The sequence below is a fragment of the Gracilinanus agilis genome, chromosome 3 (genome assembly GCF_016433145.1).
Source record: "Gracilinanus agilis isolate LMUSP501 chromosome 3, AgileGrace, whole genome shotgun sequence".
NCBI classification, from domain to species: domain Eukaryota; kingdom Metazoa; phylum Chordata; class Mammalia; order Didelphimorphia; family Didelphidae; genus Gracilinanus; species Gracilinanus agilis.
The window spans coordinates 426,728,124-426,831,545 of record NC_058132.1 but is presented as its reverse complement, the minus strand read 5'-3'; the positions used below and the strand labels follow the sequence as shown (position 1 = coordinate 426,831,545).

Here is a 103,422-nt window from a genome sequence, read left to right as displayed (position 1 = left end):
AGAGAGAGAGAGAGAGAGAGAGAGAGAGAGAGAGAGAGAGAGAGAGAGAGAGAGAGAGAGAGAGAGAGAGAGAGAGAGAGAGAGATGGAGAAGTCTGGCCTTACTAGTTTAAGGTAAGATCAGGTCCCAGATTTCAGTCCAGCATGGTCTCCCTGCAGCTTGCCAAGAGTCAGCCCTGGGAGTTCAAGAGCAGGAAGTAAAGAGATCCAGAGCATTTTCTGCCTGGGTTTAAGAATTCTCCTAGCCCACTGGCTTTCAAATGTCATGCTGGTGAATGAAAGGTTATGCATTATTTTATAGACCTCTGGGTTTAATTCCAAATTGCCCTCCAGAATGGTTGGATCAGTTCAGAGCTCCACCAGCAATGCATTAGTGTCCCAATTTTGCCACATCCCCTCGAGCATTTATCATTTTCCTTTACTGATATATTGGCCAATCTAATAGGTGTGAGGTGGTACCCCAGAGTTGTTTTAATCTGCATTTCTCTAATCAAGAGGGATTTAGGACATTTTTATATGATAATTGATAACCTTGATTTCTTCATCTGAAAACTAATTATTCATATCCATTGGCCATTTGTCAATTGGGGAATGACTTGTATTCTTATAAATTTGATTTAATTTTTATATATTTGAGAAATGAGACCTTTATCAGATAAAGTTGTTAAAATTTTTTCCCTTTTTGTTGTTTCCCTTCTAATCTTGGTTGCATTGTTGAAAACCATTTAAATTTAATATAATAAAATTTATTGATTTTACACCTTGTAATGTTCTTCTCTATTTCTTATTTGGTCATAAATTCTTCCCTTCTCCATGGATCTGACTGGTAAACTATCCTATGTTCTCCCAATTTACTTATAATGCCACCCTTTATGTCTAAATGATATACCCATTTTGACCCTATTTTGGTATAGGGTGTGAGATATTGACCTATACCTAATTTTTGCCATATTGTTTTCCAATTTTCCCAGCAGTTTTTGTCAAATAATAAGTTCTTATCCCCAAAGCTGGGATCTTTGGGTTTATCAAACACTAGATTGCTGAGGTCATTTACCCTTACTGTGTTCCACTGATTCACCCTTCTATTTCTTTTTTTCTTCTTTCTTTCTTTCTTTTTTTAAAAATAAAAACCCTTACCTTCCGTCTTGGAGTCAATATCCACTCCAAGGCAGAAAAGTAGTAAGGGCTAGGCAACGGGAGTTAAGTGACTCGCCCAGGGTCATACAACTAGGAAGTGTTTGAGGCCAGATTTGAACCTAGGACCTCCCATCTCTAGGCCTGGCTCTCAATCCACTGAGCCACCCAGTTGCCCCCACACCCTTCTATTTCTTAACCAGTAACAGATTGTTTTGATGATTACTGCTTTCCGTATGGATTAAGATCTGGTACCTCTAGGCCACCATCCTTCATTTTTTCCCCACAAATTCCTTTGATATTCTTGACCTTTTGTTCTTCCAGATGAATTTTGTTATTTTTTCTAGATCTGTAAAAATGGTTTTTTGGTAGTTTGATTGGTACAACACTGAATAAGTAAATTAATTTTGGTATGATTGTCATTTTTATTATATTAGCTCAGCCCACTCGAGCAAATAATGTGTTGCCAATTAGATCTAAATTTTTTTATATGAAAAGTTATTTTATAACTGTATACATATAATTCCTACATTTTTCTTGTCAAATAGATTCCTAAGTATTTTATATTGTCTAGAGTTATTTTAATTTTTTAAAACATATGATTTATCACTTGTTTATATATTTTGTTTATATATTTTTGGGGTTTTGGTTTTTATAGGATTACTCACTTACAAAAATGAATAATATGGAAATATGATTTGCATGATAATACATGTATAACCCATATTGAATTGCTTGTCAGTTCTTGGAGGGGAGAAGGAAGAAGGGAAGGAGACAATATGGATCATATGATTTTGGAAATTTGTTATTAAAATAAAAAAGAATAAATTTTAAAAAATTAGAGTTTTTAAAAGTGTAATTTCTTTTTCTAATTCTTGCTGTTAGACTTTTTGTAAGTACTGATGATTTATGTAGGATTATTTTGTAATCTGAAACTTTGCTAAAGTTACTGATTATTTCAACTAGTTTGTGAGAGCAAAATCTTACTCTTCATATTTGTTGGAAACAAGATCCTCAGTCTTTTTTTTTTTTTTTAGAGCCTTAGAATCTCTTTTTAATAATATTATGGCTATACATTCTTGTCTCATTTCTCAAATAAACTCAAGATTGGTGAGAGGGCCAAATATCACATTAAGCAGTGAAAAATATATGTAGTACATGTTGTGAGGAAGATTAGATTAGTTATTGATTAAGTATTAAGGTGTATCTAGCAGGAAGGATCTGGAGCTGGGAATTCCAAGATGGAATGAGGAAGCAGGAAGAAGTGACTTGTGCTCTGAGAGGGACTCCATTAGGGGTTAGCACAAACTGTGGTTAGCCCTGGGAGACCTCAGAGTAAAGGACACCCCATGCATCTTGATTTTCCCTGGGATCCTGTGTGGTGATGGCATCTTGCAAAGAGTCAAGATCTTCAGTGCTGTACCAAGGGAGGAGGAGACATTTGGGATCTATCTGGTGGACAGTGTCTCGAGCACACCTTCTCAAGTTGGTACCTGAGACCACCTTGGCTCTTGGCATCCAGAGATCATTGGTAGAATGCAGTGAGAACCCTTAAGCCACATCAGCCCTTAGCTGCGCTCAAGCCTGGCAGGTCCAGGTCTGAGGCAGTCACCCAGAGACTCCATTACAGCTCCTTGGGCCCTGTCTGTTTAGGTCACTAAGTTAGTGTAGAAATAAGTCCTCCCCTTTCCCTGTCGGTTTTGTCACTAGGCTTTAAGGTTTTAGAGTAGACATCCCTTTCCCACCTTTTAGTTGTTCATAATTAAAACCAGTTATATAACCTGTTACCTTGCCTGTTGGATTCAAAGCCTCTGGCCCAGGGTGACAGTTGATCAACTGTCCCTTTGTCAGTTAGGAGCAGCTTGGCTGTTCTGGTCTCTATGTCCAGGTCTAGTCTCTCATAAACCCCAGTGTGTGTACCCACAAAGCACTTAGTTTTATTATAATATCCCTGGTGTCTCCATTACCATTACTTATCATTTTCTACATTCAGCTCTAAGAGGACAGAGTAGGCTAAGAGCTACAGGCAACAATAAGAGAACATCAGCACACAAAATCCCTGCCCTTTCCCTCAAGCTTGTACTTGGAACAACAAGAAAGGTTGTGAACATTGGCACACCAGTGCCTCCTTAAAGGGAAGGAAAGCTCCTTCATTCTGGACTGCTCTTCATCCAAGAAACAGATACATTTTTTTTTTAAAAAACCCACTGGTAATAGAAATCTGAAAGTAGATAACAACACCTTTTTAGTACATAAAGGAATACTGAGTTGGGAAGAGAGAAGTGGTCTACTAGTAGTATGGTTGCCTGAACTTAATGATCTTTTCTGAGGTTCTAATCAGATAGGCAATAGGGCTAAAGAGAATGTGTTCTAAGTTGCTAGGTGAAAAGTAAGGGGAGAAAGGTGGAATGGTCAAGGGAAACAGGGATATAGCTAGGTTTGCTTGTGCTATGGCCTCCTCACAGTTCCTCTTTAGTCTTCACATTGAAATTTTAGGATTGTACTGCTGTTGTGTGCAGATGCAAAGCATGGAATCCCTGCAAAGGTACAGGGAGAGCCTCACCCAGAATTCCAGGGGATCCCCTGGAGAACTTTGGGTGAGGGGCAGTTGAGAAGGGTTGAAGACAGTTAATTTGTGGGATTGGATGTGAGCAGATACTCTGCTTGTTTCTCCTGATTTGGGGTTTCTCCTGAGAAACCATTGTAGCTTAAGCCAGTAGTTTCTACTCATAGTTAGCCTATTTGTCATTTCTATTCTTCATTAATATAATTATATAATTATTTAGTAATTAGAGAGTAAGATATTTATCTATAGCAAGAAAGCCAGTTTTAGTTAAGTGCTTCATCCCTCCAGTGAGGAGGGGGAAGGGGGCATCAATTTAACAGTTTAGGGTCACCTTTCATTTATCCTAAACCCTTCATGGATTTATATAATTTTCCTTGTTAATTCCTAATATAACTTTTTACCTTCAAATCTGTGCCTGATAATCATTTGGAAGATACTTACAATTCAGTCTGAACTTCTAGATTGAATCCTGTTGGCTGCCAGTTTAAGATCTCCTCTGTCCTCAACAGTTAGATAAATAATTTCTATATATCTCCTCTAACTGACCTGAGAGGAATATAAATTTAAGAAAGGAACATTATTGGGGTTTCAGCCATAAGAGAAACTTACCAGAAGAATCCTATTCCTGTCTTCATTACCAACTGAAGCAGAAGCAGTTAGAGGGGGAGGGGTTTGAGAGCCAGGAGTGTTTTACCCCCTCCTTTCCTCACTGTAGCCTGTCAATCTCTGGCTCTTAACTTAAAGCACTATTTGGCCCTGAAACATTTATCTGCTTCTCCAAACTATCTGTTATTATAATCATAACAGTTTTGGCCAGCCAGCCTAGAATTTGTACTATTAGGACCTAGTGGAGAAGAGATAAGATGGCTGACATGTTAAACAGAGCAATAGTTACCTTGGGGTGCTCTGCTGTTTTAATTTATGGGATTTGGCAAACCTGTGCTACATTTTGGTTTGTCACTGTTCCCCAATTTTTTAGATCAATAACAGAATTATATGACACTTATCTATGGCTAACAATTACAGTTGGAGAGGCATTGGCTTATGTACCAACAGGCATAGCCATGACTGCCACTGGCTATGGAGCCATAATGATTTTAAGAAAGATACTGGCTTTTACTTTTGGAAACACTAAGGTTTACTGACCCGGCTATGGAAAAAATGTTAGAATATATGAAAACACTAGTAGAAATTAACAAGCAAATAAGGGAAGGGAAAGATCTTGATGCTAGGACAATTATGCAACTGGAAATCATAGAAAGCACGGTCACAACAAAGAAAGGCGGTGAAAAACAACAAGAGATTAAAAAGGACAACCCAGAAAAGCAAGAAGTTGCAGGGGCAGAGGCAGCTCCTGTAACAATACTTCCTATTACAGATAGAACAATTGTACAGCCAGATGCTGGGATTATACATGTTAAAGGATACAAACCATTTACTGGAGGGGATCTAGAGATTTTAAAAAGGAGGTTCCCCCAGTTCTTCATAAATCCACATAAGGCAACAAAAGAATTCAAACGGGCAATCAGGCTGTATAATCCAAATTTTGAAGATGTGGAACTCTTATTAACAGAACTATTTACCCCGAGTGAAAAAGCTAAATTTCTGGCAGAGACAAGGAACAATCCCAACCTAGCATCATGGCCTGAGCAACATCAAGATCCAGAGGTGTCATCTCATGCAAACATGTCATATCTCGGGAGATGCAGGGAGGACTTGGCAGAGGCGATGAGACTCCATGCTAAACGATCAAATGCATGGGGCTCATTTGAAAAGTTAAAGCAGGGGGAGGAGGAAAATCCAAGCTTATATCTAGATAGACTGCTGGAAGCTGGAGAAACTATTCTAGGGTTCAGGGACATGACTGCTGAAGACAACATTCAGCATATCAGGAGGCAATTTGTAAAAGGGAATCATAATTACATTCAAACCTATTTTAGACTGCATTGCCCACAATGGGAGACCATGCCCATTGAGGAATTGAGAAAGACAGCAGCTTATGTCCATGACTCAAAGGATAGTGACTCTAAAACATGTAGAAACTCTGAAAAAGATCGAGAGATTGCTGAGCTTAAAAAGCAATTGAGGGAAGCTCAGAAGGCCAGAGAGGTAGAAGAAATAAAAAATATGGCTCTGATGTCCAACAATCAGAGGAGCCAAAGCAGGCCTAGACAATCTAGTGGCAGTGTTAACAACAAAATTAAGAGATGTTTCCTTTGTTCAAAAATTGGCCACGTTGTACGGGATTGTAGATATAAATCTCAGATTAACTTTGAAAACAGGAATAATAACAATAACAACAGGAGGAATACATACCACAATTCCAGATACAATAATAACACCAACAATAATAACAACAGGGACAACAATAGTAGATACAGTGATAAGGTTAAGGCCAGATGTTGTGACCATGACTGTGCAAAGTTTAGTAGGTCCCCAAGCTTGTCAAAAATGGAAGAATACCTGTCCCAAGGTGCTAGACCTCGTACATTATGAACCGAGGAAGCAGCCTTAGAGAAAGCAGTTGTTGCAAGAAAAGAGAAAGGCAGTGATGATGATGTAGCAAAGGAATGTGAGAAGAATAAAATGGGTGCAGAAGATATTATGAATTATGGGTTGGAGGAGGTAACACAAAGTTACAAAGATATGACTGAGAAGGAGTTGCAAATGGAGGAGGATATAATAGAAATTAAGGAGAGAATTTATGGGAAAGGAAACAGTGATATGGGGTACACTGACAGAAAATCAGGCACATCTGCACAAGTTCTTGATAAAAGCTTGAAGAAAGTAGCATTCCTTGATTCTCACTATGGGGGGACAGAAACATTCTGTAGTAAGACTGTGGATCATTTGCATGTTCAGCAAAGCCAAACAGCAAGGGCAATGAATATAGACAAGTGTTCTAATGGGGATCTCTTGGAAATGGACAGTGTCAATAAGGGAGATGGGCTCCTACAGACCATTGAGAAGGAAAGTGCTGAATTCTCAGACACAGGCACTACCTCTTCTCTATCACCAACTAGGGAAGCTGGAAGGGAAAGTGAAAACTCTAGTAGCTACAAGTCTAGAGGAATTTTAAAGCTAGATCCTGGAGCTAGAGAATTTGTACCAAGCCTACTTCAGGGTCAAGTGCATGAAGACGTAGCACACTTTCAAGCCTGTGATACTCCAAAGAGAGCTGCCTTTGGAGTAGATTCTGAGTTAATGCATTTAAAGGAATTTAGTTTAATAAATGTCAGTAGCCAAGAGAGGAACAAAATGACATCGGTAGGGACAAAGGAAGAATCTACAACACTGACTTTGTTTCCTATGCAAAATACATCTAGAGTTGAGTTTCCTGTTACTGACATGGAGTCTAGGGAGCAAATACAAGAAGAAAGCATAGACTCACAGGATTGGGGTGTAGTCATGAACCTCGAACACATTCCCAATTCTGTAGAATTTCCTTTAATGCAGAGGAATACCTCTCCTGAATCTAACTTTGCTAAAGTCCAGCAAAGCATGTTCAGTGAAGAGAAGGACACTCTACCTTACTCATGGTCTGGAAAAACTGAGATACATTTTGACACTGATAGGCCCATGAACAGTTCAGGGATGCCAATTCAGGCACTGGCAGTCCAAGAAGCCATTTTTGAAGGAGACTTACCATCATTACACTCACAGAATCCTGAACCAGCACAGACAGAAGTCCTAGTACAAGATCAATGGGATTTGAGGGACATAGAGATAGAAACACCTTTGGTACCTGTTGATCAGACAGCTAAAGACAGGGAACCTTTGGTTATGGTAACTATAGGAGATCAAATCTATCCTGCTCTTATTGATACTGGAGCAACCCGATCTGTGTTGACATCAGCACCAGAAAATTGTGCACTAATGGGGTCTGTGAGAGTAAAAGGAGCCATTGGGCAAATGGAGTTGGTGCCCAAGCTAAGATCTAAGATGGTGAAAATAGGCCCAATGACTTTAGATCATTCTTTTTTGTTGATACCCGGTTGTCCATCCAATCTCCTGGGGAGGGATGTTCTTTGTAAATTAGGTGCCACTATCCAGTGTGATAGGTCAGGACAAATATTCCTACACTTACCCAAACAGTCACTCAAACACCATCCCTTGCTCTTCCTAGGGCAAGTGGAGGGTGATGAGGAGGAACAACACATAGGGAGTATCTATGAAATACCAGAAGATATCCCAGAGGAGGTTTGGGCTAAGCACTCAACCGATGTGAGAATTTTGAAATCTGCCATCTCAGTTAAGATCGAGGTGAAAGACGGTACTCCACCTAGAATCCCTCAGTATAAGTTGAGTAAAGAGGCCACAGAGGGTATCAGACCCATTATCCAAAGTCTCCTAGAACAAGGCATTTTGGTCTATACTATATCCAAGTACAACACACCAATTTTACCCATTAAGAAGCCGAAGAAAGATCCAACTGGCAAGACACAATGGCGTTTTTGCAGGATCTAAGAGCAGTGAATAATTTTGTTAAGAAGGGACATGCAGTGGTACCTAGCCCGGCAAATATCGCCGAGATTCCAAGTAATGCAGCCTGGTTCACGGTCGTGGACCTGTGCTGTACATATTTTACTGTATCTCTGCATGAGTCCAGTCAGAAGATTTTTGCATTTTCTTGGGAGGGAAAACAACTCTGCTGGACGCAAATTCCACAGGGATTCGCAGAAAGCGCGAATATCTTTTGCCAAATCCTGCAAAGAGATCTTGAAACCATCATATTCACTGAGAGCAAGCTAGTACATTATGTGGATGACCTTTTGCTAATGTCACCAAGTGCTTGAATCTGTCAAAGGGACAGCAAATATCTGTTGCAAGAGCTATGCAAAAGGGGACACAAAATTTCCAAAAGTAAGATTCAGTGGGTGTTACCATGTGTAAATTACCTCGGCTTCGTGTTGGAAAAGGGTACAAGAAGGATTTCCCAAAAGAGAGTTGCACATATACAAAAGCTGTGCATGCCTAAGACCAAGAAGCAGCTCCGTGCAATATTAGATATCACGGGTTACTGTAGGCAGTGGATACCTGGTTATAGTCTGATCTCAAAACCTCTAACAGACTTGACTAGGAACACTGTCTCAGGACCTTTAAAACTGACACAGGAGCACAAGCATGCTATAGAAAAACTGAAAACAGCGGTGTTGACCAGTCCTGCACTTGGAATCCCTGACCATGCAAAACCATTTCACCTGTTTGTGCATGAGGACAAGGGAATAGCCAGTGCAGTGTTGATGCAAACTCTTGGGGATCAGTTCAGACCAACAGCCTATTATAGCTCCCAGTTAGATGTTGTGGCTAGGGGGATGCCACCTTGTATGAGAGCAATTGCAGCTGCAGCCCTAATGGTTAAAAAATCTTCAGATCTGGTTTTGGGATGTAGGATTATGCTGTACTCCCCTCATCAAATAGATACCATTTTGAAAAACAGCAACCTGCATGCGTTTACTTCCCAGCGCTTATCCCATTATCAAATTGTGTTGCTGGGCAATGAGAACCTGACTTTCCATAGTTGTAAGCTGGAGATCAACCCAGCTACACTAATGCCAGACTTACCATTAGAAGGAGAACCCATCCATAGCTGTGCAGAAACCTTGGACATGGTTCAAAAGACGAGAGATGACCTGACCGATATTCCTTTGGTCTCTCCCGATCTCACTTTATTTACTGATGGTTCTGCATTTGTGGTAGATGGAGAACGATATACAGGCGTGGCTGTAGTAACTCAAAATGAGACTTTGTGGTATGCAGCTCTACCCAAGTCCATGAGTGCTCAAGGGGCTGAAATCCTGAGTCTCACCAGAGCTTTAGAAATTGGCCAGGGTCAAAGGTTGAATGTTTGGACCAATAGTAAATATGCATTTAATGTAGTACATTGTACAGGCCAAATCTGGAAATATAGGGGATATATAACAGCTGGTGGGAAGGAGATAGCCTATGGGAGCCTTATAAACCAACTCCTGAAAGCTGTACAGTTACCTAAGGAAGTGGCAGTAATGCATTGCAGGTCACATCAAAAGGGTACGGATGAAGTCTCATTAGGAAACAGGAGGGCAGATGTAACCGCAAAATTTGGAGCCCGGTTTGGCCCGGTCCTTGTGCTGAACTTCTCTTTGGTGGAAGAAGCAGATCTAAAACAGGCATACTCCCCGAGGGAAGTGAAGCACTGGGTAGAAAATCTAGGGGCCAAATTAGTGAGAGGTGTATGGTTTTCTAGTGAGGACAAACCCATTCTTCCAAGATCTTTATATAATACCCTATGTAATGCATTGCATGCCAAAGGCCATTATGGGACACAATCCTTAGTAGATGGTATTCGAAGACACTGGATGGCTCCTGGTATATCCACTTGTGCAATTAGAACATGCCAAAAATGCAAGGTTTGCTTGCAATATAATCAGGGCGTGACCAGAATTAAGGGACTAGGAGGCAGACAATTGGCATATACCCCGTTTGAGTGCTTGTAGATTGATTATATATCAATGCCCAATTGTCAAGGATACAAATATGCCGTAGTCATCATAGACAGGTTGACTCGATGGTCAGAAGTGTTCCCTGCAAAGAAAAACAATGCAGCTTTTGTGGTGAAGACACTTCTGAGGGAGACAGTTCCGAGATTCTCTGTACCAGCTAGAATAGATTTGGACCATGGATCACACTTTTCCCAGAACATCTTGCATGAGATTTATAAGACCTTGGGGATAAAGAGGAGTTTACATTCAGTCTATCACCCCTCTTCCTCAGGGCAAATTGAAATCTGTAATAAGAGAATTAAAACTCTCATTGGGAAAGTGTGTTCTGAAAGCCATCTGAAATGGGTATAAGCACTCCCCATTGTTCTTTTTTATTTAAGAAGTCAACCCTGTAGTGACACAAGATTGTCACCGTATGAACTCCTGTATGGGCACGCTCCATGGCATAGTTCATCCCAGAAGTCAGCTCTCTTATCACACATTGGAGCTGAGTGTCAGCTGTATAGATACATAAAAGCTTTGAAGAAGAGACTGGATGAATTGCACAAACTGGGATTGTTAACCCAGAGAGTTCCTTTAGACTTTAGCTTACATCAGCTTAAACCAGGAGACATGGTCTATATAAGGAACTTTACAAGAAAATCTGTTCTAGACCCTCAATGGGTCGGGCCTTTCCAGGTGCTATTAATATTAACTAGGTCAACTTGTGTGAAAGTTGGGAATAGAGACCCATGGTTCCACATCACTCATGTAAAACCTGTTAAAGAACATCATGAAAAACCTCCTGACATAGAGCAAAATGAAATGAATGCCCTGCCAGATCCACAGCAAACAGACGGTTATGATGAGAATGAACGAACTGCTTGAAATTCTAAAAGGAAAAAAAAAACAAGGAAAAAAAAACTGTAAAATTTTTTAACACAAAACGACACAAAGTTAACACAATTATATCACAGCAACTAATGTTCCTGATTAAGAAGGTGACATGTCAACCATCAGGCAAGACGGTAGACGGCAGACAAGTATGCATGCAGTACAGAGGAAGAAACGAAGAACATAGAAACTACAAGCTGCAGAACTTCACAATAGAGGCGGTACCAAGGAATGGACAATCACGAGAGTGTTGTAATCTTTATTAAGTACTATGCAGGAAGAGGACTGGAAGGAAGAAATCCGTGGAGCAGCTATCATGTTATAAACACACACGGTACATTGAGACATCACACGGTAGTTGCATGCCACACTACATATGGCTAACAAGGAGGATTATGATTCTCCAGTGAGCCAGAAGATCCTTGCAGTAAGGGTATGTGCATACATCAGCACACTTTAGTTCATTGGACACAACACAAACTGATTGTTCACTTTTTGATATAGACCTCATGTAGATAAATGAGAGTCTCTTCTGTATATATGTATTATATGTACATATGTATTATATATAAGGGAAGGGTATCCTAGGATCTCTAACATATCGAAAGATCCATTGTTTGTTTTTTGATTTGGTAGACATCAAGGGAACTTCCATCTGTAAATAGGCATTGTGGATAGCCTGTATTATATTACTAATCTATAGAATAGAATTACTAACATCATAGGGAGAGATATAACTTTAGGGATCTTTGAAATACAGAGTTAGTCAGGGAAAGTCACTATAGTCTATAAGAATATGTGTATTTATTATTATTCCTGTTGACTCCTTAGGAGCATAGGGCCGCAACCATCTCATGCCAGCAGACTCTGTTCTGGGCAACTTCCCCCAGCTGGGCCCATGTCATTCCGACTGTTTTTGTTTCATTTTCGGCAGATCTTCGCCAGGTCTGTTTTGGTCTTCCGACTTTCCTCCTCCCTGAAGGGTTCCAGCTCAATGCTTGTCTGGCTACGTTGTCTTCCGGTTTTCGTAGCGTATGTCCTATCCATCTCCACTTACGTTTCTTTATGTCCTGACTAATGGGATACTGGATTGTTCTTTCCCAGAGACTAGCATTGGAGATCTTTTCAGGCCATCTGATGTTCAAGATGTGACGTAGACATCTATTAACAAAGACCTGGAGTTTATTGGTGTTAGCGCTCGTCACTCTCCAGCTTTCTGAGGAGGACGGCCTTTACGTTGGTATTGAAGATTCGGAGCTTAGTGACGAGGGACAGTGCTTTGGAGATCCAGACAGACCGCAGGGTGTTAAATGCCTGTCTGGCTTTGTTGATTCGGTTTCTGATGTCCTCATCTGCTCCGCTGTCCTTACTGACTATGCTACCCAAATAGGTGAAGTGGTCCGTCTCCTTGATGTTTTCTCCCTGTAGTTGGATTGGCAGGTCCTGTCTGCTGTTGCCTGTGATCACCTCGGTCTTCCTCTTGTTGATCTTCAGACCTGTCTTCTCCGCTTCTTCGGAGAGTCATGCAAGTTTGGCTTGCGCATCCTGCTGCTTGTGAGAAAGGAGACAGATGTCATCCGCGAAGTCAAGGTCCTCAAGCTGTTTGATATGAGTCCATTGAATGCCCGTATTGTTGTCCTTGGTAATTCTTCTCATGGTCCAATCTATGACCATCAAGAAGATAAGGGGCGAAAGCATGCAGCCTTGCTTCACTCCAGTCTTCATTGTGAAGGGAACTGTCAGTTTCCCATTATGGATGACCTGGCAGGTAAAGTCTTCGTATAACTGCTGGATGATGTTGATGAGCTTCGAGGGAATCCCGTAATGCTGCATCAATTTCCAGATGATGTTCCTGTCCACGCTGTCAAATGCCTTCTCGAAATCCACGAAAGTCATGTAGAGGGGGGACTGCCATTCAATGGACTGTTCGATGATGATTCTTAGGGTGATGATATGGTCGGTGCACGATCTATGCTGACGAAACCCTGCTTGTTCTATTCTCAGCTTCTTGTCCAAGAATATGTGTATAGTATACATATATTAATGACTAACAAAATGAAATTAATATACTAACAATTTAGAACTTAGGATTATTAATACCACTAACTTAGCTTAAGTAAGGTACTAACATGGAAACTTAGTTCTATAACATTTTGCATATAGAGTTTTACCATATTTCTTTTGTTATGAGTTAAGAGCAAGTTTTAGAAGATCTGTAGGTTGTTACATTTTTGCTTTGGATGTGTTTCAAAGATGTTTGCATTGCATGCTATAAGTATAGTGCTTGCAATTTATAATTGTTGCAGCTTTGGAATTTTTGTGATAATTTGTTGCATGTATTATGATGCTTGTATGTAATTCCAAAACCTGTTTTTTTCCCCTTGATTATACTTTCCTTTTTCCCTCCTTAGACAGGGGTAGATAGTATAGATAGTATAGTAATAGCATAGCAAGACTGTTAAGGGGTTAGGAATAAGACATTTAAGTTAGTGCAGACAGTATTTAAGGCTACAATATCTTAAGCCTGCAGAATTTCCAGTGGAAATTCCTACTAGAAGAGGGGGAATTTACTGTTGTGTGCAGATGCAAAGCATGGAATCCCTGCAAAGGTACAGGGAGAGCCTCACCCAGAATTCCAGGGGACCCCCCTGGAGAACTTTGGGTGAGGGGCAGTTGAGAAGGGTTGAAGACAGTTAATTTGTGGGATTGGATGTGAGCAGATACTCTGCTTGTTTCTCCTGACTTGGGGTTTCTCCTGAGAAACCATTGTAGCTTAAGCCAGTAGTTTCTACTCATAGAGTTAGCCTATTTGTCATTTCTATTCTTCATTAATATAATTATATAATTATTTAGTAATTAGAGAGTAAGATATTTATCTATAGCAAGAGAGCCAGTTTTAGTTAAGTGCTTCATCCCTCCAGTGAGGAGGGGGAAGGGGGCATCAATTTAACAGTTTAGGGTCACCTTTCATTTATCCTAAACCCTTCATGGATTTATATAATTTTCCTTGTTAATTCCTAATATAACTTTTTACCTTCAAATCTGTGCCTGATAATTATTTGGAAGATACTTACAATTCAGTCTGAACTTCTTGATTGAATCCTGTTGGCTGCCAGTTTAAGATCTTCTCTGTCCTCTACAGTTAGATAAATAATTTCTATATATCTCCTCTAACTGACCTGAGAGGAATATAAATTTAAGAAAGGAACATTATTGGGGTTTCAGCCATAAGAGAGACTTACCAGAAGAATCCTATTCCTGTCTTCATTACCAACTGAAGAAGAAGCAGTTAGAGGGGGAGGGGTTTGAGAGCCAGGAGTGTTTTACCCCCTCCTTTCTTCACTGTAGCCTGTCAATCTCTGGCTCTTAACTTAAAGCGCTATTTGGCCCTGAAACATTTATCTGCTTCTCCAAACTATCTGTTATTATAATCATAACAACTGCATAGAAAAGATTTACTAAATGTCTCTCCCTAACCTCTTTCTTTGCTTTGCAAATTTTCTACTGTAAAAGATAATCTAATTAAGCAACTTCAGTTTTTATTCACTATTTTATGCCTCTACATAACTGTATATTCTCTGCATGTAATCCTATTAGATAATTAACATTGATTGAATAATTGAGTATGAGAATCAGAAATCAATAATCATATTATAAGTAAAAAAATAAAGAAAATCCTCTGAAATGCCTTGGCAAGATATCCTTTTATCTTCAGTATCCTGGAATATGTCCAGATGCTCCTAACACTGGAAATTTATGACATATCAGATGACTTTGAAGCTACATAGTGACCTTGGCTTTTTATGATATATAGAATAGAGATGATGTAATTGACCCCAAGATAAGAAAACTTTGCTTTCTTGAAAAATGAAATCTTTTAGAAGAAGAAAACTTTGGCTGCTTTCCATCACCATTCCCACTCTGAAGAAATATTCAGCTAACTTCCCATTTCTGGAGGGAGTTTGTGTAATCTGACTCTTATGTAGACTGTAAATATTTTTCATTTCCTCTTTGGCCAAGCTTGGATGGATCAGGACTCAGACAGTTTGTAATTTATAGCTCCCACAATAGTCCAGTCTTTTGAGCTCAGATAATTGCTTGCAAGTAGTATTTAGTTTTCTTTTTACACTACCCAGAGTAATTCAAGTGGTCAAGAACAGTCTCCAGCACTCCTGTAAGATGGAATTTTGGCTAATGCAAAAAGGATTCTTCTCTGCAGTATCAGAGAAAACTCAACACTCTAACTTTGTTGTATCTGTAATATCTGTTGGAGTCAAAATCTTCTCCGGGAGTTCTGTCCAGAGAATGATGGAGGGTTTTCACTCAGTGCCTCGAGACATTGTATTACTCTGAAAGTGAGCACTAGGTGGTGGGGGTCATTTCTATGGTTCCACTTTACATCATTAGACAGGTCTTAGAGCACTTGAGGCATCAGCTGGCACAATGACACCTCCTCAGAATCCTTTTGTTTATGCCAGTAGTTCCTCCTATATCCATCTTTCTTATCTGCATCTCCTGCTCTTTCACATCAAAGAAGTATTTTTCTTCTTTTGAAAATAATTTTCTCTTATTTCAGTGAATTTGATAAGCATTAACAAAAAGAGGACCACATGAAATTGTGAATTTCCATTACCTATAGCTTTTAAGATATGTATTTCAAATTTAATATGGTAGTTCTAATACTACTTTGTCGGTCCCATTAAGCATTTTCTTTTACTCTCTTATTGGTATTTTTTAAAAACCCTTATCTTCCACCTTAGAATCAATACTATGTATTGGTTCCAAGTCAGAAGAGTGGTAAAGGCTAGGCAATGGGGGTTAAGTGACTTGCCCAGGGTCACATGGCTGGGAAGTGTCTGAGGTCAGTTCTGAACCTAGGACCTCCCATCTCTAGGCCTGGCTCTCAATCCACTGAGCTACCCAGCTACCTGCTTCTTATTGGTATTTTAAAATGATTCACCAATGTTCTTTCTTCCTTTTTTGACACGATTACCATTAATCCTACTTCGTTTCAAAATCCTTCTATTCAACACAAAATTAGTAGTCGTAAAAAAAAATTTTTTTCCTCAATCCCATCCCTTCCCCTTCCCAAGGAGGCAGACTTATACACAGGTTATATAATGTATTATCATATGATACTTATTTCCGTGTTTATCATGTTGTGAAACAAGACATTTATTGCTACACTAGAGAAAAATTCATTGAAGAAATAAAGTGAAGAATAGTGTGTTTCAATCTGCATTTAGACTTCATCTGCTTATCTATGGATGTGGATATCCTTTTTCATCATGAATTCCTTGGAATTGTACTAAATCACTGATTTGCTGATAATAGTTGTCTCCCTTCCTTCCCTCCCCTCCCCTCTCCCTGAGATCATTAGCAATCTTATAGAGATTTTACATGTGCAATCACATAAAATATTTTTCCATATTAGTCCTTTTGTGAAGGAAAACTCAAACAAAAAATGAAGAAAAGAAATGAAATATAGTATACTTTGGTCTGGATTCAGACTTCATTAGTGCTTTGTTAATTATTCATTGAACAATAGTACTGTTACTATGTACAGTTCTGCTCACTTCATTCTTCATCAATTCATGTAAGTCTTTCCAGGTTTTTCTGAAATCCTCTTGTTCATGATTTCTTATAGCACAATAGTATTCCATTATAATCATATGCTATAACTTAATCAGCCATTCTCCAATTCTTTGCCCCCACAAAAAAAAGCTGCTTTAAATATTTTTGTACATATAAATCCTTTTCCTTTTAAAAAAAATCTCTTTGAGATACAGACCTAGTAATGATATTGCTGGGCCAAAAGGTACATATTGTTTTATAGCCCTTTGAACATAGGTCTGAATTACTCTCCAAAATGGATGAATTGGTTCACAACTTCTCTAACAGTTGTCTTTCCATTGATTAGAAGCAGCCAAGATTCTCAGTCATCATTGATATCTTTAGTCTTGCTTACTTACAATTAGCACTTGTAGCCAAGTCTAATATAGAAATGCTATGGCAAACTGTTTCATCACTTCAATAGTTACTCTGCTTCTCATCTTGTTAGTACCTTCTCATTTCTTTTGCACACTAACATGTACAACCTACTTCCTTTCCCTTATCTTACTTTCTTTTCTTTCTCCTGTTTTACCTCCTCATCTTTGAATACTACTTAGGTTAATACTTCTTAATTTCCTCAAATCCATCTACTTTTTCTTTTCCCCAAGTCAGTGGCAAACCAGTATTCTTCTTTAAGATAGTGTTACAGACTTTGAAAAATACAAATCATTCAATAAAATTATAGTATTAGCAAATGTATGGTTATTGCCTAAGAATTATCTTGAACATAACACAGCATCTTACTTAGGGTGTACACAAGTTTCTTATTCCTGTTTTTACATATTATTATTTTCTTACTGATTGTTCCATTTTCTGAGTAACAATAGAGGACAATAGCTTCTATTTTAAAGTCAAGTAAGTTTTGTTGTTATATAAGAACAGAAAACTTGAGAACATTTTCTATAAATATTTATACCATTTCTGTATTTGTGTTACTACTTTTCCTTTTGATGATAATAGGATTAATGTAGATTTAGAGACAAGGTCTCTAAAACCAAAGGAAAATAGAAAATTAGAGGAACTTTCTGGATGATGGGTATTTATGCCTAAATGCATTAAGGTGAGTGGCTAGAGCCTGGCTTCAAGAAACAGAACTTAGTAGTGGGTTCAGAGTCTTTTGTGTAGTACCTAGGGATGTGTGTTTGATACAATTCTATTTTAAGTTTGACAATATTATGTTTAACAAAAACTTCAACTAAGGCATAAATGACACAAATATCAAACATATCATTTACAGATATCTAGGAGCAATTGTTAGCAAATTGAAAAGAATTTGGGGTAAAAAAATCTTGATGGTATAGAATGTTGGGTTGGCTATATTTCATAAGTATTAAATGGAGAAAGAGAAAAGTCCTAGGCTCATAGGTTATCACAAAGTGATACTGACCAACTCATCTCTAATTAATGAGATTCATTTTTATGAAATGTCAAGGGGCATGTATCTTTCTTCCAAAGGAATCAAAATTCCCACAAAAGACGTGCTCACCTGTAACCTTATCTACTTGATTAGGGAATTCAATCTCTGTTCTACTGCTTACAGAAAAGGCAATTTTGTTTGATTCAATTCAACATACATTTTTGTCAAATATCAATTGTGTATCAGGCCTTATGCTAAATAACAAATAAGCCATAGTCCTCAGGTGACTTGGGGCTGGCACTGCAACTAATTGATTTCAAACCAGTTATTTATCTTCTCTGAGTCTTAGTTTTATCCATAAATAGGAAAATCATATTTGTATTGGCTAACTCATAAGGTTGTGGTGAAGAAAGTGCCGTGTAAGCATTACAGTGCTATTATATGTAAGCTATTATCAAAAAATGTAAAACTTTATATAAATATGAGCAGTTAATTCTTTCTGAGTCATTTCCCCCTTACCAAGAAGTGGTTTTTGTCCTAAGATGAACATAGCAAAAAGCTAATGTGAATCTCCCTTTTCCTTGAAATTTTCACATTAGAAACTGCTTTGCATGACTAGGTTTATTAAATGATAATGTATGTCCTTCAGTGTACCAAAATACTGTTGCTTTTTCAGTACCTTTAGGATAAGTGTTATTCATTCATAGTGAATCACAGAACTTGAAAGAAAGGATTCATCCTGTTATTTCCAAATGGAAATTTCAGTTAAATCTTTTAAATGGAAGATTTTTCTATATAATTTTAGACTCTAAATCTTCTGGAATATTGATCTTAGGATGTTTGATAAAAATATTCATTTTGTGATCATGTTAAAAGTCCAAAGTACATTTAATTTTTAATGAAGAAATCCATAAACTTAGGAAGAGAAATAAAACCAAATTTTATCCTTTGTATGATTCTTAAGCTTAAAGGATTCTAATGATGAGAATCTAAAAAGGAACTGAAAGTAGATTGCATGTGGTCATAAAGAGACTCCAGATGGATTTATTCTTGCTTTATTCTCATTCTCTGAACCTATGGTACTAGGTAATCTCTAATGTTTACTTGATAATTGATATGGACATAATTTCTGATCTATAATATCATCCTTCAATCAGAAATCCTTATTTTAGAAAGATAACAATTCAGGTAAATTTTATCAAATACCCAATTCTGACATTTCTTCTGTGGCAATTGGTCAGAAACATCAGAGTTGTGGAAACATGCAGCCAGGATGTATAGCACTTGTTTGGCTGTTTGCCACCTGCCTCTCTCAAATGCTGAGAGCAGTTCAAAGATATATGCACAAATAGATCTTGGAATGTGTGTGAGCATAAGATAAGGCAAGGCTGATCTGAAGCTTTGGCTTGTATTATACTTTTACTTACTATAGGATAAAACCTCGATTTTTAAAAAATGGTCAGGTTTGAGTCCTGGTTTAAATATTAATTAACTGAGTAACTTTGACAAATCACTTAACCTCACAGACTCATAAAATATTAATAAAATAAGTGATTTTAGAAATTATTTAGTCTAAAATCCTTTTTCCAAATAAGGAAACTAAGAGGACAAGTGACTTACCCAGTGTCACAAAACTCTCTCACCTGAGTTTTCTCATCTACATAAAGAGGTGGGGTAATAATACTTGCACTATCAGGAAAGTTCCTTATAAAATAATAAGTACCATATGAATAAATGTGAGTTGTAATTATTTTATGTAATTATAATTATATTGCATAATTATAATATTATAATATGTAATATCTTTATACTTAGTTCACATTCCTTTTCAACCAACCCTGATTCACTACATTTCCTACACTAAAATGATTTAGGACAGCCAGAGTACCCACAGAATTGAGGCAATGTTGTGTTGTGCCATGGAAAGAAGACTGGCTCTAAAAGGCACAAAATCTTGGTTTAGATCCTGACTCTGCCATGAACTACCTCTGTGAACTAGGAAAAGTCATTTAACCACTCTGGGCTGTGGTTTACTCATATGTAAGGTCACCTACATTTCTAACTGTATATTAAAGGTTTTTGGATACAATGAACATATGCTATTTTGTCCAAGGGATGTTCCTTTAGCACTCAAATAAACTATGCAGTGAGAATTGGTTTATTGACCAATGGAAGTATTCTTAAAACCTATGGATGATGTTGAATTTTCCTAATGCTATTCAACTTGAGGTATCTGATATTTTCTGTCATAAGATATATCCTTGCTCTGACTCTGCCACGTTGTGGCATGGGCAAGAGGTTGTACTACCAGATCATAAACATTTCTGAAGATTCAAAGTCTTTTTAATTTATCTGCAGGATTGAATCAAGTGCAGTGATATTAAAATATGATAGCCATATAGGCCTAATAACATAATTAGATTAATAAGTTGATGAAAAATTATAGGATTTCTGACACTGACATGCGCTAAGAGAATATGAAAGTCTGGAAGAAGGGAGGGCTTGAGGAGGAAGAGAATGAGTTTTATTTTGAATATATTGAATTTAAGACATCCTCAAGCCATGTAGTTCAAGACAGTTAATAAGCATTTGGAGTTATAAGACAGAAGATTAACAGAAAGATTGGGTTTGGATAAATAGATTTAACAATTATCATCATAGAAATAATAAATGAATCAATGGTAGCTGATAAGAACACCATGTAAGCCAGATATTATAAATTTAACTCAAAGTTAAAGGGACATCTCTTGGACAAAGGAGAGATGCCAGTGCTCAGTGAATACTGAATCTCTATGTACTCATAATGCTAAAGGTGTACATAATCTTATAAAGGAGTAAGATAAAGCCCAGAGAAAGTTTAAGTGATTTGTCAAAGGTAACTCGTAGAATAAGTTGCAAAGGCAGTAATTAAGCAGAAATCTTCTGACCAAATCTCTATTAGAAGTGAGTTCTTTTGGGAGCAGCTGGGTGTCTCAGTGGTTTGAGAACCAAGCCTAGAGATGAGAGGTCCTAGGTTCAAATCTGGCCTCAGATACTTCCTAGCCATGTGATCCTGGGGAAGTCATTTAACCCCCATTGCCTAGTCCTTACCACTCTTCTGCCTGAGATTCTAAGATGGAAGGTAAGGGTTAAAAAAAAAAAGAAGTGGGGCAGCTGGGTAGCTCAGTGGATTGAGAGCCAGGCCTAGAGATGGGAGGTCCTAGGTTCAAATCTGGCCTCAGACACTTCCCAGCTGTGTGACCTTGGGCAAGTCACTTGACCCCCATTGCCTACCCTTACCACTCTTCCACCAAGGAACTAATACACAGAAGTTAAGGGTTTAAAAATATATATATAAAAAAAAAAAAAAAAAGAAGTGAGTTCTTTGACAATTAGAAACCATTTAAGTGTAGGAAATGCCACAATAATAGTAATAGTAACAATAACATTAGCTAATATTTAGATAGAACTTGAAGACTTGTACTTTACAAATATTGTCTCTTTATTCTTGGCACTTTATAAATATTGTTATTTTGTCCTCAAAACAACTCTGGAAGGTGGATGCGATTAATGATAGCAATGATGATGATAAAATATAACATATACAGCACTTTAAGTTTGGCAAAGAGTTTTAAAATATATGTAATTTAATACTTAAAACAACACAGCATGGTAGGTATATCATTTATCGCAGTTTGCAGATGAAGAAATTAAAGCAGATAGAGTTTATTTATTTATTTTTATAAAATTTTTTCAATTTGTAAAATTTAATTTAATTAATTAATTAAGAATATTTTTACATGGTTACAAGATTCATGTTCCTTCTCTCCCCTCCTCCCACCCCATTCCCATAGCTGATATACAATTTCACTGGGTTTTACTTGTGTAAAGACCTATTTCCATATTATTGATATTTGCACTAGAGTGATCATTTAGAGTCTACACCCCCAATCATATCCCCACCTACCCGTGTGATCAGGCAATTGTTTTTCTTCTACGTTTCTCCTCCCACAGTTCTTCCTCTGACTGTGGATAGTTTTCTTTCTCATAAGTCCTTCAGAATTGTTCTGGATCATTGCATTACTGCTAGTAGAGAAGTCCATTACATTCGATTGTGCCACAGTGTATCCCTCTCTGTGTATAAGTTTCTCCTGGTTCTTAAAAGCAGATAGTGTTTAAATGAGTTGCCTATGGTCACATAACTAATGAAATGTCTAAGCTAGATTTGAACTCAAGTCTTCCTGACTCTAGACTCATGAGTACTTCAGACAAGGAATTCTGTAGACAGTAAGACTCTGTGGGAAAGGCCATGCAACAGAGCAAGAGACAGTCCCAGTCCCATACCCAGGAACTGTGATGAGAATAGAGGCTATCTGGCAGCTTTGTCACCAGTTACCCCATTTTCTTGGTAACAGATTCAGGGTGAACTAAGGAAGAGACCTTTCCCTAAGGTGGAGAGCCAGAACATGGGCTCTCTCCTACATACTGAGCAAGGAGCAAACTAAGAATGTAGCAGCAACGTGGCCCAGACTCCAAGCAGGATGTCAGTTCCAGCTTCTGGCACAGTCTGATACCTGTAGAAACCCTGCCATATGGGAGCCTGCCACTCACAATTATGCCACATAGATATCTATACATACTAGGAGGATCTATACATACAGGCTGAATTTGAACCTTACTTTCATCTGAACTGATCAAAAGTGGAAGAATATACACACATATGCACACACACATACACTCACAGGCACAGTTTGGTTACCCAAATATGTTTTATTTATTAGAGAAAGGGAAGAAGTGAGGATAGAGATTCATCCTAAGCAAAACAAACATTAAAGATATACAAAAATATAGCTCTTTTTTCAGATAGCAAAGTATGAGAATCTGAGGGAGTGCTCACAGATTGGGGAATGAGTGAGCAGGTTATAAAAGTGCTGTAAGAAATGAAGAGATAGTATCTTAGAGTCCTAGGAGTGATGTAGAGTGAAGTGAATGGAACCAGGAGAATAATTTATACTATGACAACGAAACAAACAACAAAATACTTTAAAAAAAGAATATACTTGAGTATACAATTAGGAGTGGAAAGACCTGCTTTATATATTTTATTTGAGACTAGGAGAGAGAAATCTCATCCTACCCATGAGATACATTTCTTTTTTTTTAATTTTTTAAACATTTATTAATATTCATTTTTAACATGGTTACATGATTCATGCTCCTACTTTCCACTTCACCCCCTGCTCTCCCCCCACCCATGGCCAACGCACATTTCCCCTGGTTTTAACATGTGTCCTTGATCAAGACCTATTTCCAAATTGTTAGTTGCATAGGTGTTGTAGTTTCCAGTCTACATCCCGAATCATATCCTCCTCAGCCCATGTGTTCAAGCATTTGTTTTTCTTATATGTTTCCTCTCCTGTAGTTCTTCCTCTGAATGTGGGTAGCGTTCTTTACCATAAATCCCTCAGAGCTGTCCTGTGTCATTGCTTTCTGCTGTTACAGAAGTCCACTGCATTCGATTTTACCACAGTATATCAATCTCTGTGTACAGTGTTCTGGCTCTGCTCCTTTCTCTCTGCATCAGTTCCTGGAGGTCTTTCCAGTTCACCTGGAACTCCTCTAGTTTATTATTCCTTTTAGCAAAATAGTATTCCATCACCAGCATATACCACAATTTGTTCAGCCATTCCCCAATTGAAGGACATACCCTCCTTTTCCAGTTATTTGCCACCATAAAAAGTGCAGCTATAAATATTTTCGTACAAGTCTGTTTATTTATGATCTCTTTGGGGTACAAACCCAACAATGGTATGGCTGGATCAAAGGGCAGGCATTCTTTTATAACTCTTTGAGCATAGCTCCAAATTGCCAGCCAGAATGGTTGGATCAGTTCACAGCTCCACCAGCAATGCATCAATGTCCCAATTTTGCCACATCCCCTCCAACATTCATTACTCTCCCCTTCTTTCATTTTAGCCAATCTGCTAAGTGTGAGGTAGTACCTCAGAGTTGTTTTGATTTCCATTTCTCTAATTATTAGAGATTTAGAACACTTTCTCATATGCTTATTGATACTTTCGGTTTCTTTGCCTGAAAATTGCCTATTCACGTCTCTTGCCCATTTATCAATTGGGGAATGGCTTGATTTTTTTATACAATTGATTTAACTCCTTGTATATTTGAGTAATTAGACCCCTGTCAGAGTTTTTTGTTATAAAGAATTTTTTCCCAATTTGTTGTTTCCCTTATGATTTTGACTACATTGTTTTTGTTTGTACAAAAGCTTTTTAGCTTAATATTATCAAAACCATTTAATTTACATTTTGTAATTTTCTCTAACTCTTGCTTGGTTTTAAAATCTTTCCTTTCCCAGAGATCTGACAGGTATACTATTTTGTGTTCACTTAACTTATTTATAGTTTCTCTCTTTATATTCAAGTCATTTACCCATTCTGAATTTATCTTGGTGTAGGGAATGAGATGTTGATCTAAACCTAATTTCTCCCATATTGTTTTTCAAATTTCCCAGCAGTTTTTGTCAAATAGTGGATTCATGTCCCAAAAGTTGGGCTCTTTGGATTTATCATATACTGTCTTGCTGACGTCACTTACCCCAAGTCTATTCCACTGATCTTCCCTTCTATCTCTTAGCCAGTACCATATTGTTTTGATGACTGCTGCTTTATAGTATAGTTTAATATCTGGTACTGCTAGGCCCTCTTCCTTCACATTTTTTTTCATCACTTCCCTTGATATTCTTGATCTTTTGTTATTCCAAATGAAATTTGTTATAGTTTTTCCTAATTCAGTAAAGAAGATTTTTGGTAATTTGATAGGTATGGCTCTAAATAGGTAAATTAATTTGGGTAGAATGGTCATTTTTATTATGTTAGCTCGTCCTACCCATGAACGATTAATGACTTTCCAATTGTTGAGATTCAGTTTTATTTGTTTGGAAAGTGTTTGTTTTGGTAGATAGATTCACAAGTATTTTATATTATCTAGGGTGATTTTAAATGGTGTTTCTCTTTCTAACTCTTGCTGCTCTAATGTGTTGGAAATATATAGGAATGCTGATGATTTATGTGCATTTATTTTGTATCCTGCAACTTTGCTAAAGTTGTTGATTATTTCTACAAGCTTCTTAGTTGATTCTCTAGGATTTTTTAAGTAGACCATCATATCATCTGCAAAGAGTGATAGCTTAGTTTCCTCATTGCCTATTTTGATACCCTCAATTTCTTTTTCTTCTCTAATTGCTACTGCTAGTACTATGTTGAATAAAAGAGGTGATAATGGGCATCCTTGTTTCACTCCTGATGTTATTGGGAAGGCTTCTAATTTATCCCCATTACATATAATGCTTGTTGATGGTTTTAGGTATATACTGTTTATTATTTTTAGGAAAGGTCCTTCTATTCCTATACTTTTCAGTGCTTTTAATAGGAATGGATGCTGTATTTTGTCAAAGGCTTTTTCAGCATCTATTGAGATAATCATGTGATTTTTGTTTGTTAGACTGTTGATATGTTCAATTATGTGGATGGTTTTCCTAATATTGAACCATCCTTGCATTCCTGGTATAAATCCCACCTGATCATGGTGGATGATCTTCTTAATTACTTGCTGGAGTCTCTTTGCTAATATTCTATTTAAGATTTTTGCATCTATGTTCATTAGGGAGATTGGTCTATAGTTTTCTTTCTCTCTTTTTGGTCTACCTGGCTTTGGAATCAGTACTGTATTTGTGTCATAAAAGGAATTTGGTAGGACTCTTTCTTTGCTTATCATATCAAATAATTTGTATAGTATTGGGATTAGTTGCTCTTTGAATATCTGATAGAATTCACTTGTGAATCCATCACAACTCTATATATAACTCTAGTTATATCAACTTATACCACACAGGACAACAGGGATAGCATACAACTCATTCCATTTGAAATGACTGTTCTCTACAAGCTCTTTATGTTCTAAAAGCTTTTTGTTCTATAAGGTAGGGGAAATTATCCCCTGAAATCCTCTGAAAATATCTTCATAAGGGGTTACAAAACTATGTTAACTTGAAATATATGTGTATGGGAATACAGATACCACAGCATTTTGGATAGGTTGATCTTTCTCCATGTTCTTTTGCCCCCAAAATTTGGATTCCACTATTTCTAATTGTAGGATTGTGTGTTTATCTAGCTCTTTGCCCTCACGGATTTGTTTCAACACCTGGAACAGTTGCTTGATGTTTTCTACTAGTTCCGTGCACTCAGTATCAAGTTTTGGAGAAGATGTCTTGTAGTAATTGTATAGATGCGTCAGAACCGCTTTTGAGATTGTCATGACATGCCAGAGAGACAGAATGATTGCTACAGCCATGGGTATGAAGCATATACACTCGGCTAATGTAAAGGCAAACCATTTATAACAATCATAAATTTCAATTATTTGTTGTATTAAATTTTGTACCTTTACCAGCCAAAAGTGGTATAATCCCTGCATAAAAGACCAAGCCAGTAAGGAAAGACTGCTTAACACAAATGTCATTCTTGCCAGATTCATTTTCTTTTTGTATCAGAAGACTGTAGAGTTTTTTTGTTGACTGTGCTTGCCAGATGTTATAGGGGACTTGGAAAGATGTAATATGGGAATTAGGTAGGATATAATAGGGAGGTGCAGGATATAATATGAGGCTGAAGCTAGAGTAATAACTGGTAGGATCAGGGAATAAGACAAGGCAAGGGACCCAAGGCTGGAGGTAATCAAGGGAATAGACTAGGTATCAGGGAAGTTAAGGCAATATATTGGATGAGAAAGGTTCAACGATGAAGGATGGTAGTTGAGGTGGCAGGAGAAATAAGGTAATGTCTGAATTCAGGGAGTATAACACTGAGGTAACAAGGGTTTCAAGGGAGAGGATGAATTAATCTAAGCAGACAAACAGCAGCAGGGAAATACAGTACTGGGACTTAGGTTAAAGACAAAATACTGAAGGGAAATAAACTGACCCCTTCAAGTAAAGGACACTATACAGCCAAGTTAGAATCAGCCAAGACAGATTGAAATTGACTACAGGTTTTAGTCAGTATTACAGGAAAGGACTTGTTTTGAAGCTACACTTCCTTCAAAATGGATACCCTCGGTTTCCCTCAAACTCAGAGAGTATGTGGTTTCTCTTTTCCTCTTCCTCCCTCTCTTACTAATCAACTAATGAAATAGCAAAAGGTCTTGTTTAAACAAAAAAGGGGTTTATTGTCTTCTCAGGATAGATTGTCAGGGTAAAAGGATCAAGGAAGCCCTAACAGCCGCTCAGAGAAACCTCAGGTGGGGGAAGGGAAGCAGGAATGTGAGACTGAGAAAGGATCTGCCTTTTCTCAGCTCTCAAGGTGATTTTGAAATCAAAAGGGGTTTGGAAGTTGGATATAAAGACTCAATAAATAATTTGTTGCCAGGGTAGGACTAAACTCTCACAGATTTAAACTAACTCTCTGATTCACTCTCCTATTCACTCTTTTCAGATATTCAGGTAAGGGAAATGAAGGTAGGAAATAAGGTAGGGTAGGGAGATTAAAAGGATTTATCTAAATTAACAAATCTCAAAAGAAAACCCAAAATTTAGACTAGGTTTAAATCTCAAGAAGGAGCTTCAGCTGGACCCCAGTTCCCTTCACGAGTTCCTAAGTCTAACTGACACTATCCCAAGATTCTAAAACTTTAACTGACATTAGAACTCATCAAAAGCCTGTAAAACTGTTATGCCCCCCTCTCTGTATCACAGTAATAAACAATAAGCAGTACAAAGAATCATGGTTTCACTTGCCATCTTTTTTTCCTGTTCTCCTTTGTATAGTGAAAAGTTCATGTCTGTTGATTTCATAAATTTTTCAATGTTTTTGAACCACAGTTTCTTCTGTGATGATGGTCTAGTTTCATCGAAGATTATTATTAGAGTTCTCTAGAATATTTTGGCTTTTGTACTTTTTAGTAGAGCCATTTGATATGCTATTTTCTGAGCTACTAGGTCAAATTTGTCTAGGTTTTTGGTAGCTGCTAAATTTTTGCACCTAGAAGTGATGTATTAAGCAGTTTCTACTTATTTCCATGACTGGTATACATTGACCATTAAGCCTGGGATTCTCAAGGATAATCTTTCTATTTGGCCAGTGCTATTCTTAATAATAATGATTATTATTATAATGGTTATGATTATTTCCCTGCCAGATCAGATGAACGTGGGATATTGGAATGATTATCAAGCACAGCTATTGTTCTTTTGGGGCACCTACAAAGGAAAAAATATATATACATACATATATATATATATATATATTCTCTAAAATCAAACTTTTTCTCTCTGGCATTTTAATGATATTCAAAGAGATTCAGCCCCTCCAAAATTCAGTACATGAATTCTAATCACCTAGGAGGGAAACCAAAGATTGGGAAACCAAATGGGAAAGGGGTTTAAAGACTAGGGTTGGAGATGCATAGAGAAAATAACAAAGGATATAGAGAAAGATGCAGCAGAGGCAAGTCTGAGAAAGAGTGAGCTTGTCCCTGACCTATTTATTATATTATTCACATCTTTGGGGGTTGCAAGGTATCCTCCAAACAAAGGAAGTAGCAAAAAATTTTACATAATATTACAAGTCCAATTACAAAGATAATGAAACAGCTGGTAATACAATTGTTCAGCCAGGTAGCCTGGAAGGATTTATTTGAAAGTCCTTCCTGACTAATGTAAAACCTTTCTTTTCTGAAACCCTGGTCAAAACATGATCATAAAGTAAGCCTTAGAGATTCAAAAAGACCTTTTCAGCCTGTCTGCCAGCTGCAGCCTCATTTCTTTGAAAGTACAGTTTCTAACCTCACACAAATTGAAAGATTCAATATTTATTAATCATGTGAAATATTACAAATATATCCAGATAAGTCTGATCCATGAACACTTTGCTCATTGGCATCAACTTTTGAATACATTTTTAATACTTTCCTGATTTGTTATTACTGAAACCCATCAATATTTTATACATAAATATACATATACATAACATATGATATGATATAATCTTGATGATAAGGAAAAAGACATACAAAAATATTTATAGCCGCACTCTTTGTGGTGACAAAAAATTGGAAAATGAGGGAATGCCCTTCGACTGGGGAATGGCTGAACAAATTGTGGTGGAATGGAACTATGCTGAAAGGAATAATGAACTGGAGGAATTCCATGTGAACTGGAATGACCTCCAGGAATTGATACAAAGTGAAAGGAGCAGAACCAGGAGAACATTATACCCAGAGACAGATACACTGTGGCACAATCAAATGTAATGGACTTCTCTACTAGCAGCAATGCAATGATCCAGGACAATCCTGAGGGACTTAGAGAAAGAACACTATTCACATCCAAAGAAAGAACTGTGGGAGTAGAAACATAGAAGAAAAATTTGCTTTGCTAATAATAAATCTATAATATAGGATATCCCTTTTCTACTAATTTAGTAACCATGTCAACAAAAAGAAATATCATTGGTTTGGCATGAATTGTTCTTGTGTTTTATCTTTAACAGCAATTTTATTTATATCTTTAGCTTTTATGTCTTTTATTTATGTCGCACTGATTTCCAGTTATTTTGCATCCCAGTTAACACTGTCAACCTTCCTTTTTACAAAGAAAAATGGTCAATAAAAAACTAGTCAATGAAGTGACCACATCTGAAACTATGTTCAACTTCCTATAGTTATGGCTGCCATTTCCCAATGGGAAGGAGGAAAAGAGGGAGCTTCTCCTTTATTTCCTCTTAGTCCAAGATTGGTTTTGCAGTAGTTGGCTTAATTTTCATTTTCCTTTCATTTTTTATTACTATGATTATTATGTAAATATTTTTCTAGCTTCCTGTTACTTTGTACTCTTAATGTTTTATGGAGCCACCTTAATGCATTCTGGAAATTTTCCTACTATACTTCCCTAAATATCCCAGTCTCCTAGTCTCTTGCTTTCCACTTCCTGCTTTGGTAACATTAGTCAAATTAGAATTATTATTCTTGGAATGAACATAGCAGCCAAATGTTATATGATTCCATTCACCATGACTTCATTTTCTAGTTCAAACCATTATTTCCTAGAAACTATATTATATATGTTGTCTTCTCTGTTAGAATGTAGTGGGATATATTGGATTTAAACCCCAAAGAGATAATAAGGGAAAAGACTTGTACAAAAATGTTTATAGCCACACTCTTTGTGGTGGCAAAAAATTGGAAAATGAGGGGATGTCCTTTGATTGGGAAACGGCTGAACAAATTGTGGTATCTGTTGGTGATAGAATACTATTGTGCTAAAAGGAATAATGAGTTGGAGGAATTCCATGTGAACCGGAATGACCTCTATTATAGGAAATTTATAGATAAGACTTATTATAATGAGTAAAGAAGCAGACCAAGCAAAAGCTGGCTGAAGCTGAGAACATTCCAAACCCAGAATGTTGGCAGAGGTTTGTCCACAGAGACTTGTAAGAGATGACAGATTTTCCCTGGAGGTGTGAGGAGTAGTGTTGGATGCTGTGGCTACTGTTCAGCTAACCTGTGGACTATTTGGGATCTTGGAAAGAGGAGCTAATCTTTAATACACTAAGGGATCTTCAATCAAGATCTAGGTTGAGTTGGGTGCTTCTATGAGTTGGTGGACAACTCCAGAAAGCCTTATACTTCCTAGCCTTTTTGGATAACTTGCTGTTTTCCCGAAGTGTTCCTGTGACCTAATTTCATCGTGATACCATCCTGGGACATGCTCTGTGAGATTCTCATTTTTCCTCTGCCTTGTCAGCCCTACCTAAGCTGGCTGCTTATAGATAGAGTAGAGTAGACAGTTGGCCATAGACTTAAGGTGTCAGTGGATCCTCACATCTCCCTACCTGTCCTTGTTAAACATTAAACCAACCTTTTTAATAAACTTCCTGGTAGTCTCCTTTCCAGTCTCTGTGGACAAACCTCTGCCAACATTCTGGGTATGGAATGTTCTTAGCTTCAGCCAGCTTTTGCTTGGTCTGCTTCTTTATTCACTATAATAAGTCTTATCTATAAATTTCCTATAACACCTCCTAAAGTTGATGCAGAATGAAAGGAGCAGAACCTGGAGAACCTTATACACAGAGACTTATACACTGTGGCACAATCAAATGTAATGGACTCTTCTACTAGCAACAATGCAATGATCCAGGACAATTCTGAAGGACTTATGAGAAAGAACACTATTTACATCCAGAGAAAGAACTGTGGAAGTAGAAACACAGAAGAAAAACAACTGCTTGATCACATGTGTTGATGGGGATATGATTGGGGATGTAGACTCTATGTGATCACTCTAATGCACATAATAATAATATGGAAATAGATCTTGATCAATGACACATGTAAAACCCAGTGGAATTGCTTGTTGTCTACGGGAGAGGGATGTAATGTTGGTGGGTTTAGGGGATTGGATTAGATGTTTCATATAGGGCCAGGATCAGAAGCTTAAACTGTTTTGGGAAGGCCAACAGAAGTAGTGTCAGTAAGGTTGAATATGGGATGATAGGCAGAGGTAACAAATATAGATCAATATATAATAGGGATGTTTTGGTTTATTATAACAAGGAAAGGTGGAAAAGGGAATTTGAATAACCTAAACTAATATTCACTACCTAAACCTCCCACAGATCTAAAGTTGTTCACTCATGGAAGCCTTCACAGAGATTTGAGCTACTCCGATCCTTACCTATCTGTCTAAAGACCCAGTCCCTAATATAGATAAAACTACACTAACCCCAAACCCCCTCCTTGATGGTAATAGAGGTAGTGAGTTAGGGAAGTTAGGCAGGACAGGGCCCAGGAAGAGGTTCTGGATCCAGAAGGACCCCAAATGTAATTAACAAGTGGGAAACAGGGGCCTTAAGCTGGAAACAAGGCTAGCAGCAGGATAGTGCTGGTTGTAAGGATGGAGTGAGCAACTTCGGTTGGGCTTGTAACTTGTTTATGAATGTACAAGGATCCAACCCTGGGAACTGAGTGCCCAGTGAAACCTCACTGCTTGCCACCAGGCTTCCTTAAGATATTAGGAAGCCGGCCCCTTCCTGCTGAGGAAATAGGCTCATTGGTTAGTGGCAGGCTCACAGGAAGTGGATGTAGAACTTCCTGCCCCTCAGCAATGGAGTGTGTTCCAGCCCTAACTGCTCAGAATCCCTCCTCTTAGCCTTTGATGGTAGAGAAATAACTACAGGATTCACTGGTCAAGGCTATGAGATTTATTGATAACTGGGTAAGGAACAAGGAAATGATAAGAGGGCTTGGAATACTAAGATCTGTTGTTGAAGATTATGTGACTAAAGCTTGTAGAGATCCTCAGAAGGACTAGGCTGACCAAGGGCAGGCAGCCCCCAATCAGTGAAGCGGTCTCTGATTAGGAACTAAAGTTGATCTTTGGGTTAATCTTGCTGGTGATGTTAATAATAATATTGTGTTGCTCTAGAACAGGGGTCTGCAATGTATGGCTCTTTCTGCAGGAGCCATAAAGACAATTTTTTTTCAGGCACTGTTACAGGAGCTCGTGCTGTGAGCATTCTACGGCTCTCACAAAATTACATTTTAAAAAAAATGTGGCGTTTATGGCTCTCATGTCCAAAAAGGTTGTCAACCCCTGCTCTAGAAGATTGAGTCTTAAAATCCTAAGCTATCCTAGGCCTACCCAAGTTCTCACTCCCACCACCTATTTCACTCCCACCACCCAGGCCCAGGGATTAAGGGGGTAAATGAGTGGTCTGGGTGAAGTCAGGTCAGGAAAAGAACCCAGCCCTGGGTTTCCAGGGCTTTTTATACTCATGGTCCACTGGCAGTTGATATCTGCCCAGTGGCTCATGCCAACTTCAACATTCCATCCAGGGCAACTGACAGGTTTGCCCTAAGCCAACATGGCAATGTTAAAAACCTATATTACACAAACCTATTTCTCACAGACAGATGGCCCAGATGGTTCAGAATCACACCAAGAAGCTCAGTAGATGTATCAATCAGTCAGCAGGAAAACAGGTAGATGGAAAAACAAGGTAGAAAATAGCCACAGGGAAATAGCCAATCTCTTCAGGTCAAACCCCAGAGAGAAGGCTCAGCCCCAAACCCAGTAACTGTCTCTCCTCTTCCACATCCACATTCTAGAATCTCTTCCTGTCTCTCCATCTGTTCTGCAGATCTTGCTCATATGCTCAAATCTTCTCTGTCCTTATAACAGGAGTGGGAGGAGGGGAGGGAAAGAACATGAGTAATGTAACCATGGAAAAAGATTCTAAATTAATAATTAATTAAAGATTTTCAAATCACAATAAAAGTCTGACCTGTATAGCAATATGTGTGTGTGTGTATGTATAATAATCTTGAGCTACTTTTCTTACCAGAACTCTTCAACATATAAATGGAATAATAGGATTATTAAGTGAAAATTACTTCTAATTTTAGATTATGTATTTGCATATAACTGTCATTAACCACTTATTTTGATTTATATTGATTCATAAACTGTTCTATTGACTTTTCTTATGTCAACATGGAATCTAGAAGCCCCCAAATTTGTAGCCTGGTAAGATTCAATGACCCCCAATTTAGTTAATTTGAAGGTTAAAGCCTCAAGTTTGACCCTGACACATGAGAGTTTCTCCCTGAGGGAAAGTCCAGTTCAGAAATCTCAGACTAACAATAGAATTTAAAGTAGTTCAAGTGAGGATGGCTAATCCCATCAGGAGTTAAGTATCTCTTTTGTCCCAATGGTTTCTCCCCTTAGGTCAAAGTCCTTTACCAAGGTGGCCCAGCCTTGGCTGGATCTTTCCCTTTTGTGTCCATTGTAAAGCATCAGCCCCTTACTGTTATTCCTGTCTGAGACTCCTTATTTTCCTTTGTTACCATTGTAAAGTCATTCAATTATCCCTCTCATCCTCAGCCCCCATGTTCCTCTAGAAAGGTATTTAACTTCCCACTTTAATGGCTCCTCAGAGTTGTCAATCTAGTGAAGTTGGCTCTCCCTGGGATCAGTGACCAGAGCAACCAGAGTTCTAATCCTTGGAGCTCTGTGTGGAGACCTAATTTAGCATGGAACTACTTTCCTTAAAGAGTGCTTTTTTCTGACTATTTAATAGTTCTGTGTTTTTTCCTAGTTAACATTTTTAATAATGAATAAATTTAAGGATTTTGTACATAAAGTAATAACAGTTGCAAAACTATAAAGCAGCTTCCCAACAAGTCTATAGTCACACCTAACCAGGCCAACTGAGAGCCCATCAATAGTTCCTCTGGCTGTTCTTTGAATTCCCAAGTTCCTATGTCCTTAAAAATAGTCAATATCTGTCAACACTACAGTTCTTCTGCCTTCCATCCCATCCTAGCCCATTTCCAAACCATTCCCTTCACCTCTTTCCTCCAACTCTAGTAAGTCTTTAAAAAAATTTTTTTTTTAAATTTAGAATTTTTCCATGATTCCATGATTCATGATTTCCCTCACCCCTGCTCTTTCCTCCCTCCTCCCGAAGGTGACAAGTAGTTCCACTGGGTTATACATGCACCATTGTTCAAAATCTATTTCCATGTTATTCATATTTAGAGTAGAGTGATCTTCTAACATCAAAACTCTAATCATATCCATTTCAAACTACATGTTCAATCATATGTTTTTCTTCTGCATTTCTGTTCCCACAATTCTTTCTCTGGATGTAGATAGCATTCTTTCTTCTAAATTCCTCTGGATTGTCCTCGGTCATTGCAGTGCTGCTGGTAGAAAAGTCTATTACATTTGATTGTGCCATAATGTCTCTGTGTACAGTGTTCTCCTGGTTCTGCTTACTTCAATTCATCCAAACAGGGCCCTGGCAATTTTACCATTGCAAACAAAATTTTACTTCTTGCTTTCCCCACGTGTCTGGATTTACTTAGCTACGTCTTGGGTGGTGTATAAGCACTACACCAGGGCTGTCCTGCTGGTCTGCTATAGGGAGACCAGCAGCTGTTTGGTCCAGATGCCTTCTGTGCTGGCTCTTGTTGGGTTCCACCTTCTTCCACTGTGGACCCATGTTGGGCTATACTTCTCCTTCTGCCACTTGCGCTTGATCATGCCCAAGTTTCAAACTGGTACTCTTTTCCTACCCCAAGTGAAATGGGCCCTCTTTGATGTCCCTCCATGGTGCTCTGGGCTGCAACCCTGTTTCTCCTATTTTCTATTAGTTCTGTCACTCTAGGATTTGTTTTGAGACAGTGAAGATGGAATTAATTCTCCCCAGCCTACTTTTAGATTTAATCATCAGAAGTGTATACACCCCCACTTTACATTTAAGTGGGGCAAGGTCCACAACCCACATGATAAAGTGGATGACAACTCAGAAACAACTGACTGCTACCTGGGCAGTCCTAAGAAAATTCTAAAACTACAGTTGGTTCCCATAAAGTGGGGGAAGGCATAGGAAGTGACACAAAGAAGGGTCTTTAAAAGTGGCAAAAACTTCCTGTGAGCAGCTCTTTCTCCTTTGAACTTGGCCTTGGAGGAGCTCTGGCTTGGGAGCCTCGAACTGCTTTTGTTAAGACTGCTCTTGAATCTTCTCTTTGGACCACCATGTGGGTGAGTGAAAAAGTTGACCTTCCTTTCCTGACTGCCAGAGAAATTAACACCAGATAGGCAGGCCATGTGGGTGATACCTAATTTACCTCTGGGCCCTCTGGCTGGGCTTCTGGAGCCCTGCTGAAGCAAAGCCAGGCACTGGAGCAAATATTTAGCTCATTAAGCTAGATTTCTTACTCTCCCCCTTTCCCATTTCTCTACCTTACTCTTTTCCTCTATTTTGTAAATAAATACTGCTATAAAGTCATTTTGACTTGAGATATATTAATTTTGATGACCACATTTCTCTTACAAGACTTTTGTGTGTGTGTGTGTGTGTGTGTGTGTGTGTGCTTGGAGGTAGATTTGATAAGTTTGGAGGTCACATTACTCCCAGAAGCAGCAATCTGGTAGCTCTGTATTTGGAAGTAATTGTCAGGGATGTATTCAAAATCCAAAAATTTAGGAGCAGAACTTGGAGAGGAATGAAGATGTGTTGGTCTGGGCTTCCCCACAAAATGAAGTTTTTCGTGAAATTCACTAATAGGAGGAGTCCATTTTGGTTTAGCAACATTCCAAGATGAGATAGAGCTAGAAGTGTGTAAGAAATGCAAAGATGATAATTTTTTTCTCTTTCTTGATGAACTCTTGTTTCACACACAAGTATTTTATTAAGCAGAATATTTTGTTACTGGCATATGGTGAGTTGAGAAGTGTAGTAAAGAAATTAGGAAATATATTGATTAGGTATTGATAAGATAAGAACTTTAAAAAGGTACCTCTAAGGATGCAGGCAAGGCAGAGTGATGTGCATGAGATCAGAACTTGAAGGAGGGAATCAAACAAAAGATTCTGTCAGTTGCTCAGAGCTTCTGGGAGTTACTGACTGGCTGGCTTTCTCTCTCTCTCTCTCTCTCTCTCTCTCTCTCTCTCTCTGGTTTCTGGTGAAGATAGACATCCCAGCTCTTGCTCTTTGCTGTGTAGAGGAGAGAGAGAACTCTAAACTGACTGAAAAGGTTTTCATACGCTTTTTACCTTTTTATCATGAGAATTCATCTTGGAGAAAGAAATTGGCATATCTGCTTTAGTGGAGAATGGCTTTGAGAAGAAGAAAGATTGAAGGCCTGTTTGTCTAGACTCTGGCCAGCCAGTCTCAGCCATATTAGACTGCTTGACTCTTTGGGACATATTTAATAATATTCAGTTAAATTTAATAAGGATTATATTTAGATTGTAGTCAGATAGCATTTTGGGTATTTTTTAGTAAGTGCTAGGCAGTTTCAGAGTAGCTGGAAGACACAGAATAGTTTGCTGTGAGGCAACCATGGAGGGTGGTTGGATATAGTTCTCTGATAATGTTAAGACTTTCCTTGTTACTAATCCTTATAATTATATTTGTTAAATATAAATAATAGATTTTTTATAAATAGATAATCTCCAAGTAATTTACATGCTGGCCTGGTGAAGGGAAGTCACTCCTGGCTTTCCTTCTGAGGGGAGAGCTGAAAGATACTTTTGTGAACATCAACAAAGTATTTTTACTACAGCGTCCTACTCAACAATACCAATAATATCCTCCATATTTCATAAGGAAGCAGAAGACAAGATCACCTCCCTTGAATAGTTTATTTTCACATAAATAGTGTGACCTAGGGGAGAGCATATTCATCTTAGAGTCAGAAAGACCTGGTTTTGAGGCCTGCCTCTGAGTGTCCTTTGGCAAATCACTTAAAACTCTTTGATATCTGATTTCCTTAACTGTAAAATTACAATGATATCATCAACTCCATAGCATTATTTATAAGGATCAAATAAAAATATCTTTGTTAAGTGTTTTACCATCTTTGAAATATTATTGTGATATCCTCATGCCAGCAACTATGTTGTGAACATAGTTTTTTGTTTTAGAAGTCTTAAACCATAAAGCCATTTTCCCTTAGACTAAAGTAAATTTATAGCTGGAATTCTTATAGAATCTTAGACATAGAAGATATATCTTGGTTATAGGAGATGTTTTGGATTTTAGAGTTGTGAAGATAGGATTAATTCTCCCCTTGTCTCTTTTTAGTTAATCAAATCAAGAATTTAATGTACCCCTACTTATCATTAAGTAGGAGAGTTCATGAGTCACTCACACCTCCAAAAGCCACTGCCCCTCCCCTTGGGCAGTGCTAGGCAAATGGAAAGACTGCCATTGGTTTTTGTGAAGAAGTGGGGGTGACAGGAAGTGACAGGAAGTGATGTGGGAAAAAAAGCATAAAAGAAGAGATCAGCATGGGCTAGGATTCATTTCTCTTCTTGTGTTCAGAGAGATTGGTTCTGGAGATTCCTTTCCTGGCTTGAAAGAGACTTTTCCCTGGATCCTGTGTTGGCTTGCTGGATGAGTGGCTGAGATGGCTTTGGAGGCTTTTGGAGATGGCTGTGTTAGTGGAACCTTGATTGAAGACACCGCTGGAACTTCTGGCTGAGGATTACTGGGAAATCCACATGGAGACAGAGTCTTGGGGAAGTCCCTGCATGGGCCGAGCTGGACTTCACCAGAGAAAGGCTGGTAGGCTTGTTAGGAATCTGTTTCTTTATCTACATTTACACTTTCACTTTCCCCCCCCTTTGTAAATAAATGCTGCTAAAAGTCATTTTGACTTAAGCTATAATATTTTAAAATCAGCAACCACAATATTACTTTATAACTCATATTTAGCATAAAGCCTAAATTTAAACCCTTACAGAGTACATATTCTGTATTATTCATAGATAGGGACTTATTGTATAATATGCTATATTATTATTTTTTGCTATTCCATATTTATAAGCCCCTAGAAGGAAAGGACTTTTCGTACAGTATCTATAATAATTTGTATAATATCTATAATCAATAAATATTTATTAATCATTTTATCAAAAATGGCTTATTAAATACCCCAACATATGTCTAGGAACTAGGGATTAAAATTCAAAAGCAAAATAGTCCCTGCCCTAGAGGCCCTTACATTCTACTAGAGGGTTTATGGAATAGTCACAGATAAATAAATGTAGATTGTTATCACAACAGAATGATTTGGATGTGAATCTAACAACTAGAGGAATTAGAAAAGAACTTTAGAAGGGTGTAACACTTGACTTGTATTACAATTTACCATGTAAATGGAACCAAGGGCTTCAAGCAGTACAGGAAAAAAGAAGTATCACTTCTTGGGGACAATCTCCTGCAATGATGTGAAGAAAAAATGGCATATCCTTTATAATAAATAGCAAATAAATAAATTTTACTGGTGTCAAGAGTGATGAAGGGGTAAAATTCCATTTTAGTAATCAACCTAGAAAGTAGGCTGGAGTTAGATTATGAAATAATTTAAAGAACAGACAAAACACTTCATATTTTGAGCTATTGATAATCATATTGGCACTTTGGAAACATCAGTTTGGTAGCTCTGGGTGGAGGATGGGTTGGAGGGGTGAGATTTTTTTATTAATTGGTATTAAGAGACTATTGCAATAATCCAGGTGATGAAGATAAATGAAGAAGAAGATGAAGACCCGAACTTTGCTGGCTGTGTTGTGAATAGAGAAAGGAGATGAGTATGAAAGATGCTAAAGAAACTGAATCGACAAAACTTGACAACTAATTGGAAATGGGGAATGAAGGAGAACGAAGAGGAGCTAACACTAACTTCTACTGGAAGCATGGCATTACCCATTCTTGAGGTCTTTTTATCACCTCCAGATAATTTGATAATAATGATAATGACTGTTTAGTTAATAAAAAAGAAGCGGACACGTCTTTCTATTAGCTCATGATACTGCTGCTGCATCTCTTGAAGCATGGATTTTATTATATATACTTCAAGACTCACTTCACACAAAAGAACCCCCCCCCCAAAACTTTGCATTTGTGCAGACACACAAATTATGTCATATCAGAACACAAAGATTCTCAATAGCTTCCAAATAGAACAAGGCTAAGGTTGAACTTCGGGGCTGGGTCCGTATCAGAAAGCTGTGATGGGGAATATTTTCTCTGGCGTAAAATGCCCCTCCTGGAGGAATTTATGACCTTTAGTGTCTGAACTACTTTTGAAACAAAAACAGTTGTATTTCTGACCAAAGGAGAGAATGTTAACCTGTTAACTGCTGGATTTCTAGGAGCTTAACACTTTTCATTAAGGAAAGGTGTGGATCAGAAAAGGAGTTAAGAAAGGAGTCTCAGATTTTTATCTATTTGAGACTGTTTCTCTTATTGGCTTCCCACAACCCATGAAGTATGAATCAGACTTTCTTTGTCTCGCATTAGCAAAATTCTACTTAACACTTTGTAAGCCATCAAGTAAGAGAATTCACAAGTCACTTACTTGGAGAAGGCCACCCTTTTAGTCCACTCAATCAGAAACTTGTGAATCCTTTGATAAGAGTTGATACCTTCAGAGGGTGAGAAGTGGATCCCACAGACACTACTTCCTGGGCTGTGCTAGGCAATTTGGAAACTGTGAATGACCCCTGTGAAGAATGGAAGGGAAAAAAAGTGATTATTAAGGTCCTGATCTTCTTTGGCTTGTTGTTGTCTTCTGTTGTCTTTGTCTTTGTCTTGAATCTTCAGCTTGGAGCTTCAGCTGGTGACCTGTCTCTTGGAAGTGACTCTGGACTTGGACCTTGGCTTCAACTTGGGACCTTGGCTTGGACTGTTTCTTAGGTGAGTGAGTAGCTGGTTTTCCTTTCATGGTTTCTGGAGAGATTAGTTGTGGAGAGGCCTTCCCCTCTTGGAGGAGACTGTGTAGGTGGAACATCGGTCCTTTGGTAGAAGGTTAACAAGCACTGATAGCCTAGACATCTTCTCTACCCACTTTTTGTATTTCTCTACTTGCACTCTTTCCACCTTCTTGTAAATAAAGCTACTAAAAGTCATTTTGGCTTGAGCTATATTATTTTTAAATTAGTGACCACAATATTAATTTAGGATTCTCACGTATTTAGTCAACCCCTAAATTTAATTCCTTACGTATCCTTATTAGAATCAGGCAACTAGGAGGTTGAGTGGGGCTAGAGGAAAAGATAATCAGTTCTATTTTAACATATTGGATTTGTGATGTCTGTGGAACAATCTGGTGATGTCCAGCAGACATCTCAGTATACATAATCTCTTTATAGATAGCTGGAATTCAACAAATGTTTAATGATAATAATAATATGGTATAAATGTTACTCTTAAGAGTTTTAGAAAAATCTATAATTAAAAAGTAGTTATTTAAATTTGATACCCATCTCAAAAATTATTGAAAGACATGGAGACAATTCATTTATATAAACTCATTGCTATTGGCAACAAATATTTCATTAAGTCTTAATCACATGTTTGTAAGAAGTTGTTTGGGGATTATAGGCATAAATTTTAAGTTAAAATGTAAATGATGTTAGGAAAGAAATTCCCTGAGTACCTCATATTACAATATTTTCTCTTTACTCTGAGCATAGTTAACTCTTATTGTTTGAAATAATCATGTGTCAGGCAGCATATATCAACTAGATACTCAGTTAAATAGCATTTATTAGCACCTTCCATATGCCAGACGCTATGCTAGGCACTAGAGATATAAAGAAAGATAAAAAACAATTCCTGCTTATAGTTGAATAAGAGAAGACAACATGAGAATGGCTGTTCAAACAAGACACATATGGGATAAACAGGGTCCTGTAGAAAGAGAGATGTTAGCCAAGATGTGAAGTAAGCCAACAAAGATAATATATGGAATTGAGGAGGGAGAACATTACAAGTATGAAGGACAACAAATGAAAAATGTTTAGATTGGAGAGACAGAGTGCCATGTGGAAAGAACTGCCAGGAAACCAATGTCACTGGATTGCAGAGTGCTCAGAGGAAGAGTAAGGTATAAGAAGATTAGAAAGATAGAAAAGGATCAGGGAACAAAGAGCTTTGAACACCAAGTTTTCTATTCAATTTTTTTTATTATTTTGTATTCAGTCCTGAAGGTGATAGGGAATCATGGGAATATGAAGATGATTTGATCTGAGTTATGTTTTGGGAAGATCAGTTTGATAGTTGAGTCATATAGACTGGCTGAATTGATACTTGAGGCAAAGAAGCCAACCAGCTGGCTAGTGTATATAAATCTAGGCATGAGGTGATAAGTCCCTGCACCACGTTGGTGGCCAAGTTGGTGACCATGTTAGAGAAGGGAAGGAAGGATACGTGAAAAATATTATAAAGGTGCAAATGACAAAACTTAACTACTGTTTGAGTACAGGGACTGACACAGAGAGAGAAGTGAAAGATGAAACCTAGGTTTCAAGTCTGAGTTACTAAGAAGAAGGGTAGATTTTTTGAAAATCAGTAAGACATGGGTATGTTCATATGCAGGAGAGAAGCAGCCAATAAACAGAGCAATCTAATATTAGTAACAAAGTAGGGACAATAATGGGGGGGGTAACCTTTTGGTTAACATTCGTACACATTATTTGCCCTGGCAAAGAGAAAGGATATCTCTTCATGTGAAAGTAGAGTGAAGAGGGAGATAGGGAAGGTGGCATCTGAGTGATGTGAGATGAGAAAGGGGGTAGAAGTGGGAACTCTCAGTGACTGACCTCAATTTTTTCACTGAAATGTGAGGCAGAATTCTCAGATGAAAGAGTAGATGTGGAAGAATCATGGGAGTCTTGAAGAGGAATGAAAAGGTTTATCAAAGCTTTTGTGATTAACAGAATAATGAATAAAACCTGGAAGTGTTAAAGTTTACTCATCACAGTAAAGGTCCAGTTGAGACTATGTAAGAAACTTGTAGTGAACCCAGTCATCATGGTTTCATGATTTTCTATAGTTTTGCTTAGCAGCAGGAGATGATGAGAATAATCCAACACTCAGATTTTCTATAGTTTTGCTTAGCATACAGGAGATGATGAGAATAATCCAACACTCAGATTTGGAAAAGCAAGATGTTCTATTGAATAAAGGGGCAAAGGATTTAAGAATATTGTAAGATGTAAATTTAAAGCTGAACTGACAATTAGGGGGTCCAAATGGGGAAGATAACGGAATGTAGTCAGTGCAGTGGAAATGACAGGAATTAAGGATTAAGGGTCACAGTAAGGACAAAAAAATTGAGGGAGTGGCAAGACAGAGAGAGAAGTGAAACAGCAACAGATTATGATTAGATAAAGAAATTTCGGAATTTATGAGCATGGATGTGGAAAACTTGTGGATGATGACAGAATAATCTTTTTCTCTGTGATAGCTATGGTGGGATGGAGAAGTAGAATAAATAAATTCAGGAATTGGGAAATTGGGTATTTGAGTGAGTATCAGTGTGTATGTTACAGTTCCGTAGAAGGACAGAAAGACTCTGAGCCAGACATCTAATTCATTGAAGAATGAAGGAGAGTGTTCTGAAAGACTGAAGACAATATGTGGGATGAAATTGTGCATTACTCCCCAATATGCATTGATTATTTTATAAAAAGGAGCAATTTGCAACACAATTTTATTGAAAATACTTCAGCCCAATATTAGAAGAAAAACAGGAAATTCATTTTGTAACAATGAAAATGATCAACACAAGAACCACAAACAATACAATTCCCAGACATTAACAATAGCTAATAAAGGAAAGATATGGCATAAATACTTACTGATTAATATTATATTTTGGGGGTGAGCAACTTTGGTATGATCATGGTTCCCTAAGTCATATTATTTGAAATGAGATCAATTCTACATGCATGTAGCAGAAGTGGATATAAATGAAAGATTTGGCTAGTTTCATTTACTATGGCCAATCTAGACAGACCCACAAGAAACAGAAAACCTAAAAAATACCAGTATTTTCTCCTCTTGAGGCAACCTTCACAGGCTATTTGACCTTGCACATGATTCTGTATTCTACTGTATATGTAAACACAACCATATTTAACATCATAAAATTATTTTTAAAATAGATGAAAACTAGAATAATGTTAAATAAATGATACAACAATCATTTCTCATCAGACCAGGCTATGTATATTTCATCCTGTTTTGTGCTAGAGGATAAAATCAGTTCTGGACATTTTCATTTCAATGGACTTCAAGTATTCTGAATCCCACTGCATTCCAATAACACCAACACAAATAACTGTACAGAGTCTTTTGGGATACCTTGTATAAGTAGCCAAAGAAGTGTATTTGGTCCCTTCTTTTAATCATACTAGATGAACTTGGAAGTCAGAAAGTCAGTGCTATCTATCTAGCTAACTGCTCATGCAATCTGCACATTTAAACTGTATTGCATAATTTTCTTGCCACGTTACTTTAGAATTCTCTTTTGGAAGCTATTTTGCTGCATAGTACATTGATTATTATTAGTAATCATAGATTGGCAACTTCCTATAGAAAAAAAGTGAAGTTAGGTGCCTTCCACTAGGAAATATCAATCTCTCCTTTTGAAGATTAGAAGAAACCCCCTCTTTAAGTAGCTTTGTGTGTGTGTGTGTGTGTGTGTGTGTGTGTGTGTGTGTGTGTGTGTCTTTGATATTCTTCTCAAATATGGCTAAAGTGCCCCTTCTTCCTTTTTCATTACTGTAAGAAGTTTAGGGATAACCTAATTCCTATGAGAGAAATGTCAAAAATTACAAGTTAAAATCTTAAAAAACATGTCCTAAGAAATGGTTACTAAAACCCAAGAATTGTTGCGATGCTATAACCTGAAAAATGTTTCAAAGAATATTTTCAGCCTGAATTGTTGCAATGCTACAAATCCTTGGATAGACCTAAAAACCTGACTCAACTAAAAGTGGCAAACCTAAGGACTACTCCCATATGATTGGAAATGTTGGAATATAAAGAAAAGACATTCAGAACTGTTGGGAACAATTAAGGAGGATAGAAGGAGAGTAGAATAAGAAAACAGAAGATGGGAAAGTGGAGATAGCATTGTGTTGGATCTCTATAAAATCTGAGTAAATCTAAGCATCTGTGCTCACTAATTCTGAGACCTCTCAGACTGTGGAGCCTCTTTCTTTCTCACTCCCTTGGCCCTACTCCTCCTTGTAAGGATACTGTCTCTGCCCAGGCCTGTTTCCTCACTCTTGGCCTCCCCCACTACAGTGAGGATGCTGCCTATGCCCAGGCAGTGTTCCCTCACTCTATGCTGCTCCCCCCCCCCAAAAAAAAAAGGCATGTAAACTCTGCCAGCATCAAGTCTCTGGTCTGCTCATTAGAGTGATTCATGGGGGAACGAAGCCCCTAAAACTTCACTCCACACAGACAAAAAAAAAATCTTGATTGTATTATAACTGTGAACTGAATAAACCTCAAAGGTAGAGAGGTGGTAAAAGGGAGAGTCTGTTAGTGGCAATGGGAAGCAAGGAGTAATCCAACTGCCCTGTTATGACCAATTAGTCAGGAGGAATGAATTAAAGAACAACCTTTGTTGGAAAATGTAGATAGAAAAGATATGTCATTAGGAAGAAGCCAATAACTCAATAGTTAAAGTTTAAAATGAAAATAGTTTGTTACCTAGGGAGCAAGCATTCCACAGAGCACAATAATAATAATAATAATAAAAGTAACTTTATAGAGGAAGGTTGGGGAAGAGTTTGTAGGTATTAAGAATAGGAATGGGAGAGTCAATGGAGATTTCAAAAATGGAAACTGGGTACTCAGAGTCACTGCTCCAGTTATGATGGAGGAGGGAACATTAATTACTGAAGAATGCCTTTCTTTATCTTTCATGTACAAACTTTATTTTCTAATAGCATAAAAGCACTTATTATATCTATATATCTTATATAATAATACCTATGTGTCTTATGTATATACAATGATATTAACATATACTTTGACATAGAATATTACTGAAATGCAGGAGTAGCTAAAGTTATAGAGAAGGGCATGAGTTGCCCCCCCCCCCCCCCCCCCCCCCCAGACTGAAGTTTTTTTTTTTTTTTTAAGTTTTAAGGACTTTTTTTGCAATTTTTCTTTTTTTATTATTTTCAATTTGATTAACATCAACATTTCCTGTTGCTAGTTTACCTTCCCCAGTTCCTTTCACTATTTTTTCCCTCTTCCCACCCATTAATCAGAATTTCCACTGGTTTTCTGCTATTATGGATTGTATGGAGAATAGTAATTTCTGTTTTGTTTTGGTTTGCTTATTATTTGTCTTTCTTGAGTTCTCTTAAAGATCTTTGTCAGAGAGCTTAAACTTCATTTTGTTATTTCATATAACTATCTTAACTGGAAGTCTAAGTTAGTCTTTGTTTTAACACTCAATTAGGGCAGCTAGGTGGCACCAGTAGGGCAAAGTAGAATAGAGAATTTGGAATCAGTAAGACAAACCTCAGACATTTACTAGCTTGGGCAAGTAACAACCCCTGTTTGCTTCTGTTTTCCTCCTCTATAAAATAAGAATATAACATCAGTCTCCCAGGGTTGTTGTAAGTATAAAACTAGAAAATATTTTTTAAGCATGTAGTACAGTGCCTACCATATCATAGACACTATTATTGTTAATAAGTCCTACAATGAGATGACCATGTGTCTTTTGAAATGTTTCTTTTTTACTCTTAAACACAAACTAAAACCAACTCTACTAACTCCTTTATCTGCTTAAGAACCTGTGAGCTAAAGTTTAACTTTTGCAATTTCATTTTCTTCTTGTTTTATATAGCAAAAATTGCAATATGGATGTGATTTAGCTCTTCTATTAGTATATCAATTCATTTGTTGTTAGTCCAATTTTACATTTAAATTACCAAAAAATGAACGTTTTTTGAGTCTTAAAAACTCCTCAGTCCTCTTTTTACTCTTAAACACAAACTAAAACCAACTGTACTAATTCTTTTATTTGCTGAAGAACCTATGAGCTAAAGTTTAATTGATGCAATTTCATTTTCTTCTTGTTTCATGTAGCAAAAATTGCAATATGGATGTGATTTAGCTCTTGTTATTAGTCAAATTTTACATTTAAATTACAAAAAAATGAACATTTTTTGATAGTCTTAAAAACTCCTCAGTTTTCTATTTTTAAAAGTACCTTGTGACTTATTGTGTTTGTTAGAATTCACTTATAAATTTCTGGTTGTGGAATTTTTCTTTTTTCCCTTGTGAAATCATTTGTGGCTTCTTTGATTTTGCTAATATTGCATTACTTAAATGTTGTTCTTCTTTTCTTAATTGTGGTTATTCATCTATTTTCTGCAAGCTCTCTCAATTTTATTAAGCATATAATTGGGCAAAAGTTTCAGACAATTCCCTTATTTCCTCTTCAATTGTTATAGACTCTCCTTTTAAAAAATATAAATAATTTGTTCTCTCTTTTTTCTTTCAATTTTATTTATTTCTTTTAAATTTTTTATAATTTCTACTTTGCTCTTTGGGTATTTTTGATTTGCTGTTCAAAGTTTTAAATTTGCATTCATGCCCATTTAATTGGTTTGTTCTTTATTTCTTTTGCTGTAATTTATTTACCTTTCAGGACTGCTTTAGCTATATCTTACAAGTTTTGCTATGTTGTCTCATTATTGTAATTTTGGATGAAACTTTCTATTGTTTCTATTTATTGAACTACTTGTTCTTTAGTAACATATTATTTAGACCTCAATTGCTTTTTAATTTTTTTTACATGTCTGTTATTGAATGTAATAAGTATTTCTGATTTTCCACATTTTTATGAGGTCTTCATGTCCTGTGCTCAGTTTTTTTAGAAGTATTTAAAAAGTCCTTTCTGTTCTCATTCAGCAATTGGCAGATATCTATTGCATCTAAGTTTTCTAAAGTTTTAGTCAGGTACTCAACATTTTTCTTATTTATTTTTGTATTCAATTTGTCCAGATCTAAAAGTGATGCAGTAAGATGTATTTATACTTTTGCTCTCTATTTCTCCAATTCCATTAATGTTTAGGTTTTTTTTTGCTGAGTGCATATAAACTAAGTATTGATAGCAATTCATTAACTGTGGTAACTTTAATAAAAATTCCATCAGGGAAATTGTCTTATCTATATGATTTATTTTATCTGTCTTTTGTCTATATTTACAATAGTCTTATTTGAAATTATGATTGTTACTCCTGCCTCCTGTAAAGTTTTACTGACCCATGATAAATTTTGCTTAATTTCTCATTTTTACAAGAATCTTCATATTTCAAATATATTTCTTATAAACAACATATTAGATTTTACTTTATAAATCATTCACCAAAAACCTTCTATTTTATAAATTGATCTCTCATTTAAATTCATACCTGTGATAAATTACGTATTTCCCTCTATCTTGTCTTCTTGTACATTTTCCTTGTTTTTTTCTCACTTTCTCCTTTATAAATAAGAAGTGGTTAAAGAGAAAGAATTTAACACTTTGATACCCAAATATGAAACATCCTATTTCTTCTTTGTTTTAATTCCCTTATCTTTATTCAAATCTGATTCCCAGTTTTTACTCTTTATTCTCAAGTTATAATTATTGATGGCACCACAGTATTATTCATAAATCTTTTAAGCAATTTTATGAAATAGCTTTCTGACAACACTATAATTATGATAACCAAGAGAACAGCCCTAGAAAAAAATAGGGTGCACCTCCCTTCTTTACAGAGGTGGGGAAAAATGGAATATTGCATATACTGTTAGACTTAGTTGATGGGTTGGTTTGTTTTGCTGAGCTGCTTTTTTTCCTTCCATTAAAAAAATTAGTTGTTACAATAGAAAACTTCTTATGTATAAGGAAACAAGGAGAAATACTTGGATAATAAGATTCTACAAAAATAGAATATGTCAATTGACATTTTCAAAAATAAATACCATTCTCATGTAAAGAAAAACATTCGAGAGCAGTTTTATTCTATTTTTTTGAAAAGATGTGACATTTAAAATGAGTGTGAAGACACGTTTGTCTTCTCAGTGTTAACACACTCAGGAAATTGTTCTATTTTTTTTTTTCTTTTAAAAACTAGGTAGTTCTTTTGCAAAATTGTCCTGGCACTCTTTTACAAAGGAGCTTCCAATAACTGCTATCACATGGTGACAATTATGCTTGATTAAGCAGATCCAGGAAGCACTTGATTGACTTTTTCCTATAAATGCTGACATTCTGCAGCCAAAGGAAGAACTATCACCATTATTTTAAATACCTTGGCCATTTCCCATTAAATCTTTCAATAATATAATTTTTTCCCACAAGAATAAGGTTTAGCATGGTTTTGATGTCTGGCCTTATTAGTAGACAGTCATTTTTGTGATGCAGTTTGAGAAGTACAGGTGGAGAATCCTTGCCCTCCAAATCAACCTTTCTGCCTCTTACTCTTTAATTACTCCATTTTTTTGAGTCTTAAGTCTTTGCTGTATTGAAATAGCTTCTAATAATACAAATTCCCCTGAGATTGAACAAACCTTAGCTGATATCATGTAAGGAATGCCTTACATGATGTCTTCCAAATATGTCCTTAATGAAATTCTTGGTAAAGCTGAACTGAATAGAATTCATAATAGAACTCTGGACATGAGAGGAAGGGTTACTAATGAAGTTCAAGAAAGATAACTTCTCCTTTCAAACAGTTTTATCCTGCTTATGGGCAACTAATGTTGCTCTTTAGTGCTCTGATACTCTAATTTTCTTAAAATTCAGTGTAGTGCTTGTACCTATAGTCTTCCTAACTCTTCTCTTTGTCTCTTCTACTTCTAAGTCTAGGAAAGATTTCTAGTAGCCCTCATTATACGACCTCTTCATGTTGACATTTTAGTATCTGCCTCATATTTCTTGCAAATGAAAATGGAGGTATAGTTGGCAAGTAGAATGGAGAAAAGATTTTTTTTTAACTGTCATTACATGAACATTTTGATAACAAGATAATTTTAAATGAAAATTTCCTCAGCAATAGACAGGCAAAGGCAAATGCATACAGAGCTTCTCCATTGAAGTCACAGTCTACTGCTCAATTATTATAAGCTGCTACTTCTGGCTCCTCAAAGACTCTGACACTGATCTCACCAGGCTGGAAAAGTTTTGTATACTATGAAGACAAGCATAGCAAAATACAAATAGGCTTATCAAAAGAACATTGGCCAAAAGGTGTTGGAACTTTTTTTTTTTCCTATAATTGATCATAAATAGACTGTGAAGTCAGCGAATAATTGTCTAGAATGTGATGGTTGTGAAAGTCCTAAAATTAAAAAAAGTACATTTCTTCTCAGCCTCTCAAAATCCTTGATCAACCTTCCAGGCTTGGCTCAGGTGCCCCTTTCTCTGTAAAGAAAAGTAAGAGGTGTCTTAGTTTTGGTGGAACTAACTAAAGGAAATGGCTAAGTAAATTGTGGTATATGCATTTAATGGAATATTATTGTGTCATAAAAAAATAAAAGAGACAGACTCATAGAAAACTGATAAGACTTTTAAAATAAATTGTGAAGTAAACAGAGCCAGAACAATTTATATAACATTGTAAAGAAAAAAAATTGGAGAGAAAACTTAAGAATCTCTGATTAAGATAATGATCAACTACAACTCCAGAGGACCTATAATGAAACATGAGGTGCATCTCTTGATGTGGAGGAGGATGGGGTAATGAACCCAAAGTCCAGAAAGAGATCTATATGTTGGACATGAAAATAGAATTAAATGTTTTGACCGTAATGTTAACACTTTATCAATAACTAAAATTGCTACTTCTGTGGTGTCATTTCAGGAATAGTAATTTCAGAATATAAAATAAGGTTAATTGACCTTTTAAAGTAGCACTCACAAAAATTGTATTGTCTACATACATTTAGCATAAAATGGATTGAAAGTAATTTGTTTTCATTGATATTCACTCTTCCACAATCTATTGTTAACTACTCATGTGAAGCGTTCAGATAGTATAAATAGGATAAACATTTTTTTTCAAATAAACGGAAGTTTCACTTGAATAGATTTTAATTAAATGAACTCCATTGCAAATGTAGTTGCTACTGAAATAGTGAGAAATTGTACTGTAAATTGTAGTCCTGTTATCTAGAATCTGTAGTTGCTGAATTATGTTACTGTAAATTTGAACATCCTCTTGGCAAAGACGATCACAAGTGTTTTCCAGCGCTTTAGAAGTAAGAAGCCTCTCCACATAACACATTGAATTATACTTCTATTATGAATTATGAGTTAAAAACAAAGTTCTTTTCAAACCCAACTGTATAAACACCTGTTGATCAGGGCAGTCAATCTTCAAGATATTTCATCTAAACCTTTTGTTGTCTAAGAAAACTGATTAAACAAACTATAGTAACAATTCAGTAAATTTTTGCCCCAGTGAAATGGAAAATAATGCTAGGAATTTAGATTTTCAGATTTTATGCAGAGACTTTAAAAAATATGGTTCAAATATCAGTATTAAGTTCATAGTAGTAATGCTACCATTTATCCAGTGACTCAGGTTTGTAAATTGAATCATCATCTACTTTTTTCCCCCTTCATCATCCCCAATATTCATTCAGAAAACAAGTCTTGATTCAGCCTCCATGACATCTCAGCATCTTGACTCCTGTCCTCTTAGAAGGCTACTATCCTCATTTTGGTCCACATAACATTTTACCTTATTTATTTTCATAGCTTCCTAATTGATTTTCCCTTACTTTCATTCTCTTTCTAATGCACACTCTGTCTCAAAAGTCTTCAGTGGCTCCTCACTGCTTTTAAGATTATATAAACTCCTTAGCTTGGAATTTTGTGTACATCTGACACCAATTTACCTTTTCATGTTAATTACTCCCCTTTAGGTACATTATTCACACCAGCTGACCTACTAATTATTCTCTGAACTGTGTATCTTTTTTCTCCCATGAATTTTCACAAGCTATCACACACGTATGTAATGCATTTCTTTTTAAAATTATTATTAATATAATTTATCTACAAGGTCCTAGCTCCTTCCTAGCCTCCCTGCATCACAGTAGGCATCTTCCAGGAGACAGACATGTTCATTCAAATTATGTCTTTCAGGTTCATTCTCTGGAATTTATTCTTCAAGAATTAAATCTATAGCTGTGTATAATGTTCTTTTGGTTGTACTCATTTCACTGTTCATTATAATATGCAGTTCTTTCCAAGTTTTATTAAAATTATCCTGCTCATCATTTCTTGTGGTACAGTAGTATTCCAACACAATAAAATACCACAATTTGTTTAACCATTCCCCAACTGATGGACATCTACTCAGTTTCTAGTTCTTTGCCACCACAAATAGAACTGCTTTAAATATTTTGGAACATATAGGTACTTCTCCTTTTCCCCTAATTTCCTTGTGAAAAAGACCCAGCAATTAAGTACTGCTGAGTCTGGAATGCATTTCTTAGTTTCTCAAAATTCTTATCTACTTTCAAGATTCAGCTCAGGTGCCACTTTCACTTCCATTATGCTGCACTCCTCCATTTATATTGTGATAATTTACCTATATACATATAATATCCCTCAATAGAATGTAAGCTCATTGTGGCAGAGACAAGTTAGGTTTTGACTCTTAATACATCTTCTATAATAAAGAGTTCATAAAATAATGTTAAATATAATTAAATGTCTTTGGCAAAAATTACATAAGAGGCCATGCCAGATTAACCTAATTTTCTTTCTCTTTTTTTGAATAGGGTTGCTAAACTAATATATCAGGGAAATGTTATAGATCAGGGGTTTCCAAATAGGGTATGCATATCACCAGGAGGTACAGGAATCTTATCAAGAGAGCCTAAGGGATCTTTTGGGAAATAACTACATTATCCTATTGAAATATTTCAGGAGTAGTAAAACATATTGACCTAGAAAAAAAATCAGCAGGAATTATACAATAGATCACCTAGTTGATCACTCCAATTATTTCTAGTCAATTAAATTATCATTGGAGATGTTGGAAAATATGATATATGAATATAATGTAATACAAGATTATTAAATTGAATACTTTATGAAAGACTTTATGAAATAATATCTAGTATTCACCAAATTATAGTTATCCTTACATTTCTCAATTTCTTCAAGGTAGTTCCTATAATGTATACCAAAATAGATGCATTCGGAAAAACCCAGAAAGATTTTATGAAATTAGTTAAATGAGCAGAACTAGGAGAACAATTTATAAAATTAGTATAATAATGTAAAGGAAAATAACTTCAAAGGACTTATCAATTCTGATCAATAAAATAACCAGTTGGAATTACAATCCAAAAGATTTACAACAAATCATGTTTTCTCTACTTACTTTCAAGGATTAGAAATACAGAATGAGGTATCCACCATCAGACTTGGACAATGTGCACATTTGTCTTCCTTGGCTATATATATATATATATATATATATATATTTTTTTTTTTTTTTTTAAGAAAGGAGGATTTCTACTATGGGGGAGGAAAATTTTAAGAAGCAATTGGAGAGTAGTGATGTAAAAAAAGAGCAAAAAGTAAAGGCATCAATGAGATATTAAAAATAAACAGAAAAGAACATAAAGAAGTTTAGAAAGTGACAAACAAGCAGAGCATATCTGTTACTACCATATTTAATTGACATATACTTCAAAATACAGAATGTAATAAGAATTTTCACTATATATTGTTATATATTAATTTTTATTAGATATTATAATTTTGTATTGATCATTATTTTCTGTCCTTTATATATTGAAATATATAATTTCATATATTCACATATGATACACAACTAATAATTCATAAGTAAAATTCATAAAAAAGAAATTTTAAAAAGATATATGGGCTTAATGGATTGTAAGCACAATATGAGTTAATAGTATAATGTGGCATCCAGAAAAGCTAATGATATCCTGGGCTTCATAAAGAAAGGAAACGATTTCAAGAAAAAAGAGGTGAAAGATTCTCTCGTACTCTGCTCCAAACAAACCACAACAGGAGAGTTGTGTCCATTTCTGGCCACCAGAGTTTAAGTTAGTAATTATATAAAGGGGTACAAACAGGATAATGAAGGGACAAACCATCTCCCATCTCCATACTTTTATACAGCTTATAATTCCATCCTTGTAATGCATTCCTATGTCACTTTTGCCTTGTGGGATCCTTAGCTTTCTTCAAAGTTCAAGTCAAGTTCCATCTCCCATAGGCAGCCTATTCTGATCTGCCCAGTTGTTAATGCCCTTTCCCTGGCCCCTAGAAATTAGTCTTTATTGTGTGTGTATAAACATACTGTATTAATTAGAAACATTTTTGCTTGCACTCTATCTCCCAGAATTCTTTCCTCATCCCCAAATACCTTTTTCTTTTTTTTTTACATGTGTCTTTACATTATTTTTATATAGTTCTGTAACTCCTTAACTTTTTTTCCACATGTGTGATTGGGAAAGGAGGCTTTTTACTCTAGCTTTTTTATGTTAGTTATTAATAATAAAATCTTATTAAATATAATACTTAAAACATTGGATATTAATTTTGAAGCTTACAGTTTGGCACCTATGAAAGGATTTTAATTCTCAAGAATTCTTTACTCAGTTCCCCAAAGAGAGCCACTTTTTCCTGCCTGCAGAGGCCATGACTACTCCACTCCGCCACTGCCTGGAGGCATCTGTGCCTTTTTTGTTGTTCACAAGCTACAGCTGCTCCCAGCTCTCCTCACCCCCCCTCCTACCCCAGCGCTCCTCAATCCCCCACCACCACCATGCATAGCCCACCCACCCCCTCAGTAAGAGGGAAAAGGGGTTTTTTGGTTGGATATATTAATATTTAAAGGTGTGGTCACCAAGGAACTGAATAAATACCAATTCCTAAATGTGATGTTATATGAATTTGTTGGATTTTATTCCTAAAATGATTTTAGTAATTCATTTACAAAATATAAGAGAGAATGGAAGTAGAGAGATGAGAAGAGGGTAGAGTGAGAGATCTAACTTAAAGAATTAGATTTGTATTCAAGTCTGGGCTTCACTCTGGCAGGGCTCTAGAGACCCAGCTGGAGAGCCTAAAAGTCAATTAACAAGGGGTTTAGTCATGAGGGCTTCTCCCAATCAGGGGCCCCTCCAGAGGCTAAGGTAGTCAGCCTTCTTCACTCATCAGGCGTAGTTCTAAGGGAAAGATTTAAGTACAGCCTCACCAAAGTCTCAGGTTCTCAGGTCCAGAGCTCCTCCAGGTCCAAGTCACAAACAAGAAGAAGCTCCTTCAGATCCCAGACACGAACCAGAAGAACCCGGATGAACTCACTGAACTTCTTTTTAAAGGGGCTTCTTTTGTGTCACTTCTTGTGCCATCCTCTTAGTTTATGTGTCCAATCACAACAGTCTCTTTTCTTAGGACTGCCCAGGAAGCAGTCAGTAAATTTTGATTCTTCACTCACTCTAGCACACCTGGGTCAACTTGTGAGTTAAGTGGAGTTGTTTATACTTTTGGTGATTAGATTTGAAAATGGATAAGGTAGAGTTAATCTCATTATCACAAGGACCTCAGCTGTAGCTACTGCTGCCCCAGAAACTATTCTGGCTCCTGCCACTTCTGCCAATCTTGCTCCACCTCTTGCTGCTGCCTGCTCCCACTGCCCTGCTCACTGCTTCTCGTAAGTTTCAAACTCCCTAGACAATCCAAGCCCAGTGAGGAGGGGGTGGTCCCTTTCCCTTACCAGGCATCTGGTTTGCTCCTAACCTCTGCCATGCTTTTCTCTCTTAGCAGAGGGTCCTGGTCCACCCTCCCTGCTTTGGCCCTGTCTGCCATGCTTCTATCTCTCCCTCTAGAGTGAATTTGCTTTTGGGACAAGTGCAAACCCAAACCCCACCCTTCTTTGCAGTCAGAACCTCCATTTTGGTTTGTGGCAGACTGAACCACCCTAACCAGGCCACTTACTTCCACCCCCACCCTAACCACACCCATTACTCCCACTCCCCACTCTTTAACAACCCCCTTACCCTCTATACCACTAGAGGCCAGAACTGAGCACTCAATTTTTCCTTTCTCTGCTGAGCTGCAGTGCCTATTTTCTGCCACCAGAGGGCAGCAAAAACAACTAAATAAATGGAATTGTAAAAAAAATTTTTATGAATAAAATCCAACAAAATCATATAACATCACATAAAATAAAAAAGACAAAATACCCCTTACTCTATCCCCACTTCTAATAATAATTTAAAAATTTTAAATATAAAAATACATTGAAAATTATTTTTTCCATTTTCCTTTAAACCACTCTTCTAATTACAACAAACAAAACAAAAATAAAACCTGAGCAGCATGAATGCTATTCTACAGGAAAGCCTTCTGGCTTTTGCTCAATTAGGAACTTTTAAGGTTCCAGATTGCCTCCTTCTCCTTATGTTGCTTGGAATTTTCCTTTTTCAAATTCTGAATGTTAAGTCACAACAGGCTTCACAATGGAGAATGCAGGCCAACATGTAAATTCAGTTGGACAATTTCATGCATTTCTTTCATGATCTAATGGAAAAGGAGGATTCTATCCAAAACATGTCTGATTTTTACAAGCCTGTTCCTGAATTACCAAAAGAGGAATATCCTATTTTTCCTGAAAAAGAGACAGAAGACCCCCTCACCTATATCTCAGGTGCAGAACTTCTTCTCTCATGCACAGCAACTCCTGGCTAACTCTTCCTCCCCTGCTCCTTCTCCTAATGCCCCATTTCCCTTGTCCCTTCTACCACCCCACAACCAACCCCAGCCCCAAGGAAATCTCACCCTCATACCATACTGGTTCCTATCCATGCTGCTTTGGTACCCCCACAGCCAATTCCTAGGAAACCACAACCAGTTACTGATTCTTATGAAGGCCTTTTCCCCTTAAGGGAAGTGCCTACAATAGGACACAATGGGGATGTGGTAACCTTAATACACCATACATCTTTCACACCCTAAGATATAAAGGAATTGAAATGCAATACCCCTAGTTATGAAGAACCAATTGTCATAACAAAAAAGATGGCCAACATATTTTTTCAATATAATTCTTCTTCTAAAGATGTTGAAATTTTGCTCCCGGCTTTTCTAACAGAATGTGAAAAAATAAGATCATCTCTGATGTTAATAAAGTCTGAGGTCTCAATGAAGCACACTGGCCATCTCAGAATCCTGAATTGGACTATAATGACCCTGAGGATTTTTTGCAATTATATTGTTATAGGGAGGCCATTCTAAAAACAATATGAGAATGCTCTGAAAGACCAGATGCATGGATCCAATTTAAATACCTTAAACAATCTGATGATGAAACACCCTCCCAATTCATGGATAGGATTGTTGACCTTGGGGTTAGGTACCTGGACATTGATCTTTCTACAGAAAGGGTTATTAGGCAAATAAAGTGACACTTTGTCTACAACTCTTGCAAAGTGGTCCAGGATTACTTTAAAATGCAATGCCAAATGTGGCCTGAGATGGATCTTGACAAGTTGAGGAGAACTGCTGTTTATGTCTCTAGAGGTCAAAAGAAAAACAGGAAGTGACTAATGATTTAATGGCCATGTTTCAGAAGGAACTAAAATCTTTAAAGGATAAAATTTATAAACAAGAAAAAGGAAAGGATACCAAACCAATGACACTAGCCCCTTTCCAATAATCTAACTATCAGTCTCTTACCTGCCACTTCTGTGAGAAGAAGGGCCATATAATGATGAACTATAAGAATTTGTTCCAGGCAATCAGAAATAATATCCAGTTGAATAACAAACATAGAAACAATTATAGAAATAATACTTACAATAATGATTTCAGGAATTGCAATTTTAGAACTGATAACAATTCTAGTAATATAAATCAGGCAACTGATAACTCATACCAAATGACCCTGCAACAGTATATCTTGAGTGGAACTCATCCCCCAACCACTAAGGGTGCTCTTGCCCCTCAGGGGAGAGCCCAAGGAACTACCCAAAGATTATTAAGGTGTATGGGGGGGGTTGGGGTACAGGATTCAGAGGATACAACCTTTGATTTTTCCAGACACTGATGTCTTACTGCCCGTTGTCCCTATCTACTGCCTCCCCATACTGATGAACCCCACGTAACATTAAAGGTTGGTAATGCCTATTATGAATGTCTTTTGGACACCGGAGCCTCCAGGTCTGTATTGAAGAGTACACTTGATTCAGATTGCAATTCCATCAGATCAATACATATAATGGGGTATTGGGGACTCCCTTAAAGGTTCCAAAGCTTTCCCCTAGAATTGTGTTTGTGGAACCCTTAGAAGTGGAACACTCTTTCCTCTTGATGCCCGGCTCTCTTATAAATGTTTCTGGGGAGAGATATTTTATGTAAGCTTAGAGCTAGATGGCTCCATGTCACTGAAATTGCCTGAGGAATACTTAACTTTGCTCCCTGTACTTCTTTCACATAGTCATGAAATGAAGGAGTCTCTCACTTTTGAAATCCCAACTGATATACCTGAGTCTCTCTAGGCCACATTGTCTTTTGATGTTGGCTTACTTAAATTGGCTGTCCCTATCCAAATTAAAACAAAATCTAGCCCACTTCCTTCCATTCCTCAGTACCTTCTCTCAAATGAGGCAATTAAGGACATCACCTCAGTAATAAATTCACTAATTGACCAGGGCATCATAATTTCCTGTAAATCTGAATACAATATGCCCATCCTGCCTGGTAAAAAGCCAAAATTGGGGCCTGATGGCAAGCATCTCTATCAATTCATCCAAGATTTGAGGGCTGTAAACAATCAAGTTATAAACCTTGTAGTTTCCAACATAAACACTATTATTTCTTCTATTCCTAGCACAGCTACATACTTTACTATAGTAGACTTGTAGTCAGATTTCTTTTCTATACTGATACATGAGGATTCCAGGCATATATTTGCTTTCACCTGGAACGGTTCTCAGTGAATCTGGGCTCATTTGCCTCAAGGGTGCGTGGACAGCCCTACATTGTTTACATAATTCTTAACTGCTGGTACAGATGCCATTAAATTTAAATACAGACATTTAATTCAATATATAAATGATTTGCTCTTGGCTTCACCAAATGCTGAAGCATGCCAAGAGGATAGCAAGCATCTCCTTTTGGAGCTGCATAAGAGAGGCCACAGGGTCTCCAAAGACAAAGTTCAGTGGTATATACCCAAAGTACAGTATTTAGGTTTCATTTTAACTGCTGGGTCCTGTTTTATTTCTCCTAAGCATATTGAAAGTATCCAAAAATTAAGCACTCCTATCACTAAAAAGCAATTGAGGATGATACTTGGAGGAAAAGGATTTTGTCGGCAGTAGATCCCTTGCTATGGGGAAATCACTAAGTCCCTTGTATCACTCACAAAAACCTTGGTCCCTGAATCACTTAAATTGGAAACAGAATACCTAACAGCTCTTTCAAATTTAAAACAGCCTATCCTGTCTGCCCCTGTTCTAGGCATCCCAAATTATGGTAAACCATTTACCTTATATTCTTTTGAACAGAAAGTGTAGCTTCAGGTGTTCTAACTCAACTTTTGGGACCTGCTCAATGCCCAATAGTCTATTATTCAGGCCAACTGGCCCCAGTAGCTTCAGGAGCACCACCATGCCTTAGAGAAGTAGCTGCCATGCCTTTGTTAGTAACCAAATATGATAATCTAGTATTAGGATGCCCTCTGACCATAATGTGCCTACATGAGGTTGGGGCATTGTTATTAAGACACAGGACACAGGCATTTACTGATCAAAGGATTATGAAACATGAGAAAACCCTATTGAAAAGTGAACATATCACGTTAAAATATGGTGAAGTTCTTAATCCTGCAACCTTGCTCCCTGATTTGCCAGTTTCCAGAGAACATTTACATGATTGTACATCTTTAGTGTCCATTGCTGATAAACCCCATAATGATTTACTGGACACCCCTTTGGATAATTCAGATTTAATAATATTCACGGATGTTTCTTCATTTATGCGGGATGGCATGCGCTATACAGGAGCTCTGGTAGTTACCAAGTTTGATACTCTGCAGTCAGCTTCCTTACCCTCAAATGTAAACTCACAAGGTGCAGAATTCACACCTTTGAAACATGCCTGTATCATTGCAAAGGATAAAAGAGTCACAATTTACACAGATTCCCATTATGCATTTGGCATATGTCACACCATTGGCATGCTATGGCTTCAGAGGGGATTCTTAATATCAGCTAGAAAAGGTATTGCCAACACAAACCTTATTACTGAACTTCTTTCTGCCCTTCTGCTCCCCAAAGCCATAGCTGTCATTCACTGCTCTGCACACACAGGTAGCACTGACCCTGTCTCCAGGGGAAATAATCAAGCAGCCAAAACTAGCGGCCTTGGAAGGACCTGAATTAATTTTGCCACTAATAATTACTGATGATTTGGATCTATCCCTTTCCTATAAAGAAAAGGAAATGGAAAAATGGAAGCAAAAATTTAAAGCAAATCAGCTTAATGGAGAATGGGTGTCAGCTGAAGCAAAACCTCTCTAGAACTTTCTATAACCAAATTTGTCACTCCATCCATAAACATGGTCATTTAGGCATCCAAGGCATTGTGGACTCTGTTTAAAAAGTAGGGATAGCACCTTGAATAACTACAATTGCCTCCAAAGTATGTACAGCTTGTCCTACTTGCCAGGCCTTTAATCAGCATGGTTTTCGTGGAAAAGCTTTTGGTGGGCATCCTCTCGCTTACACACCATTTGAGCATTTACAAATGGATTTTATCTCTATGCCAAAAGCTGGACAGTATATATTTTGTCTGGTCATAGTCAATCAGCTGACCAGGTGGTCTGAATCAATTTCTACTGCTTGGGCCATAGTGGCTTTTGTTGTCAAGGTCTTCCTAAAAGAAATGATTCCTCGTTTTGGACTGCCAGTACTTATTGATTCAGATAAAGGAACTCACTTTACTGATTTGGTCTTATCACGAATTTATTCATGTTTGGGGATAACTCCTAAATTTCATATACCCTATCATCCCCAGAGCTACAGTCATATTTAAAGAATGAACAAAGAACTTAAAACTATGATTGACAAATTGTGCATGGAGACTCATTTAAAATGGCCTGAAATTCTACTTCTGGCCCTATTTTATCTCAGAAGCTGATCCAGAGGTGATATACACATCTCACCATTTGAGATGCTATTTGGACATCACCTATTCAGGCAAAACCATTTACCCCTGCCTATACATCATTGTTAGGAGGGGATACAACCATCTCCACATATATCAGACAATTATAAACTAAACTGCAAGAACTCCATGACTTTGGAGTCGTTCTTCAGGCAGAGACTTCTTGCTTCATGATTTAAACCCAGGCAATAACATGTACATAAAGAATGTCAAACGTGCTGGGTCAAGGACTGTTCCAAGACCTATTGACTACATTAACAGCCATTAAAACTGGGGAGAGGGACTCATGGATTCATTGTAGCTCTGTAAAATGAGTACCTTCTATTTATAATGAATAATTGCCTATACTGATTATATTCGACTATTGATTGTGATAAGACTTCCAATTGCTGAATCTGTACTACTTTGTTGCACTGTATTTGGTTGATCCTTGTACTTGAACAAATTGCCCTTCTGGGACAATACATATACTACCTTAAAAAAAGGATATCTGCATTAGTGACCTATATTGACTTCATGTGCCTTTTGTACCATTTTGTGCCTTTTGTGATTTTTTTTGTATTTTCTTGAATGTATTATTGCTTTTATACCTCCATTGCTTTATCTACCTCATTTGTACTTACACTGTGGATCATGGCAAGTTAGAGAGGAAATGAATCTTATTTTTTGAAAAGTAGCCTCTATACTTTACCTCTCTGATTGGGAAATATACACATTTTTAATATGTTTCTTTCTGTTCCTACATGTGGCATACAGTATTTGATTTTTTCTCTCTCATTTTTTGCATTTGAAGCACGTCACCAGTATTGAAAAGATTTTTTTTTACAAATTTGATTTTTGCAATAGTATAAGCTAAGATGTCCATTTGCCTAGCATATAAATGCATACCCAAAAAGCTTTGGACTATGGAGATCTGCCACTAAAAATAAATATTTAAATAAATAAGTAGTTATTTAAATATTATGAGACATTTGCTCAATGAATGTGTCTAAATCAAAGAGAAACAGACCATAAAGGGGCATAGAAGTTAACCTCCTGTGAAGTGCCACACTAGCACAAAAGGTAAAAGAGACCAAAGCAATCCTACGGGATTGATGACATTCTGCACAAAGAGTACAAGGACTTGATCATGTGTGAGACTTGAGGTTGCAACTGTTTAACGTGTGATAAATGTAGGACTTCCTATATCAAGTACATAACATCAATTGTTCTGGTTCCATTATCCCAGAAAGTGAAAAAAAGGGTCAAACTGGAAAATGCTATTTCCCACTTGTTTCAAGATCTAGTCTCTTTTCTATTTTCTTTTATAATGTGACAACTTACTGTAGTCCAGACTGCTAAATTAGGTTAGTGAGTAATTGTTATTACAAAGCTTATGGGACAAGGATTGCTATAAGAACTTCTTTTGATTTGTGAATTTTTTCTTTTTCCAAGAATTTTTTCACATTTTTGATATTCTATATTTTGCTCAGAAGTTATTTTTTAATTTCTTTAGATTCTTTGATGTTTTTGATAATTGATTCATATGGCTTATTACTCGACCATGTATCCCTGTGTGATTTCTATGTCTATCTTTGTATCCTGCTCAGGGAGGAATGTCTTATTATCCTCCTCACAGGGAAAGACTATGTTATTGCTGTAAACTTTGATTTGAATTTGAGTCCAGTTTAGAACAAGAGACTACTTCCCAGAACCCAGAAAGTGAACTTTTTGGAGAAGGCACCATGAAGATGCCTACAGAGATCACACGCTACACCAAAAGATCCATGGTGAACTTTGAGGTGTGGTGAATTTGAACTATGGGGGGTTGAATGTATTTGTTTTGAATGTACACTCTTATGCCAAAGGGGACTGCCCCCTAATTGGCTTTTTGTCAATGCACCTAACATTGGTTTTGTTCCTCCTTTTCTCTTTTATTTCCCTTTTGCCCCTAAATTATTGTAATTTCCCTCTAAATACTGTAATATTGTAGTTTTAAGTTGATTATGTTTCCATGATCCCTTTGGGGAGACTTTTTTAAAAAAAATCCTTATCTTCTGTCTTGGAATCAATACTCTATATTGTTTCCAAGACAGAAGAGTGGTAAAGGCTAGGAAGTGGAGGTTAAGTGACTTGCCCAGGGTCAAATAGCTAGGCTGAGACAGCTAGGTGGCCCCTGTCCTTCATTTTCAAAAAAGACCAAAAGGTAGGGTGCTATCTTGACATATATACATTGGATTTAAGTGAGTTAGAGCTGCACAAGTCCTTATCATCACTGTTGCAGAGTCATTGAAATCTAATGGCAAGGCAAAAGCCAGTAGGACTGTAGATGGCTTAGGATGCAGCCTGCCTGCTTCAAATGACTTTATATGGATTTTGGAATAAATTGCTCTCATCTACCCATTCCACCTAAGGAAATGTTCACATGAAAAGTAGATGAGAAGCCGTGAAAAGGGCTTAGCAAACCATCACACCAGAGATATTAATCTTCCTCGAACACCCATACACTCCAAGTTTTTTTTATTTTGTTTATTGCATATTGAATGTATAGTCAAATGGTATTTTGTTGGTTATTCTCATTAGAGAGTGATACTGGCTCTCTATGCTTTATTTATTTTGTTATTGCTTGTGTTTTTCCACAGGGAAAAGAAACCTGCGTCTAGCATTTATCTATAGGCTCTCTAATACCTGAGTGTGATTAAGAGAGGAGATTGGGGATTTCAAAAAGGGAGGGAAAGAGAGGGGGGAGGGAATTTAATAGACCCTAAAAAATAATAAGAGGGGAACAAAAGGGAGGGGATGGAAAGGGATGTAAACTAAGGGTGGGGATAAGAGGGACTGATGAAAAGCAAACCACTGGTTTAAAAGGAAATAGCAAAAGAAGAAAGGGCAAAACTAGAAGAGGATATCAAAATGTTGGGGAATACACAGATGACAATCATAAGTCTGAATGTGAATGGGATGGATGAACTCACCCATAAAACAAGCAAATAGCAGAGTGGATGAGAAACCAAAATCCTACCATATGTTGTCTACAAGAAACACATGAGGCAGGTAGACCTATACAGGGTAAAGGTAAAAGGCTGGAGCAAAACCTATAGGGCTTCAACTGAGAAAAAGAAGGTAGAAGTTGCAATCATGATATCTGAAAAAGCCAAAGTAAAAATAGATCTGATTAAAAGAGATAGGGAGAGTAATTACATCCTGATAAAAGGCAGTATAGACAATAAAGAAATATCAGTACTCAACATGTATGCACCAAATAGTATAGTATCAACATTTCTAAAGGAGAAACTGGCAGAGCTCAAGGAGGAAATAGATAGTAAAACTATACTAGTGGGAGACCTGAACATTTCCTCTATCAGATCTAGATAAATCAAACCAAAAAATAAATAAGAAAGAGATAAGAGAGGTGAATGAAATTTTAGAAAAATTAGAGTTAATAGATATGTGGAGAAAAATAAATAGGGACAAAAAGGAATACACCTTCTTTTCAGCTGCACATGGTACATTCACAAAGATTGACCATGTAATAGGGAATAGAAAAATGGCAAACAAATGCAAAAGAGCAGAAATAATAAATGCAACCTTTTCAGATCACAATGCAATAAAATAATAATTAGTAAGGATACAATTAATTAGAAATTAAATAATATGATTCTCCAAAATCAGTTAGTTAAAGAACAAATAATGGAAACAATTAATAATTTCATTGAAGAGAATGACAATGATGAGACATCCTACCAAAACCTGTGGGATGCAGTCAAAGCAGTACTCAGGGGGAAATTTATATCTTTGAATACAACAAATTAGGGAGGGCAGAGATCAATGAATTGGGCATGCAAATTAAAAAACTAGAAAGTGAAAAAATTTAAAATCCCCAGATGAAAACTAAATTAGAGATCATGAAAATTAAAGGAGAAATTAATAAAATTGAAAGCAAAAGAACTATTGAATTAATAAATAAAACTAGAAGCTGATACTTTGAAAAAATAAAATTGACAAAGTACTGGTCAATCTAATAAAAAAAGAAAAGAAGAAAACCAAATTAACAGTATTAAAGATGAAAAAGGAGGCATTACCTCTAATAAAGAAGAAATTAAGGCAATCATTAAAAACTGCTTTGCCCAAATATATGGCAATAAATATAGCAATCTAGGTGATATGGATGAATATTTACAAACATATAAATTGCCCAGATTAACAGAAGAAGAAATATAATACTTAAATAATCCCATATCAGAAAAAGAAATTGAACAAGCCATCAAAGAACTCCCTAAGAAAAAATCACCAGCACCTGATGGATTCACAAGTGAATTCTATCAAACATTCAAAGAACAACTAATTCCAATACTATACAAAGTATTTGACATAATAAACAAAGAATGAGTTCTACCAAATTCCTTTCATGACACAAATATGGTACCAATCCCAAAGCCAGGTAGATCAAAAACAGAGAAAGAAAACTAGAGACCAATCTCCTTAATGAACATATATGCAAAATTCTTCAATAAATAATAGCAAAAAAACTCCAGCAAGTGATCGTGAGGATCATTCATTATGATCAGGTAGGATTTATACCAGGAATGCAAGAATGGTTCAATATTAGGAAAAACAATCACATAATTGACCACATCAACAAGCAAACCAACAAAAATTACATGATTGTCTCAATAGATGCAAAAAAAGCCTTTGACAAAATACAACACCTATTCCTATTGAAAACACTAGAAAATATAGGAATAGAAGGGCCTTTCCTAAAAATAATAAACAGTATATATCTAAAGTCATCAAAAAGCATCATATGCAATGGGGATAAATTAAAAGCCTTCCCAATAAGATCAGGAATGTAACAAGGATGCCTATTAACACCTCTATTATTTAACATTGTACTAGAAATACTAGTGGTAGCAATTAGAGAAGAAAAAGAAATTGAAGTTAGTAAAATAGGCAATGAGGAGACCAAGGTATCACTCTTTGTAGATGATATGATGGTCTACTTAAAGAATCCTAGAAAATCAACTGCAAAGCTAGTGGGAACAATCAACAACTTTAGCAAAGTTGCAGGATACAAAAATAAACACACTCATCAGCATTTCTATGTATTTCCAGCACACCTCAGCAGCAAGAGTTAGAAAGAGAAATTCCATTTAAAATCACCCTAGACAATATAAAATACTTAGGAATCTATCTACCAAAACAAACACAGGAATTATACGAACACAACTAGAAAACACTTTCCACACAATTAAAACTAGATCTAAACAATTGGAAAAACTTAATTGCTCATTGGTAGGATGAGTTAACATAATAAAAATGAACATCCTACCCCAATTAATTTACTTATTTAGTGCCATACCTATCAAACTACCAAGAAACTTTTTACTGAATTAGAAAAAACTATAACAAAGTTCATTCAAGAATGTCAAGGGAAATAATGAAAAAAAGTGTGAAGGAAGTTGGCCTAACAGTAGAAGATCTTAAAATGTACTATAAAGCAGTGGTCATCAAAACAATATGGTACTGGCTAAGAGACAGAAGGATGGATCAGTGGAATAGACTTGAGTTAAGTGACCTTAGCAAGACAGTCTATGATAAACCCAAAGATCCCAGCTTTTGGGACAAAAATCCATTATTTGACAAAAACTGCTGGGAAAATTGGAAAACAGTATGGGAGAGATTGGGTCGGGATCAACGTCTCATACCCTACACCAAGATAAATTCAGAATAGGTGAATGACCTGAATATAAAGAAGGAAACTATAAGTAAATTATGTAAACACACAATACTATACTTGTCAGATCTTTGGGAAAGGAAAAAAAAACAAGCAAGAGTTAGGAAAAATTACAAAATATAAAATAAACAATTTTGATTACATTAAATTAAAAAGGTTTTGTACAAAAAAATCAATGCAACCAAAATTAGAAGGAAAGCGATGAATTGGAAAAAAAAATCTTTATACCAAAAAACTCTGACAAAGACCTAATTACCCAAAATATATACGGAGCTAAATCAATTGTACAAAAAATCAAGCCATTCCCCAATTGATAAATGGAGAAGGGACATGAATAGGCAATTTTCAGATAAAGAAATCAAAACTATCAATAAACACATGAAAAAGTGTTCTAATCTCTTATAATTTGAGAAATGCAAATCAAAACAACTCTAAGGTAGCACCTTACACCTAGCAGAATAGTTAACATGAAAGCAAAGGAAAGTAATAAATGTTGAGCAGATGTGGCAAAATTGAGACATTAATTAATTGCTGGTGGAGTTGTGAATTGATCCAACCATTTTGGATGGCAATTTGGAACTATGCCCAAAGGGCTTTAAAAGCCTGTCTGCTCTTTGGTCCAGGCATACTACTTCTGGGTTTATACCCCAAAGAGATCATAGGGGAAAAGACTTGCCCAAAAATATTTATAGCACAACTCTTTGTGGTGGCAAAAACTTGGAAAATGAGGGGATGTCCTTCAATTGGGGAATGGCTGAACAAAGTGGTATCTGTTTGTGATGGAATTCCATGTGAATTGGAGTGACCTCCAGGAATTGATGTAGAGTGAAAGGAGCAGAACCAGGAGAACATTATACACAGAGACAGATACGCTGTGGTATAATTGAATGTAATAAACTTCTATACTAGCAGCAATGAAGTGATCCAGAACAATTCTGAGGGACTTATGAGAAAGAACACCATCCACATTCAGATGTAGAACTTTCAGAGTAGAAACAGAAGAAAAACGACTGCTTGAACACATGGGTTGATGGGGATATGATTTGGGATGTAGACTCTGAACAGCTACCCCAGTGCAACTATCAATAATATGGAATTAGGTCTTGATCAGTGTAACATGTAAAACCCAGTGGGATTTCGAGTTGGCTACAGATAGGGTGGGAAGGATTTTTTTTGGGGAAGGAAAGAACATCAATCATGTAACTATGGAAAAATATTCTAAAATATAAATAATTCAAATTTTAAAAAAAGAGAAGAGATTGGAAACTGAAAAGCCCTCACACTAAATAATGCTATGCCAATAACATAACAGAAATCTTTCATGATGGTACTATCCTTCCATTCCCCATTCTATGGAGATTCACTGAGTCTTCATTTCTGAATGACATAGAGAATAGCTTTAGCTCTGGGTCATAGAAATAAAACTAATGTGAAAAAGCAGAAATGAGTGTTCTTAGATGAATTTCCTATTTCAGTTTATTGATAGAGTTGTCTCTGCTGAAAGGTCATTTTGATCACAATAGTAGGTACTTCATGGAGACATTAAGAGTTTCTATTTTGTTTTGTTTAAATTTTTAACTTGAAGGCAAAGAGTTAGAATTTTTTAGGCTCCATACCTTTCATTAATTAAAACTTATCCAGCATGAATTAGTTTTTAAAGTTTAATTTTTAAAAACACAGCAAGATTTAGAAGGTAAATAAATGCCCTACAGCACATTGTCCTTCAAGTGCTAATATACTGTAGCACATTCACAAGTCTTTCTAATGATCTTTTAAGTTCTGTCAGCAAACCTACTGTGTTAGTTAAAATCACCTGGGGTTCTATTTGGAAGGATTGAACCTCAATATAGTGTTTGACAAACTTCTGTGGACCTGTGGGGGACCTTAAAACTACATTTCCCATGATTCCTCATGGCAAACAAGAAGTGTGATGATGTAAGAGAGGGGATAAGACTCGTGGAGTCAGGATGGGCAGGCTCTCTTTTAGCTACCTGGGGGCGCAGAGATACGAAAAGGTGAAACGACTGAGTGGGCAGTTTGAATACTTACAGGTGCATGGTCTAATGATTTTTATCTCTATCAGCATGGCTTTTATTAAAATACTATTCTCCCTTTTAATCTCTGCCTTAATCATTTTAGTAACAACACTACTTAATACTAACATATTAAATGTATAATATTCTAAAACATATTTTCATCAATTTTGCAAATTATCTGGGCATATATTTTTATAACAACTCCTTTGGATGGCAAAGTGTCTAAGGTTTAGGCAACCAGGACCAGTTTTGGTATTCTCTGACATATTTGAGAGATTTGAGGGGAAATATTTAGAATGAGAAATTAAAAGAATTTTAGAACTGGAAAAAAATAATATAGAGATCATGTTGCCCAATCCATTGTCTATGAGATAGGAAACATCTAGAAAAAATTAGTATCCCAATTTTTACAAATAGATAAAGAAGGGAGCTGCTAGGGAATTTGTTCCTATTGGACTGGTTATCATTGCAATGTCAGCAGCATGAGCACCAACTGGCAGAGGTACAGGTTTAGGAGTCAGATGAAGAGAACAATAAAGTTTTTTGTTTTTTTATCAGGTAGGGTGGAGCTATACTATATGAGTATTAATCTGAAATGGAGTAGGTCAGTATAATTTTCCATTATTTTCCCTTAGTGTCCTCAGTATAAGAGCAGAATAAGTAATAAGATAGGGATGATTCATGGCTGGACATGGCAGGTAATGTGAAATTGAAAGCTAGAAAAATGAATAGTTCCAGGAGACAGTATTAATAAATGTAATGTTATTTGAATTGATGGACTTTGTCCTATATGGGAAAGGAGTCTGATCTTGAAACCAGGGGGAAAGTAGTCTATGGTACTTCTTGGAATCAGAGACTATGTTGTATAAAGCATTTTTTTTTTTATCCTGGGACTCCATTCTAGGAGCATAGGGCCACAACCAGTAGGCAATGGGTCACACAGTCGCTCAGGGTCACCCAGCTGGGAAGTGTCTGAGCCCAGATTTGAACCTAGGACCTTTCGTCTCTAGGCCTGGCTCTCAATCCACTGAGCTAGCCCAGCTGCCCCTGCTTTAGGTTGCAGTTTCTTTAGCAGAAGTAGTTTTTACAGGGTGGGGTTGCTAGCCCCACGCCCAACCCTCCTCCTTTTTCATCCAGGCTAGGGACCGTCCTTGGCCCAGGAGTGGTAAGGGTGGGCAATAGGAGTCAAGTGACATTACACAGGTAAATTTTGAGAAGTCCTAATTCCTAATGACAATATTTCTTTTAAAGGTTAGATCTTTCTGTTATGGGAGTTATACAAATTCAAGATTTCAAGAATAAAGTTTCAAAAATTATCAGTACATAAGTCCACAGTGCCTATAGGCTATATCTCCTTTTGGTGAATTGTCTTTTTTAAAATAACATGGTTATTGGAGGGGAAGAACTCTTGTCTGTTCTCTTTTCAGCTGATTCTATCATATTTTTGAGCTAGGCATCATTATGGAGCTGCAGAGAAGAACATTTACATTGCATATTAGACAGAAAAGAGGGAAAGAGTTGATGAATTGCAAACAAGTACAATTTATATGGACATAGTGTGTGCCAGAAGTGCTTTCCACCTTTTTTTTTTTATTTTGCAAATGGAATAATTCCAGCCACTGACTTGGCCCAATGCCTAAGAACTGAAGGAATAAGCTATCCTATTAACTTTATGAATCAGGCTTCCACCTATTCCCCACATAGAAATTGTGCCTTATACTCTAGCATACTAGGGTTCTCTGAGAACCAAAAGAGATCACTGACTATGCTAAAACAGATACTAAATTAAAACTCCAACCACACAGTTTCCTAATGTACAATTTTCAGCATGTAGCTATACTGACATCTTAAATAGTATATTCCAAATGCAAGACAGTGGTGCAACAAAGGGAGAATAAAGAAGAATATGCATATTATTTTCTGCACCTGAAGTCCTCTGAGATGCTTCTGTTAGGGTTAGGTACCTGAATGAAATATTTTGTCAGTTTAATTCAATGAATGGTAGGCAGCTCTGAGTCCTTTGGTCATTGCCAATTCTGTCAAGGTCAGAAACACATAGACAAAACCTAGTTTCATTTGGGAATATGGCTTCATTCTTTTGATTTTTGAGGTGGTTTTTGCTTTGAGAAATGATTTAATAATGCACAGTATGTCAAATTAGATTACTGTAAAGTGAAATTTGCCTAGGGGCAGGTATGTGGCTCAGTGAATTGAGAATCAGGCCTAGAGATGGAGGTCTTGGGTTCAAATGTGACCTCAGACACTTCCTGGTTGTGAGACCTTGGATAAGTAATTTAATCCCCATTGTCTAGCCCTTACTGCTCTTCTGCCTTGGAACACAATACACAGTATTGATTCTGAAATGGAAGGTAAGAGTTTAAAAAATAAATTAAATTAAGTAAAATTTGGGTCAACTAGATGGCATAGTGGATGTGCCCAGAGTCAAGAAGACTCAACTTCCTGAATTCAAATCTGGCATCGGATACTTATTAGCTGTGTGTTCAAGGGCATATCACTAAACCTGGTTTTCCTCAGTTCCTCATTGGTAAAATGAGCTAGAGAAAGAAATGGGAAACATGTCCAGTATTTTTTGCCCAGGAACCCCAGATGGGATAATGAAGAGTGGACATGACTGAAATGACTGAACAACAAAAACTGAAATTCAGACAGTGTTTATTTTATATCTTAAGTACATACATTAAGAGTTTCTGTTTGAATGCCACAGAAATCACCGAAGGAATAGGTTGAAGTACTGAGAAATGTAGTACAAGTTTTTATTAGGCCATATCAAAGAAACAGTTGGCAAAAAGGGAGTTTGTCTGAATTTCTCATTTCACAATCCCACAGTCTAGGTCAAAACTGTTCATCTTGTGTGGGGTGGAAATTGAGGGGACTTTGGAAATTTCAAAGTTCATCCTCTTTTGACCACTCATTAAATTAAATTTACCAAAAACATTTCCATATGACTGTGGAAATTAATCATTTAAAATATGAAGCTTTATTGAGATGGAGATGGGGGAGAGGGGCATTGTCTCAGGTCCCAAGACCCAAGACATTACTGAGAAAATGTGGGGGATTGCCTCAAATTGTGACCCAAGATGAATGCCCAAAAAATCACAGAAAGATCCCCCTTTTTTTGGTGTAATCAAGTCTCCTAGAATGGGTTATAACATTTTACAATAATTGGAGACAGTGTAGCATAGTTTTACACTGATTTTACAATGAACACATTCAAGCTTATTAACATCTTCAAGAAATTGGAGAATAGCTTCACAATGGATACTTCCAGTGGTTCCCAAACCTTTTTGGCCTACCTCCCCCTTTCCAGAAAAAATATTACTTAGCCCCCTGGAAATTAATTTTTTTTTTAAATTTTAATAGCAATTAATAGGAAAGATAAATGCACCTGTGGCCATCACCATCGCACTGGATCACTGCAGCACCCACCAGGGGGTGGTAGTGCCCACTTTGGGAATCACTGCATCAATATTTTAAAGAAAAGACCAGGAAATTTGAGACAGATACAAAGAGGGGAGTGGCTCACTCTGGATTATCTAGGAGGGGCTACAAAGATAAAATAGGAGAGTCTTCTAGGATTTAAGATTGGTAATTAAGATTTGGTCACTAGTACTTCAGAATCTAAGACCATCAGCCTGGGACTCCTGCCTGGGGCAATTCCCTAAGGTCTCCCTTAAAGCTGCAAAGCTTTTGTAAGAATGGGGTGGGGGGGGCAGGGAACACCAACCTTTAGATATTAACAACTTTTAGTAACTTGAGAATAACACACTTTCTCACTCCACACAATCTCATCCAATTTCTCCCTCTCCTTTCTCCTAGAGGAGGTGGAGGAGTTAAAGAGATCAGTTAGTTCTGCTTTTGCTGCAGGTAGCTCAAACAGCTAGCTTCTTATTCATATTTAAGAGAACTTTGGTAGAGGAAGACCCTTTTGCTTTGAAAAACACAGATATTCACTTTCCTGGGAAACTTAGAAAGGAGACAGAGAAATCTCTGCATCCTTTCAAGAGAGAGAAAACATAAAGTGTATGTAATCATTAACATTACTTAGGCCACTAAGGCAATTGTAAACCCATAATAGGAAAAAAAAAATGTCTCTGGATAAGTGCTGGGAGTATGAACATTCGAAGCTGCTAAGGATTCCACTTTTAGCCTTGCCTCAGAGGGTACTGGAACTTTCTAGTGTTTTAGCCTGAAGCTATTTCTGCTGTAAACCCTGAGTCAGTTCAGTGGCAGTTAGTGCAACTTCCCTTTAGCTGCGAATTTTAGCTTTGCTTGTGAATAGTTTCAGGTGTGGACTTTGTCATTCAGAATTGATTTTTGAAAGATTGTTCTTTTTAAAAATCAGTTTTATTTCCTGTTGGAATTATGGTTATTATAAATATAAATATATATAATTTTTAATGATGTTTTTGAGTTTTACACTAATTCCTAGCCCAATTTTTATGGATGTTGGCAGAAAGAAATGTTGCCATACTCCATTTTCATGTATCTTTGTTTCAAAAATTAAATGACTGTTTATTCACTGACTTTTTAGTACTTACTTTAGATTTTATAGCTTTATTTTACTTTGTTTTTCTCTATCAATGGATTTCTGTTCTCCCTTGCTTTCCTCATTTTATTTGATTTTGTGTATATTCGTGTTTTTTAACCCTTTCTGTCCTTTTAAAAATTTTTTTTGTTTTTTTAAATCTACCTTACATAGGCTATTATTCCAGCACATTTAAAAAATATATTTTATTTTACCAATTTTTCTGAAGTTATAAAGTTCAAATTGTCTCCCTCCTCTCCCCTCCTGAAATGGGTAAGCAATTTTATCTAGGCTATACATATATTAACATGCAGGACTGGTTATTGTTGCAAGACAATACTCAAACCTCAAAATAAAAACCCAAATACACCGTAGTGAAAAATAGTATGCTTTGATCTGCATTCTGACTTGAACAGAATCACTGGATATGGATAGTATTCTTTGTCATGAATCTTTCAGAACTGTCCTGGACCATTGTAGCTGAGTGTAGCTAAGTCTTTCATAGTGGATCATCATACAATATTGCTGTTACTAGGTACAATGTTCTCCTGGTTCTGCTTATTTCATTCTGCATTAGTTTGTTTAGATATTTCCAGCTCTTTCATCTTTGTTCATCATTTCTTAAAATGCAAAAGTATTCTATCACCAATATATACCACACTCTGTCAATTTAAAAATTTTTGCCACTTCAAAAATGGCTGCTATGACTATTTTTGTACACATAGACCCTTCCCACACCCCCTTTTTAAAAATCTGTGGGATACAGACCTCGTAGTGGTATTACTGAATCAAAGGGTATACACAATCTTACAGTTTTTTGGGCATAGTTCCACATTTCCCTTCAGAATGGTTGCATCAGTTCACAACTCAACCAACAATGCATTGGGGTCCAAATTTTGCCACATCACCTCCAATATTTATAACTTCCTTTTATACTGGACAATATGACAATATGTCTGAGGTGATATCTCAGAGTTGTTTTAATTTAGCTTTTTCTAATCAAGAGTTAGAACATTTTTATATGATTATATATAGTTTTGATTTCTTCATCTGAAAGCTGCTTTGAATTAAATTCCTTTTGAATGATTAATTTGGGTATTTAAAAATATTTTAATACTTTTATTATATTTTAATATATTTTAAAAATTTATTATATTTATTAAATTGCGTGTTATATTTTTATTTATTGTATTACTATATATAATAATGTGTAATGTTATTTATTATATTTAACATTTGTTATTATTTTATGATATTAAATGTTTTTCCAATTGTTTAGATCTGATTTTATTTTCATGAAAAGTTTTTGTAATTGTATTCATATAATTCCTGTATTTATGTTAGTAAGTAGATTCCTAAGTATTTTATACTATCTAGAGTTATTTTGAATGGATTTTCTCTTTCTATCGCTGCTGAATTTTGTTGGTAATATATAGAAATGTTGATAATTAATGTGGAGGTTTTTGTAAACTGCAACTTTACCAAAAAGTTATTCATTATACCAGCTAGGTTTTTTACTTCATTCTTTAGGATTCCTTAAATATACCATCATATCATCTGCAAAAAGTAATAGTTTAGTTTCCTCAGTGCCTACTTTGATTCCTTCAATTTCTTTTTCTTCTCTTATTACTAATGTTAACATTTCTAGCATTCTACATTAAATAAAAGTGGTAATAATTAACATCCTCGCTTGACCCTTGATCTTATTGGGAAGGTTTCTAACTTATCCCCATTGCAGATGATACTTGCTGATGTTTTTTAATAGAAACTACTTATCTGTAGGTCTATAATATTCTTTCTCTATTTTTGGTTTTCTTGGCTTAGATAGCAGCACTATATTTGTTCCATTAAAATAATTTGGTAGAATTCCTTCTTTGCCTATTTTTCCCTAATAGTTCTTGAAATGTTTGCTAGAATTATCTTATAAATCTATGTGACCTTGAGATTTTTTTCATAGGGAATACTTTCATGGCTTGTTCAATTTATTTCTCTGGGATGGAACTATTTCCACTTTTGTTAATCTGGGCAATTTATATTTTTGTAAATATTCATCCATTTTAACACTATTATCATATTTATTGTCATATAATTGGGCAAAATAGCTCCTAATGATTGCTTTTATTTTCTCTTCATGGGTAAATTCACCCTTTTCATTTTTGATACTGGCAATTTGATTTTCTTCTTTCCTTTTTTAATCAAAAACCAACTTCTAGTTTTATTTATTAGTTTGATAGTTTTCTTACTTTCAAAGTTATTGATTTCTCCTTTGATTTTTAGGATTTCCAATTTAGTCTTTAATGGGGGATTTTTAATATGTTCTTTTCCTAATGTTTTTAGTTGCATACATTGATCTGGTTTTTCACTATTTCATTTAGAGATATAAATTTTCCCCATAACTACTGCTTTGGCTCTATCCCATAAACTTGGATATGCTATCTCTTCATTGTCATTCTCTTTAATGAAACTATTGATTATTTCCATGATTTGTTTTTTGATCCACCCATTGTTAAAAATTAGATTATTTAGTTTCCAATTAATTTTTCTTTCAGTGGAGCTTTAATGATTATAATTTTTATTGCATTATGATCTGAAAAGGATGTATTTATTACTTCTGCACTTGGTTATGGATTTAGTTGTGAAGTTTTTATGCCCTAGTCCATGGTCAATTTTTGTGTAGGAATCATGTATATTCCTTTTTTATTCCTATTCAATATTTTCCTGAATTCTATTAAATCTAAATTTTCTAAAATTTTATTCACTTCCTTTACTGCTTTCCTTTTTTTTTTTTTTTTTTTTTTTGGTTGGATTTATCTAATACTGAGAGGGGAAGGTTGAGATTCACAGGTAGCATAATTTTACTGTCTATTTCCTCCTAAAGTTCATTTAATTTTTTTTTTTAAATCTGGAGGCTCCACTTAGTGCATTTATGTTTAGTAGTGATATTACTTCATTGTCTATACTACCTTTAATTAAGAGGTAATTTCCTCCCTTGTCTCTTTTAATTAGATTTGTCTTTAGCTTTGTCTAAGATCTTAATTACTACTCCTGCTTTTTTTTAAATTTCAGCTGAAGCACAAGCTGCTCCAGACCCTTACCTTTTGTGTGTATGTCCCTGCCTCAAACGTGTTTTTCATAAACAACATATTGTAGAATTCTGTTTTTAAATCCATTCTGCTTCCTGCTTTAGTTTTGTGGGTGAGTTTATCCCATTCACATTGATATTTATGATTACCATCTATGTACTGCAATTCTCTTTTTTACCCCTTGATTTTTTTCTTGTATCACATGCCACCCTAATCAGCTTAATTCTACACCCTCTGTCTATGTATACTTCTAATTTCCCTGATAATGATAAAAAAATTAAGAGTTAAAAAAATCCTCTTTCCATGAAGGAATAGATATCATTTTGACCTTATTGAAACCCTTAAGTATTCTCTTTCTAGTTTACCTTTTTATGCTTCTCTTGGGCCTTGTATTTGAACAATAAATTTTCTGTTTGGGTCTGGTTCATTAGGAATATTTGGAAATCTACTTTATTGAATGACCATTTTTCCCCTGAAAGTGAAGGAGGCCAAGGCAGGGAGCCGCTTGACCCTTGCAAAACATATCGTCGCAAGGCATGGCAAGCAGGCCCCTGACAAAGTGCATAGATATGTCAACGCCCTAACTACAGACCCCTGACCTAGTGCTAACGCCCTGTAGACCCCTGACAAGAACATAGAGGTGTCAAAGCCCTAACTGCAAGAGATGCCTGCAAACCCCGTAGGCTGATAAGGGCGGGCATAAAATTCTTGTACTCACGAGCCACAGACGGAACTCTTAGGCTGAGCTCCCCTGGTGCGCACCAGATCAATAAATGGCCCTTCTTGCCTAATTGCATTGTCTGCTGGTCTTCCTTGGTGGTGGGCTATGACTCAGACCCCAACATTTGGGGGCTCGTCCGCATTGATCCTCACCTCGGATCCCCTTGACAGAAGGGCCGAAGGCACTGCCTTGGACCGGAACTTGCAGGTGAGCCGAATGGAGTGTGATTGGTGCTGAGAGTTGACCCGGAAAGTACCTCAGTTCTGGTCAACCGCGAGGAAGCCAGTTGGGAATCAGGGGAAGCGCTTGAGAGGGAGGGAGAAGGAATACGGTCCAGGGCACTGACCTGGGAACTTTCGGGGAGTTTGAGTCCCCAGAGGAGGAGTTTGAGTTTCCACCAGGTGGGCGGAGTTTGAGTCTCCGCCAGGTTGGAATTATTCTCAACTAGATAGGTGGAGTTTGAGTTTCTGCCAGGTCGAGATTATTCTCAACTAGATAAAAAGACAGGGGGGTTTTGAGTCCCCCTTGGGAAGATATTGCACCCCTAGGAAAGACCGGGGGACGCCCCGCGATTCCTAGGTGACCCCTATAGACAAACTGGGACTTTTTTGGCCGTAGGGGAGGGGCTGGACAATCAGCCTATTACGGGCAGTCACCCACAGCAGGATGTTTTGACTTTACTGGTATCTCTCCCTACTCATCCTACTCTCTCTGATTTATCTCCTCATTCTTTCCTTAACCTCTGGACCCAGAATGGGCCAAGGCCAGTCCACACCCCTGGACCTGGTCCTTCACCATTTTGCTGATTTTAAGTCAAGAGCCACAAACCTGTGCTTGATGGTACATAAGGGAAAGCTGCAGACCTTCTGCAACATTGAATGGCCCGACTTTGGGTACGGGTAGCCCCGAGGAGGTACCTGGCAGAACGGTGTCATCTCTGCTGTTTGGGGGCGTGTCCTCCTCCCAGGAGCAGAAGGGCATCCAGACCAGGTCCCCTACGTTTTGACCTGGCAGGACTTGGCCTCAGATCCTCCGCCCTGGTTGAGACCTTTACACGGAGGCCATCCATGTCCTTGCAGCTTCACTAGACAATAGAACTACGCCCAGGGACTCCTCTGAGAAGCTTAAGGAGTCCTTTTAGCCTCCAGTCCTTCCACCACCCGAGGAACCCCTCCCTGATCCTCCTCTACCACCGTCCTACCAGTCCGAACAGTTGGGCCCATTTTCCAATATTGGCCTTTCACTTCCTCTGACCTGTATAATTGAAAACATCAAAATCCCCCTTTCTCAGGAGAGTTAGGGGACAAGGAAGTCAGCTCAGCCAATCAGATGGCTGATCGCTGTACCTGAGTACCCTCAGTTGAAAGGGACAGTGTGCTGCAACTGTTTTAATGAGCTTTCTCACAGCAAACATTTCTTTTTTAACCATGGATCCTAAAGAACTGATTTTTTTTTCCTTTTTAAGCATGCTTGTCATAAGGTTGTATGTTTTTGTTTATTGTTGTCTTTGTCACAGTCTTGTCTCTATGTATTCTTAAATTGGACATTACAAGAAAGAGGGGGAGTTGAAAAATTGAACTTCCCACAGTCAGAAATCCTCAGCATAGGACAAGAGCTAATATCTGTTCAATGATTTTTCCTCTTTCCTCCTTTGGATGGGCCCCCAAAGGAGTGAAAAAGAGAAAGATTCAGAGCAGAAAAGGAAGATTTTACTCCACAATTGGAAGCATTTTCACTTTAAGATTTGACTTTAAGGGTTGAGGATTGCTAATGACGTTGATATGGTACAATGTAATTTTATTTTTGTGGTAACTGTCAGTCAAACGTGAGATATTAACCAGATTTTATTGAGCACAAAAACTCATGGTTAGACATTTAAGCCTTGGTTTCAGCGAATTGAGAATTGTCTAAATATGGTTAATAACCAGTCTGACACCGAGAGGGAATGTTTTTTCTATAAGGTCAGAAATTGTACTGGTTACTTTGTAAATGTAAAAGTCATTCAGAAAAAAAGTTGAATGTTATTATTGAGAACTTATTCTAGAATTTAAACTTGGGATTTTTCAAAATGAGATGTTCTTTTTAATGTATGTGCTGTCGGAACTAACAACAAGTAATCATATGACACACAAGAAGTTTTTAAAGTGGTTAATCTGTACATGGGATTTAATAATACAAGTACTAAAATTTGGAAAAGGTGGAATTTCTAAACAGTGTTATATTTGACTAGGGTTGTATGAACTGTTTTTAAAAATGTGTACAATGTATAAGAAGGAATTTGTGATCTAGAGATTAACATATATTTAGACTCAAATTGCTAGAAAGTGATAATGAATGAATACAAAATATGTATTCATTTGGACTATAAAGAGAATTAAGTTTTCCACCTGAAGAGGTGAAGGTTGTATGATGTGCAAACTGTATGAAATTAACAAGAGAAAATTTGACCAGCCCAAGAAACTAATAGGATTACATGCAATTAAATATAGTACCTTTCCTCTTTTGAAATAATGGTAAAGGAGGAGAAGCCAGAGGAAATAAGATAAAGAAATAATAGGTGTGAATTCTATAACAAATGGTAAATCAGAATAATATTGATGGAATTTAATCAGTTATGTAAGCGATACTTTGAGGTAAAGGAAGCTAAACTGGAGGTTCTATTTGGGTTTAAACAGAGGTCTGAAAGGAATAAAAGTAAATGGCTTTGAAATTCAGTTGTTTACATACTGAAAGGTTACTAAAGAACTCAAAGTTATTTGGGAGTGGTGGAGTTCAAACTAAAGTTTGTTGAAAATAATTTATTATGAAGATTTTGGTACATGCTAAATTTTAAATTGCAGGTGATCTTACTTGGTAAAGAGAGATAAGAGACAAGGTTGTTAAGTCAAGCCATGCAGCCTTAGGGTAAATTGCCCACAAGCTATTTAACTCTTCCTTGCAAACAGGAAGGAAAAGAGAGAAATACTTTTAATTGTTCCACTTTGATATTTAGGAACTGATATAGCAACACAGTACATAAGTAAGATCTTAAAGAATTTAAAGATCAGTATATTTTAATTGTATACCTCAGAAGTTTTAAGATGTTCAAGGAAGTAAAAGTTGATAGAAAAATCATAGATATCTTGTAAAACAGGTTTTTTTAGCAGTATAGTTGTTATAGAGATGCAAATGGTGAGCCCCTGGGTTGGGGGTAGGGAGGGAGGCCCTTCTCAGGAATGAGAGGACTCCAGGCTTAGCTTAGAAGTGAGAAAGATTTATTACTAAGATGGCATAGGTGACCAGCGTGATAGCATGGGTGGAGCAGCCCTGGGGGGTTGTCCTCTGTGGCATGGCATGGCAGCACTAGTGAAGCAACTGTCAGGGGTTGCCCCTATACCTCCTTTTCAAAAGTGTGGACATGACTCCTTGCACTCAGGCATTTAGTGAGTGGGGGGTCAGTCTGCGATCCTCTGGACTTAGGCTATCAAGATGTGGCCGGAGGTGTATCTCTTTTGTTACAGGGGAAAGGGAGTTTCCCTGTTCACAGCCTGTCTGAGTTAAGGGGAGGTTCCTTATTCACAGCTTGCCTGAGTTAAGGGGTGCAGGATCCCTACCATCTCTGCACAATGCCCAGGTTAGTCTCAAGAAGACTGTTTTCCTCCTTGTTTATCTTTCCATCATAAGCGGTTTAAAAATATAATAGGTTTAAGTGTTTAAATTGATCAAAAATGTTTTTTGGGTTTAAAATGATCATAAATGTTTTTTTATCTCAATGTGTTAAAATTGACTAACTTTATTATTATATTTGACTCCCTGGTCTTGAAGATAGATAAGTAGCCTGCTTGTTAAAAGACTGGCTTTAAGGTTTATAGTACTTAAAAGGTTTCAAATCTTGTAATTGGAAATACTACATGCTTTATGATATTCCTCTAAATGTGACTTTTATGTAAATTGTTGCTAAAACATGTGCTTTAAGTGTTGTTTGAATGTAAGCAAAAGCTCATTGTAAACCTGACTGTACCTCTGTTCACTCCTCAGTGGTTACCTCAGTTTACCAATTTGTACTATGAACTGAATCTTATAATGAGCACTATGCTAAAGACACAGTGCCTCAATTCTTGGGAGTTATTGATTAGCATTTGAAGGGATACCAAATGGTATGTTTATTTTTGTGCTGGCAACAGAGAGCTAAAGAAAGTGAAGAGGTAAGGTGTGTTGTGTTTGAATACAGAAGAAAGAGAGACTTGAATGTCCTGAGTATGCAGATTTGTGATGGGTAAATGGAAGTTGTGTTCTGCCTTTTAAGCAGAGGTTTTGAGGGGAAGAGAAAGAGGAAGGAGAGATGAAAGAGAACAGATATGGAGGTGAAAGAGAATAAATAGATGTTCTACTCTTATAATTGGATCCTTGACCTTGGGGATAATTTCTAAAGTTAATGTATATGGTGTTGGGAAAAGCACAAATAGTTCTGGAATTTCTCTTGGAAGTTACACTGAAGAGATTCCTGTCTGGCTTGTCTTAGTCTTTCAGATGGCCCAGGTACAGGAGATGATAACAGCCCTGATTTATACTTACTGTGGAGCTAGTCAATCCAGCACTCCTGTTCCTTAATTCCGGTTTTGTGTCTAAAGTGTGATATGTTAATTATTGCCAAAATATGTAAGAATAACTGAGTGATCAGCCTGGTAGGGATGTGAAAGGCTTGTTTGAGGGTATGGAAATTGTTTTCAGACTGCTGCTTAGCAGAATTTCTCCAAGATGTAATGGGAAAGACTTGTCTTTTAAGGAAGGAAAAGGCTTCTGGGATCCAGTAGTGATAGAGTGACAGAGAATGTTCTGTGATGGTTGGAAAGGCAATTCTGGGGTTCGACCTGAACTGGACCTCTTCTGACCATCTAGGCTACTAATCCTTGAGTGACAGCGTTGGCCTGTACATATGGCATGAGCCAGTGTCAGCTTTGGCCTGTACATGGAGCCCCTCACTATATGTCCCTTGGGACCTGAGGAAATGTTTTTCCTATCTGCCTTCCCTTTTTGGAGCAAGTTCCCATAATCAGCACTTAATGCAAGTTGTAAATTAATGTTTCCATCTCCCCAAACAACCTATTAGGTTAATAATTGAAAATTATCAAATTGTTAGGGAACACTTTGAGAAGTGAAGTTTAGTGACAGATGACTTGTAGCTTGCAGCCTTAATTTACCACAACTGACATTTGGATCTTGACCCTGGAAATAACTCAGGGCTTTCTGGATTTCCTCCAGGATCTGGGATAAAGAAATTTATTTGTAAAGAATTGTTATTCAAGTAGTTATAGATGCCATATTAATGTGGGCTTTGCAAAAGGGTTTTTTTTTTTTAACAGAAACATCACATGCTAAGCCTGCAAACAACTTAGGGATCAAATTTCCTAAAAGGTTCAATTCCTGTCAGAGGATGATTTCTGGAGATGAAATCTGTTGGCTAAGATACCCAAATGTTAATGTTAATATCAGTTTCTATTGTGCTAATTTTCTCCTTTTTTATCTGGTGTTCTAGTTTTTGCCCCAGTCCTAGGTTCTATACTTCTGCCTTAGGGATGGATGCTCCCCCTTGTGTCCTGTCTGTCAGTCTGGGGAAACAGTCTCTGGTCTCCAAGCCTCCAGGACCCTGGCATTTGCTGCAGAGACATCCCTGAAGACCCTGTGCCCACAGCTCCTCCTCCTGTTCTCCCCTCTCAGAGATTCTACGCCCCTTCTCAGCTTGAAGAAGCTACAGAAGATTGAAACCATCAGCCCTTTTCCCTTAGACATTTGGAGGAGGGGAGGGGAGACGGCATGGGACTTTGTATCCCAGAGATAGCATAGAACATTGTACCCCCATAGTGAAAAAGTTTCAGGAAAATCCCTTTGCTTCCACTATGTACCTTTCCCCTTATTCTTAACCCAGTACAGTCTTTCTTATCTTCCCCTGACAGGCCTAAAATACCAGAGGCTTTCTGACCCCTGACCCTAACACCCCCCCTTTCCCCTTTGATGGATGGTTGTCAGATGCTTCCTGATTCCCTGTCCCTGATGCCCCTTTGACTGATTGCCAGTTGCTTCCTGACCCCTTTGTCCAGAAACCTTATAAAAACCCTTGGCTAACATATCCAAGGGGTCGGTTCAGGCACGCCTCTCTAATATACTGATCAAGACCTCCTCCAAACATGGATCCCTTATCTTCTAGGAACCCGTTACCCTTGCCGTCACCTTGGCCACCCTCCTAGGGCTTTCTGGGGCAGGGGCAGGCATTGCCTCACTCATAACACAGGCTCATGGGTTCCACCAGCCTCGCCAGGCAGTCGACAAGGACCTAGCCAGGCTGGAATCCACTATTGCCCTTCTCGACAAGTCCCTCGCCTCCCTTGCCGAGGTAGCCCTTCAAAACTGCCAAGGCCTGGACATCCTCTTCCTTAAGGAAGGAGGCCTCTGTGCGACCCTGGGCAAAGAATGCTGCTTCTATGCTAATCATTCTGGGCTTATCAGGGACTCTCTAAGCAAGCTGCAAGAGGGCCTGGAAGCCCGGAGGAGAGAGAGAGAAAAGGCCAGCCCTTGGTATGCCCAATTATTCCATTCCTCCCACTGGCTCACCACCTTGATCTCCTCCCTCCTTGGACCTCTTGTACTTTTAATTCTAATTCTAGCCTTCGGCCCCTGTGTTCTTAACCGCCTTGTTCTCTTTGTCTTAAATGCTATCCAGATAATGACCCTTCGCCCACAGTATCAACCCCTAGCCACTGTCAGGCCCCAATCTGGAGGCTATGAGCTGGCCCAGCGGAAAGACCTTCCCCCTGTCCCTTAGAGAAAAAGAAGTAGGGAATGAAGGAGGCCAAGGCAGGGAGCCGCTTGACCCTTGCAAAACATCGTTGCAAAGCATGGCAAGCAGGCCCCTGACAAAGTGCATAGATGTGCCAACGCCCTAACTACAGACCCCTGACCTAGTGCTAACGCCCTAAACTGTAGACCCCTGACAAGAACATAGAGGTGTCAAAGCCCTAACTGCAAGAGATGCCTGCAAACCCCGTAGGCTGATAAAACTCCTGTACTCACGAGCCACAGACGGAACTCTGAGGCTGAGCTCCCCTGGAATGTACCAGATCAATAAATGGCCCTTCTTGCCTAATTGCATTGTCTTCTGGTCTTCCTTGGTGGTGGGCTATGACTCAGACCCCAACAAAAGAATTACTCAATTTTGCTGTGAAGTTGTTCCTTTATCTTTTGGCAAAATTACACAAACCGTAAGGGGCTGGAGCAGCTTATGCTTCGGCTAAAATAAAAAAAAAAAAAGCAGGGGTAGCAATTGTGATCTATTCAAAGCTTTGGATTACCCTAGCCCAAGAGGAATTCTGGCAGATGGACCACTGGCAGCTGACCTTTGGACTTAGGGAAAATGGTTTCCTTTAAAAAAATTCTCTACCTAGAAGTCAAAGATTTCTCCATGAAATCTTGACTTTCCAGGGAAAATCTCTTAGAGCAAAACCCCTCCTTCAGCTTGGTGGAAATTTAGGCAGAGAGTCGAAACCTTCTCCAAGATTGGTGTAGAACCAAGAAGGAAGTGAAGTCAGTTATTTTCAGTTCAGACTCCCACAATTCCTTTCTCTTCCCAGAACCTCTCCCAGGGCTTATCTCAAAATTCCCTTTTTTCAACTAATCCTGGAATCCTAGCCTATCCTTAACCTATTCCTACACTACATCAGAGTTACTGGCTTGTTGAAAAAAATTTTTTTTAATCCTTACCTTCCATCTTGGAGTCAATACTGTGTATTGGCTCCAAGGCAGAAGAGTGGTAAGGGCTAGGTAGGCAATGGGAGTGACTTGCCCAGGGTCACCCAGTGAGAAAGTGTCTGAGGCTAGATTTGAACCCAGGACCTTCTCTGCCTCTAGGCCTGGCTTTCAATCCACTGAGCCACCCAGTTGCTCCTGGTTCCATGACTTTTAAACTTTTACTGACTCATCTTCTTTTTTTAATATTTTTAAACCCTTAACTTCTGTGTATTAGTTCCTTGGTGGAAGAGTGGTAAGGGTAGGCAATGGGGGTCAAGTGACTTGCCCAAGGTCACACAGCTGGGAAGTGTCTGAGGCAAGATTTGAACCTAGGACCTCCCGTCTCTAGGCCTGACTGACTCATCTTCTTGATGTGGTTCAAGTTGGATGTATTGATGTAGTTTGGGTAAATTTTCTAAAAACTCCTTGTCTTTTGTTTATCCTTTGTTGCCCACTTCTCATTTGCTAAAAGCTTAGTTTTGTAGTTATGGTAATTTGCTTTGAGGAGATGAACAGAAGAGAGATATGATTGATGTCACAGTCACAAGAGAAAATACCACTTTTGAAGGTGATAGTAGGGGTGGCAGACTGAGATAGCTGGTAGCTATCATTGTCCAACCCACCCAACTAGGACAAGTTACTTATTTGATTGCACTGCCTAAATGTCCTTCTAACCTACACCCTACCCTTTAGAAATTTAAAAAAAATAGTAAAGGATAATACTGCATAGAGAATGCTGATGAGGGATTGTGTACATTGATTAAGAAAATACATTTTTATCTTATCTGTAAGTTCATTCATAAGATCACATATTTAAAACTGAGAGGGACCTCAGAGGTAATCCAGTCTAAGATGGGGACAAGAAAGATCAAGTGACTTGTAAGTAAAGATAAGTAACATATATCATTGCATACAATGTTGCATAGATAATAAGTAACATCAGTGAAATCTGGATTGGGAGTCCTATGATTCCTCATGTATAGGACTTTCTCTTTCTCCAGCACCACAGTGCCTTCTATGTAAACTCATTGATTTTGAAATGTGGATACATATTTATGTTCAAAATTTACCCAAAGAGGAGGAAAGTTACAGAAGGTAGCAAAAGTTTTTTCAACCAAACTTCTCTCAATTCCTTTACAATGATACCATAAATCTTCCTACAAAGCTATATTTCTCAGTAATAGAAACCAAAGAAGGCATGTCTAAAATATGTAGCTCTTGGATATTATCTCCTTTGAGGAGATATTAGATCCTTGGGATGATTCCCAAAGTGGGCACCACCGCCCCCTGGTGGGTGCTGCAGTGATCCAGGGGGGGTGGTGATGGCCACATGTGCAATTATCTTTCCTATTAATTGCTATTAAAATTTTAAAAAATATTAATTTCCAGAGAGCTAAGTAATATTTTTTCTGGAAAGGGGGCGGTAGGCCAAAAAAGTTTGGGAACCACTGAGTTAGAGGGAATTAACATTAGAGTTATCCCAATTCCTTTTAACCTTTCCCTTTTTAATTAAACTACATCTATATTTACTGAGTGGGGTCAAAGAGGAAACTCAGATTTTTATCATAGATAGCCCAATCCAGTCTTACTCTGTTTATCAGAGTAGAAGGGTTAACACACAGCTCTGCTGGGCTGCATTGACCTTTTGATGGGGTCCAGATAAAAACATCTGTTTGAGACTCTCTTTCTCTTATTGGCCTCCCACACTATCCTATCCTATCCTGCCTGCTGTCCTATAGTTATGTGGCTGCTATATTTCCCATGGAGAAGAACTTTATGAATCCTAAACCATCTGTGTGCACTAGTTATAAGACTAGGTCTAGATCCTTTTTGGATCTGGGACCTTTCCCTGAGCCCTGCCATGCTTACCACAGACCAGTATCTTAATACCAACTAAGTGAGGGTTTAGTGCAGCTTAGCAAGAGTACGGACTAGGGATTTTCTAGTAAGTTATGAGAAGATATGTGTAGACCAAATCTGAGAAGATTTTCCTTGAGACATTAGATCCTTGGGGTTTAGTTAGAGGGAATTAACATTAGGGTTATCCCAATTCCTTTTAACCTTTCCCTTTTTAATTAAACTTCATCTATATTTACTGTGTGGCCTGTGTGTGTGATTTCAGACCAGGCTCTGCTTGGACAAAGTTTTTGTTGGCCTTTCCAACCCACAATTAACATCCTGATACTGGCCCAAATCAATTCATCTATCTCATTTTCAAAACCTCCCTAATACAGTACAGAAATTAATTACATACTTGAGTTAGTAGCTTTGATGAGGAGTTTAGAAGTAATGAATTTATCTTTGGAGAAGCATCTCGTTTCAGGGAGTTGAAACACAGAAAGGCAACACACGCAAAGAGGAGGAGAAGAGATGACAAATATAGTAGAAAAATCAATAGCATTAAAACTACGAAAACTCTCAGAACTGGCAAATTAAGAGATTAAGTCAGATTATAAAAGATTGGTAAAAGAAACAGAAGTAGGAAGAGAAAATTTTTTTTTAATTTTATTTTTTAGAAAAAATTTTTACATGGTTACATGATTCATATTCTTATTCTCCCCTCCACCCCCCTTAACCCCCTCCCCAGCCAATGTGCATTTCCAATGGTTTCTTCATGTGTCATCAATCAAGACCTATTTCCATATTACTGATAATTGCACTAGGATGGTCGTTTAGAGTCTGCATCCTAAATCATGTCTGCATCAACCCATGTGTTCAAGCAGTTGTTTTTCTTCTGTGTTTCCACTCCTGTAGTTCTTCCTCTGAATGCGGATAGCATTCTTTTCCATAAATCCCTCAGAATTGTCCTGGATTATTGCATGGCTGCTAGTACAGAAGTCTATTTCATTCGATTCTACCACAGTGTATCAGTCTCTGTGTACAAAGTTCTCCTGGTTCTGCTCCTTTCACTCTGCATCAGTTCCTGGATGTCATTCCAGTTCACATGGAATATTCCTCCAGTTTATTATTCCTTTGAGCACAGTAGTATGCCATCACCAACAGATACCACAATTTGTTCAGCCATTCCCCAATTGAAGGGCATACCCTTGTTAGGAAGAGGATTTTTTTTAAAGGAATTTGACTAAAAATGATAGATATAAAATGATAACTAGAGGAAATGGTAGTGAATCTTTTTTTAAGAATAAAGGAGAAAGACCAAAAACAGAGAAAGAAAACTATAGACCAATCTCCTTAATGAACATAGACACAAAAATCTTAAATAAAATACTACCAAGGAAAATACAACAAGTCATCACAACAATTATTCACTATGACCAGGTGAGATTTATACCAGGAATGCAAAGCTGGTTTAGCATTAAGAAAACCATCCACATGATTGACCATATCAATAAGCAAACTAATAGAAATCACATGATTATCTCAATAGATGTAGATAAAACCTTGTACAAAATACAACACCCATTCCTATTAGAAACATTAGAAAGTATAGGAATAGAAAAGCCTTTCCTCAAAATAATAAACAGAATTTCTTTAAAACAATCAGCAAGGGGGCAGCTGGGTAGCTCAATAGATTGAGATTCAGGCCTAGAGATGGGAGGTCTTAGGTTCAAATCTGGCCTCAGACACTTCTCAGCTGTGTGACCCCCCATTGCCCACCCTTACCACTCTTCCACCAAGGAGCCAACACACAGAGGTTAGGGGTTAAAAAAAATCAACAAGTGTCATCTGCAATGTGGATAAGTTAAGAGGCCTTCCCAATAAGATAAGGAGTGAAGCAAGGATGCCAATTATCACCACTATTATTTAATATTGTATTAGAAATGCTAGCAGTAGCAATTAGAGAAGAAAAAGAAACAATTTCAGATTTTCTTCTCTTTTTTCCTTCTATTGACCTTGTTTTATTGTTTTTTGATGTTTAATGAGTCATAGTTCTCCACTTGTCTAATTCTAATTTTTAGAAAATTATTTTCTTTCAGTAAGCTTTTTAACCTCTTTTTTTCATATGGCCAATTTGTTTTTTTTTTTAGAATATTATTTTCTTCAGTATTTTTTTGTGCCTCTTTTACCAAGGTGTTAATTATTTTTTCATAGTTTTCTTCCTTTGCTTTTATTTTTTATTTAATTTTTCCTCTACCAGTCTTATTTTATTTTGAAATCAACTTTTTAGTTCTAGGAATTCTAGTAGGGCTTGTGTCTAATTCATTCTCTCCTCACTCCATTTGAGGCTTTGTTTATAGCTGTTTTCATTTTGTTTTATTCTTCTGTTTCTTGTGCCTTAATCACCATAATATAGTTTTATGGTCAGGTTATTTTTGGCTTGTTAATTTTCAATTCTGTTCTTGATTTGGAACTTTATATTAATGCCAGATTCTCTTCTGACATGGGTTGGGAGGAGTTCTGTCTCAAGTTTCAGGCTTTTTTTGCACTGATGTTTTCAGAGGTACCTTAGAGGCTTTAGAAGTTTTTAGTGTTTTCAAGGTGGCGTGAACTAGGGAGAGGTGTACTCATTGCTCTCTTGGTATGTACTCTGATCCTTACCCAGGAGAGACCCCTGATCTATTGAGGTTGTAATAGATATTGCTTTTCAGGGCCTGGAAGTGATACTGCCTCTTAAGGCTTCCATTATCTCTTGACTCTCCCTGCCCTTGAGCTTTAATCTAGATGTGGTTATAGGCTTTTCCAAAAAGCATCTGGTGTTAGCACACCTGTATCTTGTAATCTCTTTCTGACCAGTTACCAGATCTTCAGGAGAACTCCTGAAGTTGCTCCTGCTTCTGGCACTAACATCTACTCTCACCATTGGTGTTTCATCCACATGGGCTCCAGTCCATGTCTCAGATCTCCCTCCCTCACATCACAGATTTCTCTTTCTTTCCAAATTTTTTGTCTTGAGCTGAAAAAATGTCTCACTCTTACCTTCTGTTGGCACTATGACTCCAGAATTTGATATGAATAGCTAGTTATAATTTTTTTTTTGGATAGGAATGTTGGGATAGTTTGGTTGAATGCTTCTGTACTCCATCATCTAGTCTCCCCAATATACTTTACAAGAAAATAAATTTATGTATAATAAATTTGCAGTTTCAGGTACAATCCTCTTTTTATTTTCTAAATTACACGAGTAAATTCTCATTTTATTTGTTTTTTTTTGTTAAATATACTATAAAAATTGAAATTTATAATCTCTTTCAGGACAAGAACAAATTCATTTAAAAAATTTTCATACTCCAGTGCCTTGAACGGAGTAGACATATAATAAATATTTATTTAATTCAATTCTGTCTAATTGTCTAAGTGAGGCTGGAGTGGAATAAAAGTGGAAGCAACAGGAAGATTAGCAGAGGCAGAAAAATACAGTGAGGGAGGTAGGAATGGCCAGATCATTTTCTGATTGAGAAAGTTGTGGGGGAATATGATGCTATAAGTCCTATGTAAACCTGTCCACAAAGATCTTCATGATAGCTTGGTCCCATTTGCTCTAGAATAGATACTAGTGGAATGAATACTGGTGAAACAATACCTTCCAGAACCTGAGATAATTTCTTTTCTCTCTCCTTCACTCTCAATAAATATGTAGGTTATGGACCTTTTAAAAGATTTGAATTGTTTCCATTTAATATTTATCTTTTATTAAATATTGTATGCAGTTTGAGGGATTCTTTTTAAAGGATAAACCCAGTGATTTAGATATAAAAGTTGAATCTAGTAAACAATAAAAAATCAGTAGATTGATTTCATATTCATATTAGTATGAAAAATCTCTCTTTGCCTCAAAACATTATATAACCTTTTGCAAAGAACACAACCTGGAAAAATAATCACCATATAGTTTTATTTGTTATTAACATTAAGATAATTTTGAGCCAAATGGTACACAATGTGAATATTATAGGACAAAATCAATTAAATTTACATTATAAGTAGTTTAACTAAAATTTTGCTGCAAAACCTCTTTTAGCCCTTACTTTGGATACTGTTAAATATTTAACTTTGAAAACTAATCATTAATATTTTTTTAAAATTTCAGCCATGCCTGTTAAACAGCATGCCTCTAACAATTTGCTTAGGGAAGTGGTGGAATGGAGAAGGGATATGGGCAAGATAGTTAATTTTATTTGCAATTGCCTAGGCTATATCTATTGAATTGCACACACAAAATCGTAAGTGGATTTAGAGGCAGTTACTACTTTTTATTAAGTGTTGAATATTAAGATGATGAACTTGTAATATGATTCCAAAAAAAAAAACCAAACAAATAAGTTTCATGTAAATTGGGGACATAAAGAGAAAGGAATGATGAGCTACTAACATCTAGCTTTTAAAATAAAAAAATATAATAATTGGGAATGCATGTGGACAACTTTAAGGACAACTTTTAATTCAGGAAGTTTTTACAAACGTTTTCTCTTATTTATTCTTATTTCTATATTACACAAAGCATAAACAATAAAGAGCTTTTTCAATCAGAATTCTGAAAAATCAAGGTAATCAAATTTGTGTGTAATCAAGAAGTATGAAAAAAAAAACACTTGTTTACCTTCTATTTTTGTATTGGTTCTAAGGCAGAAGAGCAGCAAAGGCTAGAAAATTGGACTTAAATAACTTGCCCAGGGTTACACAGCTAAGAAGAGTTTGAGGTCAGATTGGAACCCAGGTGTTCCCCCATCTAGGTCTGGTGCTCTATATACTCTAAGAATTAGTAAATATCAAAAATTCTACAGTTCACTACTATATTTCTATCTTGAATAACTCACTTTGTTCATATATTAGTCTCATCTTTGGATCTGTTCATGCTGTTGAAAAACATAGGCTCAATCATTCGATTCTATAATAGTAATTTTCTTTATCACATTAGACAAATTTTCAGACTCCAGATCTTCTTTGCTGTTATCTGAATTTTCTGATGAGATAAAACAACCAGAATCTCTGGGACATTCACTGATTTGTGACTTGTTAAATGTGACATCTGGATTTAAAGACAGAGATGAAGGTTCAGTTTCCTCTTCTATAGCTATAAATAAAAGACAAGAGTTAGTTAAAGTTGAGTCATTGGTGGGATTCAAGGATACGCTTATCATTATTTTGCATTGTTTTTACTTATCACTATTGAAAAGGGAAATTGCCAGAAGCAAACAATGCATTTAATTAACACATTTTAAAAAGATATTTGAAATCAAACTGTCAAGACAAGATTCCTGTAGAGCAGTGGTTCCCAAACTTTTTTGGCCTACCGCCCCCTTTCCAGAAAAAATATTACTTAGCTCCCTGGAAATTAATTTTTAAAAAAATTTAATAGCAATTAATAGGAAAGATAAATGCACCTGTGGCCATCATCGCCTCCCTGGATTGCTGCAGCACCCACCAGGGGGCGGTAGTGCCCACTTTGGGAATCACTGCTCTAGAAAGAACTTATTTTTGACCTTGTATAGTGCAAAGTACATGAAGGTGATTTGGGCATTTGTTTTTCATTAATTGCAAAACATTAAAGGGGGCAGCTGGGTAGCTCAGTGGATTGAGTTAGGCCTAGAGGAAGGAGGTCCTAGGTTCAAACCCGGCCTCAGCCACTTCCCAGCTGTGTGACCCTGGGCAAGTCACTTGACCCCCATTGCCCACCCTTACCACTCTTCTACCTATGAGACAATACACCGAAATTAAGGGTTTAAAAAAAAATTAAAGCACTATGTCACAAAAGCTTTAAAGGCATTATCTTATTTGAGTTTAACAACTCTGTAAGGCAGTTACTACAAGTATTATTGTTTTCATTTTGCAGATGAGGAAATTGAGGTGCAGAAAGATTAAATGACACTCAGCTATGTAGTTAGTGCCAGATGGTGAATTTTAATCCAAATCTTCTTGATTTGAAATCCAGCACTATATCTCCAAAACCAGGGAAAGCAGAATGTATACAATTGTATAATTGCTCATCCAAATATCTCATTATGCCACCAGAGAAAGGCTTTTTTAGTTTAAATGTATAAGGCAAATCCATAGTAAGACTTGAAAACAAGGAAATTGTTAACTTTTTGGCTTGAAAGTGTATATAGTGGCCCTCGCTAGATCATGGTTCACTTATCATGGCTTCACTGTATGAAGGGATTAAAAAAAATCTTATTCTGTATTGTATTGTTACTTTTATTGCGGCACATTATTGGCTGATAGAATGAAAGGAGCCCAACCATAGCGCTGTGTTCTGTATCCTGGGTGCTGATTCACTCATTGAGTGTAGGTTAATAAGAGTGTGGAAAAGGTTTATAGGAGAGTGGGAAGGGTTTATAAAGCCTTAAAATAATTTTAAATAATAAAATAAATATAACACTGCCACTTAGAGGATTTTCACCTATTGTAGGGGGCTCTCTGGAATGTAACTTCTAAGATAGGTGAGGGATCACTGTATATAGTGCAATAGTTAAAAGAACAGCAGGGATTTATTAAATAACATATTACAGAATATTAAATATGTTTCTCACAATTACCACTCAGAAATGAACAGTTCTAGGAAAATTTATTTCCATTGCCTACAATGGAAAAGAATCAAAATACACCCATAATGTAGGAAAGGGTATGTAGCATTATTATTAAAATTATTAAAATATAATTTTTTAATTTAATATTTTAGGACCCCAATTTTTATTATTCTTTCCCAAAGTCTTTCTCTCAAAGTAGTGTTCTGTATTTGATAGATATTTATTTGACCATCAATTTTTAGGACAGGCCTGTTAAGAAAATGGTTACCAAATGTCAACTATTTGAGTATAATTATAATGAAATATATTTTAAAAATGCAACTATACCAAAACATTCAAGTATTTTATTGCTGGGATACGATATGAGATTCAAATATATCAGGCCTTGCAACTTAGTTTCATTTTCACTATGATTGTTAACCTCCATGTTTTCAAAATTAGTTAGATTTTAAAATGCATAGCATTTAAAAGGATAAGCTAAACATTATAAGCAATATATATCCATATACATAATATATTCATGTGTGTGTGTTTCTGTATCTTTGTGCACATTCTTCTAAACTCTACAATTAGTGGCAGGCTGGGTCACCAGAGGGCACCTGTGATTTCCCACTCAGGGCACTTATGGGCAAACTCTGAAAGCTTGTAAGGGATGAGGTTTCTTGAATTATGTTCTACATTGGATAGCCTCTTCATTTATATCAATTAGAAATAATTGGGTTTAGGAAACTGATATTTACCTGAAGTAGACTAAATAGGTTAAAGAATAAAGTAGAATCGAAGTAGATTAATCCATTCCTGCATTATTTAAGAAACTGACCTAGGCCCTCCAGGTGGGCAAACAACCTAGGCAAGTGAAGGGTCAGTCATAAATTCCAGATATCAAAAAGACAACAGTACAAACAAATGGGCCAGGATGGAATACAAGGTAAACACTCATAGTTAACTGGGGATGAGTGTTTAGGTACAAATAGGTCAGGATAGAATGTAGGGCAAACGTATAGCTAACTAAAGTTGAGTGTTTAGGTATATGTGAAGAGTAAATATCCTAAATGTCACCCACTTATCACTACAGAGGTTTTGTAATGAGTTTTGTCTAGACAAATAAGAACCTGGATGTGAAAGGATTGTATCATGTAAACCTATATAAGCTATATTGTAATGTTAGTTTGGATAGCTTCCACTAGGAAAGGCTGTCCCAGCTGGTAATAATAATTTCTTTTCTCTTTTCTCCTTCTTTAACCAATAAATAATGGTTCCAATAATTAAATTTCTGGGTGTCTGGACTCGTGTTATGAAGTACCCCACTTCATACTAAGGTGGCAAAACTTCCTCCCATTTGGGAGCACATTCTCCCATAAGTACATAAAGTCTAGGATTACAAGGGCTCAAGGATTACTCACAGCTCCTAAAAGTCCTTTTGCTACAAATATTTTTCTCAACCTTTGATAGGGCCTTAATGAATTTCTTCTTAGATTTCATATAGCTTTTTATGGATTCCTTATATACACCTGCAGCTTCCTTTCTTCGACATGTATAATTTTTACTTAGCTCTCGGTACATCCTCAGTTTGTAAGATCTTTCTCTGGTCAAGGAAAACATAGAGACTTTTCCTCCTTCCCTTAAAAAGCTTGATTAGACTGCTTTCTTTTGCAGGCTGTCAAAATGCTTGGGTTTCTGGAATGAGAACTAGCTTTATATTTATGTAGAGGCAACAATTTATATAGGTTGCTCAATGGATAGAGTCCAGATTAGACCTCAGACACTGATTAGCTGTGTGACCCTAGACAAGATATTTAATGTCTAGAATTTTTCTGTGATAATTAGATTAAGCCTACACTGCCCATCTTTAGATTTAATAGCCAAAGGTGAGAGCACCTCCCATGTGTGCTAGAGTGGGTGATGAATCAGAGTCAACTGACTGCCCCCCAGGCAGTACTACAAGAAGCTTCTATTGTGATTGGACATGCAAAGTAGGAGGGAGGCACAGGAAGTGACGCATGAGTGACCCCTTTTAAAAAGAGGGAGTTGAGTGAGTGAGAGGGGGTTCTGGTGAAGAGGGCGGCAGGTGAAGGAGGGCTTCTAGTTTTCCTGGTGAAGGAGGGCTTCTAGTTTTCCTGGTTCATGGAGGAGTGCTGGTTGGAATGCTGAGACCTTGGTGAGACTGCTTTAAATATCTTCTTTGAATTCCACATGGTGAGTTTAAAGACTGACTGAATCTTCCTGAATTTCTCTTAAGGAACTTCTTTTAATAGACTCTGTGAATGAAACTTTGCTTCCTGGCCCTCTGACTCTTGGCTGAGGGTTAATTAGATCTACCTGGATTAATTAGAGGATTGTAGCAATTTACCTACTGTGTTAGATTCTTATTTCCTAATTTACTATCTCTCTTCTCAATTGTAAATAAACTTCCATAAAGTCAATTTTGACTTGAGGTTATTCCTAAATTGGGGAGATTTCCCCTGGTGACCACCTTTTAATATATTGAACCCCAAAAACCCTTTTCCCCCTTACTTTTTTCTTAGTTTCTTCAACTGTTAAAATTATCCCAGAGTTGTGAGGATTAAATGATACTATAAACATTTTACACAGGGTCTGCTGTATAACAGACACTTAATAAATTGTTCCTTTTACCTTTCCCTTTATACAAAATCCATTAAGAATAGTTCTTTCTCTCCAGACAATAACTTCCTGTGTTGCACCATTCCACTTCATTCAATGGCTTTAACTCCTTCATTTTTTATTACTTCAGTAGAGATATCTAGGCCATGTTTATACTCAGTTCATACCACTAATTCAATGATTAAAAAAAGAAGTAAGAAATGTTGATCTTCTATAATTATTGAAGTACAGGTATGAAGTACCTCTTTTACAATTAAAAACAGTAGAAAATGTTTATCTACCAAAGATATAGATTTTTACTTTCTTTACTATTAAAATTCTGATTCTATTAGCTTAATCTGTCTTCCTCATATACAACTCCATGAATATTATTTAAAACCTTTAAAGTAGAAAAAAGAACAATTACAGAATAAAGTTTAAAGAGAAAAATTACTATATTCAGTAAAATAGCTATTATGTTACTCAGAGACAGAAGAATTTTCACAGGAAAGCAAAAGATCCTACTTTATAATGAAGTACAACACAGTAAAATAGATCATGCAGATATCTCATTTTACAAATAAAGATGCTAAAAGTCAGAGAGGTTCTTATAACCAACCAATAATAGGGGAAGGAAGATAGTAGTATTACTTAATTGTCAGATAAAATAGATAAAAAACCCCAAATTCTTTATTTTTAACTTTTGACTTTGGCTTCTCAGTTTTGTTTTGTTTTTGTTTTTGTTCAGTTATTTTTCAGTCATGTCTGACTCTTTGTGACCACATTTGGAGTTTTCTTGGCAAAGATACTTGAAGAGTTTGCCATTTCCCTCTCTAGCTCATTTTACAGATGAGGAATCTGAGGCAAATAGGATTAAGTGACTTGCAGAACCAGTGACTCAAGGCCAGATTTGAACTTAGGAAAATGACTTTCTTACTCTACACCTGACACTCTATCAACTGTCCTTTTAAGCTTTATGCAGCCCTTATCATTAAAGTCACACTGAAGTTTTATATTTAATCTTTAGAATGGTAGTAAAAGATAAACATGAAGTAATAGATAAAATAAGCTACTATTGCAAAGTTCTGAATCCTAAGAAGTCTTATCTTATCTTTATTTCCTAAGCAAAGTGCAGTTTTATATAAGACAAATAATATTTAATGAGAATGGTATACTATATAACAAGTGTTCTGGAAATGTATTCTAACAACTTCAGATTATCTAATTAGTCTAAAAATCAAAACATGTTAATTATTAGACTTAAATTTTGACAATGTAGAGTAATTTCAGCTAATTTTTTTTTTGCATTTTTCTTCTGAAACTTGGCCATATATTTATATAAAGATTTATGTGTGTCAAACTACTTTATTGATTTTTTTGGCCAATATTTTCAATTTTATAAAATCAACTAAGTTAAAGTTTCTTTCTTTCAAACATGGAAAGACACCATATTTTGGGAAGAAGTATGTAGAATCTTTGTTCAAATGTCAAAATGGGAACCTGGTGTGGAATGGTAGTGGCAGAAAGAAAAATGATTATATAGAAAAGGTAGAGCTATCATAGCGATTCAAGAAGTCTAAGCTATAATAGTGCATTTATGTAAAAACTTAATTCAATTTAACATGTATCTACTAAATTTCTATTGTGTGTCAAATACTTTGCTAAATGCTAAGGGAGATACAAAAAACAGTCCTTGCCAATGAAGAATTCTAGGACAATTAAGACACCAACATAGAAAGTTGTAACATATACTATGTTATGATGATAATAACAGATAGTTTGGAGAAGCAGATAAATGTGTCAGGGCCAAATAGAGCTTTAAATCAAGAGCCAGAGATTGACAGGCTACAGTGAGGAAAGGAGGGGGTAAAACACTCCTGATTTTCAAACCCCTCCCCCTCTAACTGCTTCTGCTTCAGTTGGTAATGAAGACAGGAATGAGATTCTTCTGGTAAGTTTCTGTTATGGCTGAAACCCCAATAATGTTCCTTTTCATTAATTTATATTCCTCTCAGGTCAGTTAGAGGAGATATAACAGCTACCTATCTAACTGTTGAGGACAGAGGAGATCTTCTTTAAACTGGCAGTCAACAGGATTCAAACTAAATATACAGACTGAATTGTAAGTATCTTCCCAAATAATTATCAGGCACAGATTTGAAGGTAAAAAGTTATATTAGGAATTAACAAGGAAAATTAGAGAAGTTAATGAAGGTTTTAGGATAAAGGAAAGGTGACCTTGAACTGTTAAATTGATGCCCCCTTCCCCCTCCTCACTGGAGGGCATGAAGCATTTAACTAAAACTAGCTCTCTTGCTATTGATAAATATCTTACTCTCTAATCACTAAGTAATTATATAATTATATTAATGAAGAATAGTAATAACAAATAGGCTAACCCTATGAGTAGAAATCACTAGCTTATGCTACAATGGCCACCTCAGGAGAAACCCCAAGTCAGGAGAAACAAGCAGAGTGTCTGCTCACATCCACCCCCACAAATTAACTGTCTCCAACCCTTCTCAACTGCCCCTCACCCAAAGTTCTCCAGGGGGTCCCCTGGAATTCTGGGTGAGGCTCTCCCTGTACCTTTGCAGGGATTCCATGCTTTGCATCTGCACACAACAACTATTACATGCAAAGTGTGCTATAGAAGTCTGAAATTAAGCATTATGTAAAGCTTAAGGTAGAAGTTTATTACAAACAGGAGGAATATAAGAGAGGGTTTTGTGGATTTTTTTTTAGTATGGCTTTGAAAGAGGGATAGAAAATTAGCAGATTAAGAAGGAAAGGAGGAAAGTCCAGGGAAAATAAACAAGACATATTTATGAGATAGTGTTGGATAAGGTAAAAAGGAAGATCCCTTTGATCTACACTGCTATAAATCAAGTTATAAAAAAAGTTTCAATTCTGATGTATATATTTGATAAGGTATAAAATGACAGATCAACATTTGAAGAATTATACAAAATGGCAGGAAATTATATTTTTAGAGTTATCTTTCATTCTTTTGATCATTTCTATGTCTTGTGATAAGAGCACTTTGGAAACAGTAATACAACTACATTCATAGACTCTACAACCAATATGAAGAAAGTTGGTAATGTTGTCAGATCACCAGTAAGGATATGCTTTAAGAGAAGACAGGTAGGGGAAACTAACAGTCCTGTTTGCCCGTATAAAACATTTACATTTGAATGGAATTAAACTGACCATTTGAATTTTTAAGTCTATCTCCCCTTTTGCTTCAATTTTTTCTTTCATCTATGAAATGCACATTTACAAAAAGATCACAAAAAGACCATGATAAATTAAGTTCTCATTGAGTAAAATGATATAGTATAGGTGGAAACAGTTAAAAAAATTGTAAAACAATATGCACAAGTAAAGTTATGTTATTGCTATCATCATCATCATCATCACCACCATCACTGCCAATATCATTTGAGTTTGACTAAAATTGAGTCAATCAATTTATGTGTCACAGAAAAAAAGTCTCACTTTATTCAAAATGTCTCATAATGTTATGTTTATAGTAGTATATTTATGCTGACTCTAGAAAAATAACAAAATATGCCATAAGATAATTGGATTGGAAATCAGTCTTTGTATCACAACAATAATATTAAAAATGGCACTATTATATCATGAGTAATTTCTAGCTCAAAAACAAATCTACATTACTGTACTTTGTATACATGTTGTATATACTTCTTTTAGTCAACTATCACTTTTAGTTCACTTAGCCTCTCACTTTCTGCTAGATTTCATTAAAAACAAAATTCCTTTAAGGGAATTATGTTATCATTATTTTTAAAAATTAAAATATTTTTGTACAGTGCCTCATAATGAAACTTTTAATGGATTTGTTACAATCTCATTTCACAGGGTCATAGAATTTAAAATGACTTCAAAATCAATGTAGTCCAAATCCTTCATTTTATTCATAAGGAATCTGTGGCCCAGAGAGTTGAAATAACGCATACAGGTGCAGAGTGCAAAGAAGTGTATAGTGACTTTCCGTAATGTCTTTGAACTAAAAATGAATATAGTGTCATTATTTGGGGGGAAGATGAAAGGAGATTGTCATCAATAACTTTTAGAGCATAATGAATTGGTGATTTATAATCAACACAATTTATCAAAGAAACAATTGGATTTTTGCCATGAAATGTCTTTCAACATCTGGTTTTTAGGGGAAAGATAAATGTGTAAGGTTCTTTGAAAAGTGATGACTTTTACTATGGGCAGTGATTTCTCCATTTCCCTTGAAATGGTTATCTTTTTCAGCTAAATAAAACTATGACAACTTACTTTCATCATCAAGTAGATTTTCAGCTGCTGATAGCAACCTCTTCCTATCTTCTGGGTTTTTAATGTTCAGTTCAATCAAGTGACTTTCCTTTAGATCCTTTAAATCTTCCAGCGTCTCATAACCATTTAGCAAAAGTGTTGAAGCATATTCCTGGACAAAAAAATGACATGTATGTTTTTGTATATGTATCTACACACCTTAGTTATAAAGTATCATACCTCTTAACATCCTTACAATAGGCAGAATTTGATTATAGGATGTATTGAAATATTTTTTTGGCTTTGGTAGGAGTCATAAAGCTGATATCCAGAGAAATATTTTTCCTCTCTAACTCATTCCAGAACCTCAAAGTCTTTTGCCATTCCCTTTCCCTAAAATAGTAATGGGAAAAGGCCAACTCTAGGAAAGGGTTAGTAAGCTGAATTGGGAGCTAGAGGAAGAAAAGGAGATAAACTATATGACTGCTTCTAAGATGTAGCTAGGGGTATATACACTGCTGTATTCCACCAGACTTTCAATGGCATCGAATTGTCAGTTCAACTCAATGAACATTGATTAAGCTCCTACTATATGCCAGGCATTGTTGCAAAGCTCCAGAATGCTTAGTAATAACTTTGCTTGTGAATGAATATAGCTTCATTTTCTAAAACCAGACCAAGATCCACAGGTGTCAGTAAGGAAGAAGTTTATTTTCCTTTCACCCTTTAATGTGATGGTCAACAAAGTACATGTAAAGTATAAAAACATAAGATATTTATTAACTTCTGACATTCTCTTGGTTTGAGGGAGTATGTGAAGGTAGTAGAATTTAATGAGAAATAACTTTTCAAATAAATCTGATTGGAATTAGAAGTAAAGATTATTTTTTCACTCAAGTTGTAAACACTTATAAAAGCTAATATTAGAAAGTTTAATTTAATTTATCATTCTATACTTGGTTAGCATGGAGATATAATTCCAGGATGAGATTAATCTTGGAAGACTTTTATATTTGTGCATGAATTTGAATTTGTCTAGTTGGAGAATTTCTTTCTTGGGTTAGGGAACTAAATCTGAAACTTAGTTTCTATCCCTTTCCATTTCATTTCTATTTGAATTTTAATAGGCAAAAATTTTTTGTTAAATTTGGATTTTATGAATTATAAATAACACAGTGCCTGGTACATAATAGGTACTTAATAAATACTTTCTACCTGACTAGCTTGTTGGCTTATTAGACAAAAATAATATTTTGGTACGTTTCTATTATGAACAATTTTTGATTGGAATAAAGCCTGTGCCTTTCCTTTCTAGTCAAAAAATGAACAAAAGTAGTAAAGGAGTTAAATTTCAATCAAATAAATGTGCTCTGTTTAATTAGGAATAAAGTTTTACTTCTGTATTATAGCAGAAGACTAGATCTTCCTGAGAAGTTAAAAAAATAGTGAGCCTTATCAAATTTCTATTCACTCCCCCTGGGTGATTTTTTCTAGTAGTTTATGCAGTAATACTTTTTATTATTAAAGAGGATTCAGTTGGGGTCATTTTATTTAAAAGTCCTTTTAATATGATAATTTTCTGGAAGACAACAGCAAATTTTTAAAAATTCATGAAATATCTCAGATATGGACTAAAAATATAACTGTAGCAGTTATATTTCATTATAAATAATGGAAGTCTAAAGATGTATGTAACAATTAGGGAATGACTAATAAAGAGATAAAAGAGGAAGGAGGAATAATAGAATTAATAACATCAGTATTGGCCTAGAGTGAGATGGGAGTTTTTGATGTAAAAACAAAATGTATTTGACTTAACCATCACATTTCTTTTTTTTATTAAACATTTATTAATATTCATTTTTAACCTGTTTACATACTTTATGCCCCTACTTTCCCCTTCACCCCCCGCTCTACCCCCATCCATGGCCGACGCACATTTCCATGGGTTGTAACATGTGTCCTTGTTCAGGGCCTATTTCCATATTGTTGTTAGTTGCATTGGTGTGGTAGTTTCGAGTCCACATCCCCAATCATGTCTGCCTCAGCCCCTGTATTCAAGCAATTGTTTATCTTCTATGTTTCCTCTCCTGCAGATCTTCCTCTGAATGTGGGCAGCGTTCTTTACCATAAACCCCTCAGAGCTGTCTTGTGTCATTGCATTGTTGCTGGTACAGAAGTCCATTACATTCGATTTTACCATAGTATATCAGTCTCTGTGTACAATGTTCTTCTGGCTCTGCTCCTTTCACTCTGCATCAGTTCCTGGAGGTCTTTCCAGTTCACCTGGAACTCCTCCTGTTTATTATTCCTTTTAGCACAATAGTATTCCATCACCCGCATATACCACAGTTTGTTTAGCCATTCCCCAATTGAAGGACATTCCCTCCCTTTCCAGTTCTTTGCCACCACAAAAAGCACAGCTATAAATATTTTCGTACAAGTCTGTTTATCTATGATCACTTTGGGGTACAAACCCAACAATGGTATGGCTGGATCAAAGGGCAGGTATTCTTTTATAGCCCTTTGAGTATAGTTCCAAATTGCCAGCCAGAATGGTTGGATCAGTTCACAGCTCCACCAGCAATGCATCAATGTCCCAATTTTGCCACTTCCCCTCCAGCATTCATTACTCTCCCCTTCTTTCATTTTAGCCAATCTGCTAGGTATGAGGTGACAACTCAGAGTTGTTTCAATTTGCATTTCTCTAATTATTAGAGATTTAGAACACTTTCTCATGTGCTTATTGATACTTTTGATTTCTTTACCTGAAAATTGCCTATTCATGTCTCTTGCCCATTTATCAATTGGGGAATGGCTTGATTTTTTATATAATTGCTTTAACTCCTTGTATATTTGAGTAATTAGACCCCTGTCAAAGTTTTTTGTTATAAAGATTTTTTTCCCAATTTGTTGTTTCCCTTCTGATTTTGACTACATTGTTTTTGTTTGTACAAAAGCTTTTTAGCTTAATATAATCAAAACCATTTAATTAACATTTTGTAATTTTCTCTAACTCTTGCTTGGTTTTAAAATATTTCTGTGTTCGCTTAACTTATTTATAGTTTCCCTCTTTATATTAAAGTCATTCACCCATTCTGAATTTATCTTGGTGTAGGATGTGAGATGTTGATCTAAACCTAATCTCTCCCATATTGTTTTCCAAATTTCCCAGCAGTTTTTGTCAAATAGTGGATTCATGTCCCAAAAGTAGGGCTCTTTGGGTTTATCATACACTGTCTTGCTGATGTCATTAACCCCAAGTCTATTCCACTGATCCTCCCTTCTATCTCTTAGCCAGTACCAACCATGGTTGGTTTTGGAGAATCATATTGTTTAATTTCCTATTGGTTTTTGATTTGCCTGTCCAGGTGCACTTACTAATTATTATTTTTATTATATTATGATCTGAGAAGGTTACATTTATTATTTCTGCTCTTTTGCATTTGTTTGCAATGATTCTGTGTCCTATTACATGGTCAATCTTTGTGAATGTACCATGTGCAGCTGAAAAGAAGGTGTATTCCTTTTTGTCCCTATTTATTTTTCTCCACATATCAATTAAATCTAATTTTTCTAGGACTTCATTCACCTCTCTTACCTCTTTCTTAT

General features: G+C 36.6%; 1 protein-coding gene and 1 long non-coding RNA gene across 3 annotated transcripts in view; both read right to left on the bottom strand.

Moving 5' to 3' along the window:
• Nucleotides 1–40,064: 40,064 nt before the first annotated feature.
• Nucleotides 40,065–77,034, bottom strand: LOC123242516. Of its 2 annotated transcripts, none has more exons than XR_006505818.1 (4): nucleotides 76,882–77,034; nucleotides 49,764–49,827; nucleotides 47,831–47,901; nucleotides 40,065–40,099 (listed from the first exon to the last, which is right to left on the bottom strand). It is a non-coding gene; the product is annotated as an uncharacterized LOC123242516 (long non-coding RNA). The 2 variants fall into 2 exon arrangements; XR_006505819.1 differs by lacking the exon at nucleotides 76,882–77,034 and adding an exon at nucleotides 76,727–76,864.
• Nucleotides 77,035–91,263: 14,229 nt separating this feature from the next.
• Nucleotides 91,264–103,422, bottom strand: part of SAMSN1 (SAM domain, SH3 domain and nuclear localization signals 1) — a 169,003-nt gene continuing 156,844 nt past the window's right edge. Inside the window, exons 12-13 of the mRNA XM_044666919.1 lie at nucleotides 99,832–99,982; nucleotides 91,264–91,463 (exon numbers count right to left, since the gene is read on the bottom strand). Of these exons, the coding sequence (XP_044522854.1) occupies nucleotides 91,264–91,463; nucleotides 99,832–99,982 (351 nt within the window). The remainder of the gene's footprint in view (nucleotides 91,464–99,831; nucleotides 99,983–103,422) is intronic.